At 34.0% G+C, this 144,179-nt stretch overlaps 2 protein-coding genes and 1 long non-coding RNA gene across 4 annotated transcripts; 2 read left to right on the plus strand and 1 right to left on the minus strand.

The window, feature by feature from the left end:
* Positions 1-6,796: 6,796 nt before the first annotated feature.
* Positions 6,797-14,212, minus strand: LOC147077837 (uncharacterized). Its single transcript, XR_015072244.1, has 2 exons — positions 14,056-14,212; positions 6,797-8,338 (listed from the first exon to the last, which is right to left on the minus strand). It is a non-coding gene; the product is annotated as an uncharacterized LOC147077837 (long non-coding RNA).
* A 12,962-nt stretch (positions 14,213-27,174) lies between these two features.
* On the plus strand, positions 27,175-50,129 carry LOC147077838 (venom serine protease-like). Of its 2 annotated transcripts, XM_085960868.1 has the most exons (11): positions 27,175-27,310; positions 31,703-31,732; positions 32,069-32,166; positions 34,908-35,048; positions 37,463-37,589; positions 39,880-39,989; positions 41,070-41,268; positions 41,745-41,805; positions 43,656-43,789; positions 44,812-44,966; positions 48,380-50,129. In XM_085960868.1, exons 1-11 carry the CDS (start codon positions 27,298-27,300, stop codon positions 48,557-48,559), a joined length of 1,248 nt encoding a protein of 415 aa, XP_085816994.1. In that variant the 5' UTR covers positions 27,175-27,297; the 3' UTR covers positions 48,560-50,129. The 2 variants fall into 2 exon arrangements, with proteins under 2 accessions (XP_085816994.1, XP_085816995.1); XM_085960869.1 differs by lacking the exon at positions 31,703-31,732.
* A 10,053-nt stretch (positions 50,130-60,182) lies between these two features.
* Positions 60,183-80,874, plus strand: LOC147077839 (venom serine protease-like). Its single transcript, XM_085960870.1, has 10 exons — positions 60,183-60,317; positions 62,189-62,286; positions 63,243-63,383; positions 66,123-66,249; positions 70,151-70,257; positions 72,034-72,232; positions 73,940-74,000; positions 76,366-76,499; positions 78,136-78,293; positions 79,620-80,874. Exons 1-10 carry the CDS (start codon positions 60,311-60,313, stop codon positions 79,797-79,799), a joined length of 1,212 nt encoding a protein of 403 aa, XP_085816996.1. The 5' UTR covers positions 60,183-60,310; the 3' UTR covers positions 79,800-80,874.
* Positions 80,875-144,179: the final 63,305 nt, after the last annotated feature.

Raw genomic sequence — 144,179 nt, forward strand, 5'->3', positions numbered from 1 at the left:
CACACAAGTTCATGCTGAATTTGCAGCTCATTCGTTGTTCTGCTTGAACAACTACCTATGCCAGTATTGGCGAACCTATGACACGCGTGCCACAAATGGTACGTACGAAAATTTACCTGGCACATGAACGATGTATAAATTTATTTTTATATTTCCGGACTATCTAGGTTCCCACCACCACCCGTCATGTATGTACAGCCGTGGATATGCACGGCCGCCTTCCATGACGCTATAAACGTGTCTAAAAGAAATGATTTTAAGTGCTCATTCAGTCCCGAGACGGAGCCTCACGGGACTGATGCTACAACCATGGCCCCCACAAGGGGGGGCTGACAGGGCCCTAGCCTGGTGGCCCGGGCTCAGGGGGGGGCCGGCGAGGCGAGACGACCAGATAAATAAGATAAACACAGATCACAAATAATTTGCTTCACTAATAAAAAAAAGTCGACTGCGGTGCTATTGTCTTTCAATAATATATATTATTATTTTAAATTATGTGGTTTTACGATATAATTTTTAATTGCGTATCAATACTCAACAACTCCATAATTTAAATGGATGTATTAAAACAAACCTACACATTAATTTTACCGCGTACAACATTTTGAAAACGCTACCGTAGAGCGTCACACTGTCTTTATCCTTATCGATAGATAGCCCCGCCCCGCCCGCGAAAAATAATCGCCTGGGGGCCCGCTTCAGGATGTGAGGGCCATGGCTACAACCATGCACCGTAGTGCTTAAAGAAGAAAGTTAAGAAAGGAAAAAAATGGACTGGCTCTGCTGTCCGCTGACGTTAAGCGCCCTATATATCAGCATACTGAGTGACACGAATTGCAATAAATAAGTCTACAGAGGAGTCAGGACTATCTTGCTCCCCATTCGTATGGGTCGTCGCTGCAAATTTCTTGAATACCGAAAAGTTGGCCTCGGTTGCTATCAGATCTGCGTGGCCAATTGGGCCCGTGTGAGGACGGACCCTGCCAAACAGCTCCGCGCGTTCAGGTTCCATAAGCGGGCAATCGACTCTTCATTTATATTTGTGTCGCTAGATTTCAAAATCAAAGTCCATAATCGATGAATAGGAGAAAAACAGCTTTTTGTTTTCTCAAGTATGCAGTCACAAGGGTGAAAGTTTATATTATTTCAAGTATAGACTATTTATAATTAATAAGTTCCACATTTTGATAATGCAGGTATGTTAGAAAGCAGTAGTTCTTCAGCAATTTACAAAAAAGTCAAAAATACCTGGCTGGACACCTATACATTTTTAAGTTGGCAACACCGCCGTTGATATAAATGTCATTTACGGTGTAGCCAAGAAATTTTGTTATTATTGAAGGTTAAGTTTGTTATTGTTTACAATAATAATTATTATATCCTGTTGATCGCCGTATCAAGTGTATTTTTTAATAAATTCTATTTAACATGGCTAGTGGTAATAATAAAAAAAATATTAGAATCGAGCAGCAGTCTTTCAAAGTTGACTACGGAGCATGGCATGATTAACGGAGGCTATGTATTTTGTGTTCTGGAAAAGTTGTACTTATACAAAACTTCTTCAGTAAAACGGTATTATGAGACAAACCATAAATCACTTCTTTAGAAAATCAAGGACAAAAAAAAGAGTTTATTGGTCGGGCAATTGAAAATAAAAATATTTAATCAACAAACCTAATGAAATTTATCGGCAGTCATTTAAAAATAACAGCTGCTTGTTATTTTGTCTCATACATAATCGTTAATAATTACAAGATAAAAAGAACTTTTTATATACAACGTTTTAAAATTTTATGTTGAATCATATAAACTTGACTTGACTAGCTTAAACGATCAAAAAAAATTATACCTGATAGAAATACTGAATAATGAAATGTCATTTCATATTGATTTCCATAGTAACGCACGTATATATTATTTATAATAATTTAGTTGCTAGGACCCCCTAGCAACCAATAATGGTATCGAAATAACTTTTCATACAAAACAGAATTAACTGAAAATGAATTCAATGCTACTTAAATATGGCTAAAAGTATTAAAAGAATGCATTGGCATCGTGTTCTGATACATTCTAAAAGTTTCAAATGCCTAAATAGTAGGGAAGTTAGTTAAAAATGGATTGCCAGATTTGTACCGGACAAATAACCACCGGATAAATAAGTATACGACCTAAGAAAAACGTTGTAAAAATGGAAAACCGTTCAGAGATGGGGTATATATTAATATGAAAGAAACATGGGTAAAATGCTCCCACGACCTATTTGAAAATTTGAAAACAAGGAAAAAAATATTCAAAGAATAAAAGATATGCAATCGGCTAAAACCATAGTGAACAATAGAATCTTATGAACTCAGTTGTAATTTTAAAACTTTTTAAATAGAAAATTTTCCCCCATTCTCGGCTCGTCAAACAGCCGAAAAATATTATTTGGGAAATTTTGGCACGCGCACATCTCGCCAACTCTGACTTTTGCCATTTATAGTCAGGTCACATCACGATATTGTGAATTTCGATCGTATAGTTATTGCTTATATTAAGTAACTATTGCAATAAATGAAGATTTTCGATTGCACTAATTTGTGTAACCATTATTTTCGTTATAAAATAATAATCATTATGTATTATCAGCTCACCGTATTTCATTATAAGTATTATGCAATAACTATCACTATGATCTAAATTTACAATTTCGTGCCGCGGCCTGACTATAGAGCAGGGGCGGCTCTACCTTAAGGGTTCATAGGGACCATCCCCATTTCGTTATCATGTGGAGAATGCGTAAAAAACGTCCGATATTTTTATCATTGTCATTATCATAATATACCTACTTAATTAAATATTTAAATGAATTATTTAATTTATTTCATTTATCTTAACCCGTCGCAATTTTAGAGAGATATTAATTATTATTATTATATAAATAAATAAAGCAATAATTGTGAATTATTTAATAACATAATAATGATTACGCGGTATTAAAATAACTTATTAAATTAAATACGCCCTATTTCACAGTGACACATAATATGTACAAATTAAGGAAGCTATGGCGTCTATTTTTCGCTGATCGGGGTCACTCAGTCCCATCCCGTTGCTGCGGTACTAATCTCTTTCTACGAAGTATGTGATGATGATGATGGTAAATCTATAATAATAATTAATATTAATTAAGTTTATATTTTTAAGCATGCTTTTTAGATGCGATTAAGTATTGCGCAATCATATTATTTATTCTGAAAAAATACTCATTTCCTCATTAATAAAATCATATTATTATAAGTAGCTTCGTACATAATGTACCTACCTATAGTAATATGAGAATGAAGGTAGGTACATACTTGTACATATATTTAATAATTAATGACTAAACCCCACCACCTAGAAAGTCGTCTAGCCGCCACTGCTATAGAGAGCCTTGGCTATTCATGGAATTTGAAGCATCTTTATCCACCAGGCTGTTAAGATGTGGCATAATAGTGCACACTAAACTCTGATAATCAAACTTATTTGTTTTCATTGAACGACTACAATGTGGAAATAGTGTTTGTTAGTTTTTAAAATTCAATTAAACCCTGACCTAACCTAACCTAACCGACACCACCTGCAATGTGTATTCTTAATTCAACGAAATCAAATAAGTATGACTGAAAAAGTGTGCACTATTTTATACAGTTATCCTTATAGTCAGATAACCTTCAATAATAACAAAATTTCTTGGCTACACAGCAAATGACATTTATATCAACGGCAGTGTTGCCAACTTAAAAATGTATAGGTGTACGGAAAGATGAATTAATATAAATGAAGAGTCGATTGCCCGCTTATGGAACCTGAACGAGCGGAGCTGTTTGGCAGGGTCCGTCCTCACACGGGCCCAATTGGCCACGCAGATCTGATAGCAACCGAGGCCAACTTTTCGGTATTCAAGAAATTTGCAGCGACGACCCATACGAATGGGGAGCGGGATAGTCCTGACTCCTCCGTAGACTTATCCATTGCAACTCGTGTCACTCAGTATGCGGATACATAGGGCGCTTAACGTCAGCGGACAGCAGAGCCAGTCCATTTTTTTTCCTTTCTTAACTTTCTTCTTTAAGCACTATGGTACATGGTTGTAGCCATGGCCCCCACATCCTGAAGCGGGCCCCCAGGCTATTATTTTTGGCGGGCGTGGCGTGGCTATCTATCGCTAAGGATAAAGGCGTATCCACGGCTGTACATGCATGACGGGTGGTGGTGGGAACCTAGATAGTCCGGAAATATAAAAATAAATTTATACATCGTTCATGTGCCAGGTAAATTTTCGTACGTACCATTTGTGGCACTCGTGTCATAGGTTCGCCAATACTGGCATAGGTAGTTGTTCAAGCAGAACAACGAATAAGCTGCAAATGCAGCATGAACTTGTGTGTAAATATTATAAAATGCATACTTGGTTTATTTGTCCATATCGATAATCTAGAGAAATTGGTAGTCGTCGGAAAAGTCGTAAAATTAAGAGTACTTGGAAAGTTTCCAACTCGCTGAAGTGACCTGGTAAAGGACGCCACAGGCTTTTTTCTACCAAATACAGTCCTTGCAGCTTTGAAGTGTAGTAGTAGTAGAAACTATTTCAGTCAGAATACATTGTGAAGAAATAAAACGACATTGGTTTTTTGATTAAGCAGGTATTTTATTTGGCACATTTACATATTTTATAATAACTATACGGCATTGGAGTTTCAATATTATTTATAGTTACTGGGCATATAATTTCATACTTTATTTTATATAAAGTTTATAATTACTTACCTAAAATATATTTTCAATTTTCTGAAATCATCACAAATTTGAAATAAATTTAGAATACATCCCTTCATCTTTTTACGTTTTTTTTTGATCATAATATTTCATCTCTATTTTATTTTTAAAAATTTATATTTAAATATGCTTTATTAAAAAAAAATAAACACTCATAGAAATTATTGAAACAAAATATTGAAAGACAAATATTAACGTTATTTTTACCTGAAAACTAAAATGCTAAAATTAAGTTTGTATAAATAATATTATAATTTATGTAGTAAAGGCGAAAGACATATAAACTTATTGTTAAATTAAAGCGTGAAACATATTTTAATCCAATCCCTCTTTAAATACAATGTGAAAAATAAAACAATATATATTTTTATTGGATAAAGTCAGATTGATTGTTTGTTTTTGTGATTTCTACTTTAATGTATTTAAAATAATTGTAATTAGAGTTCTACCATATAAACGATAGTTCAATTAATTAATCTAGTAAAAGGGGTTGACTGTAGGTACTTTTGTAATATTTAAAAAAAAATTATGTTTAACATTAACGGATAATTTTTAACTTTTAATAAATAAAAATTAAATTATTTATATGTCGCTCTAGCGTGAATAGGTCAAGGTTTTGATATGTAAACTGTATGAATTCGTCTCTAGATGGCATCACAAGAATAAATATTAGCACCAAATTCGTAATAATATGATCCACCGTAAAGGAGACATCACGTGATTTCAATGCGTTGCATACAATTCAGTGAATAGTGTTCCTTGATGGAACTACGACTAATTGGAGCCTACTTCACCTCTTTTCCATTTGTCCTGATCATCTCGTATTTTATTCAGTTAATGTTTGGTTGGTTTTAGCCCATTAGCTTATCCAACGTTTAGTCGGTAGCAATGATTTTTGTGAGACTTGAGAAGTGACCTTTGAGCAGCGCTCGAAATGGAAAATTTTAGGAACCGGAGCCCGCGATATTTTTTTTCTTTATTTAGAAGCAATTGAGCTCTTCTCTGAATGGAAGGCTATTCTGCTTTAAAATGGTTTACAAAAGTATACATACATTTTTTTTAACTACAGACATTAATAGTTACATTATTAATAATACAGAATGACATTTTTGTTACACTATACATAGACATTTACGTTACATTTTTGGAGAAATTTATGTACAATTTTCAAAACTGACATATTTGGTTTTGCCAGGAACGAATTAATCGTAAAAGGAGGGTACAACCCCTGCATTTTCCCAATTTATTCATTAACACCTCTCTCTCCTGGTCATAGGCATCACATTGCCAGACAATGTGGTTAAGATCTCGAGTGGGATGTCCACACTGACACTGAGGGCTATCCACCACTTCGCTCAGACGGTCAAATTATTTTTCCACGAGACAGAGCGAAAATTTTGGGAATTTTATGAACCGGAACGGCGCTCCGGTGCGTTCCGGTCCATTTCGAGCCCTGCCTTTGAGAGAACAAGAAAACGTTACTTAATCTCGTCTCACTTTAGCAATGTATCTAGGTGCCTACATGATTTTTTTGAAGGACAATTACTACAAACTTGTAAGCGTTACAATGTGAAAGAGAGAGTAATTACAGTGACGAAGGGTGCATGCTGACAGAAGAAAGACTGTGGTAAGTAACTGAAAAACACTCCTAGAACAGCCATATTTACGGGACTTGAATCTAAACTTTTAGTTCATCTTCGGTGTTTTACTGATATATAATGAACATTAAATATTATATTTTTTAGCGTGAGTCGAATCGGTAATCGACTCGCGTTAAAAATCTACGGCTTTGTTAGCTGGCCTTCTTATCCAGTAGACAATACAGACTTCTCAAAGTCAGTCCTCAAAATAACACAATATATGCCAAAGTAGGTAGGTAGGCGTAATCGTTGGAAGCATTAATCGATTCATATACCTAATAATGTGGACAGTTCTGAGTTCTCAAATAAAACAACATCAAACTACACAAAAAAACTTTGGATTATACCAAACCTTTGTTTGCGTGTGTTAGTAAAAGATTCGATAAGCTTAGATACAATATATTTATGTAGGTATATGTGAATGCTAAATTTAATACTTAAAGACGAATGACTCTGTTGGTGTTTTTTAACCTTTGACATATCTTTAGGTTATTAACATTTATATTTATTAAGGAGGTAGGGTTTAAATAATTGCCTATGATAGAGTCTTTGCCACTGATATTTTATCGGGAATGCATAACCGCAATCAAAGTATTGAAACAAACAATACTGCATATTATAATAAATATTATGCCTACGACCAGCGATCGAAATAGAAAAGTTTATGAACCGGAGCGCACAATCATTTTCTAAAAATATTAGTATGTTAGCTAATTACTTTAGACAAACAATAACAGTTTTTAGACATAAATTTAATAAACACTACTACTAAAGATTTGGGTAGGGAGCGCTTTTTAGCGCTGCCGGCGAAAAAACTATTGTTTACGAAATATGCTATCAAAAATGGAATCTTTCTTTTATTGTGTTAACTGTCAATTCATGGTGGAAAAACATTGTATTATCAATCTAATTAATTGAAAATGTCTCTCTGAGATGGACGAAACTGGTCCAGATTTATTATTAAAATTGGAAAAAGTACTAAAAGAATTTTACATGAAATTAATGAAAAACGTGGGACGTCACTGCTTTGTACGTGGGTACTTATAAATAAGGTATTATTTCCAGTCGTTTAATTAGTGAAATTAGTAATATCATACAATATCCACAGACATTGAAGATGTCGGAAGGCGAATCCTGGAACACTTCACCCAAATTCTATGGAATGGGACAACATTCTTATTAATCAAAATTTATGTCATGGTAAGATCGCAAAAAATCTTTGTAACAAAATAACACAAAACCTTATTGTTGTTGGTAGGTATACGATATGTCAAGTCTATTATTATCCTTGATTTAAAAAAAAAAGTAATGATTGCGATAATGCCATTTTTAATTGTTCTACGAGACGGAGCGATAGTCCCGAGAATACCATGAACCAGAACTATGCTCCGGTGCGATAATTTGCATTCTGCAGTCTATTTCGAGCGCTATATACAACTGATATAACCAGGGAATTGGAAAGTTTTACCTGTTATGCACCTGAAGAATGTAAAATTGTGGCGAGTAATTAAGGGAAAGGTTTAGTTAGCAAAGTAGCAGAGAGAGAGAGCAGAAAGATCACCAAGTTAAAACATAGATCTCTGACATCTCTTTGATATGAAAAGAAATTAATAAAACTATTTGGTATAATATGTCTAGTAATGACCAAAAAAAGTGATAAAGGACAACAAAAGTAGATACTTCAGAAAGCTAGGTAGTAAAATACTGATAGTCATTTATTTTTGGCAGAAGACTGCCCCAGGGGTATTGGCAGTGATCCATGAAAGGTATTGAGAAACTCTCGTGTTGAGACCGCGCTTAGAGGTCGCGCAGCCATATCCTCCAATGACAACACCCAAGTGGTATAGTCTTCCATTAGATGGATCTTGGCATAGGACTGGACCACCAGAATCATGCTGAAAATAAACAAAAACAATGTTAAAGTACCTACATGATAATATAAATATTACTTGATTGTCATTTGTTATCATATTATTACAGTGGCGAAGGGTGACTTTTGGAAAGAGGTAGGCTGTGGAGATAAGAGAAAAGAGCACACTTGTCACGTATATTACTACTGATGAATAGGTACACACTAATGACAACGTTACACTAAATCGATGAAATTTCAATTGCTCACTGACGATATACAATTGAGCGATGAGTATAAATTATGTATTTTCATATACTTACAGATTACATACGCCTAAAAATATGTCATCGCTAAATATTGCAATATCAACAGCTCAACATGGCAAACAACTTTTTTTTAGTAAACTATTTTTTAGTATACTATTAACTATGAGTCGCCGACTATAAAATTTAGGAAACTATGTTCCTTTTATAAAAATACTAGCTGACCAGGCAAACGTTGTTCTGCCATATAAATTATTTCTAGTGAATATTTTGGTTGGTAAATAAAAAGTAACGAATGTATCGTAAGTGTGTGGGGATGGAATCTATGACAGAAAGAGGAATAGAGCACTGTAGACGATGACCGCCGATAAAAACAAAAAAACATCAACCATTCATTTTCTCAATTCAAAATGAGTAATGATGTTCATAATGAATGAATTACCTGTGACAGGATCTCGCTGTTTAATGTTTATGCAATATCCGTCTTGTCCCTTCCAGAAAATTAGCGGATATTGGAGAGCGTCGTATGAACGGTGTGTGTCAGCGATGAACTCCAGATTATTGTTTCTTCTTCGAATCACGATTTCTCGCGTCGATGTGCGGTCGTCAACCATGATTCCAGCAATGTCGTCAACAACAGTCGCATTGAATCGACGTACGTGCTCTCCAGCTGGTGTTTTATCAGGATTGATGACAATAGCGTGATTGTCACTTTGCAATTCGTGCATGTGTGCTTTGAATAATTTCAATAATTCATTGTGCTCATTCAACAGGGCGTCCAGTTCGCCGACGATGCGCCTGGCATTAGGCGAATTGAGGCTATTGTAGCCGCAACGTGCATCCACATGATTGATGTCCTCACCGCCGCGCCCATGAAGTAGATTTGTAAAAATGTATCTGGTTCGTTTGGCATTAGCAGCAATGAGCCTACTTTTGATTTTGAACGTAGAATGGAATTGTTGACCATTTGCCGCAGTATTGTGAACTATTTCTGTTGCTCCGGACGAAGTCATTTGGAAGCATGAATTGAATGTGCGAATGGACTTCAGGAACAGGTTTGAATCTGGAACCGTGCCAATGAGCAAGCTGTTCAATGGTTCTGGTGGTATCTCAATTTCTGGTAGTTGCACTTTTCCTGATGCGCAACACATCCCGGCTGACTCATGTTTGAATTTGAGCGCATGACAATGGGGACATTCTTTGTCCATAGCACCAATCAGCACTTTCGGATGAGCGGAATATTCAATATCTGGCTCGTACTCGAATGCGAGACGAAGGAACGAAGCGGATGTAAATGTTCGATGTACTTGTTGGCGTTGTCGGTCATTTGCTCTGCGTGTGTTAACTACGAACCGGCGCGCTTGGCTCCGTTCCAATTGTCGTTGTTGATTTCGTTCAGCTCGTGCCTCTTGTGATTGAGATGCACGCAATTGCGACATGCTTACACGCACGTTTTTGTTATCTTGTTGGATTTGTTTGTCTGTTCTTTCTACTCTACTATTTTGCATGTTTGTTGCTTTATTCGTTCGACGGCCCAAATGGCCCCCTTGCGTCTTGCTGGCATTGTGCACTGTAATACACGCACATAAAAATAGATAAATTAAAATAAATCGTACAAAATTTTGCACGCACTGCGTTGTGATTTGCCGAATGAAATGTCAAAATGACGTGACGCTTCTCTTGAATTCTTCTCGGACGTAGTGCCATCTGTCATTCAACAACATAAATAATTTCGTTCTGTTTGAAATACGAACGACGGTTAAATTTGTTCATACAAAAATAATAAAATCGCGATTAAAAAATGGGAGGATTGGGGTAGGAAAGTGAAAATTTGAGGTTATAGGTATTTTTTCTGCCAAATAATAAAAAAAATACAAAAAAAAAATTGTCAAAAAAAATAAAAGAAAATTTTTCTGGATAGAAATACCCTAATCACCTAGCGGTATGAAATATACTTGTTGACCTATTTTCATACCTAACAAATATACATAAAAAAATTCATAAAAATCGGTCGAGCCATTTCGGAGGAGTTCGACCACAAACATCGTGACACGAGATTTTTATATATATAGAGATAATATCGCGACCGATGACGCGACGCTGGGACGATACGTTGTTTACAATATCAACTGACAGCTCGAATCACCACGTCACCCGTTATGACGTCCTAACTGATGACGCGTCTGAATATTTCGTAAAAGAAATATATCGCGAAAATATTTAAAACTATACGGATTTACTCCGCACTTGAGCACGACCTTTCGGTGCTATTGGAAAATCGACGACTAAAGTAGATGGAAATGTATGGTGTTTTATAGTGCCCAGAAAGAGGTCCCCCGTGATTTTGACGTCACAGATGCAAACTTCCTCCACTCTAAATTTAAGTTTTCTTTGAATAACTAAAGAACTATTCATATTTTTAATCAAGAGATTACGTTTACGTGTAAAGGTTCAAATACTTGTTATTGAAATATAGATTTTATTAATTTACAATTCAATAATTTACAAGGTCTTACATGACTTTTCTGGGCGTGTTCACACGCGAAAAATGGACCAATGAGGTAGTTTTCTACCTTTTCCACAAGGCAAAGAGCCAAACTCTTGGACCAATTACAGAAAAGCTGTTTATTTCTCGGCTTTTCCGGAAAATTATAATCATTTAATTAGGTAAAAATAGGCAACATATGAAAACCCATAGGTGGTACAAGTTTAGTAACAATCGTAAAAGTTCCTGTAGTACTTTTGACATAGATTGTCCAAATATCTATTAATTCATTTATCGGGTTCGCGATTAAGAAAAATGAAAATGTTTCCGTTCAAAACGGTGCGTAACATGAAAATGAATAAACAAAATTACCGCTCGCGTGTGTTAACGCAATCAGAATGGCGTAAAATTAAATTCAGCCGTTTCTTTTATACAAAAACTTGCGCGCTAATTCTGGTCAGCCGGAAGTAAATGCAACTGAAATTTATTTAATCACATTCATAAAACACTTCAACTTAGAAGTATAACTTTAGGTCCAATCTAGATTTCTACGACAAGTATTCAGTTATAGAGTTTGAAAGTTACCTATTTCAAATGATTATTTAAAATTTAAAATTGATCTGTCGGGGTTAATCGACAGATCTAAAGAACAATTTTTATTTGTAAATTAGGAAAGCAACCGAGTCCTTGGACTTACATTGTTAGAATTTCTATTTCCGAAATTCCTTCATCTATCTTTTACAAAGGTAGGTACTTAAATTCGTGCCCTTTTGTTATGACTCAAAACATTAATTTATTATTTAAATTAGACGTGTGCAATCAGTATTTACAAAACGTAATCATTTTATTTTAATTACGACAATATCTGATATCATAATTAATTTATTTAAGATATTTCATTTTGGCCGTCGGTGAATACATCGTAACCAAATTTGAAAAATAAAATTTATTTTTATATAATTCAAAATTAGATTAAATACAAATGGACATTTATTTACAATGTCTAGCAAATGATATCACATAAGTCGTTTACAATTTATTATCTATTTTTAACCTTAATCCTATACATTTTAATTACTTACATTTTACCTTATAAGACCGTTTGGCCTTCTTGAAAGAAAACTCATCCATAGTTCACTCTGAGTGGCTATAAGTCGCTCAGAATGTACTATGGGACGCATTACATAATTGTTATAGCTTCGTTTAGAGGTAGGCCACGTATTTTCAAGCAAAAATCGACATTTAAGGTCGGACCGAAAAGTTGTGACGTCACAAATTTATTGAAAGAAAATGTCGGCTGATGGCGCACATTTTATGGTCGTGTCATTATTATATTATTATCTGAATTAATTAATTAATTATTTTATTTATTTTTAAAAATATTCTATCTTTATATGTGGTTGAACCCATAGATTTTTTTTTAAAAATATCGTATTATTAATTATTATTTATTGTTGGAATAAAGCAGCAGTCATCGATAATAAATATATGCGGTGGGCTTCGCTTTTTAATCTTACAGATTCGTATGAAAAAAGCCAGACTGCTCTGATGTCACGTGACGTGCAGTTCTTACAAAACTAATGTCGAAATTTTCTCAAAGGAATCGCTACCTATTTCAATAATCAATAGAGAACACATGGCGCTAGTCACATATTTATAATTTATTCTAAATTCTGACGATAGGTTACTCTCAATTTAAAAAAAATATATTAATTAATTGTTTTGACGATAGATGGTTTCCGCACATTTTTTTATTTTGAATTTAATTTAAATTAAATTCCTGAAGATCCGTTTTTTAGAAGGTAGGCTTCAAATAATCGCCTAGTATGGAGCCTTCACCACTGTCATATTACCACTGGCATGGGCTTGCTAGATTTGGAAAAAGTATATCATATGATTTGGCATGACGTCCTAATCCGTGAACTTATCACGACGAGAATGCCAGTGTACAAATATCACAAAGATCGTCGAAGACTGCACGAGAGTGATTCATCGCACTATACGTATATATAATTTTGAGCGCTATAACAGGACATGGAGCTCAGTGAAAGTAGTGTAGTAATATAAGTTAAACGGGTAACGTGTCGGCGTCTAATGTCATGTGTCTCGGGTTCGAATGCGTTTGAAAAAAAACTGATTTTAAGTCACATACGATAAATATTTTTAATTTTCCAAATAAATCCATGCATTCAAACAATTCAATAATTTAATTTTACATAAATAATGCAAACATGGTTTGATTGAAACAGTCATATTTTTTACAAATCTCAATACAGACAAGACCATATTTTAGCAGTATACATCTATTTAGTATTTGGAAAATAGGTTGCACGAATTTATATTAAACGCGAATAGATAGAAAGTAGTAGAATTACAACAATAAAGGTACATTTAATCAAAACCTTTTAAAATATATACTTTCATTTATTAATGATTCTGTACGTGACGGTAGCGCCGCAAGCGAAAAAAACTCATTAATACAGGATCTACAATAATATTGTAGATCCTGTATTATGTTGGTATGTGATTAACGAGTTGTTATCACCTTGGTTATACTAGGTAACCATACATTCCATTCCACTCGCGATGGGTACATGGAATAAAGGCGTAGGTTCATAATAATTTCATCTATATTATGCACATAAATTGACCACATATAAACGGATAATGTCAGGACCCGAAATGGACCGGAGCGCACCGGAGTGCCGTCCTGTTCGTGAAATCGGTAAAATTATCGCTCCGTCTCGTGGAAAAAATAATATGACTGTCTGAGCTAGATAGGCCATATAATAGAAAATCTAACACACTTATTTTTATGAAATACACATAAAATTTGATAACTATGTCTTTTAACTATGATAACTATGTATTGTTCTTCAGAAAACTGTCGAGCGCTCCGGTTTATAAACTTTTCCATTTCGAGCACTGGATAATGTACCATATCTGAGCTTATCACTCTAAAACAGGTTGATTTTGACACACGTAATGTATTTACTGGAATAATTTGCTTACCTGACACGCATCTTTGCCTGATGCGAATGTGCAGAGAGTCCGTGTGTTGACGACCGTTCCCATGGTGTTAGCGCATGCAATCTGATCGACAACCTTCAAGGTCGTTTTCTGGAGATAGTCGGAATCTGCGCCGGCGAAGGATTGTGTTCCCCATCCTGTAATGTTAAATAATTGTCCGTTTGTTTAACAAATGTTGTCAACATGGGCGGCTCTATCTTAAGGGTATGTAGGGACCATACCCACATCGTTATCATGTCAAAAATATACGTCCGATATTATTATCATTGTCATAATATACCTACTTAATTACATATTGAAATGAACTATTTGATTTATTTTCTCCATCTAAACCCGTTGCAATTTTATAGAGATATCTTTTATTTTGTTAACTGTCAATTCATGGTGGAACTGCATTGTATTGTTGTTTTTATTTAATAAAACGCAAATTTTTTTGTAGTACTTATTCCACTTTTAATCAATAGATTAGGACCGGTTTTGTCCGCCTCAGAGGGACATTTTCATGTCACATGTTAAAAATGTCCCTCTGAGGCGGACGAAACCGGTCCTTATCTATTGATTAAAAGTGGAATAAGTACTACAAAAAAATGCGTTTTATTAAATAGAAAAACAATTTATAGAGATATTTATTATTAATATACAAATAAATAAAGCAATGATCGTAAATTATGTAATAACATTATGATGATTATGCAGTGTTAAAATAATAATTTAAATTAAACCCGTTATATTTCACGGTGACACCTATGTACGAATTAAGAAAGCTATGACGTCTATTTTTCGGTGACCGGGATTACTCAGTCCCATCCCGTGACCGCGTTAAAAATCTTGTTCTACAAAGGATGTGAACGCATAAGTGTTAGTATACGCATACTGGGGAGCGAATCAAAGAACCCATGGGTGAGTAAAAATGCTCGCTGTATGTCGTTGTTCAAAACTGATAATGGTAAGTCTATAATAATAATTAAGTATTAGTAAATAAGTTAATTTTTTTAAGCACGCTTTTTAAATGTAATTAAGTAACGACTCAAATAATCATATTATTATTTATTTTGAAAAATTACTGATTTCCTCATTAATAAAATCATAAGTAGCTTGGTACATAATGTATAATATGAAAAAGTGGGTAGGTATGTATATGTAATAATTAATGGCTAAACTCCACCTATCCTATCTCGTGTCCGGAAACTTGCACGTATGCAGTTCGTCTTATCACACTTCACCGTGAAAATATTGTATCGGAAATATATAGCCGTATATTAATGACCATCCAACCTCTTTGGATCATTATAGTACTGACATAAAATTCATATCTACATAAAACACGGTTCTTGTCAGTTTACATTTCACAGGAGACCACCATCAAACAAATTTTGAAAATAGCCGATATACTGGATTAGTTATTAGATTAGTTATTAGATTAGAAGAAGAAGAAAGAAGAAGAAGAAGAAGAAGAAGAAGAAGAAAAAAAAGAAGTTTTCATTCTTGAATTCATGAATTTTCCCAAAATCAGCTATGAAAATTGAATTAATTTTCATATTTAATCTAATAAAATTGAAGGCCGTAGCTATAGCACACAGTCATCTCTTTCCGATAAAAAGCTCATGGCGAACTGTGCCACGGTGAAATGTTTTACGTACAATTTACATGTAACCATCCAATATACAGTTATTAATTATTGCACTCGTAAATAATATCAGAAACTATGGCCACCTGCAAATTTGGGGAAATAACTTATTATTGTATCTATAATCGCAGCTGGTATTTGTATGAACATATTATTATGTTATTAGCGCTGCACTTTGGGAAGATATTACGAACGTTTATTCCCGTTACAAAAATAATATTTAAAATAATAAATATCGTTTTTTTTCTCTTCTGTTCGAATCAGGCCGAATATGATAGAACTAATTTATGGCCACGGAACTATACATAAACATAGTTAAGATATTATTTACTTTGATAGGTTTAATAATATATGCGAACTATCAATAATATACCCTTTGTCATTCATTTTTCATGAATATTACTCGACAACCAATGGCGGCTCGAAGACTTCCTAGGTGGTGGAGCTTAACCATTAATTACATATACATACCTACCTACTTTTTCATATTATACATTATGTACCAAGCTACGTATGATTTTATTAATGAGGAAATCAGTAATTTTGTAAAATAAATAATAATATCCGAGTCGTTACTTAATTACATTAATAAATCGTGCTTAAAAATATTAACTTAAGGGGGGACATGCTCAGTGTACGTCAAAATGGAGCTTTTATGCTATTTTCAAAGCATGATCCTGGACATTCCTTAAACGTTGTAGATAATCTATTTACATAATTTTGAAGCCTTAGTATCCTTTAAATATATTTTAAACATTTTATGACTATATAAAGTATTTTATTAAAGTATTTACATAAAATAGTATTCGTTTAAACCTCTCGCTCTAATGTTTTAGAATATAGTCATATTTCAGTACGTCCATGTGAAGTGGTGTTAAGATTTTTTATATTTATTAATGATTAAAAGCATTTATAAAACCATTATTAAATTTATGTCGACATTATTATAGTGAAATATTTACAATAAAAAATTATATTGATAATCTCTGAGATCCCAAATTAGACAAGAATTAGGCATTTTATTATTCAAAAAAAATTTCCATTTTTTGTAAAACTTGACAAAAAATATTTCAGTCAAATGCTGTAACCCCCTAAACGTAAGCCACTGTTGTGTTAATAAAAGAAAATTCTCAATTTGTAATAAAATAATGTATATAGAATTATAAATAAATCCAATGCCTACAGTTTTTTTCACTTCCTGAACAATTTGATATTTGAGGGTTACGACAATTGGCTTGAACAGTGACGATATTCTGGTGTAGTAAAAAATATTATGTACTTTTATAATTAATAAGTATATTCTTCTTATTTGACCATAGCCGCTCCTTAATTAGATTATGTACACAACACGGCGCCTCCAAGAGTCCCTGTCGGTAGCCAGTCTTCTTGCATCTTTCAGGTCATGCCAGTATCCCGTAGCTCCTCGATATACTTGTGGACGGTATTTAGCGACCTTTCAAGACGGCGGAAACCGAATGGCATGAATAATAATATGCAAATCAAGTTGACTTCTGGGCAACCGTAGAATATGGCCGAGCTAAATCCAGCATCGCCTTTTCACTCACTTTCACTCTCACACCGATTGCATGGTTTCGTCACTTCTAAAGTTATACCATCCCACACCCAGTATCCGCCGCAAACATCTGTTCTCGAAGCTCCGTAGGTACAGGGTTGCTTTGAGCCTTCGTAAGGTGTTATGTCTCGCTACCATAAAGCATAACGGAAGCGTTGAATAGGCCGTATTTACTGATAGATTTAATTATAATGAGCAAAAGTTGCTTTTAGAAGAAGATCGCAGCAACCTGGCCTCTCATACGGCACTTTGTGATGAATTTTCTTTAAAGACTTTCACCTACACCCGTATATAATACAGCTCACACAATAACTTAAGTCAACGTAATAAGGACTACATCACAGATTCGCCGATTGGGTCTTGAAGAGCAGGCAACCGATGATTTTCACCTCAATGGGTACGTCAGCAAGCAAAAATGCCAACCTATATGGGGCAAGGGAAACCCACAATTGATTCAAGAGACGCTGTTACATGCTGCGAAAGTTACTTTTTGGTGCGGATTTTAGGCTGAAGGCGTCATCGGGCCGTATTATTGAGAAAATGATGAAAGAGAGACCATTACGGTCAATGGTATATCAAACATGAGGTTATACCTCCTCGATATTATTATTGGAGGTTATGGTTGTGCAACCACTAAACCCGGTATCAACACTAGAGTTACTGAATACCTCACATGGATCTCCAGCAACGCCGCTGGCGCTAATTTCTGCAAAATATAAACGAGTCTCAGTATTTTACACGCTTTCTGAAGTACTTTTCGTTCCTAGTCACTTTTTTATTATAACTAGGTACATATAATATATACTAAGCATTAACTTGAAATAGTTTTCCGATTAAGGAAAAACCGCAGTTCTGTATTTTATATAATATGATATTCTTTTTACTATGCTAACCAAGCCTTTCCCTCAATCTACGACTCTCCTCGGTGGTTACAACATGTAAATTGTGGTTACATACAAATTGTAGGTAAAACATTTCACCGTAGCACAGTTCGCCGTGAGCTTTCTATCGGAAAGAGACGACCGTATACTATACAGTCAGCAATTTTATTAGATTCAATATGAAAATTAATTAAATTTTATAGCCGTTTTTTGAAAAATTTATGAATTCAAGAATAAAAACCTAACCTTACAAATAATCCAGTATTTCGGCTATTTTCAAAGTTTGATTGCTGCTGGCTTCTTGTAAAGTGTAAACCGACAAGAACCGTTATTTAGAATTTTATGTCAGTACTATACGACCCAAAGAGGTTGGACGGTCTTTAATATACGGCCATATATTTCCGATACAACATTTCACGTTGAAATACGGCGAACTTCATACCTACTTACACATTTCCTACTCATTAAGGACAACTGATAACTGTAACCGTTCCAGGTACTTGAACCAACTCTAGATACGAACTAATTATTTTTCGTCCACAATAGATACTGTATCTGCAACGGTCACAGTTACGGCTCGCTAATGAGTACCCGGCTTTACATTTCACTGTAGTGCAGTTCACCGTGTCATCTTACAAGAAAGATAGCCGTATAGCATTGAGATAAAAAAATCGCTTTGGCCGTGAAGCATCGGATACAGTAGGTAATGTTCTAATTTCATTAGATTCTATAAGTACATTAATTTCATATTGACTGGTAATCAATATCTGATAATAACGCTGTCATTAATATCAAATATTTATACGACTTGATACTTACGAGCACCAACCAGAATTGTATATCAATTATACGATATGATTACATTTCTAATTTACTTGCCTACCTGTCTTTTTGTCTTTTGTTTTTATTACCTACGTAATTTTAAATGTTTTATTTAGACATGAATTTGATCTCAATATACGGCGAATTACATCCGTACAAATACCAAATGCCTTAATAAGTCCCTGCGTTCTTAAGGATTGTGACTGGAAAAACATTGAAATTAGGGATTCCAATTCCGGGATCCCTAGCTATTTTCGACACCTATGAATCCCGGGGTTGATAAATATAATCCCGTAACTTTCGGGATTGATTTTTTTAATCAATTTTTATGGAAAATAAAATAAAAACGAAAATATAACAGAAAAAATACTTTTAATAACAAATAACTACATTAGAATTAAACTGAGTTTGAATGAAGTTTGATTTATACCCATGTGTAAGTTGCCGATTCATTTTATTTTTTCACATAAATTAATAAAAATGAGAAATATTGGAAAAAACAATGCTTCGCACTATTAACAAAGTAATTCCACCATGATCTCATACGTTTTACGGCAGTTTCATATTTGGCTAACTAATTAGATTTATGAAGCGGAAAGGCCATAAGTTCACCATGATTTGCTTTACTATTTTAAATCTCGCTAACCCATTCATTAAGTCTTTACTATCAGAAACAGCAATCTCATATTAAATTCAAATTTTTATTTATATTACAATATTATTTACTCCATTAAAATTATGTATTTCCAAGATTGAACGTATACAATACTAACAATAAATGTCTTAAATAGTATAAATTATACTAGATTTATTTTTGACGGATTTTATCAATGTTATTTGTAAATATAACAATTTTATATTAACAATGGAAAAAAATGCCAATCCCGGGATCGTCAAACTGTAATCCCGAAATCCCGGGATCAGAATTTTGGCTCGGGGTTGGATTCCCTAATTGCAATAGCTCGGCTGTGTTAGTCGTATTATTAGTATTATTAGTAAAGTTGAACCTTCTCGATAAAAATTCCTCTATTTCACATTATGAATAGATTTATGTATACAATATAAACAATGGAAATTTATTCAATGTAGAGTACCTACTTTTTTATCCTTCCGTATAAATTTACTTAGATGCAATTATTTGGAAACATTAAACTGTATGCTTTCTTAATACCGAAAATACCGGTATATGGGATTTTTGAAACCGGTATTTTGGTATCGATAAATAATTTAATACCGGTTTTGAAATACTGGTATTGCAATCCCTAGTATCAACTGACGTTTGCTAATATTAGTAAGCAACGATTAATTTTGTCTTTCAAAATTTTATTTCAATAACCTCTATGAGGGCTTAAAAATTATTTGATATTGAAGATAATTATTCTAAAGTAATAATTCATTTACGTATTTAGTATTACTACGAGTACCTACTTAAGAATGGATAGGTAAACATATTTCAAATGAGAAATGACTTCATAAATAAAACCAATTTCATAGATAAAAAATATGTAATAATGTGCTCAGTAATTATAAATAAAATGGAACCTCCAGTGCTTATAGATTAAATATGCTAAATAAAATACCTGATTATCAAAAAAAAAAGTCTTATTTGTCAAGCTTATGTACCTACTACTAAATACATAATAGATATTATAAAGAGTGTTTCAATAAGAACTGAGTTTTGTTGATATACAAATGTTATACAAAGTGACGTAACAACACAAACACGGACCCTCCAAACCAACCCGCCCGCACCACACTCGGTCTTAATCGAGCGCAACAAGCAAAAAAAAAACAATAAAGTTGTGGATATCCCACGGGTCTCTATTATATGGGACACTTCGTCAGCTATATATGCTTGAGGCATACAACACGTGACCCGTAAAGGACGCCGCGCTATTATTTTATACTCTGGAGTATAGAAAATTTTACCAAACAAATAGGCTAGCATGATAATAATAACAACCACCATATTATAATAACTTGCTTCGCCCTATGCTCAATACTTGGAGCAGAGCAATCACAAAGTTGCGCCACTCTAGAACGTTTAACTCTGTTATCCCTGGTTTAGCATATTCGCCAATTCAAACGGACATCAGAACATCACATTTCCGGATGGCATCCGAAGTAGTCACATGAAGGTATCAGCCAAGTTTCACAACTGCGGCTTCGTGATTATATTCGTCACCAAATACGAGTGGTAGAATCATAGACAGGCGCGTGAACCTTCAGTAACGAATGTAATATTAAGCCGGCTCTCACATCAAAACTCGCCTTGCCTGCAACGTGTCGAATACGTCGATGTGACGCCATCGTTATTCACAAAATACACGTGCTAAATAGAGCTCTGCAGAATGGTCGAATGCGACTGTTTAGTTTGAAAAAACATCTGCTGTTGCAATCGACAAGTTGCATGCTTCTCGGGCTCCAAGTTGAAGACATCAGGACGCATACAAACACCTACAAATTGGTCATTCCTATACAGGTTCGCCGATCACCGCATCCAAATATCTATACGTTTCGAAGGTTACGTGCGACTGTCGCTAGATAGATTGCGCGGTCTTCATATGGAACACCGGCTCGCCGTTCTTGGACGATTTGATTTATGGTTGTGCGGCAGATGAGACGAGTTTAGATGTGAGAGCCGGCTAATAACTATTCAGACAAAGCCAGTCCTACAGATAATATATTAAAATATTCTCGTTCACCGTATGAGTCAAACATTTTGTTGCCACCCTGTTGAGCACCGCTTTTCCGACCATTTCCCTAGTGATTAATTACAACTTTAAATTTAAAGACTTTTAGTTGTATGGTTATCTTGTTTGTGAAAATTATTATATTTGCGTTAATATAAAAAAAGTGTCGACAATTTGACTGACTTAACATCAATAACAACTTTTTATAAAAGGTAATTAAAATATGATAATTTTTATTATTCCGACAATGCCATTGTCAACACAGCTGCTACGAATTAATGTCAAACTAAGTTAAAACAAATTTACTATTTTTTAGAAAAAATCTTTTTACGACGGTTTTTTGGACGACGTCAGTAATGGATAAACGTCGTTAGGACAGACAAGTATTATTTATTCACTTAAACTTAAGGCTATACTTTAGCTGGGGTACGGTCTAAAACGATCGTGACTACGCGACGCGAAGATTGTGCAAATGACGCGTGCAGAACAAAACATAATTTGTCATAAAAAGTCAACATGCGTCCATTTAATGTAAAATTTATTGTTCTATTACTAATAATAATAATATATTCATTGACATGTTTTCTTTTTCAAGTAAATGGGTATCGTTTTTAGTCATCTTTACACGACGTAAGAATTAATTCCCCCGTCACCATCACAAAACAAATTGACGTGTTCACAGCTCGACTTTTGCTCTCCGATTGCCAGCCAGTCCGAAATTTCGTCACACCTATAGTTGAAAACTATTTGCCGTTTCACTGAAGTACCGTCTTTATAGGTATTCAGTAACAATAACATGTAGGTACATATAAGTAAACGGGTTCATGTTTATTAGAAATGATTGGTAGGTAGGTAGATTCTTTTTGTAAATATATATTGCAATATAGATACCTAATATTATAGTGCATCGCCAGCCAAAATAACTATCGACTAGGCATCTACCAGGGCTTCGAATCGGAACTGAACCGAAAACCTGAAAAACGTCATTTTTGTTGAAACGAAAACCGGAACCGAACCGGAAAAAAACCGTTTTACCGTTCGGTATATGTTCAAAGACGCACGTTAACATAATCTTACTCCCCACTTCTAGACATAATTCGCATAATTTATAATATATTATATTTTAAATATATAGCTACGGGCGTGCGATCCAGCATAACCATTGGATTCGGAGCGTAGCACCGTGATATCATACAAGTACCATAAAATGTTCTATAGTAGAAAATAAATTTCATTCTGAAGACGTTTTACAAAATTATCCATACTTTGTTATCCATCCTTAATTTTGGAAAAAAAAGATTAACAATTCATTCTTAAGTTCTATGAATTGGCATAAAAGTGTACCCCATGATAACCATCTCACTTCAGTGTGAAAAAGCAAACATTCGTACTTAGCTTCCACAGAAATGCAAAGTTTTTTTTTGAAAAATGCCTGTTTTTAAAGGTTACCGTATTTACAACTTGGTCTAGTACTGGTTTTAGTGCTACGGTAATGTTTTCGAAACTATAGATTCCCTATGTAAAAAAAAACAGTGAGTAGAATATTAGGGTTTCTTGTCTTTGCAAGGGTAAAAAATTCTTTAAATGAGCCTACCATTGACCGAGCACCAACCATACAAATTCCTCTATAATATTTTAAATTGTTTTAAATATGAAGAAATAGAATTAAAAACATCTTGTCATGTCGTACTCTCGGTGAGTTCTTTGCAGCATAGATATTGATCCACTATTTTGTTTTCATTTATGAAACGAAAACCTGTGACGCCAACGGAAAATGCGTGCTATCGATTCGGCAACATCGAAATCACATTAGATCTTTCATCGGCTTTCATAATTTCACGAAGGACTTCTTTGGTTTTCACTATTTAGCGGATTTTTCTGCTTTTATCATTATTTTCGCGGTGCACTTGCAACAAGCCAGCGGTGCACCGGTTAAGAACCACTGGCCTAGAGCTATAATATTTATGCCGAATTCCACCGAAAAAAATGTTTTTTTTAATTTACACCACCACCGACTGTGGTGGGCATGCCCCCCGCATCATGAATCGGGCCCTTAGGCTAGGATTTTTGGCGGGCCCCCTTATCTATCACCAGGGTTAAGGGCAATGTGATGTTCTACAGTAGTGTTCCCAAATGGTATTCCGTGGATTTATCTATATTTTTAAATAATCCCCTTGAATTATTGATTTGTCGGACCTCATATCACATTATCGATCGTTATCATACTATGAACCACTGGTCGCGACCCCCTCTTGCGGTAGCCAAGTAGCATTCGACCCTTCGATTTTGGATGAAATAACCATTTTTATTTTTCTAGAAACAATAAAAATAATTGTAATATAAAATGATACACGTGAATTATTATGTAGTTACGTATATTAAATTTTCATTATAGTTTGATGAAGTAGTATAGCGCCACATGCGATTTTTTTTATGATATAAAAAATTTCTGGTGTGTGTTTATCTCACAATTGGACGAGCCGCCACGCCGGACCCTCTTAAGCCCGAGCCCCCAGGCTGTAGCCCTGTCAGCCCATGGTGGCCATGTCAGCCATGGACCATGGTGGTGGGTGTAGTCGTTCTTTTTGCCAAATTTTATCGTCGATTTTGGATTTTTTAATAATGAAGTTCCAAAATAATAATTGAAAATGAAAAAAAAAAGTATTATTGCATTTAACTTATACACAAACCTACCCAACAGAACACAGCCTAATTTCTCGTTTACCCTTTCTCTTGTCTATTGCACTTGGTGTACACCACTACGGAATTCTGGTGGACATCGAGAGTTTTTTGACATTTCCATTAGAGATTGGGTTTTTAAAAAAAACCCGACATTAGTGTTTCAAAATTTTTGTGTTAGAAATTAAAATCTAAGAATTTTTTCTTAAGAGGGTGCTGGTGAATTTGAAATCATTTTTTGCCGTGTTTTCATTTGTCTAAGCTATTGTCTTTCAATTTAAATGTTTTTGGGGGGTGCCAGAGCCCCATTCCTTCTCCCCCCCCTGGGTGCGCCACTGGTCACCAGTTTGGATGTTGGTGAAAGTTGAATGAGCGATGGAGGAGTGAAGAACTGAGGATTATGTAGATTGTGTGTTTATTTTTGAGTTTGACATATACAGTGATAGGTATAATGATATAATGGTAAAAGATAATAACGAAACAATGCAGAGCGGTAGTTCTCAATATGGTGAGAAAAATATTTTAACATAAACTTAATGAGGTGAAAAGGTAGTTACTTATTAGAAGTAATTGTAAGAAGATTAGAATTAGAACTAGAATTAGAATTAGTTGAAGTAGATTAGAATTTATGTAATGAACAACTTATGTTTTACCTTTCTCATCAAGTCAGCGGTATATAAAACTGCTAAAGACCTGTGAAATTAAATAAATAATCTTAATTTGAGAACTGGGTCACACAGATCCGTTGATAACCACACATTTATGAAAAGATTAAACTTTAAAACATAAGAATTAATTTTAAAACCTTCCGCTCACTATGTAAACAGACAACATGATCTCTTAATATTACTCAAATTTCTCTCGTAAAATATTCTCAATTGTAATGCTTTTAAATGATTATTGCATCTAGATTCTTAGAAAAATGTACTCAGAAATCTTCGAATAAAATTGCATTATTTTCCCTCAATTAACCATCCCAATTCTAAGTGACTGCATCATCTCGTCAATGAGCTGTAAAATTCAGCGGCGTACGTACAAGAAGGGTCTAATTATGTATATACATACCAAAAATAATGTGGATACGCGTGGTTTTTGTAACGTATGATTTTGATAATGGGATTACATAAAACTAGTTAAAACTATTGCATGAAATTTTATCAGACCTTATTTAATTTTCCAGATTATTTATATCTGTAATTTTATTGTAAATATAATAAAATTACCTTCACTAATTACAAAAGCCGGTTGTCGTACCAACTGAGTTATTTGACTATCTTGGGCCCAAATGCGAAGATGTTGATGTTATAATGATCTATCTATAAAAAACAGTGATTTTTAAAGCCATTTTAAAAATTCTTGTTTTCCATATTTTTAAATTGAAGGAAGGTAAAGTAAAATTATGAAAAATGTACAATATAGATTTATTTATTCAAAATAAGAGTTCACACATATGTATTATTTTACCATTTTTAATTACCATAATACTAAAAGTATGATGTGCAAAATGAACAGTCAAAATAATTTAATGATTGAATTATTTATCTGTGATTTGAATAAATGAAGGCTGCGAATAGCGAGTCACTAATATTACTTGTATTTATTATGGAAATGAAAACACACACTATAAATATGTTCATTATTTACAAATCTCGTGTCCACATACTAATCGCATGGAAATTATTCATTCCAATAGTCTTTTTCTTCGTTTTTTCATAAATAAACAGTTGCCGTTAAACAACATTCTAAACTATTTATGTATATTATGTATTTATATATTTATATTTATGTATGTATATGTATGTATTTATATTTATGTATTTATATATTAATTTATGGATACGGCCGTATGTTGTAGCTTAATCACTGGGGAATGCCAAAAGAAATAGCGTATTTCAAAAAAACACTACCTAATTCTTAGGTCAATAATTATTATAAAGCAATCATTATTCATAGGACGTTTATCACACTCGAATGGTCAAAGACATAACTTATAATAAGTATCTTTAGAATTATCTTTAAATGTGTTAATCTTGCCCATTTTTTGAATAATAAAATGTCTAATTCTTGTCAAATTTGAGATCACAGAGATTATCAATATAATTGTTATCGTAAATATTTCACTAGAATAATGTCAATATAAATAATTATACTGATGGTTTTATAAATGCGTTTAAAAATTAATAAATGCAAAAAATCTTAACACTACTGCACATTTATGTACTGAAATATGACTATATTCCAAAACATTAGAGCGAGAGGTTTAAAAGAATACTATTTTATGTAATAAAAATACTTTATGCAGTCATCAAATGTTTAAAATAAATATATAGGATAATAAGGCTTCAAAATTATGTAAAAAGATTATCTACAATGTTAAAGGAATATCTAGGATCATGCTTTGAAAATAGAAAAAAAGCTCCATTTTGACCCACGCTGAGCACTTCCGCCCTTTTACTGTGCATAGGTTTTTTACGCTTTTGGAATACATTACTTTACTTGACTTTCCATTGTTTTGGTATTTAAAAAAAACATCATCTTCATTCTGTGTTGATGAAGTTTTATAGACTATATTATGAGTCACTTCAAGTAACGCTATGCCTCCTCCTAAAATCTCACAGACACGTCACTGTAAAACATATGTCAACAATGTGACTTAGATACAAATACCTAATTAGATCGATTACTATTGTAATTTATTACCAAAACTGTCTCAAAAATGGTTTTTATTGTTAATACAGTTGCCGTAAAATGTCTAATGGAGCACTCTTCCTGCTTTTCCGACGCAAAATTTTGCTACATATTCACGACGCTTTTTCAAACGACGTCAGTTGTCGAGCGCCGTTCAAACAGGCCACAAGTGTTTTTTTAAAGTAATTTTACAATATTCGTGAATTTCAGAATTAATTCGTTTTTAAGAAGATTCTGAGGAATTACAATCGTCATTTATTAATGACAATGACGGGTAATATTTCCAAACATTTTTAATTAATTATTTGAATTGATAAAGTTTTTTATTTTGTAAACATACAAAATTTTATTTAATTACAAAAACTTTTTAAGTATATCTGTTGGTACTTTTTCACTTTTGTTAAACAACATTTTTAACATTTGTACAAAATCTTTAAATAACTACTTTTATATTATAATATCACGCTACCTAAGTATTATAATTTGTTAATTATGAAACTAATTGAAGAGTGACATTCCAATGTCGAAGCATAGAATGATAATTTAGTTCGAGATATTCATGGTTTTGTTTTATTTTTTGACAATAAGTAACTTTTTTTTTGAAAAATTATTGAACACAATAACATTACAAATTATTATAATTTCAACAAAATCGATTCTAAATTTGTGTTCTTCACCGGGTCTTTAGTAAGGAGGGAGTACAAAAATAATTGAAAGTTGGTGGGACCTTCTGAGTAGAGCTCTAAAAAGGTTTAATTCTCGAGTTAATAATATATTATTTAACATGTCTTTAAGTTTATCCCATATTTATATGTTAAAGAAAATACCATTTTCAATAATTGTGCCTGAACCATAAGTATTAAAGTTTTTCACGTAAATGAAACGCGCATTCAATACTGATAAAAGTTCAAGTGGTTTTGTATTTCTTCAGTTTTACGGCCACACCGTCATAAAATTCATAAATCGTAACTAGTTGAAAAGCTTTGGTCCATTGCGACCGGCTTTCACATTTATATCTCATTAATCTGTTATGTGTTAGTATTTTTTGAAGAAAAGATCATAATTATATACGTTGACATCAAATTAAAGATATTTTGATATTGAAATTGATTCAAACATATTATAGATCTTAACAGACATTTACATTCAACAACAGTGATAAAGCGCTGACAATTTTCAAAAGCTTTGAAACATTTGTAATTTTTAATTTGGTTAGATATCGCATCATGGTTTTGTTGGAGATTAATTTTCGAGCAAAATTTTAGTAACTCCAAAACGTTAATGTTTTTGTAAAAATGTTTCAAATCATATTTATGTTGATGTATTTAAGGCTAGTCATATAGAAATATTAAGATTTGTTATGTGCGTACACGAATATATTATAATTTACCCTTCTTGCCATGAAAATGTATCAGTCAAGTAGGAGTCCTCCGAGATTTTACATAATGCTTCAAGGAAATCACTTCTATTCGGGTGTAATTCCAACGAATTATTTTTTTTTAGGATTTAATTAAAAATATATCCAATAATTTAATTGGACAGTATTTACATTACCAGATTGAATAAAACCTACTATTCAAATTTTTAATTTAAACAGACCAAATATTAATTAAAGTCACTATAAAAAATTAGGGCACGTTTATATGAAAGATATATTATGTTATTATGGTGCCCTTACTTTTGGTGTTTATTGAATTGGAAAGAGATAATAATTTATTAAAAGAGCATAAAATGCGACAAGTGTCGCTACATTTCAAAATCAGCCAAGTCCATAATTATTATGGACATCTATTATAGATGAATAGGAGAAAAACAGCTTTTTTGTTTTCTCAAATACACAGTCACAAGGGTGAAAGTTTATATTATTTCGAGTATAGAATATTTAATATGAATAAATTCCACATTTTGATAATGCAGAAATGTTAGAAAGCAGTAATTCTTCAGCAATTCACAAAAAAGTAAAAAATACCTAAAGGTGGACTTGGCTGATTTTGAAACGTAGCAATACATAATAAAGATCGCAAAATAATATATAGGTATACATACATTCAAAATTAACAATCAATTGCAAACCAACTGCCAATGCAAAGGTTTACTGAATATATTGTAATATAATGGTAAATGCTCATTAAACTACATGCGCGTATTGATAACAGAATAATTTGTAACACTTGCTATGACCATGGATATCTTTTTAAATACAACATGGCTAAATTCTTCATTTTAAAACGAGGCAGTTCAAAATAATCTTTTATGGTATTGATACTATCTTTTATGTGATTTTTAAATGTGAATTCATCAAATGTTAAAACATAGAAAATCGTATTATTATTGATTTGAATCAGAATTTTTTTGTTTTGTAGATGTGGTAGGAAAAATACCCCAAACCTACATTGCGATTTAAGTGTGTTTTACGAATCACCATTGATGTCTTTACGTATTTTTTTCCTATTTTGCTATCGTGTCCGTTTAAATGCTGTCACATACAAAAATATTGGTTGAACATTTCAATAAAGGCGTATTTGTAAAAATAAATAAATCATGTATTTGACTTCTCTTGCTAACATATCCACTTTAACCCATTGGAGACAATGGGTGCCAATTTGGCACCGCTGTTACAGGATGCAGGACGTGGCAAAAATCAAACAATTTTAATCATATTTAGATTTGTTTTAAGTTGAAATGACCGAATAATAGATGTTAGTAATATGGAGTTCGATATAATTTTTAAGAATTATTTGGCTTGTAAAATCTATTTTTATTTAAATATGTCAAAATAATGATCAGTTTGAGTAAGTAAAATTGATATAATGGCCCTCCATCTTTTAAATATCTTAAAGAGTATTATATTTAGCTCCAATTTTAGTATATCTTTCTTTTGTGATTTACTTCTATCATGGACTTTTTATATAATATATTATGTCATTTTGTATAAAAAAGGCGAAAAAACACAAAAAGGTATATTTAACATGTTTTCTTGATTCCACTGACACACAAAGTTAACATAAAATATAAATAAATAATAGAAGACTTCAATACCTACAAATTTAATGAAATTAGTTATATGAATAATAATCAGTGGTCAGGATCACTTTCAGGATCAAATTCCCCAATTTTTCAATGGGTTTAATTGTTTGACATTTTATATCTAACGTAGCGTATGTGTAACATTGTGCACTTTGTGGTGTTTTAAGTCTTGTTTTCAAAAAATATCTCTCGAAAAAATGTGTTAATACCTACAATTTCACTCTATGGAGACCTATATAATCTTCTTAGGACCAAACAGTCAATAAAAAATCGTGTAGTCTATATTTCCTGGTGATATTAACTTTGGTAAAACATATTACTCTTCTAAACTATCAATTGTTAATATTATTTGTCATGAATTATCCGTAACGCATGAGGGTAAACATAAAAATCTGTAAGAGAGAAGAAGTAAGGGAGCAACGCAAAATTGATATTTGAAAAATCGAAAATTAATCAGGTCGTGAAAGAAAACAAACAAAAACTCTCACGATACCTTGACAGATGCTTATAGTGCGGTAATACCATATTGAGTGATTAGAGTATTGGAATATCCGTATGTCATCCAAGAGATTTAAGGATAATTATAATATATAAAGGTTGCTGTAACATATTGTAACTTTAGGCAATATACACAATTAATCAAAAAATAGACCCAACAGAACCATCAGTTTAGTTCAGCGATGAGGTGCTCGGTAAAGTCAAGAGACTCTACAAAGACTCCGCCAGGCTAATGCAGCAGCTAGCATACAAATACTTAAGTCTGAAACACCAGAACATAGACAGTAAGATATAACATACACGCAAACGTATAAGAGAGAGAAAGATAGGGAAAAATATACATGAAAATGTTTACAGATGGTACTGCCACCTGCTAATATTTGCTAGTAGATTAATAATACGCATATTGGTATGAACTCTGTATGACCTGTTTTTTCAATGGGTCTAGATTAATTATAAGATTTTTTGGTACTGTTCGGTTATCAGGAATACAGCGGAAAACACATTTTGAAAATAGCCGATAAACTGAATTATTTTTTAGGTTAACCTAACCAAACCTAACCTAACCTAACCCAACCTAACCTAATCTAAACAACCCAAACTAACAAATAATCAAGTATATCGTATATTTTCAAAATGTGTTTTCCGCTATATTCCTGATAACCGAACAGTACCGATTTTTTTATTTGAGATAGTATCAAAATATTAGTTAATGCTTTCAAATACGTCGATTATGTTCACTATCTAATCAAAACTTTTGATTTACCTTATTCAGATAATATATGATTATAATCTAAACAAAGATTGGACAATAAATTTTTTTAATTTTCTTTCATAAGTATATTTGACAATGAAAACAATATTTATATTATAGCCACAATACAGATTAATAAATAGAATTCAGATAGGCTATACCCCAATACATTACATTTTGACGCAGGATTTTGAATGTATGAGTGTCCTACGAAAATTAAACTAACATTAAAGGCGTGCAATAGTATGTGTTGCAATCTTCAAATACACCAATATTGAATGAGCGCCGGTGCATAAACCGAGAGCAGTTGTCAGAACGAAAGACAAGTTTATAATGACGTATTGTTGACACGTGTTTATGTTTATTCCATATTCTTCCACACTCGAGATCGGTTGCCTGTTACTCCACACCCGTCAGGTATTTCAGTTCCCATTGATTCTGTTTTCCCTAATTTTAGCCAATTCAATCTATATTATATATGTGAATCAAGACAGTAGAAATCTACATTGATTTTGATTGGATGATTTTTTTATTGGTTAAAATAAAACACAATAATATGTTGTTCCATTTCAGCTATGTACAATATAAATATCCGTAGTATTGAATAGTTTATAACAGTGACAATGTCTTTTTAAAGCGAATGAAACCGGTCCCGATTATTTTTAAACTAAGTAGAATTAGTACTATATATTGTGTTTTATTTTAATAAATACAATATATTTCTACCAATAACTTACGATTTGCGTTTTTCAGGGTTCAGGGTATTCCTGAAATTGGCAATAATTTTACCAATCATCCTGATCGCTGATAAAGTTGGTGCCCAGGATGCCAATTGTGACAACTTCCAAAGTGTGAGTCGTCTGCGATAGTTATTGAAAATTTATTTTATTTTTATATTAATTTTCTCTTTTCAGTCCTTTGTCTTTCTTTTCTACGTATCTGACATTTTTTTTTCATCAATTTAGCGGGTTCCTGGCTTTTCTTTAAATCTGCCAATATCTTGGTAACTACTGGATTAGATTTCTCCATCAATTATCTGTTCTTCGGTTATCGTGATTGAAATTATACATTGTTGTCTAAACTTATTAATTAAACTTCTACATAATGATTATTGGAAAACTTTTACAGGCCTAAACATTTACATTATTTCGGGTTCTAGGATCATAAGGGCGAAACTACAAAAATGGCTGTTTTGAGTTAAATATCGCATTGTCTTGCTAGAACACAGTTCTATCATATGTACAAAGATAAAACTTGTACGTATAGCGGTTTGCCAGATATTACTCGGCGTATCTAAAAATCCACATGGAATTTTAATGTCATATGGGTGAATATCCTCTTACACCTGTGTGACTCTGACATTAATACCGATTAATCAAGGACACTTCAGCGTAAGCGGCGTTTCGCCTTTATGCCACTGACATAAAGTTAAGTTTATGGAAATTTCGTAATTTTTAGTTTGGCGTAAGTTGTCAATTTGACTTAAGTAAACACTTGTTATCGGTTCATATTTGCATATCAACAATGTTTTGGAGAGGTAAGGATTGTGGAGATGTTTAAACAGAATCAACGTACAAGCATGCGAAGTAAATAATTATTTATGTATATTTAAGTTATGTTTTTTCGACTCCTAACCGGTCAAATTGTTTTTAAATATAATCTGATTAAATATTTATATACTTACAGCATCATTATAAATCATGTTTTATTATCCACTAGCTTTTTGTATTAAAAATACGATTTTTTTTTCTCAGACATGCATATTATGATCTTAGGAGTTGCTTCGTGGTTGCAGAGCTCAAGATAATATTTTCGAGAGTTTCTCCCTGATACATTACCAGGATGGCCAGCAAAATGACTATATAATAATGACTGATGAATATTCACTCATTATAAAAGACAGAATTGAACTTTATTAGGTATTATGTAATTAAAAAACCGGACTCAAAATATCTGTTTTTTGTATTAAAAATACTATTTCTATTCTTAGGCGTGCACAACATCCCAGAATTTACTTCGTGGTTGAATAGTAAAACAGGGTTTTTTGAAGAGATTGTACCTAAGCCATTACAAGAACATTCGGAACAATTATTATTGTCAGTGGAAAATATATTAGAACCTACGCATGAACCACCATTATATGCTGAATTTAACCATAGTATATCCTTAATAATATTATATTATGAAAACAGATAAAAGTGAGTTAATTCATCGACTTCCTGTAGAACAAACTCATTTACAGCATCTCAGGAATTACTACGTGTTTGAATAGCTAAACCGGTTTTTTTGAAGAATGTAATGGATGCACAAAAGAAAAACAATAAGAAATAATGTCGGTAATTTCCGATAATGTTCAATTCAGAAATAAGTTCTTGATAAGTTGAATAGTAAACGAGAACGTATTGCTAAGCCCTAGGAATGGAAAAGAAATAAACATATAACTAATAGACAAAACGGAAAGTCGTATGTTTCAGTTACAGGTAAGCAAATTGAAGGAAGTTATTTAAAGCCCAAAGACTGTTCTTAATGTCCCAGAAAGTGCAATGAGAATTTTGCTGAACTTTGCAGACAATGTTGAATTCATATTGGTCTTTAGACGATATTGAAAAACAAAGACCGGATGGTGCCACAAGATGTTCATTGTAAAACATAGTCATTCACGAAAATTCCGATAGTTAATCAAATGTTCTTTGAATCCGGACACTCGCAAATGAAATGAGATTCCGTTCATGCGAGTATCGAAAACAAAGCATTTGGATATAAATACCATTCATCCGCATGGTACTCTGCTGTTCAGATGGCACACAAAAAATACAATGTAACTTAGATGGACCAACAAGATTTTCTTGATTTTTCTGAATTACAAAAATGCATATTAAAGAATAAGAAGATTGATGCGGATGGAGAAAGTGTTATACAATTCATATGGATTGATACGGATGGAGAAAATATGGATTTGAAGAGCCACTCAAAATGCTCCAAGTCATACGAAGAGAAACCAGAATAATTAACCATTCATCTTTTCGACTCCAGCCTAAATATAACGCAGCACTTTCCCTCACTGCGAAAAAGATATCAATAGGCATTATTCAGAAACAATATCAATATTTTTACAATTCTTTAAAGTTGTCAAATCTTGAAAATAATCAGGAAAACATTGATGAAGAAGATGCATAACAAAATTATGTATATATGTAGTTAGATTTAGGAATAGAATTTAATGAAACATATTTCACCTATGTTTTGTATTATCTATAGAACAAATATTTACCAGTAACCTTATTTGAAAATATTTTGAGAGACAAAAGGGCGAATGTCTCCCATTAATTATATTTTATTTTTTTCCAATTTAACTAATGCCTAAAATGACGATATTGATGCTCTACATTACTCTTATGGTCTTATGAATATGTTACATAAGCTTTAATTTATTATGTTTGTATTTTTACAGTGTGAAATTGTTTTTTTTAACAATAAAAACTATTTTACCATTTATCTCAGTACAGTGTTTTTGTAGTTTCGCCATTATGATCATAGACCCCCGATTTTGTATAACAATTTGAATCCTATGAATCTCCTTGTCGTTTTCCAGGTTGAATTAGGCCAAACATATTATGTGTATTCTCCAAACTACCCTAACAACTACAACAAGGAAGTGGCATGCAGATGGCAAGCGTCGTGTCCTGACAACACTGTCTGCAGACTCAACTGTCCAGAGATTAATCTTCCAGCTGTAAGCAGACTGAAATAGACACTTTAATTTTCCATAAATGTGACAAACTTAGATAAATTATACATCCCGTGATGTGCATTTGAAGATTTTTGGTTACCCATTCCATTAACCAACATTTAGGGGTAGAAAGGAGGTGAGTAAAATAATAACCCGCCATTCAGAGCCTTGTTAGATAGTAAGGAGACAGTTATACAGAAGCCAACTATCGGATAATAGAGGGCACCAACACGACGAGAAGAGAATATATAATAATATGTTCAATTAGAAATCAAAACCAAATTGTTTAATTCAAAATCAATATTTATAAGGGTTTGCATTCTCGGGACTCTGATTGATCCTTGATCCCGAAATCACGATATTGAAAATGCTGGAATTTCAAACCAAATAAGTATTCACACGATTTTCATTTGAAACAACAAATTCAAAAAAAATAATTGTAATCTGTTTTACTTTCTATTTTACTAGTCGATTACTTTAATTAATATTTAACAATATTTTTATTTATTTTCAACACAGTATACATGATTATATTTCGTGATCGTAATAAAAACTGAGCTAAGCTCATTGATAGAATGATTTTCATAATTTCGATGAAAAATGATACATCGGTAACCATCTATCGGTACCGATAGATATACATCGAATTTAGAACTAAGTTTACCATAGTATAAAAATGTATTGAATAATATGTCAATTGTTAGCATTTGTGGCGCTCTCACTCAGCAGACAACTTATACTGGTGTATCTTTATATCTACAGTAAAATTGTGTCACTAAATTTAAAGTATGTATTTAAGTATTTAAGCAAAAGGTTATTTTCATTATAAGAGACAGTGATTTGATTTAATTACCTACGACTAATCTCTAGCCTCCTCCAAGAACTTCTTCCATCTCACAAGAAATGAAAATATAATTAATATTAAATTCTACAGGTTTTTAAAAGGTTTGTCGATAGCTATTTCGGTTGTAACACCATTATCAAGACTATTCAGATAGGCCGTTTGCGTTCGCTTAAATACTACACGTGTATAGATAGAGACAGAATACATTTTCTTATTCGTTCCAGCAATATTATGAATTTATACACTTATTATTAATTGTAATATTATTAATACTTTGAAAACCCTAAGTGGGTTTTTTTAAAATGGATATCAAAATTTATCAAAATTACAGTGTTTGAGTACTTTGGTTATTTATTGACATTATTAATCAATTAAAATCTTATTAGTATAATTGTCTTAATCGTGTGTTTAAATTATATTTAATAGTGGCGACGAATGAATTACCAAATTTTCATTAATTATGTGATTACTTTTGGATAATTCGCGATTAATTTCCAACTGTTCAAGTAAATTTAATTTAAGACCTTTATTACATATATGCAAACATTTCGGCGTTATATTATTACTGATGCTATGAAAATTTGATATCAAATGTTTAGCATACTGAGAATCTGTTTTACCATTCCTGAAAGACCTGAGGTGTTCTTCAAAACGAGTTTTCATTGGCCTCCCAGATTGACCAATGTAGCATAGACTACATGTGCCACGTGTTCTTCCATCTCACTTACCCTGGGCCAGTGACCTCCAACCGTCCGGTCTGGTATCCAATATTCTCCTCGACGGTTGAGTACTGTCCATTTTTTCTACATGGCCCGTCCATCGGAGTCTACCAAGTTTAACGAACGCGGAGATACATTCTTCTCGGAAGAGGTTTTGGAGCTTCAGTTTATGTCGAATACGCTATCCTTCTCCTGCTAATATCGGCCCATATATCCTAAGCAGCACCTTCCTCAAGAATATATTGCGCTCATGCTTATTGCTCTCGGTGAGAGTCCAATACTCCGACCCGAAGGTAAATTTTCTGTCAGTGTATAATTAATTTAAATAAAACGCAAAATTTATCGTACTGAAACTCGTGAAATTTCACCATGAATTGACAGTTGATACAATAAAAGAAATTCTGTCAGGGATAACAATTTCTAATATCTACTTATTCATACAGGGAGTGAGTTAGAAAGAGGAAGGCAAATTGTAATATGTAGATAAATGATAATGATTGAAGAATTGTTTTAGTATATTATTATGTGGTTGAATTGGTTATTATTACAAAGTTGCTAGTCGTGTTGGCTCCAATTAATTTAATAAAAACAAATGAGAGCTTGCTTTTGATGCTTTTGGATTTGATTGCCTACTTACGTACTTGCATACTTATGCGTTTTATCAATTCGAACAGTGATTCCCAATGTCGGCTCTGCTGCTCTCTCGAGGTTTACCGTTAGATACTTGTCGATTAACTAAAACGAACAGCGTAAAAATTCTCACTCCCTCTACTATGTAACATAAAAAAAATTTCAATTGCACCATTCTCACGTATATAATTATAAAATATAATTTTATAAATAAAATATTTCAGACACACGGCTGCACTGGTGACAGACTCCTCGTGTCGAGGACCGGAGATTCTGCGCTTACTGGTGCTCAAAGACACTGTGGAAGTGGTACTCTGGATATCAAGTCATCATCGAACAGTATCTCTGTCGGTAAGTTCTAACTCTAAATGAATTAACTGCAATCTGATAATAGTTAGTTTTGTGCAATATTCTTTTTTCAGCTTTCAGAAGAAAGACAATTATAGGTACTAATATAAGCTTTTTGACAAAATTTCTGTTATTAATCTACAGTTTTTAAATTATTGATGTTGACAGGTGTCTTGAGCTAAATAAATTATTACAACGGTCTAAAAACAGCTATACAAAGAGTCAATAACTCAAAAGTGTAGAATAAACAAAAACTTTATTTAAATAATAAATTCCAATCCGTGGGTTGCGAACCTCATGCCAGCTGCGAGGTGTTTTCTAGGGGGTTGCTATTTAAATAGTGTAAAAATGTAAAACTGTAAAAATATTTACTATGACGCAAAATTCTATATCAAAATTCATTTTTAATCGTTATTTAGATATTTGAATAAGAGATGAACCTTTTTCGAATCAAATTTCTTACATACATTTATTTAAGTATGTCTCGTACGTGTAAAATTTATATTAGTCAGAAAATCGAAACTCGGCTAATGTCGTCAACCAAAACAACAAATAATTAGGCTGAAAGTGATAACAAATGGTTTCAGTAAATAATAAAAAGATAAAAAACATTTCATTAGGAAAGGTGTAATGCTAGACAGTAAAATAAAATAGAGACCAGAAAGGTGAATAAAAATGTGACAATTCATAATCTACTTGGAAAAAACAGTAGGTACCTTACGTGAAAGAAAATGTGATAATTACGAAGTTAAGTTAAGGAAAATTAGATAATGGAGAAGAGAATAGTAGAATAATCTACATACAAAATGTTTTCTTATGATTATCTTTAATGTTTTCACCAACCTATTGAAATAATCTTTTATCCGAATTACGTTATTCGGCTTTTATAATTAATAGGCCTCGTAACCAGTGGCGGCCAGTGGTCTTCAGAATATCATGTTCTGGTAGTGAGCACTGGTTTACCTTCTATAAAGAGAAGATATTCTTCTTTTACCCTATCACGACCCAGCATTAGGCAAGCAAAATTTTACGCCACTTCCCTCGGTCCATCGCCAACTCTTGCGCCTCCTGCCATGTCAGACCTGCAGCACGTAGGTCGTTTTTGTGGCATCGCTGCAGGGTGAGGGAGGGCTGGCCATGGCGACGAAACCCTTGAGGCTATGCGGTAAGGGTATGAAGTGTCCACAGAAAAGAAAAATAATATTTCTGAGTTCCCTGGAAGTGTCACACTCACAGAACAGATAGTTTTCACTATCCAGAAATAAGTAACGGACAATCAGTTGATCCAAAAAAAAATATTTCATGCGAGACGTTACGTCTCATCTAAATCAGCTTAATTTAAAACTGCATGGGGAAGGAAATACATTTTTTCGATGTTAGAAGAAGTTATTTCATTCGAAAACAAATTTTCCCTTTTTGCTTAAGATTTCGATTTCTGATATTGACATTTGCTATTTCAAAACAACAATTTTAAATATGAGGGAAGCTTTTCTCAACAGGTTTCAGGAATTCAGAAACAGCAAAGTGGCTAAGGGCTCCAGATAATTGACCATATTCAAGAATAGCACTCACTATCGAGACGTAGAGTGCACTTAATATTATAATAACATTACAATAGTCATAAACATTCATTTGATTTTGATACTTTGAAGAATTGGTGTAAACAAAACATAATAATAATAATAATAAATTGTATGTAGGTACTATTAAATTACTCTAAAATTGTTTTTGTATGTTGTTTACTCAATTATAAGTTATTACCTAAGTAATCTAACCGTCGTAACATATCTTCAATAAAATTATAGCAGGCGGCTCTCGTGGTGCAGTGCGTAAGGCGCTGAGCTTCCAACCGAGAGTTCTAGGTTCGATTCCCGATGAGAGCACAATATGTATGTGTTTTTCTCAAAGCCTGAGTGTTTATGATTGTTCAAAATAATTACTAACAACCACTTTGTATGAAAAAGCAAGGGCATGGTAATTAATAATTCTAAAAAAATATATATAGCCAGGCAAATCAGGTTAATAAATAACCTATTTTTTTTTTAGATAAATGACATACTAATGAAATACATGATAATGAAATACACATACTTATATCAAAATGATAGCCAGTGAGGCAGTAACAAATCCTTTTCTACATTATTTAGATCGATCAGGAACACTTTTATGATGGCAATCGTCTGCGGCGCGGACCGATACAGGTCAAATAATTTAGGCATAAACCAATCCAACTAACACAATCTTTGTCAATTCAAATATGTAGTAATAATTAAACCTCAACTCTGCATTAAAGGTCTGGTCTCCACTCCAACGAGTACTGGTGGAAAATTCCTCTGCACCCTAACGGCAGAGACACATAACGTCACTCCACAAAAACAATGTGATTGTGGATGGAAGAAAACTGTAAGACAATCATTTGTTTCGTTGTATCCATTCAACATAATACTATGATAATCATAAAATCTAATGGCCCTTACAAGCCATAATTACCCCCTTGAATGACTTTCACCAGATTTACAGATTTTCAAAGCGTGCGAAATTTCCCGTCTTGCAAGAAAGTTGAATGTAAAAGGTAAAATTTCATTATTATTTCCTCCATAAATCTTAAAAATTCTTCGACAAAGGTCACAATTTCATTGACGTTTGCGTTCATATACCTTTACTTTCTTTTGTAGAAACGCAAATTCATTTTATATCATATTTAGGTACTTGCTTTTCCCTCCACCACCCGCCACGTCTCCACACCCGTTATGCAGGCGTATAACGTAGCGTAACGAACGATAGGTGCTGTTAAAATTTGTGCCGAAAGTGTTCCAGGAGCAACTTCCCAAGACTTTGGTTGGCGTGCACTAGAGTGTGCGTGATCCCTAATTCCATATAATGTATTACGGTAAATTCTCGATGAGAAAAGACCTTCTCGCTCGCCGTATAATGCCGCAAACTTATTAAGCATATTTAGGTACTAATAGTACGAGTAAAGAAGTCGCCTGCGGTGAAATTTTTTTCAATGTTACTGAAAATTATTAATATTTCCAAAATTGACAAAACGAGACTATTACACCAGGATTAGGTGTTTCTGTTTTTTTGTCTCGATTACAAGCTGCCGCTTTATGATATACATATATATAACACAAAAAATGCAATAAGTATCTACTAGAACTAGAATATATTGTTAATTTTTTTTAAATTGTCTATTGACTGTCAAAATTAATAGTTATTGACCGGTTAATTAGGCTGTATGTTTAAAAAAAATACTGGTTGTGTGACATTCTAAAGTTTTTGATCTGAAAATGGAAATATCTTGTCTCTGTGTAAGAAATAACATAAACCGTATTCAAATCTTGTCTGTGAATACTAGTTTGACAACATATAGCACATTGTCTACACCTTCTGTACCTTCACCTCGCATTGAATGGTCCCAGCTGACGATTATCTCGAAGTTCAATAAGTCAACCTAATTGTAATATGTTATAATATTTTCAGACGAGGATTGTAGGCGGACAGGAGACCGAAATCAATGAGTATCCGATGATGGTGGCCTTGATAGACGTAAAACTCAAAATTGTGTACTGCGGCGCAGTTATCATTGATTCACTCTGGGTTCTGACAGCAGCCCACTGTCTGACCGACCAACAAGTCGAGAATGTCGGAGTTCTCGTAGGAGAGCATAACCTAAAATTAAGTAAGTATCCAATATCAAATAGAAGATACCCACCATTCAATAGTTTACAATGTGTCCACTGATATGTGTGATATTTTCATACGTTTTCAGTAATTTCGAGTTACTTTAGCACTAAAAAATAGTTACCTATTTCTATTTCGGCCACAACGAGGAAAAGAGCGCATATGGAAATTCACAACTGGTGGCAATCATGGAAGACGGTTGAGGTAGACGATTGGCACGAGAATCTGCCAATGTTGTTCGAGTTGTACTTCGATATGTTATCAATTATTAAGAATGGCCATTGCAACGAGCCTTAAATGCATTGTGTTGCGTTCGATACGGAACCGATCAAAAAGTGCAGTTTCCATGAAACTATGATCTCTCAATACAAATAATAATATGATACTCGTAGTTTTGTCGACTGCAGTAGATTTATTATAAATTAAGTGATCTACTATTCCATGCTAATTGTTTTTTCTTCTTCTAAATTTCAGATGACAGTCCCGCGACTGTTTTGATCGGAGCTGCTCAGTTTATCAAACATCCACAATACGCGTGAGTACTGTCTTATCATCCAAGTTTTGTTACAAATTTGTTTTTCAATAAATCACCTTACCCATCGTTGACTTTTTGAAAATATAATTATTTTTATCGATAATTTGGTGTTTGTGTTTACACATGAAACACAATATCATTCAAATGTTATCGCGATCCGCTTACGCTGACTTTTTCACTCATTTCAGGCCCTATCTCGGCCATAACGTTTATGGATGTTGTCCTTAAGCGCGCTAAGATTGTTGGCATATACGCTTCCTTTGTGTAACCCTTATAAGTCAATTAAAGTTGAAACGTCTAGAAACTAAACGACCATCGAACTTTTCCCCTATCTTGTTGGAACCACATGTTTCCTAATCAAAATCATCCAATTCCAGCCGCAAAAAGTCAGTTATCATTTGTCTTCAGCGGATACCATTGACCGTAACAGTCTCTCTTTCATCATTTTCTCAATAATACGGCCCAATGACGCCTCCAGCCTAAAATCTGCACCATACAGTAACTTTTGCGGCATGTAACAGCGTCTCTTGAATCAATTGTGGGTTTCCCTCGCCCCATATAGGTTGGCATTTTTGCTTGTTAACGTACCCATTGAGGTGAAAATCATCGGTTGCCTGCTCTTCAAGACCCAATCGGCGAATCTGTGATGTAGTCCTTGATACGTTGGCTTTAGTTCTTGTGTGAGCTGTATTTTATACGGGTGTAGGTGTAAGTCTTTAAGGAAAATTCGTCACAAAGTGCCGTATCAGAGGCCAGGTTGCTGCGATCTTCTTGTAAAAGCAACTTTTGCTCATTATAATTAAATATATCAGTAAATACGGCCAATTCAACGCTTCCGATCTGCTTTATGGTAGCGAGACATAATACCTTACAAAGGCTCAGAGCAACCCTGTACCTACGGAGCTTCGAGAACAGATGTTTGCGGCGGATACTGGGTGTGGGATGGTATAACTTTAGAAGTGACGAAACCATGCAATCTTTCATCACATCGAGAGTGAAGAAGCGATGCTGGATTTAGCCCGGCCATATTCTACGGTTGTCTAGACAGAAATGTCAACTTGATTTGCATATTATTCATGCCATTCGGATTCCGGCGTCTTGAAAGGTCGCTAAATACCGTCCACAAGTATATCGAGGAGCTACGGGATACTGGCATGACCTGAAAGATGCAAGAAGACTGGCTACCGACAGGGACTCTTGGAGGCGCCGTGTTGTGTACATAATCTAATTGAGGAGCGGCTATGGTCAAATAAGAAGAATATACTTATTAATTATAAAAGTACATAATATTTTTTTACTACACCAGAATATCGTCACTGTTCAAGCCAATTATCGTAACCCTCAAATATCAAATTGTTCGGGAAGTGAAAAAAACTTTAGGCATTGGATTTATTTATTATTTTATATACTATTTGTTTATTATTTTATGTATATTATTTTATTACAAATTGAGAATTTTCTTTCATTAACACAACAGTGGCTTACGTTTAGGGGTTACAGCATTTGACTAGAATATTTTCTGTCAAGTTTTACAAAAAATGGATATGATGAAATATTTTTTGGAATTTGGGCACTTGGGCAGTTCGTATGCAATAATTAAGTCCATTGTGATCAAAATGTTACTTCAATGAAAATTGACGGTTACGACAATTATAATTATTGGCCTGTACAGTGGCAATATTATCAATCATATTATATTATTATGATGGTTTATATATTTGAAATTTCTTTGCTGGCAAGTTGCTGTTATTGACTTAAGTTCATATTATACTCTTCGTGCATAGTATGTACGCTACATATTTTACATAACGTCATGTCATATTGCAATAACTGAATTATGTGTATTTCAGGAACGGCTATGATTATGATATTGGTCTTGTGAAAACCAATACAAGAATTACGTTCAGTGACATAGTTGGACCAGTATGTCTTCCCTTTAGGTTTGCCAACACCAACTTCGCAGCTGCTAACGTCGAGGTTCTAGGTAAGCTATTATCAGATAATATTTTAACCTTAATTATATATTATTTGTAAGTATATACCACAGAATAGACTAATGAATAGAATACCGATAGGCTATACCCCATTGCACTACATTTTGAAGCAAGGTTTTGAATGTATGAGTGTCCTATAAAAATGATACACACATTACAGGCGTACAATAGTGTGTATTTCAACCTTCAAATACACCAATGTTGAATGAGCGTCAGTCCATAAACCGAGAGCAGTTATCAGAACGAAGGACACGCTTAGAATGGCGTATTCCTGACACGTGTTTAAGTTTATCCCATATTCTTCCACACTCGAGATTGATTTCCTATTACTCCATACCCGTAAAGTATTTCAGTTCCCATTAATGCTGTGTTCCCTGGTATACCTATGCGTATTTAAGTTCCTATACATCCTTTCAAAAGTTTTAAAAAAAGATCGTACCTATAGGATTAGAAATAAATTTAATTTTACATAATATTAAAGTAAAACATTATCTCAGTGGCAATAACCAGATACAAATCGATTATTTGACGTGTATCCTGACTCATGAAAATAATTTTATTTTGGTTTTTTTTAATAGTAATAATATGTACCTACTATCCAATCTGCAGTTATTAATTATTGCACTCGTAAATAATGTCACAAACTATGGTCACCTGTAAATTTGAGAAAACAACTTATTATTGTATTTCCAATCGAAACTGGTATTTGTATGAAAAAATGTTATTAATTAGCGCCGCACTTTGGGAAGATATTACGAACTATTATTATAAAACTACTATACTACGAATTATATTCTAGTTACAAACGTTTTTTCTCTTGTATTCGAATTAAGCCGAATATGATAGAACTAATTTATAGCCACGCAAATAAACATAAACATAGTTATATTATTTACTTTGATAGGTTAAATGATATGTGCGAACTATTAATAATATACCCTCTGCCCACTTTCATGAATATTACTCGACAACATTTTGTTAACTTAAACAAACGGACAATTTAACATCACAGGATGGGGAACACAATCCTTCGCCGGCACAGATTCCGACTATCTCCAGAAAACGACCTTGAGCATCGTCGATCAGAATGCATGCGCTTACACCATGGGAACGATCGTAAACAGCCGGACTCTCTGCACATTCGCACCAGGCAAGGATGCGTGTCAAGTAAGCAATTATTACGTGTGTCAAAGTCACCTGTTGGAGGGTGATAAGCTCAGATATGGCACATTGTCCGTTTATATGCGGCCAATTTATGTGCATAATATTAATACGATGAAATTATTAAGAACCTTCGCCTTTGTTCCATGTACCTATCTACCCACCGCGAGTGGAATGGAATGAATGACAACCAAAGTGATAACAACTCGCTAATCTCAGAGCGATCCATTCCACACGCGTAATAAATAATAAACTATATTTTTTTCAAAACGAGTAGCTGCTCACATTATTTTTTTCTTTAAACCTTTTTTTTAATCGTTGCAATAGTTTAATATTAGGGGGGTCCCGACAAAACAACCTGAACCAAAACCGCCCAGACATTGCCGCCAAAACATGAGACAGTAGTAGAAATGAGACAATTTTTATTTTTACATAATATTATATTTTAGAAACACAAATAAAAAACTTACTAATAAAGATATTATATAAAAAATAGAAGAAATTCCAGGTATTCCATTCGGGAACTCATGTATAAATTAGATTATAAATAATAAAATTATAAATCAGAAGTATCGGATTAAACACATGTTATTGGCAATGTTTTTGTTTTTAGTACTAAGTGTTAAAAACTGATGATATTAAGTTATTACTCTACTAACAGCCGCAACGGATTAAATCTCAAATTACACTGATAAGTAATTTTAAGTATGTAAATTTCTATCGAAAAACCAAAATAAAACTTGTTTTATATATTTTATATTTTTTCCGGGCGGTTCTATCTTGAAATAATAAATTGTTTGAATGCATGGATTTATTTGGAAAATTAAAATTAGATTGTTATTTTTATAAACGTTGGTTAAATGAAATTGTTTATTAAAAATTGTTGGCAAGTTCAAGTAGACGTTATAACTAGGGATTCCAATCCCGGGATCCCGAGCTATTTTCGATTCCTATTCCGAAACTTTCGGGATTGATTTTTTTATCAATTTTTATGGAAAATAAAATAAAAACGAAAATATAACAGGAAAAATACTTTTAATAACAAATAACTACATTAGAAATAAACTGAGTTTGAATGAAGTTTGATTTATACCCATGTGTAAGTTGCCGATTCATTTTATTTTTCACATAAATTAATAAAAATGAGAAAGATTGCAAAAAACAATGCTTCGCACTGTTAACAAAGTAATTCCACCATGATCTCATACGTTTTACGGCAGTTTCATATTTGGCTGACTAATTAGATTTATGAAGCGGAAAGGCCATTAGTACACCATGATATGCTTTACTATTTTAAATCTCGCTAACCCATTCATTAAGTCTTTACTATCAGAAACAGCAATCTCATATTAAATTGACATTGTTGTTTATATTACAATAATATTTACTCCATTAAACGTATGTATTTCCAAGATTGAACGTATACAATATTAAATATAAATGTCTTAAATAATATAAATTATACTAGATTTATTTTTGACCGATTTTATCAATGTTATTTGTAAATATACACATTTTATATTAACAATGGAAAAAATGCCAATCCCGGGATCAGAATTTTGGCTCGGGCTTGGATTTCCTAGTTATAACTAAATATTTGGCGAGAGCCGGACGGCGATTAGTAATAAAACCACAAAAACCGATAGTCACTAATAACAGAATCCAATAAACATTTCATGTATGACCTACGAGCTTAAATTATCGTAGTTAGGTAGGAGGCCTGTAGCTTAATTAGTTAAAGTATATTGGTGCGATACCAGTGAATATACGGGTTCAAATCCGGTCAGGCATCGTATTTTTTCAAATTTGATTTTTTCTAGTAGGTATATATCTGAGGTGTTTTCAAGTTATGTAGGTATGTTCAATATATGGAATGTTACATTCTGAAATCTTGTAAATTATTCGTTGAATAAAATAAATGTTTTATATATTATTATATACTTATAGTGTGGTGAGATGAATGTACGAAAAGCGCTAAGTCGCATTAGGCGGCCACAGACGGACAGTTCTCGTAACAGGTTGAACATGGCACAGACAATAACTGTTCAATAACTGTACGTTAGTGGCCACACCACAGATCAGTTTAACTACCCCATTTAAATCTGTCGAACTGTCAACAGACGTGCCCATATATGTACAGTTATTGTCTGTGGCAGAGCAAGTGTCAAAAACTATGGAGGTTAGGTTCGCGGAGATATTACACAGGGGTATTGTTTCAATTAGCTTTAGGTAGAGTATACTTGAACGATATTTATGCACGAATAATTTTACTTTGAATTTATTATGGTTATAATTGTTTTTATTAGAAACAAATTGACATAAAATACACACCTATGACGTTGGTAAAATAAATCATGATTTCGCTAGTGGATTGTGTATTTTATCGATTCACCGAAACAATATTATACACATTCGTGTAAATATAAAATATAATCTTTTCTTTTGAATAAATTATTCCCTTTAATGGACAGTAATAATTTAGTAAGAAAACGGTAATATTTATAAAGGTATTGATTTTATATACAATACATTTAAACATGCCACAAAATTATATTTACATCAATCATCAGTATAATAATTAATTACTATGATATTATTAAAATTTATATTTAAATTTTATTTAGATTTAGCGATATTGTCATTCACAATTAGGTATATTAATTTATGTTGTGAACGTCTTAAATTAATAATTTGTAATATTCATTACATACAATAAATAAAATTTGAGTAATGAATTATTAGTCTATATTTTCACAATAACTTATTATTTATAATGCTCTCTAAAATTTTAACATTTATATTATATTGTATAAAATAATATGTTTACATAAATAACTATAACTTTGTTTTACTCTCGTAAAAATAATCTCCGCGTACATAATATTATTATATTTTTAATAATAAATGAATTTGTATTTAATAACAAGCAACACCAGCCGTAGTTGTATCGCGCGGTATATTCTATTTTACGTTACCAACATCTAATGTCACTCGAGAACTTTCGGCTAGTTGAAATTCCAACAGTTTTACAAAAACACGGGAGTGGGGGGTCGCTGGCAGTTTGAACATGGCACACATCTGACAGGTCGAAAAGTGTCTGTCTATGGGCGCAGCAGATTATCTACCAAACATAACTGTATGACCGCCATTACGTATTAACTGGCATGTTCAACCTCTTACGAAAACTGTCCGTCTGTGGCCGCCTATACGTGTAATCTTAGACGATCTTTGTGATATACATTGGCATTCTCATCATGATAAGTTTATGGATTAGGCCATACCAAACCATATGATATACCTACCTTTTTAAGGCCCATACTAGTGGTAATATGATAACAAACGACAATGAAAGTATCAAGTAATATGTATATTTATATTATGATGTGGATATGTTTAATATTCTATTTGTTTATTTTCAGCATGATTCTGGTGGCCCAGTGCTCTACCAAGACCAATCCAATGGACGGTTATACCACTTGGGTATTGTTATTGGAGGCTATGACTGCGCGACCACTAATCCTGGTCTCAACACGAGAGTTTCAAAATACCTATCATGGATCACTGACAATACCGATGGGGCAAACTTTTGCCGAAAATAAATGACTCAGTATTTTACTACCTAGCTTTCTGAAGTATCTATTTGTGTTGTTCTATATCACTTTTTTGGTCATTACAAGACATTAATACAGTGAAACCCTGATTCTACGATTTTCAAGGGTCCCTAAAACCGAATTCCCAGGTTCGAATCCTGGGTCTGGCAAGTACACATATTGTTTTTCAATTTGTGTGTTTTAGGATATGGACGTAATAGGCGTAGCAAGTGGCTGACATCCATTTCTCGTAAAAAACAAAATCTGTCAATACAAACCTCTACTCTGTGGAGACCCATATGATCCTATTAGGATCGGATATCGTCGAAAGAAAGAAGAAAAAAAACGATAAATGAGGGATATAAAAAAAATCCTGTATTTTTTCGACGTCCTCTCAGTTTCTCAGCTAGATTTCTAGTTTTCTTCACGGGGGGCATTTTAACCTGAGCGTTGACCAAACCTGTGCAAACAAAGCGACGCGACTGAAAAGTCTGTAATAGTTTGTAAATCATAAACAATTCTACGAAAGCGAAATGAAAAATATTGAACAAAAACGGTCAATCGGGATAACATTTGTGACGGGACCATAATATTTAGACGATAGATCGAGGAAAATGCGGGATTATTTAACATTGTTCTTATGGGTGTTTGGCGGGACTTTCAAAAATGAACGATCCGTGCGGGAAAACGATTTATGCAAGAACAGTAGATCGGGGTTCCGCTGTATACTAAATAGTAGTTTTAATTTATTTTCTTATCAACGAGATGTCACAGATATATTTTTTTAACGTGGTGATCTACTGAGCTACTGTGCTAACTAAACTTTTCCCTTAATTACTCGCGAAAATTTTACATTCTTCGGGAGCATAACATGAAAAACTTTCCAATACCCTGGTTATATCAGTCGTATATAGCGCTCGAAATGGACTACATAATGCAAATGATCGCCCCGGATCATAGTTCTGGTTCATGGTATTCTCGGGACTACCGCTCCGTCTCGTGGGAAAATTAAAAATGTCAATATAACAATCGTTACGTTAAATTTTTAAATCAAGGATAATAATAAACATGACATATCGTATACCTACCAACAATAATAAGGTTTTGTGTTATTGTTATTTACGTAAAATTTTTTTAGTACTTTTTCCACTTTTAATAATAAATCTGGACCACTTTCGTCCGTCTCAGAGAGACATTTTCAATTAATTAGATTAGTAATACAATGCATATCCACCATGAATTGACAGTTAACAATAAAAGAAAAAAAATCCATTTTTGATAGCATATTTCGTAAAAAATATTTTTTTTCGCCGGCGACACTGAAAAGCGTTCCCTGCCCAAATCTAAAATACTAATAGCAGTGTAATCAAATATCTAAAAACTGTAATTGTCAGTCTAAGGTAATTATGTATACTAATATTTTCAGAAAATTATTGTGCCCACCGGTTCATAAGCTTTTCTATTTCAAGCGCTGGTCGTAGGCATACAATTTATTATATGCAGTATTGATTGTTTCACTACTGTGACTGCGGTGCGGTTATGCATTCCCGATAATATATTATTTAAACCCTACCTTCTTAATAAAATATATAAATATAAATAACCTAAAGAGATTTCAAAGGTTAAAAAAAACACCAACGGAGTCATTCGTCTCTAAGTATTAAATTTAGGATTCACATATACATAGATATACTGTATCTAAGCTTATCGAATCTTCTACTAACACACGCAAACAAAAGTTTGGTATAATCCAAAGTTTTTTTTTTGTGTAGGTTGATTTTTTTTTTACTTGAGAACTCAGAACTGTCTACTTTATTAGGTATATGAATCGATTAATGCTTCCAACTATTACCCCTACCTACCTACTTTGGCATATATTGTGTTATTTTGAGGACAGAAGACAAAGTCTGTGTAGTCTACTGAATAAGAAGGCCAGCTGTCAAAGCCGTAGATTTTTAACGCGAGTCGATTACCGGTTCGACTCGCGCTAAAAAAAGTAAAATATAATATTTTATGTTCATTATAATATGGTATCAGTAAAATACTGAAGATGAACCAAAATTCAGATTTAAGTCCCGTAAATATGGCTGTTCTAGGACTGTTTTCAGTTACCTACCACAGTCTCCCTTCTGTCAGCATGCACCTTTTGTCACCGTAATAATATACTATCTCTTTCACATTGTAACACTTACAAGTTTGTAGTAATTGTCCTTCAAAAAAACCATCTAGGCACATGGATACCTTGCGATGCACATAGATACCTTGATTAAGGTGAGGCCAGATTAAATAACGGTTTCCTGCTCTCTCAAAGGATAAAATTTACATTTTGTGATTCAACATACACCTGAGAGGCAGCGTTCACACTTTCGCGAGTTGCCTAATAAAACCTACGCGGTAGCTTGCAGTAGACTGCGGCACTCAGTGATGACTTGCGGTAGACTTTGGGTAACAGTCTACTGCAAACTACCGTGTGTATGAAAGAGCTTATTGTAATGTTGCCAAATATGCTGGGATTGTATTACATCAAACTGACAAAGTGACGAAATCACTGCTACCGACTAAACATTGGATAAGCCAATGAGCTAAAACCAACCAAATATTAACTGAAGAAAATACAAGATGATCAGGACAGCTGGAAAAGGAGTGAAGTGGGCTCCAATAGTTAGTCGTAGTTCCATCGTGGAAGACTATTAACATTAACTAAATTACGTGACGTCTCATTTAGGTATAGCCAATGACATTATTAATGGACGACGCACTCAATACAGTAGCTAGCAAGTAAATTCGCGCATTCGCATGTATAGGTAGATGTCACGCAATTTCCATTATGCGATATCACGCATCAGGAATTTATAGCAATATGACCTTTATTGTAATGGCGTTAGAGCAGTGTTTCTAATGTCAATGTTCATTTGAGCGAACCCGTTCGAACCGAACCATTCGGCAGACCCAACAAAAAGCATCAGGAATTTATAGCAATATCACCTTTATTGTAATGGCGTTAAAACAGATTATGCCATTCGGCAGACCCGACAATAAAGTGAGTGTCATTTTCTTTTCCATATGATTCGTCCATATTAATGTCATTGGGTATAGTGGATCATATATTATTATTATTAGGTATTTGGAACTACTATTTATTCTTGTGATGCCATCTAGAGACGAATTCATATAGTTTACATATAAAAACCTTGACCTATTCACGCTAGAGCTACATATAAATAATTTACTTTTAATTATTAAATCTTTAAAATTATCCGTTAATGTTAAACATCATATTGTTTTTTTTTTCAAAAAAAAATACAAAATCACTTACAGTTGACACCTATTTTTTACTAGATTATTTGAACTGGCCTTTACGTGGTAGAACTCTAATAATTATAAAGATTTTAAATTCATTAAATTAGAATTTAAAAAAAAAACAACCAATCTGACTTTATCTAATAAAAATATATTAAGTTTTATTTTTCATGTTATATTTAAAGAGGGATTGGATTAAAATATATTTCACTTTTTAATTTAACAATAAATTTCTATGTCTTTCGCCTATACTACAAAAATCATAATATTATTTATACAAAATTAATATTATCATTTTAGATACGTAAAAATAACCATAAATTTTTCTTTAAATATTTTGTTCAATAACCTCTATGAGTGTTTATTTTTTTTAATAAAGCATATTGAAATATAAAATTTTAACAAAAAAATTGACTTAAAATAGAGATGAAATAATATGATCAAAAAAAAGTTAAAAGATGAAGGGATGCATTCTAAATTTGTTTCAAATTTGTGATGATTTCAAAAAATAGATTAAAAAATATTTTAAGTATATAAATTACCTATAAGCATAAAATAAAATATGCAATTATAGTATGCCCAGTAACTAATAATAATATTGAAACTCCAATTCCTTGCAGTTATTATATAATATGTAAATGTGCCAAATAAATTACCTGTTTATCAAAAAAATCATCATCGTTTTCTTTCTTGACACTCCACGACAATCCTTCACCATTTATTACTTCACTTCAAAGCTGTGAGTAACATATTTGGTAGAAAGAAGCCAGTGAATCATCCTTTACCTGGGCATTTCAGTGAGTTAGGAACTTTCCAAGTACACTTTATTTTCCGACTGACGATGACTATCAGTTTTTCTAGATTACCAATATGGCCAAATAAACCTAGTATGCATTTGACATTGAAGTTAAATTCCCTCCACCAAAACCCGCCCCGTACCACCCTCGGTCTTAATCGAGAGTATCACGGGACCCATCAATTGGTGATGTGAAGCATCTAAAAATTGGGCTGGGAGTGTCCTGGGAGAAGATGCCCAAGACTTAGGTTGCTACGCTCAAAGTGAGCTCTGACTGAGTTTACTGAGTTTACTCTAATGCAAAGTGCCAGGGAGGGAAAAAGCACATGGAATTTACTTTAAAGAAAAAGAAGCTACTATTTTAATATAACAAAGAACGAAGCTAATCATACAGGCAGCAAAATTTATGTGAAGAGATCTTCACGCCCGTAGTAAGACGCCGCAAATTTTTTGAATGCAAGATAGTTGGCCTTAGTAGCAACCGGGTCGGACGGGCCGATGGGTCCAACAGCTGGTTGGACCGACCTGAGCATTTCCTCCCGTTCGGAGCACATACTCAGACACTCCCATAGGATGTGATTGGCATCCTGTACCTCCCATCCGCATGGACATGTCGGATGGCTTACAAGTCCAAGCTCAAAGAGCCTGCCAGCGAAGCCACCATGACCAGTCACAAATTGACTGGTGTAATGGTCTGGAGTCAAATACTTGGTTATCTCCATTCGCCACTGAATGTCTGGAAAAAAGCTGTATGTGTGCCGGCCCTTGGTGGATTCGTCCCACTTTCGCTGCCAGGTCTTAATGGCCGCATCTAGCGACATGAGTCTAATTTTGCGCTTCAGTAGTGCTAATCCTTCGCCGGCTCGTCGAGGGGGGGGACGAGATGAAAATCACCAACGTCGGCCTCCTCACCTTTGAGGAGCAACACTGAAGCGCCGCTGACCTGAATGTGCAGGTCAAGTGGGAGAATACCGGCCAGGACCGGGAGCGCGTCGGTTGATGTCGTACGGTAGGCCTTGGTAATGGACAGGTCTTAAAAGAGAGATTCTAAGTTTGACACTCTTGGGAATGCGCGGGCACCAGGCACTGGCGCCATAAGCCGCTATTCCCATAAAAATGGCGCCGTAGGCGATCTTGAGCGCCCTTACTTTTAAGCCCCATCCTTCACCAGCCATGCGGCCGATCCTCTGGAAGGCCACCCCAGCCTTGTGGACTTGGGTTTCGGCATGGTGTAGGAAATTTAACATTGTGTCCATTTTGACGCCTAGATAGGTGACGATCTTCGACACTTTCACTCTCGTGTCACCGAATCGGACTGTGGGTAGTCTCGAACAGCTAAGTCGTCTCGGTCCTTTAAGGACAATGGCTTCTGTCTTGGAAGGTGCGAATGATAGTCTAGTTAATCTACCCCAAGCCTAAATTGATGCTAAAGCATTGAAGCTTGACAGTTTACACACAAGTTCATGCTGAATTTGCAGCTCATTCTAATTGGCCAATTATTACCTATGTCAGGGTTGGCTAACGAAAATTTAGCTGGCACGTGAACGATTTACAAATTCATTTTTTTATTATCGGTCTGATTTGAGTTAGGTACCCCATTTCCACCAACCATTTATATTCAGCCGCGATTTGTGCACGTCCGCTTTCCATGACGATATAAACGTGGCAGAATGAAAAGATTTTACTGCCACACTTCATTGTCCCGAAACGAAGCTTTTTGAAAATAAAATAATTACAAGATATAAAGAACTTTTTATATACAACGATTTTTAATTTTCTGTTAAATCATATAAACTTACTAAGCCTAGCTTAAACGATCAAAAAAAATTGTACATGATAAATACTGAATAAATATACTGAAATGTCATTTTGACACTTCATATTGATTTCCATAGTAACGCACGGATATATTAATATTAATAATTTAGTTGCTAGGACCCACTTAGCAACCAATAATAGTTTTACTTTTTACGGATTTCTTGCGAAACAACTTTTTATACAAAACAGTATTAACTGAAAATGAAATCAATTCTACTTAAAGATGACTAAAAGTATTAAAAAAATACATTGGCATCGTGTTCTGATATATTTTAAAAGTTTCAAATGTCTAGCTAGTCGGGAAGTTAGTTAAAAATTGATTGCAAGATTTGTACAGGACAAATAAGAATACGAGCTAAGAAAAACGTTGTAAAAAAAATAATCTTGACTTGCTGTGTGGCTACTGTCCAAGTATCCACTGCCGAAACATTATTTATATTTTATTTTTCCGTACACCTATATTATTTTAATCTAGCAATACTGCCGTTGATATAAATGTCAATTGCGATATAGCCAAGAAATTTTATTATCAGTGTAGGTTATGTTTGTTATTGCTTACAATAATTATTCGATCCAGCTGATGTTCGCCGTATTAAATGTTAGTGAAGACAAATGCATGCATTTTATTTTAATCAATAAATTCTGTTTAACATGGCTAGTGGTAATAAAAAAAACAAAATTTATTATAACCAAGTACTAGAGACTTTCAAAGTTGGTTGACTGAGTAGCATAGTATGATTAACGGAGGAAATAAAATAGTATGTACCTATGTATCTTGTATCCTTAGTTGTATATAGAATTTCTTCAGTAAAACAGTATTATGAGATAAACCATAAATCACTTCTTAAAAAAAAGGAAGGAAAAAAGAGTTTATTGGTCGGGAAATTAAAAATAAAAACATTTAATCAACAAACCAAATGAAATTTATCGGCAGTCATTTAAATATAACAGCTGCTTGTTATTTTGCCTCAAACATAATCGTTAAAAATGGAAAACCGTTCAGTGATGGGGAATACAATATTATGAAAGAAACTGAATAAAATGGTCTCACGACCTCTTTAAAATTTTTGAAAGCAAGGAAAAATATTCAAAGAATAAATAAAAGATATGCCATCGGCTAAAAACACGATGAAAGATGATTATGAACCCAGTTGTAATTTTTAAACTTTTTCAATAGAACTCTTAGAAACATTTTTCCCCATTTTCGGCACGTCAAACAGTGAAAAATAATATTTGGGAAATTTTGGCACGCGCACGTAAATTTCTATACTAGACTATAGAGAGCCTTGGCCATTCATGGAATTCGGAGCATCTTTATCCACCAGGCTGTTAAGACGTGACATAAAAGTGCACACTAAACTTTGTTAATCAAACGTATTTGTTTTCATTGAACTACGGCTACAATGTATAGACAGTATTATTTGTTAGTTTTTAAAATTCAATTAAACCCTGCCTAATCTAAGCCATAGTAGAGATAATAGTCAAAATTTTAGTCTATCTATAAAATATCTAAAATTATGCCATTAAACCACAAATAATAATAGATATTTTATAGATAGAAGATTTTTTATCGATTATGGTTTGGTGCAGCAGAATTAATGAATTTTATAAAACTAACCGACACCACCTGCAATGTTCAATGTTAATTCAACGAAATCAAATAAGTATGACTGATAAAGTGTGCACTATTTTTGTCAGATCGTCCATAGCATACCCATTATGGTTTGGTTTAGGCAGAGAGTTGTTTAGAATTTTAAAAACTAACCAGCACCATCTGGATTGTTTTCTTAGTTTAATGAAAATAAACAAGTATGACTGATAAAATTTAGTGTGCACTATTTATGTCGAATCTTAACAGCCTACCTCCACCCCTCGCCACTGGTATTTACACCTTGAAGGTATATGAAGAAGATTAGAAATGATATTAGATGATATTATACAGTTCATGAGTCGCCTAGAATCATAACTCACATTTTGCAATTTTGTCATTTTTAGTTAAATATAACAAGTGATTCTAAATGCATTAAAATAAAGAAAAATAGTTGGGTATCAAAATTCACTTTAAACAATATTGTGAAAATCGTTGATAAAATTGACTGTTGGGGTCATAACTCACATTTTTCAATGAATAATGTGAGTACATTTACCAAGGCTTTTATAGCCATTTATCAGCGAGCTCTATTTATCATAGTGTGCTGTGTGTCTGAACCTTTAGGAGTATTAAATTAATCAATCTCTTACTCATTAATACTCAAGGGAGTTCAATACTTCTCTTCTCCTCATTGTTTGGAATATGTTAGTTATGACTCTAGACAACTCATATAGACGTCGTTTACGTCATCAGATATACGAGTATAGTTACATTACAATATTTGTTGGACAAACATTACTTTAATATTTTATCATTTCTCTCTCATGGCGAATACAGTCCTCCAGATAGTACTTAGATAATATTATCTTTCATTGTATGATAGCGTGTAATAATTAGACATTTTTGTTGGTTGTTTTTTAGATGTAAATCTTTCTATTGGCGCTATCGTAAAAGTCGTCCGACAATGTGACCCAAAAGTCAACTACCCCAGTTAGACGGTATGTCTGAGTGTAATATATAATCTGTGGGACGCAATTTATCTTGCGATTTTGTCTACCTTAGATAATAGCGTACACAAAAAGTCATGATTAGGGAATCCAATCCCGAGCCAAAATTCTGATCCCGGGAATTCGGGATTACAATTTGACAATCCCGGGATCCCGGGACTGGTATGGACTTGGCATTTTTTTCCATTTTTAATATAAAATTTTTAGATTTACAAATAACATTGATAAAATCGGTCAAAAATAAATCTAGTATAAATTATACTATTTAAGACATTTATTGTTAAGATATTGTAAACGTTCAATCTTGGAAATACATAAGTTTAATGGAGTAAATATTATTGTAATATAAATAATAATGTGAATTAAATATGAGATTGCTGTTTCTGATAATAAAGACTTAATGAATGGGTTAGCGAGATTTAAAATAGTAAAGCAAATCATGGTTTACTTTGGCCTTTCCGCTTCATAAATTTCATTAGTCAGCCAAATATGAGACTGCCGTAAAACGTATGAGATCATGGTGGAATTACTTTGTTAATAGTACGAAGCATTGTTTTTTTCCCAATCTTTCTCATTTTTATTAATTTATGTGAAAAAATAAAATGAAACGGCAACTTACACATGGGTATAAATCAAACTTCATTCAAACTTTGTTTATTTCTAATGTAGTTATTTGTTATTAAAAGTATTTTTTCTGTTATATTTTCATTTTTATTTTATTTTCTATAAAAATTTATGAAAAAATCAATCCCGAAAGCTTCGGGATTATGTTTCTCAATCCCGAGATTCATAGGTATCGAAAATAGCTCGAGATCCCGGGATTGGAATCCCCAGGTTGACATCATAACCCCAGAAGTGGTCGTGGATACCACTCCTCACCTCCGTAACTTGGAACAGAAAAGGCACCTCGCGCACGCCTCGGTTTCGTTTAGACGATAATATGAAAAGCGCATTTTCTTTTTTAATTCGTTAACCTGAGGCGATAGTATACACCAATATTCCGCACACGTTGGTCCGCATGCCTTTTCTAGGGCAGTAATAACGAACCCATGTCACGGAGATGATTTTTCATGGCACACAAATGTTTTATTTTGAAGAGATAAAAATGTATAATGTTATAACTGTTATGTTTGATACCATCAAACAGTGACGTCCCATAGGGGTAGGCAGACTGGGCGTCGCTTGGGGGCGGCAGTTACTCGAAGGACGGCAAATTGACGACAGTCATTTGGAATATATAGAAATAGCTACATAAGCTTAGTAATAACGAAAATATCTTTCCATTAAAAAAATCAGCTTACTAATTTTTTCGGGTTTGCGATATCTAGTTTACTTCCATTGCCCTTCGACATCCTTGGTAACCAGAAATGACACGTGCAGATTTTCAAATAATTACAATCTGATATTTTGTTAGTATTCATACAATATATTTCTTATATATTGGACTCATGAAAGGATGATAAAAATACTATATAAAAAAGGGGCGGCTTTTCGCCGCTGCCTAGGGGCGGAATTTTATCTAGGGACGTCACTGCCATCAAAGCATTTGAAGATAAGAAACAAATATTTATACGTGATATAATGAGCATTAATTTCAAGCATTTTCCTAGCCTAATCAAATACATGACGGATCTAGAAATTTGTGAGAACCCGAATGTTTAAAATGCTATAGAAGCATCAATGATGATGATTTTGCCGTCAGACAGCAGTCTTATCTGGGTTTGTCTCTACTCCTTAGATATTCAGAGCCTGTAACAGATCGCATGACGCGAAAATGACCCTCACCCTTGGTTATATCCATCCATAAGGCTCTTTCTTACCGTATTCGATTGAAAATTGCTACCGGTCCGCTAATAGTGCGGTTGCCCATTCTATATGCTAAAAAGTCCAAGCAAATCATCATTCAAGAAATTAAATATACAAATATTACTATTTTTATAATGCCACTCTGGTGTTCAGACTCAACATACAAACATTGCCTGAGTTTTAGTCACCACTAAAATCATTTAAATTATTGTTCAGATTTTCGACTATGTGAGAAGACTTATTCGGCCATATCGTCAGAGTAATGATTTAAAAAGAGTTGGTATTGCTCGGCAAAGTGAAGCCGTGTTTTTACGTATAACGCATAGTAGAACCGCAATTGTTTTATTATTAACTTAACTATGAAACGTTTAATATCATCATGTTGCTTCTCAGTACGGATACCATATTCAATCCCAACATATTTAACCATACTTTCTACTAAATTAACTAAAAAATAATACCTCCAACTTCATATTTAACAGAAAAACACGTGCTCGCAGTTTTTTAAATGAATGTAGTAGAATTTAATGCTTTCTCACTCGTACTTATGGTTCGTTTTTGTTCAGGCCTTGGCCACATCAGTAATAAATACTAAATAGAGAAATCGAATAGATATCAGTACAGAGCTTCGTCTTTCTTAAACATCACTGAAGCCACGGATATTTACTATTCCAGCAAAGAGTAGCAGATTTTGCACAATAATTATTAAATATTTATTTACAGATCTTCATTTATTCATCATTGTTTCTGTTAACAATAGAATTTTATTTTTTGTATTTACATTCAGACTGTTATTATGTCTGGTCTATCTATCAGTTATAATAGAAAATTTAAAAACTAATTAATGAAATATTATAAAAATACCTAATAGTTTATAATTTGCGTCAGCGGTCCTCAAAATATTTCTCATATTTTCACCGGTACGCAGGAGTAAAAATGTTGAGGAACACTGTTTTTTATGTATACTCAGGCCCATTGTCTACACGTTTTATAACATGATAATACACGCAATTCGGAATTACCTCATTTACATATATATTGGGGGGATAATAGTGCTGGACAGGACTCAAACTAGCATTTTATCGGATCGTAACAATTAATTTAGAGAATACATTCTTAAGTCTCGAACGTAAAAAAAGTTTAATTAAACATGATAATAGTTTAAATATCGTTAATTTATTATTTAACCCCAAAGTGTTTGTAGTGGTTATCTTTGTTAACACATAGTTTATGTCGAATTAAGTCAAAACAAACTTCCTATTTTTCCGGTGAAAATTTTTGTCATATATTTACGATGGCTTTTTAGGCAACGTCAGTTGATAACCGTCGGTAAGACAGTCAAGTTCTATTTATTTTAACCACCTAAACGATTACTTGAATCATATGTTTTAATAACCACATACATATTAACCAATAATAAGACTCTGGAACGTTTTTTGAAAATGATAGGTTGTACTTACTTTATTTTTTATATTCTTTCGAATTATATTTTTTGTATATTATATATTTATTATAGAGAACCGATTTTGGTAAAATCTAAATAATTATTGGCTTAAATATATTATTATTTTGTTGCAGAAGTGCAATTCATTATTTAAATATATTTATAATGAAGTTCCACTCAAGATTTTGAAGATAAATCTTCCTATATGAAGATAAGACTTAATAAAGGGTATCCAAGACTAACGATTAAATCAGTTTTATTTGTTTTAAATTATTATGCACAACACTCTTATTTTTTCTTACAATGAGGTTCTGGTATTTCAAACATATTATCATGAGAGTTCTAGAAACAAAAACGGTAGTTTCCATTTTTGAAAAATGTTAGTGAGTCAATTAAAATGTAATTTTTTATATATGTAAAAAAAACTATTATGAAGCGTTATAAGACGAACAATATATTTTAAGAATACTTTTTTCAGAAATTATACATACGAGAAAGAAATATGACACGTTAAATGACTGGCCAACATTTTAACGAAAATGGAAATTGCTGTTTTTGTTTTTCGAACCAGCATATACCTACATATTTAGATTTTCTTTGATACAAAAAAAAATAATTACAAGACAAAAAGAGCTTTTTATATACAACGTTTTTAAATTTTCTGTTCAATTATTATGCTCAATATGCTCATACTTGTACTTGATATAAAGTAAATAAAAAACATACTTACCAACAAAAATAGAATACTGAAATGTCATTTTGACATTTCATTTTGATTTCCATAGTAACGCACGTATATATTAATAATTTATTTGCTAGGACCACCGCCTTAGCAACCAATAATAGTCTTTTACTTTTTACGGATTTTTCTGAAATAACTTTCCATACATAACAGAATTAACTGAAAATTAATTCAATTCTGCTTAAAGATGGGTAGAAGTATTAAAAGAATGCATTGGCATCATGTTCTGATATATTCTAAAAGTTTCAAATGTCTAGCTAGTCGGGAAGTTAGTTAAAAATCGATTGCAAGATTTGTACCGGTCAAATAAGAATACGAGCTAATAAAAATGTTGTAATAAAATGATATTACCTTTAGTTTTTAACTAAGATTTTTTTCATATATTTGTTGTTGTAAGTACATTATTATGCTACGTTAAATTGGAAAATACCTGTATTTTAAGTTAACTTCAATTACGTTCAAAGGTTAAACATTTAGAAAGATATGATTAAATTAGTCCCTCTGTGATAAAAAAAAATAAAACGCCTTGCACTAATATTTATTTTATGTATAAAACAAGTTTTTTGGTAAATGAATCGTCATTATTAAATGAGCGATCATGGAAAATCGTAGGAAATAGACCCCCGTTTTCTTTTCTTATTTACAAACAAATGATTTAATGCATAACGTATAATTTTTTCTATAGTTAATGATTTAATTGCGCTTAAATCTCTCTGGAATCGATCTGGAAAATTATAAAACTAATAAAAATCTTTGTACGTAGACAATAATTACATACAATAGTCCCAAACCACAAACTAAAATAATTACTTACTTAAAAAGGGCAATATCATTATGTACTCAAGTAAGATTGTCTTCGTTTTGGTGTGAAGACCGAAATAATAACTATCGAGACAGTTAATATTGTTTACATTGTCAGCAAATTTTTATTGAATATTTCCAATTAAATGCCAACTAAAAAATAAACAACTATACGTATTGATTTAAAAAATAATTATAGTTATTCTGCTTCTTGAACGTAATCTCACTGCTGAAAGTCGTTATCTCCAAGTCTACGGCTGTGCAAAGGGTTTTCTCCATTTTACTTCAAACAAAATAGAGAAAGCTGATTTATTTCTATTTTCTAATTTTCAGGGTCGAAGTTTGTACTTAGATTGATAGTTGTTCTGTCATTTCTCTTGATCGCTGGTAAAGTTGGTGCCCAAGATGCAAACTGTGATTACTTCCAAAACGTAAGTTATTCTAAATTTTATATAGGTACCTAGTGTTACCAGACAAAAAAAAAGACCCCGGCGCGACAATTTCAAATTCCAAATCCACAATCTAATCAAAGTCAGGAGGGCCCCGGCCGGAGATTTGAATTCTCTGCCGTGCGGGATAGCGCTCCCGCTTGACCGACAACTTCTGAGAAGGGTTGATTTGCACCCAAAGATTTACAGTCCCAAGCTGCGACAAACAACCCCCCCGCACCCCTCAGAAATCGCGCCTTCAGGGCGTGAAAGTACCCCTCGCCATTAAGATTTTTAGATATTTTTCAAAAGTGAGGATCAGTTCCGATCTGGCAGTGAAGCTGGCAAAATATTCCCCCGCCGTTCGCGGCGCGGCGCATACCTTTAACACGTGTTTCAGTTAGGATCCTCGCGTTAAAAATAATCAATCAAAAGCTATCATATCTTAGAAAAGTGATACCCCTTATCGTTGTCGTGTGAATAATAATCTATATAGTTGCCATTAAAGCAAACCAGTGTTCGTGCGCGGGATGACAATAATAAACCGACCCCAAATATAACGCTAGTGTTGTGTTTAATGTAAGACCCTTGTTGTAGCCTATATTGTAAAATTATCGATGTTTGCATATGTTTTAACTTAAATAAATTGCTGTCCTGCGCAGGATTTTAAATCTAGAATCTGTGTTATAATTTATCTCGTTTGTCCCGACGTCATACACACTCTGCAACCCGAATTGATACCGGATCAGGACATCTACCCAGAAGACATGTGAGTTCCTCTTTCCCCTCGGTTTCACTAGATACTATCAGTATCATCCTGGCATTCAGCCAATTAATTAATCTAATTAGCCTTGCAACATTATCTTTTGTCCCTTACAGCTTATTTATATCCTACATAACTCATTTTATCCCGCACATTAGAATGTTATAAAGATAATATATATTCTTGGCATTTTCAGGTTCTATCGGGGCAAACATTCTACGTGTATTCTAGAAATTACCCTAACCTGTACCCGGCTGGAATAAGATGTAGATGGCAAGCAACGTGTCCTGTCAACACTGTATGTAGGCTCAAATGTAGCGACGTTACTCTTCCATCTGTAAGTATATATAAGTGCAATCTATGTACCTTAGTTTTTTCAACACAGACGCTCCAAACTGTGAAAGCTTAGATTATAGAAAAATATAGATGGAGCTATTGCAAGTGTTTGTCCCTCAAAACATGACGAACTTTTTCACGCACTTGCCTCGTCCCCTTCACGCTTCCTCCGCGACCCTTTCCTGGGTTATTCGAAAATATGTGTGACTGTGTGCGTGTCAAGTGAAAGTCAATTCCATAATGTATGTGCCTTGCAAGATTGTTGTTACCCAATCTATGAACTTACATTGGAAAGTATAAAAAATAAGAACGAATAGTTATACAGTAGTCAAACTTCGTTTAGAACAGTGGTCTGAAATGAATTGAATAATAACAACCATATTGTATTCAAATATAGACATTGATATTATAAGTTTAGTAGCTTATAAACTTTAAATTGAAAGTACTTATTATAGACATTAGACATTTAGCTTATCGAACCAAGAATTATCAAATAAATTAAACTTCGAACCAAACCTTTGTATCATAATATCAGAGAGCATAATTTTCAAACCAGATTGTTTCGATATTATCAAACGAATAAGTTCCGTTGTGCATATTGAATTTTAATGAGAAAAAATTTATTTAGTGGTACATCCTCTTAGCTGGATTCAGTGTTGGGATTCTCACGAGTCCTTTATTTTTGGAATTTCAGTAGAGAAGGGGGGGTTTTGCAGGAACTTGGATTATGACTATTTTGTATTAAAAGTGAAATAAAACACGGACTTCAAATTTGATACCACTGTATAGAGTTAGATTTATTATTAATATTAACACAATAATATAAGGGATACGTCTATAAAAAGTTATTGATCAATAATTATGGTAAGCATTTGTGAAATAGTTACTAGGCTATACGCTGTTTAGGTATGGCGGTTTGATTCTGTAACTGACTGGCACTTCAGATCACTGAAATCGATGTGACACCATATTACACTTTGTTATTAGACATGTTTTTTTTTGGTCGTTATTAATTTTACGTCTCTTATTACCTTAGTCATCATAATTTATGGCATTACAACCTTTAGTGGGTTTTGGCCTCCTTCAAAAACTTCCTTCATCCTGGACGATTCAGCGCCGACACTCTCCAATTGTTTTGACTGAGCATTTTTAAATGTCCCGTGGTACAGTCCAGCCATCTCAATTTCGGGCGTCCAGGTCTTCTCTTGCCTCGCCGCTATTCTATGCATGTGTCCGATCTAGCGCAGTCTCTGCATTTTCATATATTACCTAAGTAGAATTGTTTAAACTGTGCAATAAACAGTACCTACTCATGGAATTCTTTATTTCGCGGGTGCTCGCCGCCCGCACGGCACGGCGCGCCCCTTTGCGATTCGAGTATCTGTTTACAACTATATTGAAAAAAAAAAAAAACTATATTGCATTGGTACTAAGGCTGAAGGGTAGGTTTCTAGAATCATCTATCTATCTATACTTTTATCGACGGACTTCAACGTTGCTTAATTTCTCGCAGGTCTTTTGGGACTGCCCATCGAAGGTCGAAAATACTTATGTACAAACGCGAGAGATGTAAGTAAAATTTAGACGAGTCATACATCAAAGTTCGTCTCGACTGCAACGCGTAGAATATGTCGATATGATATTGTTGGTATTCACATAACAAATGTAACCAAATGGACCTCCACATACTGCTAGACATTTTAGATTGAAAAAAAAACAGCACAAATATAGTGACCCCTCACTACATAGAGCGTAAAACAAGTCCCAATGCCCAGCAGTCGCCACGTACTCAAGAGTGCTTTGACTGAGTTTACAGATACTTTCTAAAGAAAAGTAACCATGGGAGAGAGGAGCACAGTGGTTTGCATCTTGTAGTTCTCCGTCACATGGGCATGTTGGTCGGGTGACGAGTCCAAAGTCAAAGAGCTTGGCAGCGAATCCTCGGCGGCCAGTCAATAATTGACTGGTGCAGTAGTCAAGAGAGTCAAACCGTTTATTTCCAATCACCATTCAACAATCTAAACATTGAACATTTGTAAAGCACGAATATGTTTGCCTGTTCTTGCTAAAGGCATCCTAGTTTTGCTGCTAGGTCTTCGACGCGGCATCCAGCATCATTTGACGTATTGTCTGTTTTTTCATTGGAAAAAAACAGCTGGTGTCGCATACAACAAATTTCATCAACATTTTGTGTCCAGTCTTACTTTATGACTACGAGTATATCCCAGTCGAGAAGATTTTCAATGTACGACTGGGCTTATGTATCTGTATAGCGCTAGGCGATATACGTTAACGAGAAATTTGAATATTTTTTTAATTTGAATTATAGATATTTTGACTATACCTAACCATGATGTTTAGGTTTCCGGAGGAGAATTTGGGCATTAAATGTATGTTATTTTCATAGGATGAAGTAGATTTAGTATTAGTAAGTATGTATGCTGTTTATAACATAAATAATGAGTAATATCTAACAGTTTGTTTGATTATTATATAATGACCTAAACGGCTATTTGTTCACTTACTGTTCACTGTAATTTTTTTACATAATTGTAATTTAAATTTACGGGGTACGCGATCAAAAAAGTTTGGAGACTTATCTTATAGACTCTATAAGATATAACAAGCAAGAAGAAGAAAAATACCATTGGAAATAGTGAGCAAAACGCGTGTCGTAAAATAATATTTCCATGCGGGGAATACCAATACATTTTATAAAATAAAATTAATTCTGTTCCAGACAACTGGCTGCGCGGGAGACAGTTTTCGTGTGTCGAAGACTGGAGATCCAACACTTGCTAATGCTGAAATATACTGTGGAACTGGAACTGTGGATGTCTATTCAACGTCCAATCGAATATCAGTTGGTAAGATACACATATTTTAGTGATAAGTGAAATGGTTAAAATTTGCCAACGATCAGTTTTGTTTTATGAACAATAATTTACTTTCAAAAGCAATCAAATTATATGAATATAGGAAGATTCTGTTAAGGTGATGTCTTTACCTACCAGAGGCACCTAGCAGAAAAATAAGAAGCTTGCAATTTGAGACATTTTTTTGGTAATTTACAATTTCAACTGTATTAATTAATAAATATGTATCTGAAAACATTAAAATGAAAAATATTTTTTATTTGAAGTCCAAGGTAAACTTACAATTGTCAAAAAATGTTATATAATGTGAATTTGTCACAGGACCCCATCTGGGATCCCGGGGACCCGGGCTGTGAGTCTTATCCAAACAATGATGTGTATCCAAATATATACGTTTCGATAGGTTATGCGCGACTGTCGCTAGGTAGATGTGCGCGGTCTTCATAATATTATGCAACATAGGAATGACGTTCCTAGAAGGTTTGATTGATGGCTGTGCGGCAGACGAGGCGAGTTGAGATATGAGAGCTAATGTCCAGTAACTACGCAATCAAATCTTTTTATTGTTTTTAAATATTAGTAGCTACAATCTTAATAATCTTTTGTGTTATATTATTTTGGAAGCATTTTTTATCACACTGCATTTAAGTTACTTAATTAGAATGCATATTTGATGAGATTTAATCTCAGAAGCACGTATTTTTTCATTATTTTACCTCATGTTTTATGTGTACAGTTTTAATTCAGGTCTCGTTTTTTATTTGTATATTTGTATAATAAACTTTCAAGACATCACGCGTCACTAAACCTAAAATAAACAATCGCTTGTGATAAAATTAAGATAACTGTTTATGTTATTATGTGTGTGTTAAAAAAATATTTAAAATTAAAATAACTATAAGTAGGTACATAATGTTCATAATATTATCATGACCGTGATTATAAAAATGTGCTGAAGGTAGGCAAACATTATTAAGGTTTTTATTTATTTATGAAACTATGTATAATTTATACTTTTTTAACGTACGTCCTAATATTTTTCATTTTATGATGAGAACAAATTTAATTAATAAATAGTAATAGCATTTTTTAATTATTTTTTAAAAAATATAAGCATCATTATTTAGTTAGTAGACATTAAACAATAATTACTGTAAGAAAAATGATGATCATAGTCGGAAGTAGAGAAAGGACAGATTCTTCTAGTATTGCAGCCACGACGAAATCACTTTAGAACGGTGTGTTAGTGTCATTACCAATACCTAAATGAGTCGCCTACACTGCCAGAATAATGACACCATTCTACTAACCTACCTATATTTTAACAAACATTTTTTATTCAACCAATAATTCACAAGATTTGAGAATGTAGCATTCTTCATTGAATATACATAAATCTGACACAATTCAGAAACATACACATTACAAAAAATAAAAAAAATATCGTGCCGGGCGGAACTCGAATCCGTATCCATCGAAATTCCAATAATGTAGATTAACTTTTTAGACACATTAACTCTACCTAATTACAACGAAATTCGAAATTATTTACATCAATTTGACTTCGAAAATAACGTTTTTCATATAATTTCTGAATATTAATTTTTTTAAATAGTGCAATTTCCTTATAAAATCTGATAAAAATAATAATGAAATTCTAATTCGAATAATCTAAGAGTTCATACACGTTTACAATTTCACCTATAAAGCATTATACCACATCTACTTTTCTTATTTTGGTTACCTACTGATCTTTGATAACAGCACATATTATAATCGAGTTAATAAATCGTCCATTAAAAATTAATGGAAAACTTCTTTATTTGTATACGTTGCTCAATTTTCCACAATATCACATCTATAAAAAAAAATCACATTATATGCATCACGATATGTATATGACTATGTCAATCTAACGCCTAATCAGAGGTAGTCAACCTTTTCATACATACCGTCCACTTTTGTATCTCTGTTAGTAGTAAAATTTTCTAACCGCCCACCGGTTCCACAGTAATAATGATTTATAAAGTAGGCATGTAACTTTACTTTATAAAATTTATAAAGTGAGTTAAAGCAAGTTAAAGCATATAAAAATAATTACTTACCAAATACTTTATGTCAGACTTTCGCTGAGTTATACTAAATTTTGTCAGTCATACTTATTTGTATTCATTAAACTATGAATACAATTTTCAGATGGTGCCGGTTAGTTTGTAAAATTCAAATAAATCCTGCCTAAACGAAACCATAATAGTTTAGGTATACTTTGGGCGATTCGATAAAAATAGTGCACATTTTTTCAATGATACTTATTTGTTTTCGTTGATTTAAGAATACATATTACAGACGGTGCTGGTAAGTTTATTAAAATTCATTAAGCCCTGCCTGAGCCAAACCATAATCGATAAAAAATATTCTTCTATCTCTATGAAACATCTAAAATTATGTATGGTTTAATGCCATAATATGAGATATTTTATAGATAAACCAATATTTTTTGACTACTATCTACTACGGCTTGGATTAGGCAGAGTTTAATTGATTTTTAAAAACTAACAAACACTATCTTCACATTGTAGTCTTATGGTACGTTTACATCTGACACTTATACCGTTATACTTATTTTATGTGTCTGACATAAAAATTCACTTACTGTTTACACCTGCATGGATCTGACATAAAATGCTCGTATACTTCTCGTTGAAATAAAGTCCCGACACTTTATTCAATGGCAACATTTGGAATAAATATATGCGGTGTTTACATATGGGATTGTAACTTATTCGGACACTTATTTCGTATACTTCTCAAAAACGTTATGTCAGTTGTCAATATGGGAATGTTAAAAAAGAAAGCAGCGAGTGTTATTATTTTCTATCTTTCTATAAGTCTTTTGGCAACAAAAAGGAGGAAAAAATGGTCTAGATGGATGCGGGAATGGATTCAGCGACGAGAAGAACTAGGTGCCTTCCGTTTAATGTCAGAGTTTAAAATCGAAGATCCAACTCAATTTGTGAACTTTAGTTTGCAAGATTGGACCTTTTGCCAAAAAACAAGACACACAATTCAGAAATGCGTAGAAGAACGATTAACAGTAACATTGCGATATCTAGCACTTGATCGTCATTGCATAATCAATATAATATTATCATAATACCAGTGCAGGTGTGGGCCAAAATGAATTAGGTAATACCATTTGAAGCGCATTTTTTCTTCACAGAGTGCATCAGAATTAATCGTATGTGCCGAGAACAAGCGATATTTTATTTTCGAACAAAATCCATAGAACACGGCACATCCGATTTATTTCTCATTGTCTATGATTTTTGACAGATCGCTACAGTACATTTATTAACGTAAACGTTGGGCATACATTCATGGTTTACCTATGATTATTGATTGTCCGTTGTTTTAGAAATATACATATGCAATTCACTAGGTACCTGTTAAACTACGAATAATGTGTCAGGTACTTGACATAAAAGTAGACGGTGGTCCAACTTCGGTGATATATCGCTCCAAGTTCGAACTTGTCGTATACGCGGTGTTTACATTTGCGTATATAAGTAGATTGAAAAAGTGGCAGGTGAGAGTCGACACACGCAAAATAAGTGGCAGATACAAATATACTTACTGTTTACACTTAAGTGAATATGGTGTCATACATAAATATGACGATATTAGTGTCAAATGTAAACGTACCATTAGTCCAATGAAAACAAATACGTTTGACTGACAAAGTGTAGTGTGTACCTACTATTTATGTCGGATCTTAACAGCCTACCTCCGCCCTTCACCACTGGTATATAAACATATTATATTATATTACAACGATAATTTTTGCGGACCGATATTGAGTGTGTAATTTGTAAAATCTCAATTATTCTCTAAGGTCTGATCTCCTCGGCGGCAAGCGCTGGTGGAAGGTTCAGCTGCACTCTCACAGCGGCTGCGATTATCGTCACTCCACCACAGTGTGATTGTGGATGGAAGAAAACTGTAAGTTAAAAACACACTTTTTTCATTGTATCTTCTTTACATAGTATTATAGAGAATTACAAATTAAATATCTATTTTCCATAGTGTCAAATTATAGCAAACTCAGTAAGGAGCTGACCGCAATAATAAATTTCCGTTTTTCACTTAGTCCATTGACGCAAATGCCAGATAATAGCTGACTCGATTATTTCAATAAAAAAGAATATTATTTTGATTGTATAAATAGCGAATAATAATTCATCGGAAATGTCACTCGAATCTAAGTACCTGGTCCTTTACTATGTCAGTCTATGTACTGTCAGTATATTTATAATATTGTACCGATTGTACCCTTGTACTTATGTAACCATAAATAAACTCTCAATCCTCCATCATCACGAATCACCACGATCGTCTTTCATCTACAACACCATCGACCATCAAATCGACGACTCCTACAGTATTAAAAATCTAAAGCCAACCTTGCGCAGTAACACGGTTTAGTAGTATTATAGGAAGGTTCCTCCTGGACACATCGAGTAAAAACGACAATATGGTTATGGATAAGGACGCAGTACAATGATATTAATATGGACGAAGCACCGGGAAAAAAAATGACTTTCACTTTTTTATCGGGTCTGCCAAATGGCATAATCTGTTCTAACGCCATTACGCCAAAGGTGATATTGCTATAAATTCCCGATGCTTGATATCGCATAACGGAAATTGCGTGATGTCTACCTATACATGTGCAAATGTCGCTATGCGCAAATTTACTTGCTAGCTACTGTATTGAGTGCGTTGTCCATTAATAACGTCATTGACACAGTATGATAGATGTCATCAAACTGATTAAATGGCAATGGAGTGGACACATTGCGCGTTTAATGAATAACCGCTGTATGAATAAACAGTAATACCAGTGGTGATTTTCTCATTCAATATTGATGATATTTGAGGACATTTCGGAAGGTTTGCATTTAATGGGTTTTAAGGGTTGACCACTATTAAATCTAACACCAAATCTCTCTTCTCTTCTATGACGACTGGGCTCACATGTATACCCTATCAATATGTTATGTGATGCTTCCTATGCGTCTGACACGTAAACTCTCACCTAAACTCAACGGTCTCGATTTTATAGTTTATTGATACTCAACTTTACGCCGGCTTATGTTTATTTCATTCAAATAAATCTATATGTGGCATTCAGGGACGATTTTATTTTACGCATATAACGCAATCAATTCGTGTGAAAAATTAACAGTTAGAACAGTCATACAATTATTAACAAAAATATAAATTATAAAAATATTCATATTTCTCACAAATTGGGTATATAATAATACCCAAAGCAAAACAAAATCCCTGCACTTACATCAAAATGGCCTGCAAGATTAGATAGATAATTATTGTACGAGTATATAAAAAATTAGCTTCTGATATTATTATGTATCATCACTGTCACATTCAATTGTAAATTGTATTTGGTAGAGATTTTTGACTAGCTACGTTGGTAGTTGGAATTTTTGGTTTTTATTTTCTTTTTCTATCTTGGGGTCCCTTAAAATTTATCAGTGTTTCGGGCCTTTAATTTTTTAACCCGCCACTGACTAATACGGTCTCATTAAATCAGCTACAGAACCATCCTACCTACTGGTGAACACGACATCAAAATGCTGAGAACCAGAAGACCTATGGGGAGACGTTCATCCAGCAGTGAATTGATCCCAGCCGAGTATTATGAATTTAAATGAGTCGACGGAGAGTAATTATTTATATGTGATATTATTTTAGACGAGGATTGTAGGCGGAACACAGACCTTAATCAATGAATTTCCAATGATGGTAGCCCTGGTGGACGTCCAACTCAAAATTGTGTACTGCGGCGCTGTTATCATTGATTCACGCTGGGTTCTGACAGCGGCACACTGTCTGACCAACCAGCAGCCCGCAAATGTCGGCATTCTCATAGGAGAGCACAATATTAAAATAAGTAAGTACCTATCTAACTTTAAATTTTGATGACCTACCTTCCAACAGTTTACTACAGAAGTCCTAAACCTTTTTTTTACCAGGAGCACATTTGTAGTTAAAATGGAACAGCAAGCATATTTTTCGAATGAAACTTACACAACTTAGATAGAGCATCATACTACACAAATATTCGACAAATAAATATTAAACATACATAATTTTGAAAACACTTCTGAGAAAAAATATTATAACCAATAGAAAAAATCTTTTTTGAAAAAAAATACGACACCCAGCTGGAATCAAACCTGCTTCTCTTGGGATTCGCGCCCAAGCACATCGACCACAACGATATAGGCATTCTATCTAATTGCAACAAATTTTACGTCTACAGCATTGTGGTCGATGTGCGTGGGCGTTAATCCCACGAAATAATTATCTCCTAATATATTCACTCCCGGTTCCCACAACAGGGTTTTATTCTAGGAGCCGGGGCTTGAAGAGGGTCGTGTGAAATTAACAGAAGACAAAAACTACTTTATAAATGTTGACATTTATAATGTCCTCTCATCATCATACCGACTTTTTATTTTATCTTTGTGATTTATCATCTTTTATATCCACTTTTATTTTTGCTGATGGGCAATTCAATGCGTGCCTATTTTTAAACATAAATAAAATCAATCGCCTGGACCCTGGGTTGACCAGCGCTTCATATGTTACCGAGTAGGGAATCCAATCCCGAGCCAAAAATCTGATCCCGGGATTTCGGGATTACAATTTGACTATCGCGGGATCCCGGGACTGGTCCCGGGATTGGCATTTTTTCCATTGGTAATATAAAAATTTTATATTTACAAATACCATTGACAAAATCGGTCAAAAATAAATCTAGTATAATTTATACTATTTAAGACATTTATATTTAATATTGTATACGTTCAATCTTGGAAATACATACGTTCAATGGAGTAAATAATATTGTAATATAAATAATAATGTGAATTTAATATGAGATTGCTGTTTCTGATAGTAAAGACTTAATGAATGGGTTAGCGAGGTTTAAAATAGTAAAGCAAATCATGGTGTTCTTATGGCCTTCCCGCTTCATAAATCTAATTAGTCAGCCAAATATGAAACTGCCGTAAAACGTATGAGATCATGGTGGAATTACTTTGTTAATAGTGCGAAGCATTGTTTTTCCCCAATCTTTCTCATTTTTATTAATTTATGTGAAAAAATAAAATGAATCGACAACTTTCAAATGCATATAAATCAAACTTCATTCAAACTCAGTTTATTTCTAATGTAGTTATTTGTTATTTAAAGTATTTTTCTGTTATATTTTCGTTTTTATTTTATTTTCCATAAAACTTGATAAAAAATCAATCCCGAAAGTTTAGGGATTATGTTTATCAATCCCGGGATTCATAGGTATCGAAAATAGCTCGGGATCCCGGGATTGGAATCCTTAGTCTCAACAATATGTTTTATTAAAAAAAACAACTCCTAATCATAATAGTATACCTACCTACTTACATACAAAAGCACAGTTTTATCATCGTAATTATTGAATATATTATTCGCTATTAAAAATCTTAATATAAGTTATCACAATTTCTAAATTTTAAGTTATTGTAATTAACTAAAACTATTTAGATCACGATAGATAAATGTGTTGGAATTAATAATTCTATATTTATTGATTGTTTTTTTATCTAAATTTCAGATGACTCTATTGCGACCGTTTTGAAGAAGGCTATTCAGTTTGTTAAACATCCACAATTTGCGTGAGTATCTATCACATCACCATCGCCATGATTACTAAGGACATGTTATCATAACAAGGCCGACTGTAGTCAGGCCGGAGCACTAAAGTGAAGATTACGATGGTAGTAGAAATAGATGCAATGCGGTAATCTGTTCGCAAAAAAAGTTGTATATCCGTATTTTTTAGATTTGATTGATTAAACTGGCGCTAAGGTCCATTTAGGTCCATGGCTGACTGCACAACCATCCTACAGGAGTCTCTGTCCAGAGCTTCTCTTTTCCAGTCGGTCACACCCAGCTTCGCTGCATCCCTGCTGACGGCGTCCGACCATCTCTTCCGAGGTCGGCCTAGAGGCCGGATACCCACTGGGACTCCCTTGTAGACCCTGTAGAGAGCTCTGCTTTCTTTGCACCTTACAACGTGGCCGGCCCATCTCAGCCTTCTTGCCCTCAGAATATTTCTGATCTTCGGCTTGAAAGACTCGTAAAGTTTGGAATTCTTACAAATGCGCCACCCTTGGTCCTCTTTAATTGGTCGAAGTATTCTTCGAAGAATTTTGTTTTCAAATACTTGGATAGCCTTTTCTTGTTTCTCCGTAATGCTCCAGGTTTCGCATCCGTAGAGAACTATAGGTTTTACGATCACGTTGTATACCCGAAATTAAATTAAATACTCAATAAACTTTCGTTTCGCGTAGATTTATTCTTTGTTTTATATTTTTAATTATTTTTTTTTCTTTTTTTGCTAGTTCTCCGTGCATGTCATTTTTTATTAACTTAATTCAACTTAGTACACTCAGTCAAAACTCAGTTGAGAGCAAGACTTGGGTATCTGCTCCTAAGACATCACTAGGAGTAAAAAAAACTGCTGATACTTCACACCAAACGTAGGGTTTCGCGATACGCTCGATTAATACCGAGTGTGGTACAAGGCGGGATAATTTGGAAGAGTTTTCGTTTGTGTTGTTTACCATTTAGCCAACAATTATCATTTTATATAATAATTTCACCATATTGCATTCGATGAATAAGCATGAACAACTGGCACTACGATCGAAATTCACAACTTCGTGCCCGGCAGTCGGCTTTTTCACATAATAATACCTCAGGGCAGGGATGGCGAACGTTTTTCTCAAAATTATATTAAAAATCTTGGAAAAGATAGTCGCTTGTTAGATCCTCAAGTCGGTCCAACCAGTCCACCGGGCCGTCCAACCTGGCCGCCAAAAGGCCAACTATAATGCTTTTTAAAAATTTGCGGCGTCTTATCGTGGACGTGAAGGTCTCTTCACATACTTTAGTGTTAGTGTGTCCGTATGGTTTTAGTTTTGTTTTAACATACCTACATATATGAAAATTAATTAGAATCATTTATTTTTTGTTAATTCTCCGTGCTCCTCTCTCCTATGGGCACTTTTATTAGAAAGTCTCTAAACTCAGTCAAAGAACACTTGAGTGCATGGCCAAGACTTATGCATCTGCTCCTGAGACATTCCCAGGCGGAAACTACTGGTTATGCTTCGCGTCCAAAAGCAGGGCATCGTGATACGCTCGATTAAGACCGAGTGTGGTACGGGGCGGGTTGGTTTGGAGGGAACTATTAGGTAGTCGAAACCAATTGACGTATTTAAAAAAAATATTTAGCAAAATATATATATTCTAAATTTACACACAAATAACACACAAGTCACAATGAAGACTTTTTGGAAAAAAATTAGGATGCGTTTTGAAAGAAAAAAACACACATGTTTCAATCAAACCAATACCAAATGCGATTTTTTACTTTCAATATCAATTTGAAATCATTTTATGATTTGCAGTCATATGTTACCAATGATGGTCAAAATAGCGTTGTACTATGTTTTCATTGAATTAAACATACTTACATAATTATTTTTTTAGTTACATTCTGCGATACTTTTACTTTTTATTCGCAAACATTGACATATATATCTACATCTAGAAAAATATTATTGAACATTTTCGCGGGTTCTAACTAAGCCAGTATGCCAGATGAAGTAAACTTGAAAAATTCAATCGATTTTAGATAAATTAGATGAACATTGTAACCTTAGTCGCGTGTCATAGCCTTCACTGCCCGAGGGCCTAGGCCCTAGAGTCTAGAGGGTTGTTATTATTAATTATTAAACTTCGTGTATATTCGGTGAATTTAATATTATATAAGTATCATATTTCAAAAATATCCTATTAAAAAAAACATAATAAATTAATAACAGTACATAATCAGAATTTCTAAATTTGACATTGGTCTGAAACATCTACATAGGTACTCTTAGTAGGTACATACCTAGTATGTATACTACATAGTACACATTATATACATAATTATATCGTATTGCAATAACTGAATTATTTATATTTCAGGAACGGCTATGATTATGATATTGGTCTTGTGAAAACCGATTCCTTAATTGTGTTCAGCGACAGAGTGGGGCCAGTATGTCTTCCCTTCAAGTACACCACCAGTACCTTTACAAATGCTAACGTCGATGTCTTAGGTAAACTATTTTCTATACTAGAATATTTAAACTCAAATGTTTAAAATGTGGGTGCCGGATATTCTGAAGACCGAAATCTAGTGTAATCTAAAAGTGTAATTTAAAAAAAAGCAGTAAACAATCTCATCGCTGTGATACTTTTGTACCAAAAGTTTACCAACTCTGAACTGTATCATCATGCTATTGAATAATCAATGGTCTGAAGATTAAGTTGGCTCGCACACGAAAAATCGTCTCGTCTGCAACGTGTCGACTACGTTGATGTGACGTCATCGTTATTCATAAAACACACGTTGCCAAATGGAGCTCCGCAGGTTGGTCAAAAAATCTCACGCATTTCGGGCTGCGAGTCGAAGACGCCAGAACGCTTACACACATCTACAAATTGGTCATTCCTATACTCGCTCGCCGGTCGCCGCATCCTAATATCTATACGTTTCAAGAGGTTGCGTGCGACTGTCGCTAGGTATATGTGCGCGTTCTTCATCTGCAATATCGGATCGACGTTCCTAGAAGGTTTGATTTATGGCCGTGCGGCAGACGAGGCAAGCTTAGATATGAGTGCCAGCTAAAAGACGTAAGAAAAAATGATTTAACAGCAGTTTTCACACTTTACCACATAACTATTATGCGTAAAAAAGTATTCAATTGTTAAACTGCTTTGTAAGAAAAATTATAGGTCCTACGTAGTTTATTCATAACATTGAATAATTCAAAGAACTCACGTTTGTTATTAATGCTATTATTATTTTCAAACCAATGGATAAGCACAGCAATCATAAATTAATTAAACAATTAATGGTATAATAATTTTATAATGAACTGTGTTTTTGTCTCCTGTAAAATTGAGAAGTTAGCTCTTACGAAAATCAATCGATACATGTCGACGATAGCTTTACCCGCGAGATGTAAAATTGTGCGTAGGTATTACATTTACATTAACCGTTGTACCAAAAAACAATATCCGTATAGAATTGAGATAAAAAATGATGCATTGTTTGTGAACCATTGCAGACAGTAATTTCCAATTTTATTAGACTCAATAAGAATATTAATTTGATATTGATCGATGTCAAAATATATATGTTAAATTATCAAATTTATCAAATATTTGATAGTTACACAAGTACGATTTGATATTCAAGGGAACCCACTTTTGTATAATTCAGATTTTTATATAAAATATAAATATTATATGATTATATTTCTAATTTACTTATCTACCTATTTTCTTTTGTCTTTTCCTTGTATCCCAGTGGTTTTACTATGTATTTTATTTGGTCATGAATTTGATCTAAAAGCTATACAGCCATCGGTTTCCGATACAATAGCTCTCTTGGTGATTTATAATAGGCTGCATACAACAGATACGTACTCGTATAATAATATGTCAATCTTGCCAACTTTACAAAATACACAGAAATTAAAAGTCAAAATCTCTATAAATTATCTTAAATTGCACTTTTTTAAATGTAGTATTTTTGCAATTATGTCATACTATTTATTTTATTACAATACGGCATTCGAGATTTTAGCCTTCGAGATATCGTCTGACACGCAAAGTCCCTTGACGTACATCCGTTATCCTTACGGAACTCTAAACAATTTCAAACAAACGAAAAATCGATCATTTCAGGATGGGGGACGCAATCGTTTGCTGGCGCAGATTCTGACTATCTCCAGAAAGTGGCCTTGAAGGTTGTCGACCAGAACTCTTGCATAACTACCTTAGGAGCAAATGTTGTCAACTCGCGAACTCTATGCACGTTCGCCTCTGCCAAAGATGCATGCCAGGTAAGCAAATTTAATTATTCCAATAAATATAATTACCTTCATGTGCGAAGTATCTATAGAAAAAAATCTTCATGCAATAAATATATTACAAAATTAAATAATTACCTTGTATTCCTTTATCTGATTAGCTAAGTGATTCAGGTTTATTTCCTACTGAATATTTTTCGCTATTTCGAAAACTACATTATATTAGAAATCAATGGCGGTTCGACGACTTTATAGGTGGTGGGGTTTAGCCATGAATTATTAAATATACATACCTAACTATTTTCTCATTTTTTACATTATGTACCAAGCTACTTATAAGTAATAATATGATTTTATTAATGAGGAAATGAGTAATTTTTCGGGTGCCGGACAAAATCTCGAAGGCCGAAATCCCGAATGGTGAAATCCCGAATGATCGAAATCCCTAAAGCCTAAATCCCAAAAGCCGAAATCCCGAAGGCCGAAGTCTCGAATACCGAAATCCCGAATGCTGAAATCCCGAATGGCCGAAATACCAAATGGCCGGAATCCCGAAAAATAAAAAAAATACAAACAGTAATAATTGCGCAATCTCAACACTTATATTGAATTGCGCAATTTTTACAAGAGAGACAAAAACCATTATTTTGTAGAGCAAATGAGTTTTTGTCTATCCGGAAAAAATTGGGCAATCTTAACACTTATCTTGAATTGTGCAATTTTTGAAAGAGAAACAAAAACCATTTGTTCTACAAAAATGGTTTTTATCTATTGTAAAAATTTCGCAATTATTACTGTTCTGTACTGGATTTCGGCCTTCGGGATTCCGGCCATTCGGGATTTCGGCCATTCAGGATTTCGGCTTTTGGGATTTCGGCTTTTGGGATTTCGGCTTTCGGGATTTCGGCTTTCGGGATTTCGGCATTCGGGATTTCGGCCGTGCGGGATTTCGGCCATCGGGATTTCGACCCAAACCCTAATTTTTCATACTATTTTATGTCATAAAAATACTTTATGCAGTCATTAAATGTTTAAAATAAATATAAAGGATGATAAAGCTTCAAAATTATATAAATAGATTATCTACAACGTTTAAGGAATGCCCAGGCATATGCTCTGATAATACCATAAAACTCCATTTTGACCTAAGTTAACCTGAAATATAAACATATAATAGAAGAATTCAATACCTTTTTAAGTGATCCTGAAAAAATCACCCGGTCTCCAATGGCTTAATAACCCAAAGATAAAATCCCTGACGGAGTACTTGTCAATATAATAAGAATTTCTTGCGATGTATTTTTTTAGAATTCACAAGACTATTACAATAGATTAACATTATTTTTTGTTTGTTTTCAGCATGATTCTGGTGGCCCAGTCCTGTACCAAGACGCATCAAACATGAGGTTATACCTCCTCGGTATTATTACTGGAGGTTTTGGCTGTGCAACCACTAAGCCCGGTATCAACACCAGAGTCACTCAATACCTCACATGGATCTCCAGCAACGCCGTTGGCGCTAATTTCTGCAAAAAATAAACAACTCTCAGTATTTTACACGCTTTCTGAAGTACTTTTCGTTCCTTGTCACACTGTTTTATCATAACTAGGTACATGTATTATATACTAAGCATTAACTTTCCGATCAAGGAAAAACCGCAGTTCTGTATTTTATATAATATGATATTCTTTTTACTATGCTAACCAAGCCTTTCCCTCAATCTACGACTCTCCTCGGTGGTTACAATATATAAGTTGTGGTTACATGTAAATTGTAGGTAAAACATTTCACCGTAGCACAGTTCGCCGTGAGCTTTCTATCGAAAAGAGATGACCGTATACTATACGGTCGACAATTTTATTAGATTCGATATTAAAATTAATTAAATTTTTATAGCCGATTTTTGAAAAATTCATGAATTCAAGACGGAAAACCTAACCTAACAAATAATCCAGTATTTCGGCTATTTTCAAAATTTGATTGCTGCTGGCTTCCTGTAAAGTGTAAACCAACAAAAACCGTGTTTTATTTAGACATGAATTTTATGTCAGTACTATATGACCCAAAGAGGTTGGACGGTCTTTAATATTCGGCCATATATTTCCGATACAACATTTCACGGTGAAATACGGCGAACTGCATACCTACGTACACATTTCCGCACACGGTAAATTGTACGTATCACGCCGGGTACTCATTAACGAACCATAACTGTAACCGTTCCAGGTACTTGAACCAACTCTAGATGCGAACTAGCTATTTGACGTCCACAATAGATACTGTATCTTCAACTGTCACAGTTACGGCTCGCTAATGAGTACCCGGCTTTACATTTCGCTGTAGTACAGTCAATCGTGTCATCTTACAAGAAAGATAGCCGTAAAGCATTGAGATAGAAAAAATCGCGTTGGCCGTGAAGCATTGGATACAGTAGGTAATGTTCTAATTTCATTAGATTCTATAAGTACATTAATTTCATATTGACTGGTAACGAATATCTGATAACAACGCTGTCATTAATATCAAATATTTGTACGACTTGATACTTACGAGCACCAACCAGAATTGTATATCAATTATACGATATGATTATATTTCTAATTTACTTGCCTACCTGTCTTTTTGTCTTTTGTTTTTATTACCTACGTATTTTTAAATGTTTTATTTAGACATGAATTTGATATCAATATACGGCGAATTACATACGTACCTCTCGCTCTAATGTTTTAGAAAATAGTCATATTTCGGTACATGAATGTGCAGTGGTGTTAAGATTTTTTAGATTTATTATTTTTTAAACGCATTTATAAAACCATTAGTATAATTTATGATGAAATAAATTTAGTAAAATATTCACGATAAAAAATTATATTTATAATCTCTGTGATCCAAATTTGACAAGAATTAGGCATTTTATTATTCAAAAAATTGGCAAGATTTGAAGATGATTCTAAAGATACTCATTATAAGCTATGTCTTTGACCATTCAAGTGTGATAAACATCTTACGAATAATGATTACTTTATAATAATTATTGACCTAAGAATAAGGTAGTGTTTTTTTTAAATACGCCATTTCTTTTGTCATTCCCCAGTAGTTAAGCTACAACGTACGGCCGTAGCCATAAATTGGCGAACTATAATTGAAGTAGGGAGTAAAATAATATTAAAGCGCGTATTTGAACATGTACCGTTTAAAAAAAAATTCGGTTAGGTACATGTTCAAACACGCGCGTTAACATAATTTTACTCCCTAATTTAATTATAGTTTGTCAATTTATGGCTACGGCCGTATGTTGTAGCTTAACCACTGGGGAATGCCAAAAGAAATGGTGTATTTATGTTTTATGATGTTTATCACACTTGAATAGTCTAAGACATAGCTTATAATTAATATGTTTAGAATTTTCTTCAAATGTATTAATCTTGCCGATTTTTTGAATAATAAAATGCCTAATTCTTGTCAAATTTGGGATCACATAGATTATCAATATAATTTTTTATCGTGAATATTTTACTAAAATTATCTCGTCATAAATTATACAAATGGTTTTATAAATGCGTTTAAAAATTAATAAATGTAAAAAATTTTAACACCACTGCACATTCATGTACCGAAATATGACTATATTCTAAAACATTAAAGCGAGAGGTTTAAAAGATTACTATTTTATGTAATAAAAATACTTTATGCAGTCATTAAATGTTTAAAATAAATATAAACGATAATAAGGCTTCAAAATTATATAAATAGATTATCTACAATGTTTAAGGAATGTCCAGGATCATGTTTTGAAAATGCAATAAAAGCTCCATTTTGACCTACGCCGAGCATGTGCCCCCTTATATGAATTTCAAATAAGATCTGGATATTCCAGTGGCCTGAGAGCAGTACGATAACTAACCAACAATTAACACTGGAAAAGATACGAAAAGATCAGTCCATCTGAAGAAAATCCGAAGAAAGCTAGTGCTCAAAATAGTCGTAATTTCATCAATGAAGAATGTTCACTGTACTGTAAACCAAGTACATGTATCAACTGACGTTTGCATTAGTAAATAACGCTTAATTTTGTCTTTCAAAATTTTATTTCAATTACCTCTATGAGGGCTTAAAAAATATCTGATTATGAAGATAATTATCCTATAATAACAATTCATTTTACGTGAAGTACCTAACTACCTACTTAATAATGGGATACACATATTTTAAATGCATTTCAAATGAGAAATGACTTCATAAATAAAACCAATTTCATTGATTAAAAAAAACATGTAATAATGTGCTCAGTAAATAAAATGGAACCTCCAGTGCTTTATAGATTAAATAAAATATGTAAATATGCTAAATAAAATACCTGATTATCAAAAAAATCGTCCTATTTTTCCAGGCATATGTACCTACTACTAAATACATAATATTATAAAGAGTGTTTCAAACTGACTTTTGGATAAAAATTAAATTAACAGGAATATATATTTTTTCAATTGATTGTAACACTGATACATGAGAATTGTGTACAGTAGGTACATAATATTATTTAATAGGGACGTATTATACAAATAGCCGCCTCGGCTCGTCTGACAGATGATCATTCTTTGGCCATGTTTTCCATGACTTTTGCGCATAAATTTGGCTTTATTTCGCTGATGAAGCGTGGGTTATTATGTTTGAGATCATAAATTGTTTCTGGCTTATCAACGTAGACTTTAATTTTGGAAAAAAACCAAAATCGTAAAAGTCCAACGGTGTTAAATCACACAATTGCGGAGGCTAGTTCACTTTACCAAAACAGAAAATAACGTGACTTGGAAACACAATCTGCAATATCTCCGGTGTTTCACATGCATTTTGACAGAATTATTGATTGCTATTCTGCTAAAACAAAATTTTCAAAATTTCAACTCGTGCAAAAAATTCATCGACCAATCAGCACAATTTAAATCGCATTTAAAAAAAAAAAAAAAAGTTAAAGTAGATACGGCCCAATGAAACCTCCTGCCCAGCACATGATATCATTCGAAAATATTTCATAAATTTCGCTGAATAGTTGAACCATTATTTTAATATTTTTTTATGACTTGCCTACCCGTTGTTGTGCTTACTGAAAAAAATTATATGACTAGTTTTCCATGAGTGTAGACTATATTTATGTCAAATTTGAAATGACAAAGTGACACCAATGCACAATGGCGTCAAATTTAAAACTGTCTAATAATTATTGTCTGAAGTAACATTTAGTTACTAAAGTAGTTAATGTATAATTTTTCTTACATAAAGTTTTAAAATATATTTATTAAGAAACTCTCGTATATCCTACATCAGGCGCGGTTTAAAAAAATCTTAAATACAATTTTCAATGGTGTGTCACACCGATGTGTGTATTTAACATTGGTGAATGTGCATAGTGCCTGAAAAGTTCGAGAGGCAAATCCCGCGTCTCAAAAACTAATCAAATGAAACAGTACAAAACTTAAATCCATTATAATTTTAAAACAAAGATAACTTAATCCACGTCATTGAATGAGTTATTTCGCCCTGTCACGCTCAACCCTCAGACCAGAGTAAACGCAAAATTGCACCACTCCATGACCACAATCTGTTAGTCTAGCGTTCTTCAATTCAAAAGTCCATCAGAGCATCACACTACTGGATGGGATCTGGAATAGGCACACGCTACGCAACTGCGGCTTCCTGATTACATTCCCAGAGAAACCAGCCCTACAGATAATAAAATCTCCTATATATTATTATCCTACAGCTTTTCCAAGTTTTGGCGAGCGATTGTGTGCCTTATTCGTCATGTCCGATGGGTTCAAAAAAATAATCGGTTCTCGGATCGCTTAAAATGGGTTTTCCATAGTTGACACCCGCATCGTTAGTTTCCATGCCAATTCAGTGATTTTTGTTCATTTCTCGATATATTTTCGATCGACACGTGACTTTATTGACAACTGATTATGTCGAGGAATTTATTTTTTCACAATGTTTGCAACACTCAAGCCGACTCGCCAAAGATGGCCGTTTTAAATTTAAAATGCGTTTTAACCGATATACAATCAGTTTTCACAAACTAATCATAATACGATTAACCGATAAACATATAAGAACTGATTTATTTATATTTTTATGAATTAAGTTCTTTGTTTTAAGTTACGTTTCTACACCTCTGACGGAAAGAAAGTCTTTTGACACAGTGTATTTATTACGCTATGTATACTAAATTACATTATTTTAATTTACTCACCACATATTGACTTATAGGATGCATATGAGTAGCTAAAATTTTAATCCAGCAAAATTTTATAAAACTCAACACAGTCACAAAAAAACCACTTTTAAAAACTACCATTCATTACGAAGTTGTTTATGTAAAAAATGACAGCTGAGATTATTAACGTCTTATAATGATTTTAAAAATGCACAGCACTATATAATAACTCACATTTATAGCAAGTACCTATAGATAACTATAATTATTCAAATAAACAATAACATTTTTAAGAATTCCCATCAAAACTGTTTATTTCATTTCATCCGCGGACGCATGTATCGGCATTTTAACGATCACCAAGGAATAATATTTCAAAATTTGATAACGTCACTTTTGTTTTTTTTTTTTGTCTGTTGAATGATAATTTTTTTGAACCAATGAAACTTATAAACATTTATTTAGCTCATTATAACCCAAAAATATTTAAAAGGTATTCAACAATAATAAATTGGTGTTATAATATACATATTATTTAAATCATCATCAACCAGGATCAATCCACTGCTGAATGAAGGGTTCCGCCGCCTGATTCTACTACTAGCGGTTAAACGAATTTGTGATATTATACCTATTTCTATCATCCTTATCAACATCGACGTTAACCAATCCACTGCTGGGTAAAGGCCTCCTTAGCCTGATTCTACTCCTTTCTGTCATTTGAATTGCTGTATTTATCAAAATCGGTGATATTATATTTATCTACATATTCATATCGTTATCATTATCAACAACAACTAGGATCAATCGACTGCTGGATGAAGGGTTCCACAACATGATTCTACTACTAGTGGTTAAACGAATTTGTGATATTATACCTATTTCTATCATCCTTATCAACAACGACCTGAACCAATCCACTGCTGGATAAAGGCCTCCCTAGCCTGATTATATTCCTTTCTGTCATTTGAATTGCTGTATTTATCAAAATCGATGATATTTTATTTATCTACATATTCATATCGTCGTCATCATCATCAACCAAGATCAATGCACTGCTGGATAAAGGCCTCCTTAGCCTGATTCTATTTCTGTCTGTCATTTGAATTGCTGTATTTATCAAATTCGGTGATATTATATTTATCTACATATTCATATCGTTATCATCATCATCATTAACCAGGATCAATCTACTGCTAGATGAAGGGTTTCGCCACCTGATTCTACTACTAGCGGTTAAACGAATTTGTGATATTATACATATTTCTATCATCCTTATCAACATCGACGTTAATCAATCCACTGCTGGATAAAAATCTCTCTAGCCTGATTCTATTCCTTTCTGTCATTTGAATTGCTGTATTTATCAAAATTGGTGATATTATATTTATCTACATATTCATATCGTTATCATCATCATCAATAACCAGGATCAATTCACTGCTGGATGAAGGGTTCCCTAGCCTGATTCTATTCTTTTCTGTCATTTGAATTGCAGTATTTATGAAAATCGGTGATATTATATTTATCTACATATTCATATCGTCATCATCATCGACTTGAACCAATTCACTGCTGGATAAAGGTCTCCTTACCCTGAATCTACTCCTTTCTGTCATTTGAATTGCTGTATTTGTCAGTGTGTGAATGTCAGTGGTAGCAATCGGCGATTGCCAGCTGTTCGGCTAGGCATAGCAAACCTAAGGCGATGTTAGACGATATTGTGAAGACCAGACTCCAGAAAAGACTACGCATATGAGCCCAAATTTATATTGGCAGTGACGATTTGCAAATCGTAAAAATGACAAATCAGCGAAATGTCAAACTGTCTGACGTGAATAAAAAACCCATCCCGAAGGGAAAACTATGGCGCCATCTATGCATATTTCACAATCATATTAAAATCCAACATCGCCAAGCCGTCTGCAAGACCTAGCGAGACAGCCAGCTGGCTCAGATAGTATATTAATATTCTCGTTCACCGTATGAGTCAAACATTTTGTTGCCATCCTGTTGAGCACTGCGTTGCCCTAGTGATTAATTACGAATTTAAATTTGAAGGCTTTTTGTCGTTTTGATTATCTTGTTTGAGAACATTATTTTATTGACGCAATTATTAAAAAAAAAAAAAAACTCGACAATTTGACTGACTTTACATCAATAACAACGTTTTATAATAGGTAATTACTGTACATAATGATAATCGTATTTATTCCGACAATGCCATTGTCAACACAGCTGCTACGAAGTAATGTCAAAATAAGTTAAAACAAATTTCCTATTTTTTTAAAAAAAATCTTTTTCACGATGCTTTTTCGGGCTACGTCAATAGTTGATTAGCGTCGTTAAGACAGACAAGTATTATTTGTTCACTTAAACTTAAGGCTACACCTCAGTTGACAGACTGTTGAGGCATGGTCTAGAAAGGTCGTGACTAGGCGATGCGCGGATTGTGCAAATGACGCATGCCGAACGAAATATAATTTGTCGTAAAAATCCAACATGCGTCCATTTAATGTTATGTTTATTGTTATATTACTAATAATAATAGTATATTCATTGACATGTTATCTTTTCTAAGTAGGTACATACGTCAAGTTTTTAGTCATCTTTACACGATTTAAGAATATTTTTATCCGACGCCATGACAAAACAAATTAACGTGCGGACACCTCAACTATCGGTCTCCGATTGGCGACTAGTGAGAAATTTCGTCGCACCTACTGTTGAAAATTATTTGCCGTTTCACTGAAGTACGCTCTTAAACTTAAATGCTTACGATAATAATATAGGTATTCTGTAACAATAACATTAGGTACTTAAGTACTATAAGTAAACTAGGTCAACTTTATTAGCAATGATTGGTTGTAGGTGAATAATTATCTACACACCTACTACATTTTATATTCACGTTGAATTACCTATAATTTTGAAAAATATATACTTATAAGTAATATACAATAGAGGTACCTAATATTATAGTTAATCGAAAGTCAAAACAACTATTAACTATCAACCAGGGCTTCGAAATGGAACTTATCCGAAAACCGGAATAACTATTATTTTTATCAGAACGAAAACCGGAACCGAACCGGTAAAACCATTTTTCGGTTCGGTATATGTTCAAAGACGCGCGTTGACATGATCATACTCCCCACTTCAGTTATGGTTCAGTTGTTGTGACACATCTCGAAATAATTCTCAATATTTATAATATATTATTTTTAAAATGTATGGCTACGGCCGTGAGGTGCAACATACGCATTGGTTTCAGATTTCATGTTCTAAATTATGGTAGAAAATCAATTTTAATATATATATATATAAATATAATATATATTCAATTCAATTTCAATTTCAATTGATTTATTTTTAACATATTGTGGACATTACAAATTATAAGTTTAAGACGTTCACAACATGACATTTAGAAACAAAGAAATATAAAACAGTAAGTGTTACATAAAAAAGAGATAGATAGTATGTGATTAAACAGTAGAAATATGTAGATACAAAAATTTTAATTAGATAGGTACAAAGAAGTACCTACACTGGATGAGTTTAATCACTTTAACTATAATTAAACTTTAACTATAATATTTAACTACTCGGACCGTTTTCTTTTCGAATCGAAAACCAGAACCGAACCGATATATAGGTATTTTTACTTGAACCGGAAAGAAAACCGAAACGAATGAAAGTAACGGTTCGAAGAACTATCTACAAACAGAATATTACAAATAAAAAAATCGAGGTTATTCAAAACATGCATTTTTATAGTAAGGCCCCCTGTTATCCTAAGCCCCCGATATAAAATTGTCGTTACATAATACAATACAGCATTATTATATTATGCGGCCTCAAAAAAACAATTAACACATACCTGACTTAATGTGTAATTCTTCTTGCTTTTTATCTAAACAGCATCAAGGTAGGTAGGTACCTACCTACTATTTATTCAAAATCTAATAATATATCAAACGTTGTTACGAAAGTAAAAGAGGTATAGTGAGTATAATCAATATTGACCAATAATGTTGCACAGATGATATTTAATTCGTGGCAATTTGGAACATGACTCGGACTCAAAATGGATGTAATGTTCCAAATTCATTAGATTCAATAAGAACATTCATTTTGATATTTTATATAAGGCAGGTAGGACTTAATATTTACAAGCACCTACTTGCTAACCTCATTTTGAATCATTCAGAATTTTATATAAATACATAACACGATAGATGGTATTTCTAATTTAGGTACCAACCAGACAAATTATTTTCTTCTGTCTTTCCCTTGTATTCAGGTGTTTTGTTTAGACATGAATTTGATCTTTATGCTATACGGCCATCGGTTTCCGATACAACATGTCTCTGTGAACTGTGAATTGCATACTTACAACTTTCTGATACACAAAGTATATCATGATGGCGGTTTGCTTTTTCCTTCCATTCCTTGTCCAATTTGGCTTTGTAGCTCAAATCGAGCCTGAGTCCTCTCTAGCCAGCCCGGTTCTTTCCTCTTCTTAACACGTTGATCGCCATGGGGGTCACCGGTGACCGGCATTGGATTACGTTCAGGGGGCCATGGGGGTCACCGGTGACCGGCAAAGAAGACCTGCGTAGAGTTGTTCTACAGCGCCGGCGGGCACGCGCGCTGTGCATTTTTCGATACGCGGTGACCGGCATGGCCCTTCTGTATATTACTGCCACTTGGCCTGAAAATATGTCTTCCCAGTCACAAAATATAGGCTCACTAATGTAAAGAATGTACATAATGAAAAAAAAAGTTTTCCTTTTAAATTTTAAATGTGTTTTTGTTGATATAAAAATTAAAATTAAATAGATTATAAAAATGTAAGTTATAAAAAATATGTAAATAATAAAAAAATAGAATAAAAAAAATGATTATAAGGTATGTATACGTATATTTCCAGTTTATGTGTATCCAGGTATTATACTACCCAATTTGAAAACTTTTATTCCGTATTTGTGCCTTTTCTGTTTATTATACTATCTAAATCTAAATATAATTCGACCGCGAAATGGCACCATGCTCTCGTCAACACATATGGACAGGTGACCGGCGAAGTGGCCGGCCCGGCGCAATAGAATAAATTAACTTGTTGGCGCCGCGACGGACACATGTGGCCGGCACATCATAAAAACCAATATTTACGTAAAAAAATCATCAAAATGAAAAAAAACATTATATTCTTTCATTACCTATCAAATAATACCTTAGAGACAAATAATCATTTTTTAACTATTTTATGTAAAACTAGTTGGCGATCAATGTGTTAAGTCATTAAGCTTGAGCAAGACTCTTACATCGCTCTTCATGTCCTTTTCATAACTCATTCGTGTTCTTTCTACTAACATTTTTCTTCCTGGATTTCCAACAAGGACCATTTTCTGTACTTGTATGTATGGCATGCATAGGAGAGTTTTATAAAGGCGAATCTTAGTCTATCTATGTACACAGTTTCAAAAAGTATTAATTTTATTTAATTTGTGTCCGTAAATTAGCGAATTAAAATCTTTCGTGAAACCAGCTGCTCTAGTAAATACTGCAAACTTAGCACCTAGGAGAAGCATGGTCACCACATCTTGACACGGACCACCAGACCACGATCTTTGGCAGGCCCTTCTACCAATTTCTAAGGGCAGTGTGATGCTCCACAGTGGCGTTTCCCAGTTTATATTCCGCAGAACCCTGGGGACTAGAATATCATTTGAAAAAATCAAATAATACGCAGCTCGGCAGCTACATACATAAGTACATTTAAATGTTAATATACGTGAAATTAATTTTTCCACAAGACCGAGCGATAATCTCGGAGATAGCTGGAGCTGTACTCCGGTGCGCTCCGGTCCATTTCAAGCCCTGGCTCCTAAACTTCGTCATCATCAAACCGAATTGCAATTGGTACGTCATCAATATTATCACCATTTTTAAGTGTTCCGATGTATCTGCATGTCACGAGTGATGTTATGACCACGGAAAGCGAAAGCCTATTAAGTAATTCTCATAAATTACGTTGATAGTGTTGATTATAAACTAATGAAAACAATTTGTAATTTAGTTATTATTAATAGTAGGTACCTAGGTACATATCTAAATCTTTAATTTATAACTGTATTAGAATAAATAGAAAATGAGCTAATTGTCATAATATTCATTATGTGCCAGACGAGTTAATTTTTCTCATTTTGTTTTTATGTGTTATTTGCACAGCTTTATTAGTTTGATGTATGTTAATGTATTATATTATTTACCAACTACCATATTATTATTCTAATGTACATATTATAAACTCAGTGTCAATCAATATAAACTAAACATTTTCTGAATTACCTCAGCGTTGTATCTTTAAATTGAGAAAAAAGAAAACAAGTTAACAAGAAAACATCAAAATATTCAGTTCGCGAGATATGACGTGATACAACCGAAGTAAATAAAGTAGAATAGGGTTAGTTTGTTGCTGATTTATTTAATTCTGAACACACGTATCAGATTTGAACATATTTCAAGCTTGTCATTATAATGGCCATGGGCCTTGCACAATATTATAGTATCACCACCGCCTCAAGACCCTTGATTCCTTAAAGTCAACAACAGGTAAAGTTTTCACAATAATTGGTGTCAGCAGCAATGGTAAATAACCATTGATCAAAATGAATCGGAAACAACTATTTGTTTAATTTCTTCTGATGTAGTATTCCATATATGAGAGTTTGAAATTTGAAATAAAATATTTTGGGTCATACAAGTATCATAAATGAATGGGTACTTTCCCACACACTCCAGCAATTTTTACTTTTAACCAATTACTGATCAGTGACCACGTGGTACTAGTAACGGAAAAGAAAGAGAAGAGATTAAATAGCAGTGGCAAAGTCTCCATACTAGGCGATTATTTAAAGCCTACCTTCTTAAGAAAAATAATTTTTATTTTCATGTTGACGTATTTATTTAATGCCCAAAGACATCTATCGTATAATTGTCATAATTTTACGATCTTTTCCCATATTTTAATAACCACTATCTATGGCATCTCTCGAAAGTTTAAAAAAAAAGAACACACCGCGTTTCGCTTCACATATTGTGTAGGATTATTTTCGCGTGAATCGAAGGGTTTTTCAATATGAAGCTTTTTCTCATTGTTTCAAAATTTCTGGCGTCCTGCATACTAATGTATAAGCTGTTTCGTTAGCGCTTACGTCGCGAGAGCACATTTATTCAAAATAATTAATAAGAAGAATATTTAAAAAATTATTTCTATGGGATTCAATCACATAAATATGTATTGATTGTTGCTAAAAATATAAAATAATTTATCTCGTGATTTTTATTTATTTATTAGTTCACTCATAAGACAATTTAGAAATTTGATATTGTACCTATCTAAGTCTGTATTTTAAATATAGAAGTAGTCTATTTTACGCGTTAAATTGTAAATTGTTATGGAACAAATTTTCATAGATGATAGGTAATATATTTTGAGCGTATGTTACGTTTACAAATGTTTAGGAAAATACATAAGTAATTCAAACTAATTGCTTATTTTTATGAACTAATTATAACAAACCAATAAAGCTTTTGAAATTTCTTTATTTTAGCGTACCTATTCATCAGTAGTAATATTGGGTTATCTTCTTATTTCCCGCAAACATATCTGACAAGTATGGTTACTCCCACAGCCTACCTCTTTCAAAAAATCACCCTTTGCCACTGTTAAATAGAGAGAGTGAGAGAGAAGACATTGCATCGATTCATATGGGAATGAATCCAGTTCAAGTTAATTGAAACCAAGGCCTGAACAAAAATGATGCATAAGTGCGAGTGAGAAAGTATTCGGCACCCTTATAATCTCTGTGACACGTGCTAGAAAAAGATAAAAGGTTTACAGATGTGTGAGATAATTTGCTGTGGTTTCGCCGCCAAATCTTAGTTTGTTTGCATAGCTAAGTGTCGATAACCTGCGAGCGCGTGTTGCTAAAATTGATATTTTTTGTATATCACTTATGATCTAGTGACTGTCGGGCTATGTAAATTATGTATGTTTATTTACATAATATTTTCCATATTTAACTTTGCATGTACTTATAATAAAATAAACACTTTATAAATTTACACTTGTTTACGTAGGCGTGTGTAGTCAAGATCTTTCAATATGCCGAAATGATCTCAATAATTCTTCTTCTTCTTGGTCGTACACTCATGGTTGAGGATCGTGACCAAATTTGAATTTCGTCATCCTTTGAGCGACCAAGAATTTCCATCCTTCTCGATCTTCCGCTTCTCTCAGGGCAGAATGAATGGTGCAATAATTCTTACATGATTACAAATTCACCAATACTAAAAACGTTGTGGAACCGCCATCATGTGCCGAGTTATGCCAAGTCCCAAATCAAGATAAATTAAAAAAACATTATATAAACAGCTTTAAAGTTACATATCAATTGTTTGCAAACATTTGTATAAAAACAATTCATAGATACTATTTTAAACAAATGTGCACTTTTTTGATTTCGCCACCAATAGAAAACGTATGCAAACGCACGAACAAACATGCGAGCATGGACGTGTCTACAGATTTTGTTTCACTAAAAGTAGCGCCGTGTGGTCTCGACGAATGTTGTTTTGATTAATATCATAAATCTGCATGATACGGGCTGCCCAGACTACATTTAATTGATAACAATGTGTGCAAGTGAATACGTGCGTAGACTTACAAATGTTTGTAACGTGCATTTGTTAAGCGATATAAGTTTACAAACAATGTGGGTATTCTACAAAAAGATCATACAATACCTTCTGGTTATAATCCAAACAACTCTGTTCAGGTTCTCAATTTCATTAAATATATTAAATAAATATTTATATTGAAAAGGTGAAGTGCCACTGGCTCAAACCGCTGATAACAGACGCTCCTATGTTGGACAGCCAAGCATTTGGAGCGGATAATTAGTCTAGACTTCATCGCGCGTTGCATGAGCGTTTCCACCCTGGCCGCGGCCTAAGTGCTCAGCCGCAGTGGTTTGGCGAGCGCGGCGTGGCGGCGTCTTGTGAAACTCAAACGTATAACCGTGTGTATTATGCCCCAAAAAAGACACTGTCTACGAACATTTCACATACGGTTATACGTTTGAGTTTCGCAAGACGCCGCCGCGCTGCGCCCGCCAAACCACTACGGCCGAGCGGTAAAATTGAAACGCTTTTATACGCACCCACATATGGACACTTTATTATTATACAACCCCCATAACTGAAAAGGCAGCTTTTAGATAAAAATAACAAAATTTGTTATGAAGTTAACGTACGGATAATGCTATACGTGAAATTCTGAACCATTTGACATAAAGTCAACAGCAGTATAAAATTTATTTAGAAGACAGTATAGACTTGAAGATATTGGTTTTATGCTTATAAACAATGGCATACGGTGTTTTCGTCTATGGCGCGTGGTATTTTTCACGACGCAAAAACTTTCTTTCCGCATAACCAACCTCAAATACCTAGGTAGAGGTACCTACTACTTAAACTGTGAATAACGATTGGGCTGACTAACTAACAGTGACGTAAGTTCGAATGATTCCAATATCTAATAAGTGTATTGCATGGATACATACAAAATATATAAGTACCACTAAAACATACAAAATTAAATTTAGATATAAAAAGCGAATAGGTAATTATCAGTGAACTCAGAAAGTAAGTAAGTAAGTAAGAGTCTAAGGTTCTATTTGGTTAATATTATTGACACATTTGGTTTGTACCATTTAGCAATACACAGATGTATTATTTTAACACTATTTTTACTATGCTGTTGTTATACAACATGTAAACAAAATAATTTTAGCAATTTCTATATAACAAATGATTCTCCTCGATTTGCCGCCCTTCGAGTAACTGCCGCCTCCAAGCGACGCTCTATTTGCCTACCCCCACGGGACGTCACTGCTAACTTACGCATTGTTTTGGTACCTAATTTAAAAGCATTATTTCATTTATAATCACTATGAATCGAGCACAGAAGACAGCTATGAAAGCCAGTTTGATGCAAGAAGGCAGTGGCGCACCCAGGATTTAATATTGGGGGGGGGGGCAAGGCGGAGAATGTAAATTAATCCCATAGGCTCTTTTTATTCTTCACAGCCTAATTTCTCGTTTATCGGTCTTTTGTCTATTGCACTCGGTGTACATATACCATCGTCCCCACATCCTGAAACGGGCCCTCAGGCTAAGATATTTGGTGGGCCCCTTACCTACCGCTAAGATTAAAGGCAGTGTGAAACACTACATTAACGTTTTTCAAATTGTGTTTTAGTTAAAACTAAAGTGAATTATTGGAGATTTTTAATACATCTACTTTAATAATAGAGCTGTCGAGTATTGACAGATAATAATCAAAAAATATATTGCACAATTATATTAAGTATTTTTTTACTATTAAAGCTAATTAATTATGTATGGTTATCTCACTTATCTGGTCAACCCGACACGCTGGGCCCCCCACAGCCCGGGCCTCCAAGGCTAGAGCCCTGTCAGCCCTCCCCAGCCATGACCTACACCACTCCGGAATTCGGGTGGACACCAAGAATTTTTTGACAGTTCCATTAGGCATTGGGTTTCTAAAAAAAACTGTTATTAGTGTTTCGAAATTTTTGTGTTAGAAATCAAAATTTAAGAAATTTTTCTAAAAAGGGTGCTGTAGAATTATTACAAATCATTTTTTATGCCGTGTTTTTATTTGTCTAAGCCCAAAGGATACAGTTTATTGGCTTTCAATTTCAATATTTAAAAATCATTCTGATAATTTTCATTTTTGGGGGGTGCCAGGGCCCCCTGCCCCCCCCCCCCTCTGGGTGCGCCACTGCAAGAAGGTGCACATAATACGTCAAAATCGTGCCTAATGGGGAAGAAAAAGAAAAACATCACACGGTTGGATAACGTGAAGATTCATACACCCGTAATAATTGGCTGTGGAACGATTGACGGTGTCGAGAACACAGTTATTGTTGTAAGTTATCTTAATTATTATATTCAAAATTGAATGTTAAATAATAATATATAAAATATACAGACGCCATGGCAATGCTTAACAAATTGTAAAGTTAAATCTCAATAATTGTTTTTGTTGACCTTTCTAGGAGTGCTTTAAGAATTTTTTTAAGAAAGCTTTAGGAGAGCGGTGAAGAAAAAGAAAATCATTACACTATTATGGAGAACGTAAAAATTGAGTTCCTTGATGAAAATTGTCTTCCATCTTCATCCGTCTTAGAAGAAGTAGTTGAAGAATCTTTTACTCCAGCATTGTCTTTTCCAAAATGAGGTATAGAAAGAAAACACAAAAAAACCTTATCAGCAACTGAAAATTGCAAAACAAAAAAAAGAGAAACACTCCTTTCGTGCAATAAATACGTGCAAAATGAATAATTGTACTTCCAAAATTATTAAGACTAGAAGAAAAGCTTAATAATCCATGCTCAATTTGTGGACATGTCTCGGGCAGAACAACATGCGTTTATGTTGGGAAACCCTCAACGCCAGAATACAAAAAAGTAACCTGCGAGTCGCGTGACTTCGTGAGTTCTGACTGTGAAAATATTCTTTCAAGGTACCTACCCGATGAAAATAAATGAAACCAAAGAGTTTGCGAATTCTTCTTTCTTAGAACTTTGGGGTTCCACGAAAAAAATGACTCCGTTTTGAACAAAATACAAAAAAAAAGAATCAGTGGATCTATCACACCATTAAAAGATGGACGAGGCATACAACCAGCGGTGAATAAAATTGACTGAACATTAATAATTTCAGCTCACATAGAATCATATCCAAATATTTCTCATTACAGACGGGAACATGCCCCTAATGTGCAGACGCCTGTCCAGCTGGCATATTTTTGATTTTTACACGTTGCATTATTATAAGTACAAACTCAATAAAGCTGCTATTACTAAAAATAAAATAAAATAAAAAATGAGAATTTAAAATCAATCATTATGACAAGTCAACCTTCTGCCATCTAGCAACTGTTATTAAAATCAAATATAATATCATGTCCATCAGAGACGCAAGCCTAGCTGTTACCGTGACTACCGTTAATTTTGTTATCCTATTCGAAACTAGATGTCACTGTCAACAAGTCATTATTATTTTATTGAACATTAGTCTATGATTGAACACATCAGGATTATTTTATTTAAAAAAAAAATGATTGATAACACAGTTCACTGACCAAATTCAAAACGAAAGGAAACTTTAGAAAAAATGTTCAGTACCTAAAACAAAACAACATGTTTTATGAAAATAATAATGTATTACAACAATATAATATTTTTTTAAATTCTGTCAACTAATTAGGTACCTACAGTAAATCAAATAAAAAAATGCTTTTTCACTTTTTATGGCTTTTAAAAAACTATCAATATGGTATCCAATATAAATAATGGATAACAAAATGGATTCCCAAATTGAAAACTCAGTAGGTAGGAATTCCAGAATAAATTACCGAAGAACTGGATAGGTACATACTAACTTATAAAACCCCAACAAATCCTACCTAGATATAATATGCCACTTTAAAATCGTTCTTTAAATATATTTGGGTTGAATTACGTAACTGTTCTGGCAGAAAACACTAATTCGAAAAAATGACATATTGAGTAAGTACCAAAATATTCCTTATTTCAAACTTTACCGTCTGGAAACCTTCTTAATAAATAAACAGTCATTATTTTTAAGTCATCCTTTTTACGATTACTTAATAAACTCACATGATAGACCATTATTTCAAACATTTTAACAACTTCAAAGTCAAATTACTCAAAACTAGTATTCTCCAGTTAGTGTGTTCTGCCAGAACAGAGACGATTAACTCTTTTAGATAATCAAAATACTACTGCATTTAATTGCTTGTGTGAAAACAATGTTCATGTAGGTAGGTACCTATCTATCTATCTATCAATGTATGTTTTTATCTGTAGATATTAGACTATCAGATATAAGTAGGTAAGTAGGTACCTACTGCATGAAACAAAATTCTACTTCAAATCTTAGTGTGGCCATAATCCAACAAGAATAAGTACCATAATCTGGCATAGCCAAAATTAAAACCTAACGCCGTACGAACACTCACGACGAGACTACACGAGCGAGGCCGAGCGCAAGAGTGTGTAGTAGGCGCACTAGGTCCACCTCGTGTACCAAATAGTACCATTCTGGGAAAGTCTGAGAAACTGTTACGCAAGTAGGCTTGGTTTCGAAATTGTTTTTGTTGGAGACTGTATATTGAATTTATAAAACTAAATTTGTATAACTTCACCTAGGTACTTAGGTAAGTAGGTACCTACTAAGTGTTATTTTATTCAATAAAAAATAATTTTGTTGGTTGTGTCGTCGATTTAGGTATCTCCTATCTTTCCCTACCCCCTTTGACACATATCATCACATTATATACCTAAGACCTCCTCTCGCCCCTATGGGCAATGTCACACGGCGCTGCAAATCGGAAAGAAATAACACAAGAACAACTACACGAAATATCTACCTAATTCTGACCAATAAAAAGAGTTCAAGAAATTAATGGAGAATATACCTAAATCACTACCGACTTCATATAAATTTCTAATCTAGCATTTTTTTAATATCTTTACCTCTAACAAAATATGCAAATGCGTTATCAACTGGACACAATTATAGCAACCAACTTGTACGGAAAAGCAAGGGCATATTGTTTCGTAATATTTTTTTACGCTCAACCTAAACTCTAAAGTTAATCCCTGGAAAATATCTATAAGTAGGTATTAATTTGGCTAGCAGGTAGGTACCTACCTAATTTTTTCGACTTATACCTACCTACGGGGGTGTACCTAAATGCAGACACTGCCATTCTTGGTAATAGAGACCTGTAGACATGTCCCTGAAAACTATAATATTATAAATTGGGAACATGTTAAGTTGTTTGTTCTCCCAAGGTGCAGAACTAACCTACCATTGGGAGGGCAATAAGTAGATACCTACCTAACTGTTTTCAAACACATCACATCGGATATTGATAGATATAGGTATCTATATCTATCTACCTACCTATTCCACTTACGTGAAGTTTACAGAGACTTTCTTTTATGAATTCTTCAAATACGGTCTACTTCGGAGTTCGGAGTCTTACTTCCATATGGTGGTATAGGTATGTGCCTACCTAACTACTTAATATTTTTTATGAACTTTATATAGGTACCTACCTACTACCTAGATACCTAAGTAGTAGGTATCTACTCTTTTTATATTGTTTTTCTAATTCCGCTTCTATCCTTTTCTTTTAACATTAAGTATTGCTTTATTTTTTCATCTCGTGTTGTGAAAGTCTTGAATTTGTAATTTGTAAAGTTCACCACCTATAAGTACGTAAATCCTAAGTATTTTTGAATTTGTACGACCTTTAATAATTAAAATTTTATTTTATCCCAAATATCACTATCGTTAAAATTTCCATCGGCCCATATCCGCCTACTCTCCCCTTTCGCGAAAATTCACCCCTGTGAATGATTTAATTATAAACAACCACCAATCAGAGTCTTGGATGCTTCATCTCACTATGAACAGTGGGCGTGTCGCTTGCAGCATCCGCGACTGGTGCACTCAATGGACCAATCGTAGAATGAAGTAAAACCAGTCTTGTTAACGTCTCAAACCGGTACGGTGTTGATAAAATAATGTAATTTTATACATTTTTGAGTCAACCCTAATCAAGACCGAGGGTCCTCAGAGCTCAGAGGAGTCCAATAATTGTAAAGCTGTGGGAGCAATTCATAACCAATTCGATCCTGCAGGAAATTACCGCCATTAGATCAGTTTCACAACCAGTGTGCGACATATTATACTTTTACGACGGATAGTAAAAATCAACTGTCTCCACAACGTCTAGCGATAATAAGCGTACGTTCCTAAGTATTCCGAGCAATAATATCGACATTTAAAAAAAGCGTGAATTCGTATCTAGAAGTGTTGATGTAAGCAGGCTGCGTTGCCACAATACATGTCTTGATTGATTCCAAATGAATCCAATTGGAATCAAGAAATAACCACCACAGTTTGAGAAAATATGCTACAGATTGCAGCGCCGTGTGTCTTGAACCTTCGGCGTATTGTCAGTTTATTTAAAATCTTACTGTGTAGGTACGTATGCATTATGTACCTACCTATTGTGCAATAAAACGATAAAGGTTGAGAATTAATAACCCATCCCTACCTGTGGGTCTATTCTATGCTTATCGACCGCTAAAGTGATAAAGTGATAAATATTATCAAACTTAGGGTAGGTTTGTATCAAAATATTAGCACTTATTGTAACAATTACACGAAGCTGGTTTTTATTGTTGCAATAAGTGCGATATTTTAACAGCAGCAAGATAGGTGCTATTAAAATATAGCACTCATTGCAACAATAAAAACCAACTTCGTGTAATTGTTACAATAAGTAATAATATTTTGATACAAACCTACCCTAAGTTTGATAATATTTATCACTTTATCACTTTAGCGGTCGATAAGCATAGAATAGACCCACTGGAGTGCGAAAATTATAAGTTGAAGTGTCATAGCCGCCGTCGTGGCGCTGCGGTATAAATGAAAGGATTGCCAGTATTGTAGTTCTCGAAACGGCCACGCTTCACGTTAAACTTGTTGCAGTCTACCTACTTATCTACTTTTATTTTTGTTATTTTATTTTATTTCTTATCTTATTTTATTTCTTATTTTATTAGATTCTTATTGTATTATTAACTCATATTTCTCTGAATTTTTATTTAAAAAATAGTTAAGTACTATGTTGTTTAAAAAACACTTATTTTATGTCATGTCGTGAACGCTTTGAATTTATAACTTGTTTTGTTCATTATATATCAAATAAATAAATTTGATTTGAAAAATAAATAAATCTGGATATACATTAGTATGTTTACCATCCTACCTACATATAGGTAATACATATGTAGCTAAGTAGGTATAGTTTGTTTGTCTCACTGTAAGATCAATTAGAAATTATTTCTCATTTAACCTTTTGCACTGTTTATAAGTTGATAACAATAATTATTAGGTATTTTGATTAGAATCTAGTACGTACCTACCTACTTACCTACAAAATCTAAAGTAAGTAGGTACCTACCATATATACCATATATACCAATAATTAATTGCGATCCAATGAGTGAGAAACGTTAATAGAATTGGCTGTAGATACTAAGGGCTCAGACGCACGACACTGCAGTTGGCGTGTGTCGACGCATGCCTGCCTCGATTCCAAATGCATCCGATTAGATTCTCCTTTTTTTTATTTATCCAATTAGACATTCTATTCGGATGCATTAGAAATCTAGTATGTTAAAACCTACGTCGATGCACACCAACTGTGTCTGAGTTCTTACTTGACTTTAAATTTAAATAATATCCTTATACCTACCTAGATACTAGGTAAAAATATGTTAAATAAAAATAAAAAATGCTTTATTATAAGTCACTTTCCTCCCTAGATTCTACTTGGTTCAATTAGAAATTTCAGGCCTGCAGAGTGGCATAAAATTGAATTTTACTATTTAGTGGGAGTGCGCATTGAATAGGTAGGTATATAAAAAATCTATAACATCAGAGTATGTGAAGAGGTTAATAAATTGGTACTTATCTTTAAAAAAAAATAGGTATCTCCTTGTGTGTTTATAGGGACACGATTTAGCAAACGACACAGCAAGGTGTTCATAAAGAAACATCATGTTGCACTTATAATAAATTATAGTTTCAAGTTACCAATACCATACTCATGATGAGTCACATCTCCATGCAAAGTAGATACCTATTTACCACCTACTGCATTTAAACATATTAGGTCTCAGACATACGACGCTGTAGTTAGCATGCGTCGATGCATGTGTTACTTGATTCCAAATGCGTCCGATTGGAATCTCCCTGGGCCCCTCAGATGACGGGTACTTAAACCCTGACGGCGAAAATTATTGAACATGGATACATGCTTTGCTTACTGATTCTCTGAATGCTGGTTGTCCAAATTCGAAAGAAAAAAATGCCAATCTCTGTTGCTAACGAATAATTATATACAAATATTTATTTATTCATAGAGTAGGATACGCTTTGCCTTTATAACTTTTTCAGTTTTTTACTACACTGATACGCTGTATAGAACTTACCTTACATACTTACCTAATAAAAACTGCTCATGCACATTATGAAGACTACAAAAATAAACGACTTGTTTCTGCTTAAGTATTACTAAAGAAAATTATAAAACAGCTTGAAATTTGTTAATACTTAGGTACTTATAGAATTATCAAAATAAATTTCGGGGCCCTGGTTTACACGTCATCAGCTGACTGGAGTCTCTAGCGGCCGCGCTACTTTTGTGACATTATTTTCATTACGCTTGTGCGATTTTTTGTAACGAATCCGCCCGGGAGGTCAAGGCAAAAGCATGTATCCATGCTAAAAAATACAATATACCTAATATGCCTACTAGCAAACCGCAGTGTCGTGTGCTTAAAACTTCATATAGGAACTTCATATACCTACCTACCGTGTACCGACCTCTATAAAAATGAATTTGCAACAACTTTTGAAACTCTGCTACATTTATAAATAGAGGAAGATAGGTAACTAGGCTGTACTTTCACTGCATTATATATCTTTATCTATGGATCACCCTATAGATAAAGCCGATAAAGGATGATCACGATTGTGCATGATCATGATATGAAACATGTTGGGCATAAATATGATTTTTATTTCATTTCGCTCGATGCATTATAGATGCATTATACCTACCTATAGGTACAAGCTAACTATGTATTAAAAACATAAAATAAATAACTTCCTATTGTGTATGTAGGTACCTACCTAGGTAGTACTAAGATTTCTGCAGTTTGTCAATTATTTTTACATTCATACCCGAATTTTTAAAAGACACTCAAAGATCTTTTTCATAACAGTATTCGACACGAGAGACATAATATATATTATGCCTATTATACATACTGAGTAAGATATTTCATATAATTTATGTTTAAATAATTACAAGATAAAAAGAACTTTTTATATACCACGTTTTTAAATTTAGCAATTATCAACAAATCATTTTTTTGCCATTTTGCAACAAACGAATAAACAAACAAACAAACCAATATAGTATATAAGTACTGAAATTTAATGTCATTTTGATTTCCATTGTAACGCACGTATATATTAATAATTTAGTTGCTAGAACCACCGCCTTAGCAACCAATAATAGTGGATTGAATTACGGATTTCTTCCGAAATTACTTTTCATACAAAACAGAAATAACTGAAAATGAATTCAATTCTACTTAAAGATGGCTAAAAGTATTAAAATAATGCATTGGCATCGTGTTCTGATATACCTATTCTAAAAGTTTCAAATGTCTAGCTAGTCGGAAAGTTAGTTAAAAATCGATTGCAAGATTTGTACTGGATAAACAACCACCGGACAAACAAGAATAGGTATGAGCTAAGAAAACGTGGTAAAATGGACAACGAATGCATGTTGGCTACGTTTATAATATTATGTTTCCTGTCTTTCATTTAATTTTTGTAATCTGGGTGGCGATTATTAGATAAGTAGGTAAGTCATAATTTGTTACCTTTAGCATTTCAGGATTTTCGTATTCTACAATCAGTAATGTTGCTGATTACCTAACCGTCTTTCATTTTGAAACGAGATGTCAAAATACCGACCCAGTATTCAGTATTGCCATGTTTACAGAAAATTAATAGAAATTGGGTTAAATAATAGTCACGTCCGTTATTTTTTAAAAAGGATACTTTTAACATACCTAATAACAACAGCACGCGTTTATTGCCACTAATCTTATTTCATCAAATAAAAATTGGAAAAATTCACCTGGAAACATTGCAAAACGCTACCTATCATGGTGCAATACTGGCCTAAGACTTAGGTACACCGGTAGGTATATATCTATCTACCTACCTACTATCTGCATAATTAGGCACCTATTTATTGGTTCAGGTAAAAACTTTAAAAAAATCCTAAATATTCCATCCAGCGTGTGATAAAAATCAGAAATGTTTTGAATGATGATACTAAGAGGCCACCCATATACTGAAACCTTGTGCGGATTAGAGCCGTGTGCCATACTAAACTTATGATTTCTATTCGTGGAAATATATTTTCACAAATACTCAGGCTTTGATAAAATCACATAAATATATTGTGACCTCACTGGGATCGAGCCCGGAGTCACAGCATCTTATGCACTGGACTACGAGGGCCGCCTCTCACCTATTAGGTACAAATATAGCAATAAATAGTAAATTATGTTGCCAGGATTTCTGATTTTCATATTTCGAGAGGCATATCTTCAGGATTGTCATACTTCCTGTCAAAGCGGTTGCCTCATCTATGTACTCCATAAAATAATACCACTGGGCTAACACTATTGATGTACATTGAACTGTGGTGCCCATGATGATGAATGATAATAATAAAAATGTATTTCTTACGCAAGTGTATGTACGAGACAATTGCTTCTATTGAATGATAAAATTCCTGAAATACTGATGACTGATGACAAATTATTGAAAACGATATCCGGTTGGTATGAAAATAGAAAGATACGTAGGTATCTAGATAGATGGATTCTCTATTTGATTGAAGTATCTCGTATGGCCAAAAAGAAAGTGCCGCGAACGGGATTCGAATGCCAGCGTCTCGAGTTGGGGACAGCCCGCTATGGTCCAAGCTGTCATCGCGCTTAGCATACTAATGTATTGGGTACAGAGACCAGTGGTGTAGATAGGTAGAAAATTTTAGGAGTGCGATGCAGAACCAACTAGATTAGCTTAATTAAGTTCGACTTTTTCCGTAAATTTACCATATGTGCTATGACGCATTATTATGTATGAGTACCTACTAACTGTAGAGTGTAGACGACGTAATCTAAGTTTCCAATATTGGCCTCTTACATATAAGTGTGTATCTTGGGGACTTACACAAGTATGGTTCTTCATCGATAATCGATAAGTTTTTTTTTTGTTTTTACTTGTAGGTATGTTATAAATAGGTATTAGGTACATGTCGTATAATCTACTTATACCTACACTTACCTTCTACATGACCTTTCCTTCGTATTTCGGGTGTTGCAAGAGCTGTGACTGTGCCTCAACACAAAAATCTCACATCCTATAACTGAAGTTAATCCAAGAAGATGGCACCTATATCTATATTACTCTTATTCTTCTTCTTTTAATGGTGCTACAGATATAGTTGAGCGTTGGCCTACTTTATCGCTTTACTGTGGTCAGCGCGATCCTTTGTAGCCCACCTACAGTCATGTTGAGAATATTAGTAACTTCCGATTCTATTTTCACCCATTCCTCCCAGTAAATCTGTGGACTCGCGACTAGTTTTCTTAGTACCTATCCAAAAAGGTAACCGTGTGTTGGCTTCCCTAGTTCAGCCTCAAAAGTTTTATAAAGGTGGAGAGTTTTGAATCCTGAAAACTGGGTAGGTAGGTACATGCGATAAATAGGTACCTACTTATTAATTCTACCAGATTTTCCACAACCCATCCTCTTCACACCCCTGGGCAGCGCCAAAATGCCGCTCCATTTATTGTACAGTATTTTTTATCATCCGTGAGCGTGTCGTTTCTGGTCAACAACGACGTCGAAGGGTAACGGAAGTAAACTAGACATCGCGAACCCGACACAAAATAGAGTGCTATAAACCTTTTATGTTAATTAATACATTTTGTTTCCAACCGGTGATCTGATTAAATTTATTTAATGGAAAGAAATGTTCGTTATTACTAAATTTAGGTACCTAGCTATTTCTATTACTACCAAATGATTCTCCTAGATTTGCCGCCCTTCGAGTAATTGCCGCCCCCAAGCGACGCTCAATCTGCCTACCCCCACGGGACGTCACAGCCACAGAACAGAATAGATAATAAATAGAATACCGATAGGCTATATTCAATACGCCGGATCTTTTGAAGCAGGGTTTTGAATGTGTGAGTGTCCTACGAAAATGAAGCACGCATTATGCACGTGCAATAGTGTGTGTAATACACCAACATTAAATGAGCGTAAATGCATACACCGAGAGCAGTTTTCAGTATTCGACGTTAAACGTATTCTTGACACGTGTGCAAGTTTCATCCGGATTTTTCCTTACTCGAGTCGGTTACCTGCTATCGCCTTACTCGTTATGTATTTCAGTTCCCATTATTTCTGAGTTCCCTGGTCATTGCTAACACGATAGGTGTAAAATTCTTCTGGCAGTGTAGGCGACTCGTTTTGTTGCTGGTATGGTATCGTTACTTTCAGATGACATTTACACTGTTCCAAGCTGAGCTTGTCGCTGTCACAATGCCAACAGAATATGTCATATCTATACTTAGATAATAAAGTTATAAGTTATACCTACCTAATTAAGTTCCATTCTAATCACTCAGTGGGAATATACCTACCGAATGATTTATATAAATGCGTAATAAGACGTTCATTTCATGGCGAACGAGTTATAAGAACAACTGTTTTTGGTAATTGACACAAACAGTTAAGTACGATATTAACTTAAGGTTACTTACCGATTTAAGATTTCAATATTAAATAATATGAATTTCTCTTTTTCCAGCTACACCCTGCGTTATCGCAGAGGCACGAATCTTTAGGATACGATTTGTCAATAAGTACTCACGTTTTGTATAGAGAAGGAATAATGTTTATACATGCTGCAGCGTGCGGAGAGAAGGATCGCGCACGCACTCCGAATGTTAATTACTACTGATTTTATAGGCGTACAGTCCATCCAGCGGGTATTGATCCATCTTAGGGAGATCGTAGTGAAAAGAAAGTTCGAAAATATTTGTCAGAAATCGTTTGCATGGCGTATAAAGATAAAGGTGTTTGTGAGAGTCAACGTTGTCTGTAAGGCATAAAGCCCACCAAAAAAGCGTTCGGTGCGCTCACTACTGAGTAGGCCCTGTCCCACCCGCGCATTACCCTTCACCTATGTAATAAGGGGCTCAAGTAACACAAAATAATAATTATTATCAGCATCTCTCATAACAAAGCAATAAAAATATTATTAAATTTCTCGAGGCTTGTAATTAATATCGGAGACGCAATAACTAAACAAAGAGTTCATTGTTATTATATAATGGCTTCTCGCCCGTCTATCGACGACGCTTCGAGGAGCGTGATTTTGCTTGCCGTGTTCAATGAATGGACTACGTTGTATTTTCGTTAATTCGTATCGCTGAGAAGCGAAAAACGGTGACTCATGGGGCAGGCGGGCACAAGGCGTCGTCAAATCCAGTGTGCGCTGGCGTAATTGATTACGCTGTATTTTCGATGATTCACATAGAAAATGCGCGAGCGCCCCGCAAGCCTGCTTTAGTGGACTTTATGCCTAAGTTACAGCAAGCGTTTTTTTAGTTAATTATTACATACTGGTACTTTACGAAGGCTCAGAGCAACCATATAGGTACCTACCTAATTACATAGGTAAACCTACTGAGCTTCGAGAACAGATAGGTACGTGTGACATATACTGGGTGTGCGCCAGTGACGTCATGTGGGGATACATAAGTCATGCTTTGCATAGGGGCGGTACATTGTAAAGGGCGACGAATGAAGAAACGAATACAAATATTACAATTTTAGAGTACAGTGGTGGTTTTCCATGGTGGCTGTCAATTAAAAAAAAAATGTACCTGTCTGTTTAAGATAGCCACTGATGTGCAGAGGTACAACTTTAGAAGTAATGAAAAGATAAGAGAGTGGACCAAGTAGCCTCATATCACATTGGTCGTTGAGAGTGAAGTGCCGACGTTGGACCTGGCTCGTTCACGCGCAGTGGGTGCTCAAGAAAATTTCATCCCGGCCCCTAAATACCATTCAAGGAGTGTACACTGTCGAGCTACGGGATGCTAGCATAAGGTGGGAAGATGCAAGAAGACAGGTGTATGAGAAGGATTTTTAGAGGTGCCGTGTGGTGTCTATATGCTCCAACTAAGAGACGAACATAGTCTAAGAAGTAACTACTTAGGTATATAGAGAAATTTCTGGTTACGGAAATATAATGTAGGTAATCTCCCAAAATGGACAGACTGAATATTTAATTGATAATAGGAAGTCATAATCTGTGGTAAATAGTAAATAAACGTTTATTTCTATAAACATTTAGGCACAGTGAACTTCCCCGGTCAATCAAATATCTACTAATTACATATTTATAAACTACACATATTTTTCTTTAGGTAGGTACCTAGGTACTGTTTATCGTTGATGGACTTATCAATATACCACTAGCAATACCTAGCTACCTACTTACTGGTGGGAAAACTTCCTTAGTTCTCAGTTTTTTCTTGGGCTTGAGACTTCCTTGATTCTATACTTGCTTTGCTATAGGTACCTATTCAATTATATGTACCTACCTAAAACGTAATCGTTAATAGGTTGTCATATACTCACCTAATCTAATATACCTATCCATGCAGGGTTTATCTTACAATTAAGTGGCTAAGGTACACCATGATATTGGGAATGGGACGACTGGCCTCCGGACAATTGGACGCCGCACTGTCGTAGACACGTATACAGAACGTAGACAAGGTATTTTAATCAGTTTCTATCTACTACTTAGTAGTTTGAATTTATTTTACTCTTAACATAATGTATTCTTTATCGCGGATTGAGAATTAGGTACCATGCCTAAGGCTTTATATAAAATAAAAAACTCTTTTTTTGTTGGAATTTAAACATATGCACGATCAGCACGATTAAATCATTGTTTACGTCTGCATATTTACATTCTCACCAACTATTAAATCAAAATATATACATTTAAATATAAATAATAATATTGAATATTTTTTAAAGTATCTATAAGTACCTAACGTCTATTTATTTTCGAATTCCGTGGCGTCCAGTTGTCCGGTGCCAAATCGTTCTAGACCCATAATATTGTAGAACTTTGTCAATCGCTTTAAGTGCAAGGCGAAGCTCCAAAGACATTATAATTTACGACACAGGCAAAAAAATAAGCGTAAAATAATAGGTGAATTAAAAATTAAAACATGATGTACATAATTCAATAATTTGTCTCGCCATAATACCTACCTACGTACACTTTGTGTGACAAAAGAATCTATTGTTTAAGGGCACACATGCTCAAAGTAGGTCAAAATGGAGCTTTCATGGTATTTTCAGAGCATAACCCTAGTAGTACCCTTGTAGTTTAGCCACTGGGAAATGCCAATAGAATGGCGTATTTCAAAAAAATACTACCTTATTCTTAGGTCAATAATTATTATAAAGCAAACATTATTCGTATGATGTTTAACACGTTTGAATGGTCTAAAGCATAGCTTATAATCAGCATATTTAGAATTATCTTCAAATGTGTAAATCGTGCCCATTTCTTAATAATATAAAATGCCTAATTCTTGTCAAATTGGGGATCAAAAAGATTATAAAATATAATTTTGTATCGTAAATATGTCACTATACAATGTTAACATTATTTTACTAATGATTTTGTAAATGCGTTTAAAAAATAATAAACCTAAAAAATCTTATCACCACTTCACATGGACGTACTGAAATATGACTATATTCAAAAACATTAGAGCGACAGGTTTAAAAGAATACTATTTTATGTAATAAAAATACTTTATGCAGTGATAAAATGTTTAAAATAAATATAAAGGATAATTACGCTTCAAAATTACGTAAATAGATTATCTACAACGTTTAAGGAATGTCCAGGGTTATGCTCTGAAAATACCATAAAAGCTCCATTTTGACCCACGATGAGCATGTGGGCCGTTAATGTATTGAAAAACAGTTTTATAAAACTTAGGTAACATCACTGTTCATTGATCACCTTTTCCACATATTCAACCAATGACCAGAAGGCAGAAAATGGTTTGTTAGTACGTACCTACAATGATAAATTAATTTCGATTACAAATTATGTAAGTAAGTATTTATATAATGATTTTAGTTACTGTAACATTGTCTAGGAGTCCGTCTCTCCGAGAGCACATCCAATGTGCAAACGGTGCGAATAAAAACAATCGTTTGTGATGTCTTCAATTTTAACCGGACTCCGTCTGTCAACAATCAACATCGAGACAATGAGGCTGAAAGCACGACGCTGGATAAAACCTTCAAATGACCAGACTGTTAGAAAATACCCACCAACAATTTAAATGGATAGGATACATCTTATCTCGAAGGAGAAACAACCGCTGAACAAATCTAGTCATCCAGTGGTAGGTACACAAGAGGTCAAAACGGCAGATGAACCTGCGTGACAACGCAATTCACAGGACCAAGTACGCACATTAGGGGGGGGGGGGGATTCGGTTCCGCATTTTTTCATCTCAAGTGTCTTCTTTTCGTATCTCGTCTGACGACTGGCATATTTTTGTCGAGCTGGTGAAGCCGATGATAATTCATAATATACCTGATCGTATGTAGGTAGGTATCTACTATGTTTAAGCCGAGATTGCTTTTTAAATGGGGGTCGGTGTGACCCCAATACTTCATTGAGACCTCAAATTCCTCGCCGGTAATGCAAGTGTTAAAAGTAATTGTATACTCAGTTACGACAAATAATGACAGCGTGTCTCTTTCTCAATTCAACTTCATTTGAATGTGACAATGCTCTTTGTTTAACAAATAAATCTCCTCTGGAGAATTTCGTTTTGAAAACAGTGGCATTTTTTATTCGTGAGTAGACATCCATACTAAGAGATTTAAATTATTACTGAAAACACTTTTACCTTTTCCTTAAATTTGATTGTGAGGCCTGCTTACCAACTTACCCAACTACTTTTTAAAACAGAGACTGCATTTAAATGCATTTAAAATATGGTTTTGGATGCGGATGCCAAGAGCTGTCTTCACATTCGAGACAGACTATCGTCGATTTGGCTGCGCTGGATTCTTAACACTTAATATGTCAAATAGCCCGCAGTAAAGTTGACCGTATCCGGAAGTTTGTACGTAAACAGTTCACCGCAGGACACTTATTCGTGCGCCGCAGTACGTGAAACATGAGTTCGTGTAACATTTAATCAAATGACGAGTTCTTCGTTGAACATTTCACCGTGGAGTATTTTTGTACGTTCAACGAAGAACTCGTCACTTGTTAAAATGTTATACGAACTCATGTTTCACGTACTGCGGTGCACGAATAAGTGTCCCACGATGAATTGCATACGTACAACTTACATGTAACCAAAGTTGACAACGTGGAGAAATATCTAGTAGGTACCTAATATTTGATCAAGTCGATGATGGCAGATGATGATTTCAAATGGAGGCACTAAATTAAAAGTGATACGGGGTTTCCTTTGACATATTTTGCGTACCTACTACTAAATCCCATATGAACGGAGCCAAATTATCCAGGCCACTATCTTCTTAGTTTGTTTAATATTATTAAATCTTGTACACTCCTAAACGGATCATAATATGGATAACCAGGTGTTAAGTTAAAATAAACAAGTTTTTTTACGAGGAACGGTTGTTAGTTCAACCCATTAGGTCCTTGGATCAAACATTTCTTTTGCACAGCCGCGCGATCAAACCCGCGACCAGTTTTGCCAGTTATCATTCACAAAAAAGAGGATGGAAAAGATGGGGTACCTAATAAAATAAGCTGGATGACAGGAAACAATGCTAGATTTTCTCAAAATTAATAAAGAATGTGCAGAAAGTAGCATTTTTTTAGATACCTACGTCAAAAACACGAGAAGAACAAATAAAGAAGATTTTATTACATAATTTATATACCCTACGCCTACATCTACAACATCAAATTGCATGTAGGTAGGTAATATACTTAAGTATATGTAGCTACTACCTATATTAGTAAGATATAAGGTAGGTATAAAATGCCAGCTTCGGGTGTAATAGGTATACTGTGTAGCTTTAGCTCCCTAGATTTAACGCCATACGCCAGATGCGGATATTAAAACCTAAATATAAGCCTATTCAAAAATGCTAGTCTGGCAATAAAAACGCGAAGTTGGTAACGCTGCTCATGACCAACGGACTTATGAAACCGCCGCTCTACCAATTCGGACACCTACCTAGGTATTGACCTACGTACTAACGATAAATGCAAGTAGACTTCCCGAAGATCAAAAAGAAAGAATGATCACTGGAGCGGTGCTACTAAGGCGATCTACGCATTGTTACTCTCACATGACGGAAGGCGCGGAACATGGCACTGAACTGAGGTATAGTGCAAAAACATCTTCTTGGCTACGTGTTAAAACTGTAAACTAACATGCTCCGCCCATTTTTAACCGCACTTCCATTATAAACTAACAAGCTCCTCCCATTTAGTAAACAACAGCGCCTAGAAGCGTAGCCAAGAAGATGTTTTCGCACAGTATCTAGTGAGGCGACCATGTACCTACTTAACGTATGCTCTGATATGATAGGGTGAAGTTAGTTAAGTTAACAAATTTTATTCACCACAAATAACTTTTAATAATAAGGATACGGAGTGTAGAGTTTACAGCAATTAGAATAAGTAGGTAGGTACATATGTACGTAGGTAGTTACCTACCTACCAGTGGATTGCTCGTGTTATCCATTATGTATTGAATGATGAGCAACCATGGAGTAAATAAAAACCCTGGAATTAAAAATTTATCTAAATACGCTAAGTTCGTGAACAAAAATATAGGTATATGACGTACATAGGTAGAGTATTCAAATTTATAACTGCACTTTTTTTGCACTTTTTACTACAATTATAATATGTCTATTTGCCAGATTACCTCGTATAAAATTATATTAAATCACATTCACTTGTAGATATTAATATTACCTTGTGTGTAATAAGAAAATAAATAGATAATTATTATGTAAAAAAAATATTTTTAAAATATATTACTTACATCATTTTATCCTAGCGCCGGAGTGCAAAGTTATGAAGTGGCAACTCTATCAAAGCTAATAAGTATAAATATTATGTATCTACATACCCTATTCAGTTACTACAAGTTTCTACTCAGGACCAAAAGCCTGGACTCGAGGTCAATGGCTGAGTTTGACAGAGTACAGAATAAACAGTTACTCCGATGACCGAACCTCCCATCGCCAGTCGAAATGACTTCCTTTGATGGCCATCATCGCCGCTGCGGACTGGTGGTACTGGACGATCGCTTCTTCAGGAAACGCTTCGATCACGACATGACAGGAATTAATATCACGATATTATTAACACATCAACGTTTGAATATTATTTTTTTACCACCTTTTAATACCAAACCTAAACCTACACTGTATTTGCCGTGATAATTTGCATTAACCAATTAATAAACATTCACATGGTAAAAAGTCACCAAATATGTACCTACGTAATTAGTATAGGTAGTACCTATAGGTACCTACTAAAACATGTGTTATACATAGGTACGTGGTAAGCTTTATCATCACGTTATCATCTTTGTAAATTATCAAGATTTAGGTACCTACCTATCAGCCCATCACTAATGAAACGCTTAAAATAATTAACATAAACTTAACATGTGTTTTAAACTATCTACATAGGTATATCTACTTCATGTCAGTAGCGAAGGGTGGAGGTAGGCTGTTAAGATTCGCCATAAATAGTGCACATTAAACTTTTTTAGTCATACGTATTTGATTTTATTGAGATAAGACTATAATTTACATATTTTATTGATTAGTTTTTAAAAATCAATTAAACCCTGCCTAAACCAAACCATAATCGTTTCGGTATATTTTGGGCGATACGACAAAATTGTGCACACCTTTTCATTCATACCTATCTGATTTCGTTGTAATTAGAATACATGATACACATATTGTTGGTCCATTTTATTCATTAAGCCCTGCCTAAGCCAAACCATAAAAGATAAAAAATATTACTCTATCTATAAAATATTTAAAGTTTTGTATGATTTAAGTGCAGGGTTCGATTTCCACATTTATGTGTTTTTCTCAAAGCCTGGGTGTTTGTGATTGTTCAAAATTACTAATAACCACCTTATACGAAAAAGCAAGGATATGGTTATTAATAATTCTGAAACAAAAAAAAAATATAGATACTTTATAGATAGACGTGTATTTTTTGACTATTATTATTTATTATGGCTTGGTTTTCGCAGGGTTTAATTGTATTTTAAAAACTAACTAACACCATCTGTAAATTGTAGTCTTATTTAAATGAAAACAAATACGTATGACTGACAAAGCACTATTTATGGCGGATCTTAACAGCATACCTCCTCCCTTCGCCACTGCTTCATGGTCACCACAAGGGGGTCCCGACAGTGCACTAGCCCGGGCCCCTGTGCTAGAATTTTACCAATACATTAAGCAGCAAAAATAAATTCTTCGGGAAGTAAAATCTTCAGCCAAGTAAGCACAAATAGGAGAGTGTCGGGAAATATATTATTTAATATTGTTATTTTGATAGTTGAAGAGTTTTGTAGTTTGAGTTGTGTCATTCATGATTGATATTGAAGAAATAAACATTAGAAATACTGAACTATGCGTTTTTAGGTTGTCCCGCTTTTTGCTCCCAAATCCTGTTTATTTTATTTCTTCTGGTAAGAAACCTGATTTGGTAAAATAATTATCTGGCAACGCTGCTGTTGACATAGTAGGTATATTACCTAATTATTTAGTATCACAATGGTTTAAAGTGTTTAAACCAAATTATGTATATATGCAGAGTCGTATAAATACGAGGGTCAGATGCTAGATCGGTGTTTCGCAAATTCTGGTACGCGTACCCTTGGTCAGCCTTAGTGGTAGGTTTGGAAGGGTAGGAACGCGATTATAGTATTTTTTACTACACCTCAGTGCTTAGTAACATAGAGGCTCGATCCACTGACTGATTAAAATAATATTTAAGATTTTGATATAATCTCATAGTTGAACTATTTCGATGCCCCTTTTTAAACATTCTAACGAATCGATTATGTACGTTATTTGCGTTAAAAAATCGGTGCTTCTAAACTCACTTGGTTTATTGCCAACTCACGCAGTGTTGGCTAGAAGACGTATGTATACTAGTACCTATACTTACAATAATAATTACAGTACGTATCTACCTAACATTGGTGTACGGTCCATACATGCTGCAGATGCGGAGCATACCCATAAAAATCGATAAAGTACTTTGCAATAACTTTGTGTACTTATTCTACAATAATTCTATTGTTAAAACTATATTTCTTCTGACGATTCGATAGTAATAAAATGTATACCAAATGTATTTTCTCAACAGCATCCTTACAAACGGAAATCACCGCACGCCTCTGTATCGGCCTACAATAATTCTGTCGGAAGTACCTACAATTACCATTTAAATAAGTAATCACTTTTGCCTGTTATCGCGAGAGATGGATTACAATCCTGGTGTCCTAATGAATTTGAATTTACATGCGCCTGTCAATTACCTATGTGGTCGCAGCCATGATTTATTCTGGATCGGAACCGTTTCCTCGTGTCAAGCCTATCAGGCGCCATTAGCGAGGGGTGCAATATTAGTAAATGTGCTCCCTAAAGACATAGACATTTTCAATGATGGACTTTGCATTTTGTTTTTTGAAACTTTATTTTTCTGTAGAAAATTTTATGTTTTTTGTTTTCAAAGTTTTATTTTTCTGTATAAAATTGTACTTAAGGGGGAGAGGCATGCCAGCAGAGAACATAGCGGAAAATACGAAGCTTGCATTTTGAGATTTTTTTTTGATAATTTACAACTTCAACTGTACCTATTAATTAATAAATAATTATCTGAAAACATTAAAAATATTTTTTTTTAATTTAAATATAAACTTACAATTGTAAAAAAATGTGAATTCGTTGCAGGGTCATAATTATCTTATTATTACATTATATTTTATGGTCATATTTATTATTAAAATTTAGTTTATTAAGTTTTAAATTTTTCGTCTTTTTGATTTTTAACTAATTCATCGTTTTAATAGTTTTTATATTTATTTAAAAAAACATCGATTTTTATAAAATTATAAATGTGTATAACTTTAAATCCTTTTTATTTATATCAAATTTTATTTTAGGTATAGTCCAAATATTGAAGCTCGGTTTGATATAAATAAAAAGGATTACAAATTATACCTACTTCTTTATATTTTTATAAAAATCTATGTTTTTTAAATAAATATAAAAATATTAAAACGATGAATTAGTCAAAAATATTATCGACAAAAAATTTAAAACTTAATAAACAAAATTTAAATAATAAATATGATCATAAAATATAATGTAATAATAAGATGTGACCCTGCAACGGATTCAAATTTTATTACATTTTTTTACAATTATTGTAAGTTTATCTTTAAAAAAAATCTTTTTAATGTTTTCAGATACCTACATATTAATTAATTAATACAGTTCAAATTGTAAATTATCAATAAAAAATCTCAAATTGCAAGCTTCGTATTTTTCCGCTAGGTTCTCTGCGGGCGTGCCTCTCCCCCTTAAGTATGTTTTGATTTTATTTTTATTTTTTGTTATTATTATTCTCTTCTCTCTAACTTGTGAGGGTAATATTTGTTATAATGTTCTGTACGTCTTGAATTTAGATTTGTTATGTCCACAATGTTTTGTTTTCTTAAATAAATAAATAAAATAAATGCTATTCCGGTACGACTGGAATTTATAAAATACTCACCTGATACAATACCTATACGATAGATTTTGATTAGGATAGGTTAGGTTAAGTTAAATTTTACGCGTTTTAATAAATTTCAGATGTCGTTAGTTTATGACGCTGTTCCAAATCACATGCATATACCTAAATCGGTTTGGAAAAAAACCATGGTTGAATGTGTCAGCCGCGACTGAAGAGGTTTACAGGACATCGTCAGTAGAGTTACTTATAAGGCGTACGTGCCACATTTCAAAGCATGATCATAGCCATCCCGCGCCACAGTCGGACTGTTAATCAACATCATCGTAAGGATATACAATCATCCTTTTCTCAATAATGAAATTCGCGGCACAATACCGGGTCAAGCCCAAGAAATTCGCGCCACATTTTCCCAAATTCATATGACCATAGAGTAATTAATTCGACCGCCGAAAATCAATAGGTTCTTTTACTTACCGACCCATGTCATGTTCGCCCAATACCTGCATAATCTTAAAAGTTATGTGTTTGGAAAACAGATACCTAAACGATTAATGCAGGTATTTGTCATTTTTCATTTACTTGACCTAAAACTCATTACTCATTAGAAAACCTATTCCACCTTCGTGAGGATGACTATAGACTATTGGTGGACGTTGTTTTATAAATTCTTAAAATATGGTCTGCTTAGCTCATTCGGTGTAGGTAGCCTACTTATTATGTATCTAATTTATATTTTTTTGTATTACTTAACACTTTTCTACTGTCCAATAACTAAATACTGATCTATTTCTTTTTTTATATACCTACCTAATACTGTTTTAATAATATTTATTTGTTTCAAAATCTCATGTTGTGAACGTTTTAAACTAATAATTTGTAATATTCACTACCGTTTCCGACAAAAATATTGCACACTTCGTCAGTCATACTTATTTCTTTTCATTGAACTAAAAATTCAAATTACAGGTAGTTTTTAAAAATCTATTAAGCCCTGTTTAAACCAAACCATTTTACATAAAATATTTTCTTCTATCTATCAAATAAATAAAATTATTTATGATTTAATGGCATAATTTTAGATATTTTATAGGTATTAGATAGATTAATATTTTTTGTTTAATATCTCTTATGGTTTGCGGTAGGAATTCATTGAATTTTAAAAATTGACCCATAGGTACCATCTACAATTTGTATTCTTAACTCAATGAAAACAAATAAGTACTTACCTATGACTGACAAAATCTTAGTTTAGTATGTAGTACTTATTTTCACAGCCTACCTCCACCGTTCGCCACTGCTATAGGTAGTAATATAGGTGATGTATTTCGAGTGTTCCGAATAATGTAAAAAGCAATGCACTCATCATCCAGGAATAAAATTGACAGTTAGCATTGTTAAAAATATGTAGGTACTCGTATAACAAACACAGACATATAGGGAAGAGTATTATCGACGCGAGCGATACAGGATAACTTCTTATGGCCCCCTATTCTTATTTCAAAGTCGTTGGCCTCCGCCTTGGACAGCAGCAGCCGCCCGACAACGTCACCTGCCGATCTCGCGTCCATCCCACGCCACCTGTGCTCTGTTGCGCCGATCGCGATGCCACGCGTGCCGGATGACCTTAGCATTGATCAAAAATTGGTTCACATACCTACCAACATATTTTCATCAGCTGTATTTTAATTTGCTGTCATCAGTCAACGGCCTCTCCAAGCTCCATTGCTTTAACAATCTTATTTTTCCTTCCACCACCCACCACGTCTCCGTATACCGTGGCCCTTCAATATTATGCTGAGATTGTGCCAGAAGCAACTACCCAAGACCCTTGGTTGGCTTGTACTAGACTACTAGACAGTGCGTGATAGATACCTATTTTTATCTAAGTATTAGATCATAGTTTCTTAACCGGTGGTCCGTGAAGATTTTTGGGTGGGCCGCAAAAGTTTTCTGCAGTCCAAAAATACTTACCTAGAAACCCAACATTTGAAGTGGGGTTGTATTATATTTCGACAATTGTTTCAAAAATAGTGTAAATATAAATATTTATTATTTTATTCCAATGTTTATGTAAAAAGGTAAAAAGGTTAAGAAACGTTGTATTAGATTACGGTCAATCCTATATGAGAAAATATCTCGCTCGGCATAAAATGCTATACCTACCTATATGTAGGTAGACACATTGGAAAATGGAAGTTACAGGATAAAAATGAACCACGAGTTAGAAGAGTTAATAAAACATGAAACGGTGGTGAAATTCTGTCGATTCCAAAGACTAAGGTGGGCTGGACACGTTGAGAGAATGCCTGAGCATAGGACGCCAAAAATCATGACCAAGTGGATCCCACAGTGGAAACGGTCTAGGGGCAGACCAAAGAAGAGGTGGGCTGACTGTATCGAAGAGGACTGGAGAAAGATGGGGAGGGCTGGAGACTGGAGAGGAGCAGCCAGGGAAAGGAGCGTGTGGAGGACAATTGTAGAGGAGGCCAAATCCCGCCCCGGGATGTAGTGCCGAGAAAGAAAGAAAGAGAAAGAAAGAAAGGGGTCGGCCATCAGCACAGCAATGTTGCCTTTATTGCCAGCTGCCACTCAGAGCAACTGTTCCTGGTGGCACTGCATCCTTACTCTTACTCTATACTACGTTGAACTTTCTTTAAAATTATGACCTGGGAAAAGCTGTACCTATACCTGTCTTCTTTGTGTGTAGCCGCTAGTAGTTACATACTACAAATTTTCGTATAGCTAATATTCTAGCTTTTCCAATTCATCTGTAGACGTCTACATTTAATTAGCCACCTTGTTAGTAGGCAGATAGATTAGTACCTAGGTACCTAGTTACAAGTTATTTTGCGCTTACTTATATACCTATGCGTTTCAGATATTTCCTGGTTTTGTGGCTATACTAGAAAGAACACTAATTATGTATTGAGGGTCGTGTCTTAATGTTTCTTATACTTGTAGCCGGTAGCGTTACCAATATGTTCTATCGGCACTAACGTATGAGTGTTAAACATAAACCCTATATACGAAAGACCTCCAAATATCACAAAACGGTATAAAGAAATAAGGTTACATGTAAATTGTACCTAAAACATTTCACCGTGGCACAGTTCGCCGTGAGCATTCTTATCGGAAAGAGATGACCGTAAACTATACTGTCTCCAATTTTGTTTCTACAATTATTAATAACCATGTCCTTGCTTTTTCGTACAAGGCGATTGTTAGTAAATTTGAACAATCACAAACACCCAGGTTTTGAGAAAAACACATAACTATTGTGTCCTCAGAACCCAGAACTCTCGGGTGGAAGGCCAGCGCCTTACGCACACTACCACGAGAGCCGCCTCTCCATTTTTTTAGATTCAATATGAACATTAATTCAATTTTCATAGCTGATTTTGGCAAAATTGATGAATTCAAGAATGAAAACCTTACCTAACCTAACAAATAAGACAGTATATCGGCTATTTTCAAAAGTTGTTTGCTGCTGGCTTCCTGTAATGTGTATACCGACAAGAACCGTGTTTTATTTAGACATGTATTTTATATCAGTACTATATCTACGTCCCAAAGAGGTTGGACGGTCTTTAATATACCTACTACCATATATTAACGAAACAACATTCCAGGGTGAAGTGTGATACGGCGAACTGCATACGTACAAGTTTTCGGACACGAATAAATAATAGGATGAGGAAACAAAAGTGCTAAGCAGGTACCTACTAAGTAAGTAGGTAACTATTTTTTTCGGTAGATTTTCATCTTTCCTCGGCTTAGATACGTGGATGCCTGAGGCACTGACTGAGATTGAGGCTCCCGTAGAAATAGAATTAAAAAAAAATTGCAACTACAAATGTAGGCACCTTACACACATATCAATGTGTTGCTTCCACAGAACAGATTAATAAATAGAATTCCAATAGGCTATACCCCAATACACTTTTTGACGCAGGGTTTTGAATGTGTGAACGTCCTATGAAAATAAACCACACATTATAGACATGGAATAGTGTGTGTCGCAACCGTCAAATACACCAATATTGAATGAGCGTCAGTGCATAAACCGAGAGCAGTTGTCAGAACGAATGACATGCGTATTCTTGAGACGTCTTAAGTGTATCCCATACCTATTCTTCCACACTCGAGATCGGTTGCCTGTTACTCCACACCCGTTAGGTATTTCAGTTCCCATTATTTCTGAGTTCTCTGGTTACTTTACTTTCCTCGAATCACATCACATGCACGTAATCAAAAATAATTATTATTGAAGATGACACTGATAAGTGATAACACATAATCATATACCTACGTATTTTTCGGTGTTTATATTATAGGCGCCATTCCTGGTGGTTGTAGGGATTTCATTGTGCTTTGGATAATTTTATATTTTTTTTATTTCGGCATAATTTAATAATTTAAGGATTGTGTAACGCAGATCTCAATTTTAATATTATTTATTAAATATTCATTTTTCCCGTACAATCAGTCAGTATATATTATAATATGATTTCGAAATATTATGAGATAGCGGATCTGCAATTTCATAACATTACTAATTAAATGTCATCATAATTTCAACATAATTATTTCATAGTGCGTTAGTCAATAAATAGCGGATCAGAATCGATTGAACATCTCGCTTGTTTACAAGTTTCCGTTAAAGACACATCGCACCGAACTACGGTTATACGAGGGTGGGTCAATAATTCCTTAGAAAAAAGCATTAAAACAGTTTTTATTTTTGTATTTTTTTTTTATTTCTCAACATTATCTTCTTGGAGCTCAATACACTTGGTAAGACGTTTCTCAATTTTTTTTAAACCGTCAGAAAAATAAGTTTTCGGAAGGTCCTCAAAATAAGCATTTGTCCGATCGATGACTTCTTCATTTGAAAAAAAACGTTGTCCACTTAGCCATTTTTTTAAGTTTGGGAAAAGGAAAAAGTCACTGGGGGCTAAATCTGGCGAATACGGTGGGTGGTCGACCAATTCGAACTTCAATTCTTCAATTTTAGCCATTGATCGTAAACATGTGTGAACACGGGCATTGTCCTGATGAAAGAAGATTTTTTTCCTGTTTAAATGAGGCCGTTTTTCTTCAATTTTGTTTTTTAGCTGGTCCAATAAAGATGCATAATTATCCCCTGTTATTGTTTTTCTTTTTTCCAAATAGTCAACGAAAATAATTTCACGTGCATCCCAAAATACAGTAGCCATAACCTTACCAGCTGATTTTACGGTTTTCGCCTTCTTTGGTCATGGTTTGCCTTCGCAATCCACTGCTTTGACTGTTCTTTCGTCTCGGGAGTATAGTGGTGTATCCATGTTTCATCTACAGTCACAAAGCGACGAAAAAATTCATCCGGATTGCGCTGCATGAGCGACAACAGGGCTTTAGAGGCCACCAACCTATTGCGTTTATTGTCGACTGTGAGCAAACGCGGCACCCATCTTGCAGAAATTTTTTTCATGCCCAATTTGTCATATAAAATAGAAATGACGCTACCTTTTGAGATCCCTGTAACCTCAATTATCTCACTCAACTTTAATCTTCGGTCACTTAACACCATATCGTGGATTTTATTGATCATTTCTGGTGTAGTCACCTCTACAGGACGTCCTGAGCGTGGTTCATCCTTTGTTGATGTACGACCACGTTTAAATTCAATTAACCAGTTATAAATAGTTGCAAGTGAAGGAGCAGATATGCCGTGAACTAAATCCAACTCATTTTTTATTTCCTTTGCTGTTAACCCTTTTATATTAAAATGTTTAATAACAGCTCTAAACTCAATTTTCTCCATTTTCCATTTTTTCATTTTCCACAAGCAAATTTTTTTTTTAAATGTACGAGAAACACACAACAACCCGACCAATCTGATTGAAACTTCGCAGCATACTGAATCGGTAGTGCCGCTGCATGAAAACAAACCGCTTACAGTACTAGTCGCGCCACCTGTCGGCTTTTTTAAGGACTTATTGACCCACCCTCGTAGTTATTATATTGCATCTATTGTACCCTTGTAGTTATTTCAAACAGTATATAAATTCTCGCCTCCTCCATCATCACGAACAACTACTACCGTCTTTCATCTGAACTGAAATCATTTGAACTGTTTTGAGGCCCCTTTTTAAAACTTCTAACGAATCGATTACGTTATCTGCATCAAATAAAATCGCCGTTGACTGTTTGTCCGTCGTTGTTAATCCTCACGACATATTAATTGCAAATTGAAAATTATTTTTCAGACACCCTGTAGTCAGTAGTTAAAACAAGATAACAATGCAACAGCTCGCGTGCCTCCAAGAAAAGTCAAACCGCGGCTTTTTTTTACTCGTCATCATTGTTATTCTACCCCTCGATTTTTATTTATTACATCGCCATCATCAGCGAGAGGCTTTAAGCTGGGGGGATAAACCATCTGCCGCGGTAAAGTGTGTTATCAGAGAATACTTAAGTACCTAAACCTACTTATACCAGATACCATGATACGGTAGATATCGTAGATTACATAGAAATAATACATAGGTAATACCTACCCATTACACTTCGAGTAACGATCATCTGTCATGATACGTATTAAGAGTAAGCATAAAACACAAGATAAAAAAAATACTTTTCAGCAGAAAACTAATTAAGAAGTAATTTTTCGTTGTATTTTCCAGAGTATTTTGACTAGGGACGCCCCAGGGGTGGCTACCATATAAGTATAACAAAAACATATTTTACTTATTAAATACTTACCTTATATCGTGGGGATGCTGCCAAAAGTTAGTAAGTCGATAATTTAGGTAATTAGAGTTAACAACGGATTATGTGTAGGTATATAAATAAATATGTAGAAAGATATGTTAGAAAAAAAAATCAAGTTCATCCGATATATATTTTATAAAATGCATCATAAAGCACAAATAAATTAGCAATATGCCAAATTTCAAACCGCAATAACCTGCTATATAAAATGATTTCGAGACCATCTTTTGGCAGTAATATAACGATATAACATTCTGAATTATAATGTAAATCGTGTCGTAAATCGATAGGTACGAGTACATTAAACAGATCTTGGAAACATAATTTACGAAAGAAATTTTATTGCCACGGAAAAAAAATGCGAACTATTTTCTCAAATACATAATACCCACAAATCCAATGCCAAAAATAAAATATTGTTAGTATTTGAAAGGGTACACAAGTCAGGTCAAGTTGCTATTTAAATATTACATAGGTCATAGATATTACAGTTCTATTAGATAGGTAACTAACTAGTTTATACTTTCTTACATAATATAAATCATTATTACACCATACCTACCTAGAGTAGGCATACGCTTTAACTTTCCAGTTTTTACGCACTTTTTACTACACTGATTTTTACTACACCTCTTTGCCTGATTACCTCGCATAAAATTAGATCAAACGATATACACTTCTATCTATATAATACGTAGTAATAAATAAATATGTAGATAACATATGAAAAAGATATTTTTAGAATATTTTACAATATTTATTATTATTTTCATTCTAGAGCCGGAGTGCAAAGTTATAAAGTGGCAACTTCATCAACCAGAGAACACATATTAATATAAGGGAAGGAAGTGGATTGTATTCTGGGTATGGCTGTAAGAAGAAACGATTCTCGGGTGTGAAGAAATGTATGTTTAACTAATACACGTTTTAAAGAATGAGTTATTTTTAATACTTTTGTTTGTAAGTATCATAATCACGTAGACGAAACGTGCATTTAATTGGTAATATTGGAAGATATTCAGGAGGCTCTGTATTTCTTGCATTAAATGCCTTGACCGTCATAAACCAAAACTCCCTTCCAAAGTCTTTGGTTTATAGCGACTGGCTTTTGCATGTATATCTTATTAATTTGTTATGTGGTACCTACCCACCAATAAGTAATCTTGCTGATGGGCCCCTTGGCATACCTATTAGGTAGGTATGTAGCTAAAATAACATTATATCAATAAATTATAACTCTTCCCCCATTACCCTTCACGTCTCCACACCAATTTTTCAGGCGTATACCGTGGCGTATCGAATACCAAGCAATTCGAAGCACCCGAGTTAATGTCCCAGAAAACAACCTTACAATACCATATTCGTCGTATCCCTACTATAGCGAACGCGATTCCTAATATTATGGTCAAGCATTAACTACAACATAATAATTATTAACTCCGTGTACACAAAGATTATTAGGTACTGCGTCGGTTCATCTCGGCTGTGATCAGAAACACCTTTAGATGATTACTGCGCGGTGGTGAAAGTATGACGTCATCGTGGACCACCTGTCTGAAGGCAGCTGCGAATCGTGGCACGCGCCCTCGCACACACCTTTACCTCAGTATGTATAGGTAACAACCAACCGCAATATTATCTAAGTAAACAAAAAAATGGTCTGCACAGTATAATAATATGTAAAAGTTTGATTGACATTTGGGTGCAATTTAAAGAGGTACCTATCTATGGATTGCAATAGTAGAACTGCAGGTCACTGTATCGAATCCCGCGTCTGACTAGATTCTCAGGAAAATGTTGTTTCTTCGACGTCTGTTCATTGACTTGGACACCCCACATTCATAGATATATAATAATCTCAGGCAGCGCAAAAATGCCGCCTCATTTTTTATACATTATTTTTATCATCCTTTCATGAGTCCAATATCTAAAAAATGTATTGTATGGATACATTACTATCAAAATATCAGACTAATTATTCGCAAATCTGCACGTGTCATTTCTGGTCACCAAGGACGTTGAAGGGTAATGGAAGTAAACTAGATATCGCGAACCCGACAAAACCAGTGAGTTGACTTTTTTAACGGAAAGATATTTTCGTTATTAGGTATAGGTAGGTACTAAGTTTAGGTGCTATTTTTATATATTCCAAATGATTTTCCTCGATTTGCCGCCCTTCGAGTAACTGCCGCCCCCAAGCGACGTTCAATCTGCCTACCACCACGGGACGTCACTGGGTACCATGTTAGTAAGTTATATGTGACATTTTATTTTAAACAGACACCGTTAGAAAATTAAAACAACAATGCTGTAGACATGGACGAAATTTTGCATTCAAAATTTCAATCACATGCATGTATATAGATTCCTCGATGGCGAAGGGTGGAGATAGGCTGTGGAGATATCCTACATAAACAGTAGGTACACACTAAACTTTGTCAGTCTTATTTGTTTTCATCGATTACTAAGAATAGTTACAAATTGCATATGGTTTTAAAAATATTCTTATAAATCCATAAAATATATAAAATTGAAAAAAAAGTTTAGTGTGCGCTCTTTATGTCGGATCTCCACAGCCTACCTCCACCCTTCGCCACTGATATACCTACCTAAAATGTGTACCTATCTATATTTAATCAAGAAAAAACACCTGACAACAATCATTCTCCGATAAGTGTGACAATTTGTATTTCAATGCCTTATTTTCTTAAGTAAGTAGGCAATTACCTAAGTTTTTAAATAACTGGGTTGGTACCTATGTGCTATCCAATGGGCCAAAATAAATTCAAACTATAAATAGAGGTAATATTAGAACGACGTATGATTTGGTTATTTAGTGGAATAATAATATTATTTGCTTAAAGCGATCCTGGGGGTTCATATCTCGTCGGGACGCCCCAGCAACGTCGCCAAACATAATGTATGACGTTGCATGACGTGTATCAGACCTGTCAATGTGTCAATTTGTAAACTTTCATACACTACCTATATTTGGCCGTGTCCGAAAATGTGTCCGTACCTATAGCGTCAATGACATTGAGCTACTTTACGAGCTGCTTGTTGGCGAATTTATAATCTGGATGTAAAGTCGCCCAATGTCATCATCGAACAAGCTAACAAGCAGATTGTAAACAATCTACCGAGAAAAGTTGAAAGCCGGTCAACTGTACACGTTACACGCCGACGTGTGGGCTTATTGCGTCTGCGCAGTAGAGCGTAGTAGCGACTTCCTGGTAAAAAACGAACTACGTTCTCTAAAAATAGTCGCTTCTCAGCGAATGGAAAGTTTTGTGTGTCATCATCACAATCGCCCGCTTTTAAATTCGCCAACAAACAGCTTGTAAAATAGCTCAATGTCAATGACGCATTAGCAGTTCGCTGTATCACTTCACCGTGAAATGTTGTATCGGAAATATATGGTCGTATATAAAAGACCGTCCAACCTCTTTGGGTCGTAGATATTACCGCGATAAAATGCATGTCTAAATAAAACACGGTTCTTTTCGATTTACAAGAAGCTAGCGACAAACGAATTATGAAAATAACCGATATACTTACTGGATTATTTGTTAGGTTAGGTTAGGTTTTCATTCTAGAATTCATGAATTTTGCCAAAATCGGCCATGAAAATTGGCGCGTTATCCGCCTGGCTTCCTGTAAATAAACCGACTTGTACCTACCTAAAACACTTTACATAATATAAAAACTACCGAAATACAAGTGAAAGACAGTAGAAAATAGTTACCTATGTAATTAAATTAGAAATACAGAACAACGCGTAATTTTGTCATCTCGGTGCTATAGAGATGTCCGTATAGTATACGGTCATCTCTTTCCGATAAGAAAGCTCACGGCTAACTCTGTTACGGTGAAATGTAACATTACGTACAATTTACGTGTAACCATATTTGGCGACCTAAGATAAGGCATGGTCATAAACAACATAATAGATACCTACATACGGTAGTAAAAATCAGATCTATATTATATTGAAAGAGACTCAGACACACACATTTTTTTTTAAAGCAACATAGTTTTGTCCACACTTGAGTCCAAGACACCAGTATCACTAGCACAACGCGATACCGTTACGCGCAAAGGGCTGAAATACTGAATTAATTTTACAAATATTTTTTATACGAAAAGACGGAAAACATAATTTTATTCAAATATTGATTTTTAGTCACACACCCACCTACCTGGAAAACAGACTATCAAAGGTAGATAACTTTGAATACACGTTTACCAGCTGTCTCTGAGTTCAACGTGCACATCAAATTTATAGCGGATAAAAAATGAATCCTCCCATACCAAAACGCTATAATGAGATAGCGATCTCAATGTACTCTTTTGTTTAATAAGTTGTAAGTCGTGTTGTAAGTAGGATATCTACACTTAAAACTGTGATTCCTTAACGGCCCACATTATCAGCGTAGGTCAAAATGGAGCTTTTATGGTATTTTCAGAGCATAACCCTGGACATTCCTTAAACGTTGTAGATAATTTATTTATATAATTTTGAAGCCTTATTATCCTTTTAAACCTCCCGCTCTAATGTTTCAGAAAATAGTCATATTTCAGTACATCCATGTGCAGTGGTGTTAAGATTTTTTAGTTTTATTAATTTTTAAACGCATTTTCAAAAACCATTAGTAACATTACATTATATAGTGACATATTTACGATAAAAAAATATATTTTATAATCTTTTTGATCCCAAATTTGACAAGAATTAGGCATTTTATTATTCAAAAATGGGCACGATTAACACATTTGAAGATAATTCTAAAGATACTGATTACAACCTATGTCTTTGACCATTCAAATGTGATAAACATCCTACGAATAATGTTTGCTTTATAATAAGTACCTATTGACCTAAGAATAAGGTAGTATTTTTTTAAATACGCCATTTCTATTGGCATTTCCCAGTGGCTAAGCTACAACATACGGCCGTAGCCATAAATTGACAAACGATAAATGAAGTAGGGATTAAGATCATGTTAACGCGCGTGTTTGAACATGTACCTAACCGAAAAAAATATATTTTTAAAAAACGGAACATGTTCAAACACGCGCGTAATAAATTATCTACAACGTTTAAGGAATGTCCAGGGTTATGCTCTGTAAATACCATAAAAGCTCAATTTTGACCTACGCTGAGCATGTGGGCCCCAGTGTCGTCCCACGTGTTGCATAGGAGTGGCATATTATAAATGGCGGAAAATGAAGGAACGAATACAAATATTACAGCTTTTGAAAGCATTGGCGGTTTTCCAGGACGATGCGGTCGCTGCAATAGAAATTATCGACATCTTAGTTTCATAATAATCTAAGAACACAACTATTGTTGTGGGTATTATAATAGGTAGGCACCCATTGTAATAAGTATAAATTGTAATGGTGGTTTATCGCACTGGCACAAAAATGTGCCTCCAAATCTGTCAGCACGACAGATATCCATGTATCAAAACCCAACACTGTTTTAGAGTAGCTTTCGTGAAAACGCTCTTATTTTCTGTAGATGGTGTGAATACATCTTTTTTATGAATCTGTTTTAAGCAACACCATCTGTACATTGTAGTATTAATTCAATAAAAACAAATACATAGGTATGACTAACAAAGTTTAATGTGCACTATTTATGCCGTATCTTAACAGCCTACCTCCACCGTTCGCTATTGCATCGACGTAACTAGCTAACTACTGAGGTGCTGACCTACCTACTGACACTAATATAGCCGCCTGTACCTAAATAGATAGTGCAAGATGTTCGTCTCCTTCTACTAGTTTATATTATTACTTAAATAATACTAACTCAGTTCCTTTATTAAAAATATATCAGTAATTTGACTGATGGTTGATACCTCCCCAGTTGGTAGATAGATACTTATTAATACAGTAATACTATATCACTGATATTTTATTGGACATTTATTTGCAAATGATATAACGGTAAATAATATACCACTTCCTTTTCAGTTGCAATGGATACCTGCCGGCCATCTTATCTCATGTTTAAAACAATTGGAAAGAGGAAATAGATTCAGTTACACACGTGCGATCGCCTTTTTAAAAAGCACTCCTGATTAATTATGCCACGTACCTCCACAACTGAAGAGAGAAGCCTTAAAATAACGTATTTTTAACGTACCTATATATACTCATCTTTCTCTATACCCAGGTACTCGCGAGTGTATTATAAAAAAGCGATGGGTGAGTGACAAATTGGTGATTGCATGACGGGGCTATAAAATTTCGTTACTTTTAAAAAAATCACAATAACATTTCTGACATGTATGTAAATATTACATGAACTCGGTCACCTGTTATATCAAAGTTTATATTCATAATGATAATCATTAATCGTTTTGGAAGGAGGGACGACCCCAAATTGATCATTTCATTTTACGTGATGTACGAATCTATCAATTTAGGTAATTTGAAGCTTTTATAATAAAAAATATGTCTTAAACGATCAAGAGTGGTGTTAGAACTATTATTACTAGTTTTTGGTTTATTGCGAAGAAGAAAACGAGTCGCATCTAAAAAGAGAGCTGATATATTATTTAAACACGCCTGCTGTAGGTACGCGCGTTGCCGACATGGTACAGGTAGAGTCGTCTAGAAGAAATCTTCTATGCGACTACAGCGACTTCCTGTTATCGCCGATTTCTTGCTGTTGAACTATATAAACCGACGTGATGTGTAGCCGGGCTAGATTTTCCTTAACTGCTGACAATAACAACGTACCTACATTTATATGTACGTATACTTAGTTTTAAAAAAAAAACTAAATCGTTGTGCATTACCTACTATTTGGCTCTATGTCTCAAAGGCTCACCAATGATAATTGGTGAGCCTTTGGTGAGATAAATAAACAATGCTAATACCGAATACCTACCGAAGACTCAAAATAAAAAAAACACTTATTAAGTGAACATAATCTATATTAACCAGTGGTGTTATTGGAAGTGCAACTCTTCAAATTTATAGCAGTCAAGGGTGAATTGGTAAGAGCGTATACTTTTATCATTGGCATTACAAATCTAAAATCGACAAAGGAATGATTGTCAGTCATGGTTGTCACCGATGCCATTTTCTGAACCCATTGTCAGAATTAGCTGTGTGTACTGATACCAAATATTACAATGCCTAAATCCCCCATCAAAAAGAGTTGGGATGACAATAATATGATATTTTTTAACTGTAAATGAGTCGAGACCAGGCCAGGGTGCACAGCCAATCAAGCAAAGAAAGAAATGCCGTTAATTGTTTCTGGGCGGACGAAGGACCGAGAGTAGGTACATTTAGTCGGTAACCTACCTCTGAGCCTTGAATGTCACGTCTAAAGACAATTTGCCACCTTTTCGCGCCAAAGCGTGCGTTTACAAATGTTGCTAATTAATAAATTGTTACTTGTATTAAAAGCGAAATATACTGACGTAATACTTAATGTCCCTGAATCCGTGTTTTAATAAGTGTAAAAGTATAAATCAACACCCTACATAAACCCATACCTATCAGTACCTACTAGTGATATCCAAAATTTGTACATTAGCTACAGGCCTGCAGATAGTGACCGGGGCTTACCTACTGTGTAGTGAATTATTGTTTTTTAATTTCAATTCGGCTATTTAGTACACTATATAATCAGTCTAATTAACTAACAAAATCTATATACCACGCATAATTTCTAAAATAAGCGTTCTATATTTTTACAAATCGTGTATTTTGTCACATTACCCATTCCCGCAACACCGATTCGAAGCAATTTTGTCCAGTTTTGTCGTAACGACCGACCGCGCCAGGCGTGAACGAGCACATAGCTGGAAGGTGTTTGCACAAACGGCAGAAGCGGAAGTCGCCGAACACGGTTTGACTCTTAGGAGTGACTCTAAAAGAAAAAGACGACTTGTTCATCATCTATCTTAGGCGGGAAGTAATCATCGGGTGACCCGCATTATCACAACGCCAATTTTCTACGTTTAAAAATAAATGTATCCTTATGCAATGCCTAAAATATCACGATTTCACCCATACAAACAATATGAGTAAAATGATAGGATAACATTGAAGTTAAAGTCCCTCCACCAAACCCGCCCCGTACCACCCTCGGTCTTAATCGAGAGTATCACGGGACCCGTCAATTGGTGATGTGAAGCATCTAAGAATTGGCCTGGGAGTGTCCTGGGAGAAGATGCCCAAGACTTAGATTGCTACGCTCAAAGTGAGCTCTGACTGAGTTTACTGAGTTTACTCTAATGCAAAGTGCCAGGGAGAGAAAAAGCACATGGAAATTACTGAAAAGAAAATGAACCTACTTGTTTTTTAAATTAAAGAACGAAGCTAATCATACAGGCAGCAAAATTTATGTGAAGAGATCTTCACGCCCATAGTAAGACGCTGCAAATTTTTTGAAAGCAAGATAATTGGCCTTAGTAGCAACCAGGTCGGATGGGCCGATGGGTCCAACAGCTGGTTGGACCGACCTGAGCATTAATATAGCGCAATATAGAGCATTAACATATAATAGGATAACAGCAAAAATTTGGTTACATGTAAATTGTACGTAAAACATTTCACCGTGGCACAGTTTGCCGTGAGCTTTCTTATCGGAAAAAGATGGCCGTATAGTATCGGTCTCCAATTTTATTAGATTAAATATGAACATTAATACATTTTTCATAGCTGATTTTGGCAAAATTCATGAATTCAAGAATGAAAACATAACCTAACCTAACAAATAATCCAGTAGATATATCGGCTATTTTTAAAACAATTTTCCTGCTGGCTTCCTGTAAAGTGTAAATCGACAAGAACCGTACTTTATTTAGACATTCATTTTATGTTGCTTCAGTACTATACGGCCCAACGAGGTTGGACGGTCTTTAATATACGGCCATCCGATACAATATTTCACGGTGAAGTGTGATACGGCGAACTGCATACGTACAAGTTTCCGGACACGCAAAAATTCAGCTACATATTATAAAGTCTACGAAATCATTTTCACGCAAATCAAAGTCCATGTTATTATAATATACACAAAAAAACACAGCTTTTGTTTATCAGATATAAAGCAAAGAGCCTACATCAACATCGTGTTAATTCACTAGACATGTATAAATAAAAAGAAATAATTTGAAGAATATAGCTGAAAAGGTACTTTTAATAAGATAAGTAAATTACACCTGGCTATAAATTTTATACAGGTACGGGTGTTAGTTATTATTATTAGTCATTCGTTCAACCCAAAATAACATATTATTTTTTACCAGCAACAGAACACGATTTGAACCCGCAACCACGGCTTTACGGATGGGCCCTCAACCACTTATGTATTAATTGCGGAATATGGCTAGAAGTAGGTACCTACAGTGATTTTAAATCAATTAATCTTTGCGACGGCCCCCTGATATCTTAATATTATTATGTATGTATGCCATCTCACACTTCAGACTAAATATATCACAAAAAATAAAATAGGTAATAGGTACAAAATAATTTCGTTTCATATTTCGCTACGAAAGTAAAAATGTTATAAGTAATTAGTAATTACAAAATGTGAGTGTCAACAGTGTGAATTATTTTATTTTGATTTGGTCCTGTTGAGTTACGAGACTATTTTAATAGTGAACTATGAAGCAAGCTGATAGGAAATACTTTAAAACCATTGTAATGAGATCGACCTTTGTTGTTTCTACTGACGTTTTAATTTCAGAGGCGTAGATAGAGCTTTACAAACACAGTAAGGACTTCATATTAAATTTTAAAAAACTGACGATTCTGTTAATTATGGTAAATTATTATGATTAAAATTATCGACCTCTAAAGTGTAGGTATTGTTTTATACAGGTATTTTCATATTATATTACAATTCCTGTCACGGAACACAAAATTAATGGGAACTGGCTTACCCTATCGGATGAAATGTAACAGGGTACAGATATCGTGGGTATGGAATAGACTTAAACACGACGTGTTAAAGCAGTGCTTCCCAAATATTTTCATACAACAACCCCTAAAATCTAAAAAATAAATAATCTTCGGCCCCCGCCGCCGAAAAATAAATTATTATATTTATCGAAAACGTTCTATCGTATCACAACCAAAATAGAATAAGAAAAAATACTATACATGAAGCCTACAAAAATAGTTTAATGAAAGGGTAAATAACTCCTATTTTGTAGTTATACTGAAACATTTTGCGGCCCGCCGTAGAAGCTCTACCACCAGGAGGACGCGACCCACAAGTTTGGGAAGCACTGTGTTAAAGAATACGTTATTTTCAACATTTATGTCCGTCACATAACATGCATTAAAGTTTTTCACCTGAATATACCGCGCATTCAATATTTGCGGACAGCCGGTTGATTTGAGTCAGTTGGTTTTATGGACTAACATAATAAAGCGGACCCTGCTTCAAAGCTACCATGTTCCACATGGTAAGCCAGCTCCCATGAATTTTGTGTTCCCTGCTTCCCGTATTTCATATGTTGCATTGCTCTTGGATGAATGATTCATTTCTTCGGCGCCAATGCCACCAGATATCTTAAACCAGATATTCCGATGGTTTTACGTATCATTCAGGGAAGGTGAGTCGGGGAAGGACGTCGGCGGCTTGTGCGCTGGAACGACCAAATGAAAGATCTTACTGGTTGGAGCCTTCATTCTTCACTTAAAAGAATGAATACCAGAGAATCTTGATCGCTCAAAAACTGGCTACATTTCGGAGTGGTCACGATCATCAGCGAAGGGAATAATGATGTATATTAATTTAACATTCAAAATTACATTATTCTCCAACGAACCACCCTTGAGCTTTTTTAGAAGTAAAGGGTGTTTTATTGTATCCGCGCATTATTATAGAATTTAATTTGAAGCTCAGGGACAAGATAATTGCTTCCACAAAGTTTTTTTAGCTGACTTTTCACGAAGAACGCTTTTAGGATCAACGTTTACTGTTGAAAGGGAACATCCTGCATCCTGGAAGTCAAAAATTACTTTTGAAATAAGAACATTTTTTATTATTATTTATTTTCTAATTCGCTATGAGTCACCCTTTAACAATTAGGTACATATTATACTTAACTACACGACTTTAAATATATAAGTATACATAGGTATATACTTATAATATAGGTATTCTTCTTCTTCTTTCACCCTGTCACGTCCCAACATTGGGGCAAAGGGCAAGCACAAGTTGGCGCCACTTCCCTCGGTCCATCGCCAACTCCTGTGCCTCCCGCCATGTCAGACCTGCAGCACGTAGGTCGCTTTTGTAGCATCGCTGCAGGGTGAGGGAGGGCCGGCCACGGCGACGGAACCCTTGAGGCTGTGCCAAAAGGGTACGAAGTGCCGCATTCTTTGGCGGCATCCGGAATACATGTCCAATATAGGTATAGTAATTCATAAAATAATATAACAGTAGATTGGACAAACCTAGTCTTTTTACGTTTTCCATTAACAAATCTAGGTGTTCGTTGAGCATACTGTTCAGGTAAGTACCGACTTCTTGCATAGGTACCAACCTACATTAAATACCTTCACGGTCTGTCCCTTCGTCTGGAGCCGGCTTCAGAACAGTAATTATTAATGAGACAGTTTAAATTCTTGTTGAAAATGTTTAACAATAAGATGAGACAGGAAGGTGTATTGTATCCATTCTGAAAGATACGCAAACAGACGTTTTAAGAGACAATAGGTAGATGTTAATAAAAGGTAAACAATTAATGTTATTGAAAGGAAAAGAAAAGAAAAAAATCCTAACTGCTCTATTTAGTCAAACAACGTTTCCAGCGTCTTGCGGTTTCAGCGGATGTCAAACTGTTTGTTGAGAATATAATAATATTGAATTTACTAACATTATAATATGAATTAGTGCTTCCCAACCCGTTTTGCGTTATGGAACGTTTTTTAAATTACAAAATTTTGCGCACTGCACACTTATTGTGCATTACACAAAAAAAACAGGTTAGACAGTTTCAGCAATTTGAATTAATATAACAGGAAGAGATTATAACGCACCCCCAGTAAGGTACTGTCGTAAGTCTGAAATGGGCGTTTTCGAGTTATGGATGTGGTTGGATTTGTATTTTTTTTTGCTATTTTAATAAAATACTGTCGTATCTCAAACTCCAAAGAGAAAGCACTTAAAACAGTACATTACTTTCCGAAAACTGTTAAATCGATAATAAAATAGAGTTGTAACTAAGTTATGACAGTATTTTACAAGAAGCTTTCTAAAAAACTAAAACAATACTTTTCAAAAAAATACTGTTGTAACTCTGTTACTACAGGAAGATCTTGAGATACAGCGTTATTTTCTCACTAGTTGCATGGATGTTATTGTTCCAATGTATTCAAACAAAAAAAACTGGAAGCAGCAGAGGAAACAATTTTTGTTATCAACTTCAATTAAATGGAAGTAAAATACAATAAGTATGCAAAAAATACTTTATCAACACATATGGGATGAGTGAAAGGTACTGCTCCACTGCGTGGAAAACAAGAGATCTCCTTTCCGGAACGCCAATTTCAGAACAAAGAGATCACCATGGCAATCACAAAAAAATTGGTGATGATTAAAAAAATGATATAAGAGCTCACATTAAGTCATTCCCAGTGATCGAGTAACATTATTTGCGCGCACAGACATATAAATTGTATTTAGATGGTAAATTAACAATTGCTGAAATGTATCGGTTATACAAAAAACAACAAGCTGACAGCAATATGCCATTTGGAAAAGAACACTATTATATGCATCGATATTTAATGATGAATTTAATATTGGCTTCTTTAAGCCTAAAAAAGATTTGTGCGTTGAATGCGACCTATGCAATAATTCTTCACCAGAAGAAAAAGAACAACTTCAAGAAAAGTATGAGACACATCAACCTGGAAAAAAAGAGGCAAGGGATGAAAAGACCAAAGACGTAGCAGAGTCCCGAACTAATAGCCAAAATAGCGTCATTAATGTAGCTGTATATGATTTGCAAGCTGTTATACCGCTTCCTTGCGGAAATGTGTCAACTTTCTATTATAAACGAAAGTTGGCTATGTACAATCTTACAGTCTATAATGTCACTAAAAATATTGCAAACTGATACATGTGGGACAAGAGTCAAGCTGCATGAGGATCCAATGAAATTGGTAGCTGTGTACTCGATTACATTGCATGTAAAAAATATCACCACATTGAGCATTTTATTTTTTACAGAGACAATTGTGCCGGGTAGAATTAAAATAAATACATTGCTGCAATGTATTTATATGCCATCATTCACAAAGAATAAAACGATCTCTTATAAGTCTTTCGTCACCGGGTATACCCAAAATGAAAGCGATATTGTCCATTCTACAATTGAGCAGCAGAAGACTAGGGCTCTAAAAAGTGGACCAATATTTGTGCCTAGCCAAATGATTACCATTGTAAAAACAAGTAAGAAAACAGCACAACCACAAACCCATGACGACAAATAATTTTCACAACATGAAAAAACTAGCAGATGAAATCGGTAAAAATTACAACACGGATGAAAATGGAGAAAAAGTTTTGTGTCAGAAGATTAAAGTTATAAAAGTAGACAGAGACTATCCATACATTATTTTTTTTTAAATCAGTTATCATGAAAAATGTAGGAAATTGAATGTTCGTCAACAGCAAATAGGTAAACCGTTACCAATGGATGGTCTCAATTCATCCAAATCATATCAAGAGCGGCCAAAAATAACGACAATTAAAAAGAAGCATTTGCTTTCTCTCTGCACTGCTAAACATCGTGAATTTTATTATGATTTTTTTGCTTCTCTTCCAAGTGATGTTTAAAAATTGAAAATCGTACCTAAAATCTTTATTTTCCCAATAAATAAAATAATTAAGTATTTTTTTGTTGTTTTGAACTAATAATTGTATTTTTCTTGTTTTTTTCAATAAATCTTTAAAGATTGTACCATAACTTATTAACTCAACAAATTAGTTGAAATTATTAGAGTGATGGTAGGGAAATTTACATAGAAAGTATTGAGTTGATTCAAATTTTGCCATGAAATTTTCAAATATCCTAATAAAATACAGTCGTAACTCAGAAATATTCAAATATCTCCATTTGTATATGTTTTAGAGAAAAATGATGAATACAGTTGAAAATAGATCATGTTTTTCCATAAAAATGAGTAATAATTTTTTCATTCAGACTTTTCCTAAAAAAATTACAAAGATTACAAAGAATATTTGAAACTTCAAATGGCTCTCCTGCAAAATGCCAATTTTTGGATTACTGCAGTATCTTACTGGGGGTGCGAAATATGATTTTAGTGTATATCATCTAATAATGATTCCACAACGTTTTAAGTGTTGGTGGAGTGTGAGCTATTTCTTACTATATATACCTCGCATTTACTATCGAGGTTTCTTTCATGACTTTGGCATGCAAACTACTCTACTTGATGCTAGTCAAATGAAAATTGTGCCGGCTGAGAAAAATGCCTTATTGAAAACTATTCTTCTACCCGCCTATGAAACCGTCTTGCAAAAACCCTTTGTAATTGTAATCAAATTCTTTGTAGCACAAGGCGGTGGTGATTCAAGACGAGGCGAGTTTAGATGTGCGAGCGGTTAAATGATTCCAGAAAAGGATAATGATTTTCAGAAATGACAATAAAGAATAAAACATTGGGCAGTAATTCCTACCCAAAGCCCGTATCTACCGTAAAAAAAGTATAATCCTATTAAGTATCTGGGAGCGAAAAAAGTTTGATATGCACAGATTTTATGAAAATGTTGACCTTTTAATGAAATTTAAATTTACGTATTTAGATAATAAAAAAACTATGTAGGTATGTATGTAATGTGAGTATGTTTTCTTTGACTTCATAGTAGTTTGCTTTCGTTTTCTGCATCCTGTCTCATCTGTAGTAGGTACCTACCTAGGATCTCCATATCAATATCAATACATCCACGATCCACCATAGGTGAATATTATCTACACGTATGTATTCAAATATTTGTAAACATACAGATTACTAATATAATATGATTATTATGTTATAGTGACTAGGCAGACTGCCCAGGAGATTTAGGGGCACCAAACTTTTTAAGACATTCCTATACACATTGTCTTCTTGAAAAATAATATAGTTAGGTACCTACTTTTTATTTATTTACATTTCACTAGATATGGGTTTCACATTTTCTACTACACTATTCTATAAGTATTTAAATATTAATCAGGCACTGATCAAACAACTCGTAGGTACGAGGGTGGGTCAATAAGTCCTTAGAAAAGCCGACAAGTGACGCGACTAGTACTGTAAGCGGTTTGTTTTCATGCAGCGGCACTACCGATTCAGTATGCTGCGAAGTTTCAATCAGATTGGTCGGGTTGTTGTGTGTTTTTCGTACATTTAAAAAAAAAATTTGCTTGTGGAAAATGGAAAAATGGAAAATGGAGAAAATTGAGTTTAGAGCTGTTATTAAACATTTTACTATAAAAGGGTTAACAGCAAAGGAAATAAAAAATGAGTTGGATTTAGTTTACGGCATATCTGCTCCTTCACTTGCAACTATTTATAACTGGTAAAATGAATTTAAACGTGGTCGTACATCAACAAAGGATGAACCACGCTCAGGACGTCCTGTAGAGGTGACTACACCAGAAATGATCAATAAAATCCACGATATGGTGTTAAGTGACCGAAGTGACTTGAGTGAGATAATTGAGGTTACAGGGATCTCAAAAGGTAGCGTCATTTCTATTTTACATGACAAATTGGGCATGAAAAATATTTCTGCAAGATGGGTGCCGCGTTTGCTCACAGTCGACAATAAACGCAATAGGGTGGTGGCCTCTAAAGCCCTGTTGTCGCTCATGCAACGCAATCCGGATGAATTTTTTCGTCGCTTTGTGACTCTAGATGAAACATGGATACACCACTATACTCCCGAGACGAAAGAACAGTCAAAGCAGTGGATTGCGAAGACAAACCATGTCCAAAGAAGGCGAAAACCGTAAAATCAGCTGGTAAGGTTATGGCTACTGTATTTTGGGATGCACGTGAAATTATTTTCGTTGACTATTTGGAAAAAGGAAAAACAATAACAGGGGATTATTATGCATCTTTATTGGACGAGCTAAAAAACGAAATTGTAGAAAAACGGCCTCATTTAAACAGGAAAAAAATCCTCTTTCATCAGGACAATGCCCGTGTTCACACATGTTTACGATCAATGGCTAAAATTGAAGAATTGAAGTTCGAATTGGTCGACCACCCACCGTATTCGCCAGATTTAGCCCCCAGTGACTTTTTCCTTTTCCCAAACTTAAAAAAATGGCTAAGTGGACAACGTTTTTTTTCAAATGAAGAAGTCATCGATCGGACAAATGCTTATTTTGAGGACCTTCCGAAAACTTATTTTTCTGACGGTTTAAAAAAAATTGAGAAACGTCTAACCAAGTGTATTGAGCTCCAAGGAGATTATGTTGAGAAATAAAAAAAAAATACAAAAATAAAAACTGTTTTAATGCTTTTTTCTAAGGAATTATTGACCCACCCTCGTACCTAATTATTATTATGTACCACCTACTAGTTGATACGTTCATTTTTAATAACTAGCAGTAAAGTAGATAACTGATAATGCATAATATTGTTGAAATTAATGTTTACAAATATACAGCTTATACCCAGTGGCGGCCGGTGATAATAAAATTAATGAGTGCAAAAGTGGTATTAAAAAAAATCGACAATAGCCTTCGTGGTGAAGGTAGGCTTTTACTTAAAAAATATAGAATACATCTTGGGGGTTGAGAAATGAAACGACGCTTACATTCGCGGACAGCATTATTTTTTTGCCAAAGTTACAAAGTTCAAACCTCTGGTATGATAAGGATGATGCAAAAGGCATAGGTCCACATTCTTTTTGATTTTATTGTACCTAATTATATTTTATATGTGCTGACATAGTTGCCACGTTTGTCACTCCTATCTTCCATAAATCGTAACTGATATAAGTATTTTAGACATGTGTCATTGAGAAAAATCCGCAAACCCCTCATTTGTGTAACCCAGATTTGTTCATATTTTTTGTTGTAATTTTAATTGGTAGGTATTATAATTAAGTACTTATATACATTCAAACGCACGTAAAAGTACGACTTGAGTTGGACTCATACATCGGGATAATTAATGCCACAGTGATTTATTTCTTAAGTGAACCAAAATATTGTCATAAATCAATCAATTTTATTTCGACGGGAGGGTATTAAAAAAGAGTTAGGCATCTACCTTTTATATTTGTTCGATATTAATTCGATTCATACTTTTGATATTAATAATTAACCTGTCATTATTGTTTGATTACTTATACATATATTATAAGGGTATATCCTGTAGAAATGCAGGTATTGTATGCCAGTGCAATCGGGTAATATTCTTATAACGGGACTATGAAATAAAATATCGAATGTCACACCTGTTACTGCAGTTAAAGAGATAAAATTATATGTAGACAGGTCCTACATAATAAATATAGAAAGACGTAGATAGTTTGTTATCTCAAAAGGGCAATATCCGGTGACAGCTTATTTGCATTTCGTTGCACTAAGCAATGTTTACTGATACGTCATATAGGTTTAATATGAGTTTGTGTTAACGAACAGTTAACACAGAATAAGGAATCACTGATCAATCGCAGGTTTCATACATTTGATAATTAAACAATATAATTTTGGAAACATTGACTTATCCCAAGACTAGTTAGACAGAATAGCTTTTTGTAATACGTATACTTACACCTTTATTGCCATATAAAAAACATCAATTTTCTTTTAACTTATATCCTGTTTATGTCTAAACCTGTCCAAGATTGATCGGTATTATCCCAGTTTGAAGATACCTATGTCTCAAAGTCCTGGCCCTTGTGCCAGTTGCAAACGCGCACACAGGAGGGATTTCAGGTGACTACTTATTTCACTCATCTCGGCAATCTACGACACGCTATACCTGTGGCCACTGGAAGACCCGTAGCAGTCATAAATTGGTGCAACTATCTGGGGCATCAAATGTTTGCTGTAATATTCCGATGTGACATGTCTAAAAGACAAGACAACATGGTCCACACAGAGTTTAGAGTGTTAAGCCATGCTCATTAGATATCTACTTGTGGATGCGACAGCTCACTATAACTTATAAGTGAATACCATTAGTTATACCTACCTGTAGCCCAGGTATTTATCGCTAGACTCGGATTGCGGAGTGTTTGGATATGAGGAATGTATCTAGGTTGAAGCGATGGGAAGCTATAAGTAGTAGCAGTGACGTCCTTAGACAAAATGCCGCCCCTGGGCAACGCGAAAATAACGCCCCATTTTTTATACTTTTTTATCACCCGTGCACGTGTCGTATCTGGTCACCATGGACGTCGAAGGGCAATGGAAGTAAATTAGACATCGCGAACACGACAGAAAAATTGCAGTCCTGTTAAACATTTTATGTTAATTAATACATTTTGTTTCCAACCAGTGAGCTGATTTTTTTATGGAGAGATATTTTCCTTATTAAGTAGTAAGTTTATGTAGCTATTTCTATTTATCAAATGATTCTCCTCACTTTGCCGCCCTTTGAGTAACTGCCGCCCCCAAGCGACGCTCAATCTGCCTACCCCTACGGGACGTCACTGAGTAGTAGGCGGAGTGAATGTGGAAGTCCGCGGCATCTGAATCAGGTGCCACTTATTTCAGGTGACCTGATATATTTTCTTAACCCCGCCCTCTCCAGGCACATTAAAAATCATTAAAAAATATACTCAATGAATATGAACATGAATATGAAGTCTGGGATTTCAGATAGTGTTCTATAGAATAAACATGGATCTCGGACCTCGGTGTTCTACGTTCGTCGGGTCCGCCAGTATAAAATAATATGTTCGAAACGTGTCCTGTTGGTTAAATTATTTAGTTTTAAGTTACGATATCAGTGTTATTTTAGTGTCGCTCTGAAGATGGGTTCATAACACGAAAACAAATTATAACCGAGTTCTACCACGTAAACGAGAATTCAACTAGGTACTTAATCAATAAAAGTTTGCTACTCTTTATCTGACTAACGAAAGCGGAAAAATTATATACTTACCAATAAATTGGTCGTCTTGTATTCATTTCGCAAGAGATTAAATATTTTAAACGTGCAATAATGACAATGTATGACAATGTATGATTAAAACAATATCTAATTTCGACTCAGTAGCTCCAGACGGCTGCGCACGCAGACAGACACCCGGGCGGGAGACGATATTCGTTCGTTTGATGTTGACCGTGACTCAGGTTGACTCATGACCTCGTGATGAGTCATGCGTTACCAGATAGAGATAAGCAATGATAAAAAGAAATTCCCTCTTTACCGATCTGACTCACTGGAGATAATCCCAACTCAACAATAATCAAAATATTATCTATTATCTGAGCAACAAGTTGTATGAATGTTAATTACATGTTTGACAATCGTAAGATAAACGGATAAATCATAATTATTACCAACAATGGTGTGGAGAATAAATATACATACTAAATACGTACTTAGGTAATCACTTTTCTCGGTATTTTAGCAGCGTCAAAACTCATCGATTTCCATATGAAAATAACAAAAAAATGGGTAGGTATACATATTCTCCATTTTAACACGACAACGTTTACATTTACAATAATACCATTTTATAGTATTAAGGCTATAATACCTCAGTTGAGGCATGGTCTAAAAAGATCGTGGCTAGGCGATGCGCGGATTGTGCAAATGACGCGTGCCGAACGAAATATAATTGGTCATATAAATCCAACATGCGTCCATTTAATGTTTTGTTTATTGTTCTATTAGTAACAATAATAATATATTCATTGATATGTTTTCTTTTTCAAGTAAATTGGTAACGTTTTTTAGTTATCCTTACACGATTTAAGAATTAATACTCCCTTCGCCATCACGAAACAAATTGACGTGTTCACAGCTCGACGTTCGCTCTCCGATTGCCAGCGAGTCCAAAATTTTGTCACACCTATAGTTGAAAATTATTTGCCGTTTATTAATTGTGTTGTCATTAAATGTTATTTTCTAAGATGAGAAAAAACATGGTATAATAGCGACATATAAGTAAATCTGTATTACAAATTCTACAGGCTATGTAGACTAAGGTCGCAAAGATACCCGAAATTCTTCATTTTTGACTTTCACACAGCACCTGGACCCCAAACATTTCATCGTATTTCCGCCATTTAAATTCTGGTATGGTTATATTATTTTCATACATTTTTGTGATAAATATGTTGCACGAGCAGTGAAAGAGTCGTCTGCGGCGCAAGTTTGTATAGGAGTAGGAGTATAAATAATAATATTATATACATATAATATTTAATAGTGCTTACGCAAATTAGGGCCGATCACGTATGATATATTACGTCACAGTTTTGACATCCCCCATAAACTTTAAAACACAGAAAAAATGTTTTTTTTAAATATTTATTCTTAAATTCCCGATCCCCTCTGGGCTATATTGTGTTTTCAGATCTTTCATGTTTTTTGTATACTTTGTGACTTCACATTTTCTCTGACCCTCCCCTTCCTCCCCTTCGTCACAAATCATCACCTTATATCACACACCCACCCCCAGAGCGTGACGTCATATATGGACGACCCCTAACCACTATCTTTTAAATTTTAAACTCAGCGGTCAATTTAATAAAAATAGCAGTAGGTACCTAGTAGTTCTGACGATGAGTTTAAAACCTGAAACAACTGTCAACATTAACAAATACCTAACTGTAATGCCATAATACTATTTCCTAATGAATTACTGAAAAATAAAAAAAATGAATGAATGGATGAATGAATAAATAAATATACCTAGCACACATTATATTCTAGAAATACAAATGCGCAGAATCAGACAAAACTTTGTGTCAAAGCTACAATAATGAAGTTCTACAACGTGAATTAGGTAGGTATAAGAGGTATAATTATTTCTTTAAAGAGTAATTTCACATTTATTTTAGTAAGTAGGTACCTAGGTACTTAAGATTTTTACGATATGGCGGGAGCAGATTTTGAAGTTCTTCTACTGTTTTTTTTCTTTTATTTTGTTAACTGTCAATTCATGGTGGAACTGCATTGTATTGTTGTTTAATTTAATAAAACGCATTTTTTTTTTGTAGTACTTATTCCACTTTTAATCAATAAATTAGTACCGGT

This window comes from Rhyacophila brunnea, unplaced genomic scaffold (assembly GCF_057557595.1).
Source record: "Rhyacophila brunnea isolate RB1 unplaced genomic scaffold, BYU_Rbru_1.0 scaffold_12, whole genome shotgun sequence".
NCBI classification, from domain to species: domain Eukaryota; kingdom Metazoa; phylum Arthropoda; class Insecta; order Trichoptera; family Rhyacophilidae; genus Rhyacophila; species Rhyacophila brunnea.

Excerpts from the sequence above, each read along its gene's own strand:
- LOC147077839 (XM_085960870.1), top strand. Across the intron at positions 72,233-73,939 it reads AGAGCACAATATTAAAATAA|ATGACTCTATTGCGACCGTT; the intron begins GTAAGTACCTAT and ends TCTAAATTTCAG. Across the intron at positions 74,001-76,365 it reads GTTAAACATCCACAATTTGC|GAACGGCTATGATTATGATA; the intron begins GTGAGTATCTAT and ends TTTATATTTCAG.
- LOC147077838 (XM_085960868.1), top strand. Across the intron at positions 39,990-41,069 it reads ATTGTGGATGGAAGAAAACT|ACGAGGATTGTAGGCGGACA; the intron begins GTAAGACAATCA and ends TAATATTTTCAG. Across the intron at positions 41,806-43,655 it reads ATCAAACATCCACAATACGC|GAACGGCTATGATTATGATA; the intron begins GTGAGTACTGTC and ends TGTGTATTTCAG.